This window comes from Hyperolius riggenbachi, chromosome 8, assembly GCF_040937935.1.
Source record: "Hyperolius riggenbachi isolate aHypRig1 chromosome 8, aHypRig1.pri, whole genome shotgun sequence".
NCBI classification, from domain to species: Eukaryota; Metazoa; Chordata; class Amphibia; order Anura; family Hyperoliidae; genus Hyperolius; species Hyperolius riggenbachi.
In genome coordinates this window covers 80,137,747-80,281,925 of record NC_090653.1, presented here as the reverse complement: position 1 = coordinate 80,281,925, position 144,179 = coordinate 80,137,747, and the positions used below count along the sequence as shown (strand labels likewise).

At 44.8% G+C, this 144,179-nt stretch overlaps 2 protein-coding genes and 1 long non-coding RNA gene across 9 annotated transcripts; 1 reads left to right on the top strand and 2 right to left on the bottom strand.

The window, feature by feature from the left end:
- Positions 1 to 40,744: 40,744 nt before the first annotated feature.
- Positions 40,745 to 48,927, bottom strand: LOC137528223 (SERTA domain-containing protein 1-like). 2 transcript variants are annotated; one of them, XM_068249500.1, is made up of 2 exons: positions 48,813 to 48,927; positions 40,745 to 44,555 (listed from the first exon to the last, which is right to left on the bottom strand). In XM_068249500.1, the coding sequence occupies exon 2, from the start codon at positions 44,549 to 44,551 to the stop codon at positions 43,778 to 43,780; it is 774 nt and encodes a 257-aa protein (XP_068105601.1). In that variant the 5' UTR covers positions 44,552 to 44,555; positions 48,813 to 48,927; the 3' UTR covers positions 40,745 to 43,777. The 2 variants fall into 2 exon arrangements, with proteins under 2 accessions (XP_068105601.1, XP_068105602.1); XM_068249501.1 differs by lacking the exon at positions 48,813 to 48,927 and adding an exon at positions 44,649 to 44,721.
- Positions 48,928 to 49,205: 278 nt separating this feature from the next.
- Positions 49,206 to 143,517, top strand: LOC137528956 (uncharacterized). Of its 5 annotated transcripts, none has more exons than XR_011023505.1 (6): positions 49,206 to 49,344; positions 56,471 to 56,544; positions 60,363 to 60,396; positions 63,858 to 63,914; positions 141,912 to 141,986; positions 143,302 to 143,517. It is a non-coding gene; the product is annotated as an uncharacterized lncRNA (long non-coding RNA). The 5 variants fall into 5 exon arrangements; XR_011023507.1 differs by lacking the exons at positions 141,912 to 141,986; positions 143,302 to 143,517 and adding exons at positions 72,887 to 73,138; positions 76,067 to 76,355; XR_011023508.1 differs by lacking the exons at positions 141,912 to 141,986; positions 143,302 to 143,517 and adding exons at positions 72,887 to 73,138; positions 75,500 to 75,548.
- On the bottom strand, positions 114,701 to 124,802 carry LOC137528954 (SERTA domain-containing protein 2-like). 2 transcript variants are annotated; one of them, XM_068250771.1, is made up of 2 exons: positions 124,712 to 124,802; positions 114,701 to 117,732 (listed from the first exon to the last, which is right to left on the bottom strand). In XM_068250771.1, exon 2 carries the CDS (start codon positions 117,724 to 117,726, stop codon positions 116,623 to 116,625), a length of 1,104 nt encoding a protein of 367 aa, XP_068106872.1. In that variant the 5' UTR covers positions 117,727 to 117,732; positions 124,712 to 124,802; the 3' UTR covers positions 114,701 to 116,622. The 2 variants fall into 2 exon arrangements, with proteins under 2 accessions (XP_068106872.1, XP_068106873.1); XM_068250772.1 differs by lacking the exon at positions 124,712 to 124,802 and adding an exon at positions 124,069 to 124,127.
- Positions 143,518 to 144,179: the final 662 nt, after the last annotated feature.

The window sequence follows — 144,179 nt, the reverse complement described above, 5'->3', positions numbered from 1 at the left end:
ACTCTACTCTAGACACTTTAAAAAATTGCTAATACTAACTTATCATTTGAAGTATTCTTACACCTCACGTAAGCTAATATTACATCACACAAGCAGTAACCCTAAGGCCCCATTTACACTTAATCAGATGCTCTCAGTTATAACTGAAAGAAAACTGATTTTAAAAGTAATGCCCATGTTTTCCTATGGCACCTTTCACACTTAGGGCCTGTCTCCACTACACGCAGATTGGATGCAGAATGGATGCAGAAAAACTGACTCCAATGAATGTCTATGGGCCTGTTTCCACTAAATGCGATTTTTCTGATGCGAATTTTCCCATAGGCATTCATTGGAGTCAGTTTTTCTGCATCCATTCTGCATTCAATCTGCATCCAATCTGCGTGCAGTGGAAACAGGCCCTTAACGCGTCTTAACTAAAATCTTTTTCCCAATGCACTGCTATTGAAAAAAACGTACCAATGCGCACTAACGCACACTAACACGTACCAACTGATTAAGTGTAAATGGGCCCTAATGGCGGCCAAACACATTATAATTATTTATTTATTTGATTCGACTGCTTTGATTACTTTTTCTGCTTGAATTAAAATGTAGACTCTTGTAACCAATGTACCACCCACATATGTTCGATTGATACAATCACAACAAAAACAATCCAATAAAACATATAAATTAGATGTAATAGTATATACTGTACATTTTCATTTATAAATGTGTATGGGGTGCTCTGTGCCATCACTGCTATTTATAAAGGCAAACAACACAAACAACCTTACAAAATTTACCTGACATTAACAAATCTATTCCTTATGTATTTTACTCAACAACACTACATTTATTACAGTGAAAAAAAATACATTCTATCTAATGATTCACTTTGACAAATAAAGTTTCTTTATTTTTGAATGTAAACTTAAATTCTTTAATTGATCTGATTTTTCCAACCTTTCCAATCGATTTTAATCTTTATCTTATTTATTTATTTAGGTATTTATATAGCACCGACATATTACGCACCGCTGTACAGAGTATATTGTCTTGTCACTAACTGTCCCTCAGAGGGGCTCACAACCTAACCCCTACCATAGTAATATATCTATGTATGTATCGTGTAGAGCATGTATCATAGTCTAGGGCCAATTTTTAGGGGGAAGCGAATTAACTTATCTGTATGTTTTTGGAATGTGGGAGGAAACCAGAGTGCCCGGAGGAAACCCACACAGACACGGGGAGAACATACAAACTTCTTGCAGATGTTGACCTGGCTGAGTTTCAAACCGGGGACCCAGCGCTGCAAGGCAAGAACGCTAACCACTACACCACCGTGCTGCCCGAGATCGAGTAAAACAATTTCAATCAAATTTATCGATCGAATATAAAAAGTTTCTCTAGATTTCCTCACAAAACCAATCATTTTAATCGAATTGGGATAAAATCGAACATAAAAATTGTAATGCGTGGTCACAATAAGGCTGTCCATACACATACTGATATTTTTGCTCAGCGAAACGTGACAATACACATTGTGCCAAACTTAACAGACAACTGAAGCAAGAGGGATATGGAGGCTGCCATATTTATTTCCTTTTAAGCAATACTAGTTGCCTGGCAGCCCTGCTGCTCCTCTGTCTCCAATACTTTTAGCCCTAGACCCTGAACAAGCATGCAGCAGATCAGGCATTTCTGACATTATTGGCATATCTGACTAGATTAGCAGCATGCTTGTTTCTGGTGTTATTCAGACACTGCTGCAGCCAAATAAATCAGCAAATGCCAGGCAACTGGTATTGTTTAAAAGGAAATAAATATTCTTCTCACTACAGTTGTCCTTGAACCACTTTATACAGTCTTCCCTTATACAATCCACATGCCTCAATGGGAATTCAGACATAAAAGCAGAAAACATGCATATAAACCATGTACATGGCTCTAGTTTCGAGCCAAAACCCTGCTCTTCCTCAAGGAAACTTGTTTATATCTTGTTTTGGTTTTCCTGCCCCTCGATACCTATCAGAAGGAGGAGTTGGGATAATTATATCCCCTGGTGCGATGCCAGAAAGATGAAGCACTGCGATGACTTGTTTACACTGCTAGGTGAGATCCCATTCACAATACATACACTACATCCAAGATAGCTCCAAAATCCTTAAAATATATCATGAGGACAACACATAGCACATTAGGCCTTGGAAGCAGGCTAGAATATATTTATTTCATATTAGAAGTACATCTGTAAAACTTTGCATTGAAACAGCGTGGAAGAAAACACAGTGTTCCATAACGCTTGCCAGCCGCTGTACTGTACGGTGAGCTCATGTCATAATATACTCTCGCACACGGCTACAGCAGCAGCGCTGCATAACCGGTTTGATGACTCGTCCATTGATGTAACTGTGCTGCAGCTGCTTGGGCTGGATCATGCCACGGAGATACTGAGGTAGCAGAGGAGGAGAAGATACAGCCTAGATTCTCAACGCATATAGCATACAGCACCAACATCTTCCACAGCGCTGTACAGAGTATATTTTCTTGTCACTTAATTGTCCCTCAGAGGAGCTCACAATCTAATCCCTGTCATGATGGTCATTTGTCTATAAATAATAATATATATTAACTATAAATAATAATAATACATAGACTCCATGTATTATTATTTTTCTTTACCTTTTCACCCTGGAAAAGAAAAGAATGGTAAAGAAAGAACTTTCTCATAGAGAATCATTGCACAAGCGCTTACGGCGATTTTGAAAATCGCCACCGCTTAAAAAATCTCAAAAACGCCCCTATTGTGAACGAGCCCGAAACAGTATTATGCTGTGTACACTCGATGCGTTTTTTAGGTCTATTTTCCATCCGATCGATTTCCGATTCTATTTTCCAATGTAATTTCCGATTTGAATCTGTTATCTTTTCTTATCTATTTCCATTCACTTCTATTAGAAATCGATCAGAAAAACGATCGAAAATAAGATCGGACAAAGATCGGACAAAATAAGGTCGGAAATTATCTATCGAACCGTCTATCTAACAGAAAATTGTATGGTGTGTGTCAGGAACCAGCCCGCGGCACGCCTGCATATACGGTTCCCAACTGCGGGTTTGACCAGATCAAGCGGGGGACAGCCTTATTCAAGCCACAAGCAAGGCTGTGACCCTTAAAAAGCTTCTTACTGCCACCACTAGCGGTTGCTAGACACGTCAACTCAGCTGTCGAGTGCTCACCACGCAATCTGCGTTTTCGTATTCAGGTCAGCTTTGCGCTTAGGCCGAATACGGGAACGCCACGCACCCACACACACAGTACAGTTGTATAGTAACAGCACAATCAGGCACTGACTTGTAATGCAAGTTACACTGTCGTGCAGCAAAACCACTAACAGTCGTTCCGAACGATACTGTTAGCCACTCCCACTCTGCTGTCGAGCGCAGAAGTGCCCCATACACACAATGCAATTACAATTTCATATGGTAGTGTTGCTCAAGCATACAATTAGGCATGGACTTATACACAGCTACACTGCAGTCTCCTCTAGGCTATGAGTGTTAGTTTAGTACAGCAGAAGTCAAGCTTATTAAATAATAATTTAATATTCCAGGAAGAAAAGTGGAACAATGCAGAACAAAATATATACAAAAGATTACAAAAAACAAAATAAAAAGTTACAAAATTAAGAGTTTACAAAGACACACACGAGACAAGTTGCAAAAATAAAAATGGGATAAACGTAAAGTGAACTTTTACCATCGCAAATGTCCAACCGTGGAGAGACGCAGATTTACCGATTTCCTCGGGATCATCTCTAGCGATGAGCTACTCTCGGGAGAAGATACCTGTGACTGTTCTGGACCAACTTAAATAGTCTGAAGTGTCCCCTGGGGCATTTAATGTCCAGCCCCCAGGAACTAATACAATTTCCCCGTTTGTGAACCACCGAATGCTTGTCATAATCTTCCTGTGATATGCGAACTTCAAAGGGTTCCTGTTTCAGCTTTTTGAAGGTTGCAGATTTCACAGGTAAGATTGTATCCTGAGAACAACAAGTATCCTGTTTACACTTACAGATTTCAAAGCAATTCCACTTCCAGTCCACTATTCAGTCCTACTATGACTAAGGGCAGATTGTAAGCCCGACACGCGTCAGTTGAACCTTGTGATTTTATTGCATTCTGCCATGTGGAATTGTTGAATAAAGAATACCAGCGTTTTCTACCACTGCTTGGTTTGCGGATCCTTCTGCACATACTCATGGATTGGCCTGGCTTCCCAGATCCTGCACCCATTGGTTGAATTGGTAGGGGGTTGAGCGTTTTTGACTTTTTAGTTTTTTTCCACTATTCAGACTAATTGCAGTATTTATATAGCGCCTTTCTCCTGTCGGACTCAAAGCGCTTGCGAGGCAGCCACTAGAGCGCACTCAGTAGGCAGCAGCAGTGTTAGGGAATCTCGCCCAAAGAACTCCTTACTGAATAGGTGCTGGCTTACTGAACAGGCAGAGCTGAGATTCGAACCCAGGTTTCCTGTGTCAGAGGCAGAGCTTTTAACCATTACACTGTCCAGCCACTAAGAGGTAGCCGAACGCCTTTGTGGGCTTCAACCTGGTCGGGTAAATGTCTAAGTAAGTGTTTCCTTCCCAGTGGCTAGGTAGACAGTTCCTAATTACTGTCCAGGTTCCTTTGCCTATTGAAGGGACTGGTCTATTCAATGAAGACAATGGCAGTTCTTGATCTCTGCCCTGAATGCAAATTTAATCTACATACAGACATTATCCAGGTGACACCTTCCAAAAGCCAGACTGGCTGACATACCTACACCTATAATAAATATGGCAGCTTCCATGTCCCTCTCATTACAGTTGTCTTTTAACATTTGAAAACATCCATTCAACATGATAGCACTAGAGAATATGAGAAATTCACACTTTAGCAAACATGTTCCATGCACCCTTTCAGGGGTGTAACCCCTGAAAACCTTTTATGGGGCCCCCTTAAATGGAACCTTAACTGAGAGGGATATGGACGTTTCCTTTTAAACAATACCATTACCAGTTGCCTAGCAGCCCTGCTGATCTAGTGGGTGAATTACACACCTGAAACAAGCATGCAGGTAATCTAGTCTGACTTCAGTCAGAGCACCTGATCTGCATGGTTGTTGAGGGGCTGTGGCTAAAAGTATTAGAGACACAGGATCAGCAGGAGAGTCAGGCAACTGGTATTATTTTAAAAGGAAAATCCATATCCTTCTCAGTTTAGGTTCTCTTTAAAGAGAGTCTGAAGCGAATTAATTTTGCCCTTTTTACCTTATAATTCATTACTCTCAGCACAAGTAAACTGCTGCATCCCCGACGCTAAACGAGCGCTTTAGACCCCCCAAATCCCCGAGGGGCAATCTGGCCGGCATTTCCTGAAAGAGGCAGAGTAAATTGCAGCTAATTGCCGCCTCTCCCCGCCCCTCTCACTCTTCCTTCATAGAGAGGGGCGGGGAGAAGCAGAGATCTGCTCGTCGATTGACGTCAGGAGAGGCAGAGCTGCGGCTGAAAGCTCTGCCTCTCAGCGCAAAAAAATCCACAACCAAGTTGGTCGTAGATGTTTGGCCGCCGATTTGGGGGGTCTTAACCCCTCGTTTTGCGGCGGTGTACTTGTGCTGAGACGACTGAAGCGAATAATAACGTAAAAAGGGTGAAATGTATTCGCTTCAGTGTCTCTTTAATGTTTGCACCCCTTCCTTTGCATTCCCTTGGTGACCCATGCAGTGTAGGGGCCAATCTTACAATGATCATAAAACAAGTGTGGCCATCAGGATCTTCACACCCATAACATGTGTAGCCATAAAAACACCTGATCTGGAGATGAGGGAAGGTTAGTAGTTGGGGCCCCCCACACCTCTGGGCCTCCCTTGTAGTTACGCCCCTGCACTCTTATAATATCTATTTGTATTTAATACATCTTAATACCGCAAAGTACCCTTTATTCAGAACTCGGGAGGTCTCAACCACACGCGTACCTATTGGTGGGCAAGGGTGGACATGTACCCGGGCGCAGCACTGTAAGGGGGCGCAGAGCATGGCCACCACACTCCCAAGTGAGTGAGAGGCAGCTCACTGGCTGCCCAAAGTGCCCCTGCTTCACTCCCTCCCTCTGCAGAGGAGTGCAGAAGTGTTAACAGCAGCAGAACAAGGGGGGTACATCTGGCTATCTAAATGAGGGGAAGGGAGGCACATCTGGCTATCTAAAGGGGGGCACATTTGGCTATCTAAACAGGGATAGGGGGGAACATCTGGCTATCTAAACAGCTTTTGTACATTTGGCTCCACTCATGACCACACCCACATTCTGATGCGTGGCCATGCCCGATTTATCCAGAGGGGGGGCGCAAAAACTGTCTTCGTCTCTGGGCGCTGAAAAGCCTAGCTACGCCTCTGCTAACCAACCGGCTTGCATGAGTGGATAACGGGGAACTGGTTTAGGGTTTGGGGGGGGGGGGGGGTAGGAGTTGCTGGCCACAAAATACTAACCATGCCTCCAGCTAGTGGCATAGCTAAGGAGCTGTGGGCCCCGATGCAAGTTTTACAATGGGGCCCCCCAAGCACTCTATACATAACAATTGATACGGTGCACCAAAACCTGCCAATGGCAACTACAGTATCAGAGGTGCAAGAAGGGGATAGGGAACAGTTTGTTAATGATTACCACTATTCAAAGTATCTATAGAAGTGATTATTATGAGCACAGGACCGATAGAGAGCTAATACTGTAGTTGAGGGAGGGCCCTTCGGGGCCCCTCTGGCCCCGATGCGGTCGCTACCTCTGCACCCCCTATTGCTACGCCCCTGCCTCCAGCGATGTCCTGTAGCTCCTAGCAGTTTTCCTGGAATCTGCATCGCTATACGGACGACCCTGGAAAGCCACCAGGAGCTCACTAGGAGATAAAGGACGTCGCTGGAGGCTCAGTGAGTATTCTATCCTACATATGTTACAACTACAGTTGTACAGCTGGTACCTACGTACATGCAGGAGAATTGCACAGGATGGTGGATGATGAAATGATGCAGCAATTACACACAATGGTGAATTGTTTTCATTTACGTGATTACCTGGTCAGAGTTCTCACAAAGTAGAGTAATATTACAGCTATTAATATTATTTTATTTCTTCTTTATAGAGGGCCTTCATCTTCTGTCATGCTGTACAGAGTACAAAACAAAATAGTGGGACCATAAATACTCACCTAATTCACATGGCCATATTCTGGCAAGGCCTAGGGCACCAGATAAACAAGGGGCGGCCTGCAGGCAGTGGGCTTTATTTGCAGATTAAGTGTCCAAACAAATGAACGGGGCCGGGCTAATTGCACTATTAGTACCAGCTACCATCTGCTTATGCTGTGCTGCAGGCAGTTGCACTCAGTTAACCAAGCATGTGAAAACAGTGTGTGATTACCAAAAAGGCAGACCTCGTCAAATGACATAGCAGCAGGAAAGGGCTGGGGTTGAGAGAGGTGGTAGAATACTGCTTGGTTAAGGGCAGCTGGTAATAATGGGCCTTGGGCGGTAAGAAGTACAAATCTGGCCCTGCTAATTCATATGCAAATCAAATGGAACATTCAGCATCACAAGTACAAAACACATACACATAGTTCATGTATGGTATGCAAACATCCTGCAATACAAGTACCTGTTAATATGAGAAATACCAGGGGGAAGACAATTGTCCTTGTGAGCTTACAATCATAGGGGCTAGTGGGGTGGAGAGACACTAGGTAAAGTTACAAGGCTTGGAGCATGCTGGACAAAATGAGGAAAAGTGTACCGAGGGAGGAATGAAGCTTGTGAGAAGTCCTGGACATGGTCGGCCTTTGACCTGAGCGACCACTCAGGGCCCCAGCTTACAAGGGAGCACAGTACAGTGTCCCCGCTCCGCCGCCTGCTCTGTCTCTCCCCGCCGTCTCTCCGTAATTAGTGGACATCGGTGGCCATTTTCTTGTAGTCCCACTCTAATTACAGACGGAGCGGAGGCGGGGAGAAGCAGGGTGAGAAGAGTGACGTCGGCACTGGAAGTCTGGAAAGTAGATGACAGGTGAGTAAATTCCCCGCCTGCTATGCGCTGAAACTATCTGGAGGGGGGAGCGCAGAAGGGGGGGACTGGGGGCAACTATACTAGCCATGGCCAGCCTTTTTTTGGGGGCATTTTTTTCAGGCGGGGGAACAGGCCGTGGCTATAATGCATGGTGCAAAGCGTGTGTGTGTGTGTAGGATGAAGGGGGGGGGGGGCACCAAATTCAGGCTTCGCTCAGGGCGATGTGAAACCTAAGGCTGGCCCTGGATATGAGAGTGAAAGGAGGTGACCATAATGGGGATAGGAAAGTTCCCTGTAAGGGGAGAAGGTAGCAGTTGGGATGGTATCTAAAAATCAGTAAGGCAATGTATGGAGAGGGCAACTTATAGATAGCTTTATAAAAGTGGTATAGGTTTTTGAACTGGATCCTCTGGATAACTGGCAATCAATGGAGGGATTGAAAAGGAGGGCTAGCGGGCAGCATCAGAGGGGTGGGAGGAGAGGTGGGTGAGATGAGCTGCAGGCAAGGCCGGATTTATACTTTCTGTGCCAAGTATGTTATGGCTTCACTTTCATGTGTAGCAGGGCCCTTCCCATTCCATCCATGTATAGCAGACCCTCTCTTTCATGAACAGCTCCCTTGGGCATCAGTTTCCCTTCTTCATGTGTTGCTCCCCATTTTCAGCCTCCCCTTTCATATGTAGCAATCCCTCTTTCATCTTCAGGTGCCGCCCCTCCCCTGTGCTGCAGACACCCAAGGCCCAAGCCTTAAAGGGAAGGTCCAAGCAAAAAAAAAAAAATGAGTTTCACTTTCCTGGGGCTTCTACCAGCCCCATGTAGCCATCCTGTGCCCTCGTAGTCACTCACTGCTGCTCCAGTCCCCCGCTGGCAGCTTTCTGACCTCAGAGGTCAGGGCCACATTGCATACATTTTTACGCATTCCAGCTAGTGCAGGAACAAAAATGTACGCGTTGCACCACTAACGCACCACTAACGCGTAAAAATGTATGTGTTAATGTTTCTGCACTAGCGGGAATGTGTAAAAATGTACGCAATTCGGCCCTGACCTCCGAGGTCAGAAAGCTGCCAGCGGGGGACTGGAGCAGCAGTGAGTGACTACGAGGGCACAGGATGGCTACATGGGGCTGGTAGAAGCCCCAGGTAAGTGAAACTCATTTTTTTTTTCTGCTTGGACCTTCCCTTTAATGGCCTTTCCATAAATCCAGGCATGGCTGCATGGGGAGCAGGGACTGGAGAGGTAGCAATTTTCCGTAAGGTCACAGAGTAGAATGTTGCAGTAGTCGAGATAGAATATGATTAGGGCAAGCATCAGCATCTTAATAGGGGCACATTTGGGATATATGTTTGAGATGGAAGGAGCAAAAAGTAGTTAATAAGGTAATATGAAGCAAATGAAAGCTCACAGTCAAATATTACCAGAGACAGCGAGCATTAGGAGTTGAGGTAATTAGGGTGGAGGGTTCTCTACATTCAAGCCTGATACACACCTAGGACCCATGATGAGAGATTCTGGAGGAATAGAAAATAAATGAAAAGGCTGAGGAGTACGGAGAACTTGGTTTTGGATTTGGCTACTAAAAGGTCATTATTGGTATAAAGGTATACACGGTATAAGTGCTTTTTGCCCTTTTTCAGCTGAGCACAGTACTGTATCGAAGTAGATATCAGAACTCTTCAACCCGAGAGGTAAGTATAGGGTTTAAGAGAGACTGACTACTATTGTTCATTGTGGTTTCATGCATCTAGCATGAGTACATGTGCTCTCCAGTGCCAGTAGACTCCTCCTCTTCAGCAATGCACCAAACTTAGCCAACAGCTATTACAGCTCCTGCTGCAGCTTGCACCATGACAACCTGCTGCGTACCTCGTCTCCTCTCCAGAGGACAGAGCTGGATTTTCAGCAGAGAGCTGAGTAGCATGTCTAACAACTACTAGCTAAATCTTACCCATAACAATCATGAGTAATCATGCCAGCCAGAAAAGCTCTTCTGTGTGTAGGTAACTGTAGGCTTCAAGTCACTGTTCAGGTCAGGTCAGGTAATGATAATCAGCACGTGGGTAAGGTATTAGTGTCTGAGAAAGTTCTCATTCTGAAACTAAAAAATGAAACTTCAGCTGCAATTTTTTTGTGTTCTCCAAAACATTTTGTTAGTAGTGCTTGTGACTTCACCGGTTCAAATGAGGTGAGGGAGAAATATTTATATCTACAGATAATTAATTGAGGGGCCTTTTACACTGTGCAAGTTGTGCTGCGATACTCACCCAACAAAACTCACTCACTAGATTCCCTCAAGGCTCCAGTGAGAACATTACACTAGGGCTTCTGGCTGGAGTCTATATATCTTCTGGAGCAGGTTGTCAATGCAGCATCCCAGCCTCCTGTAGTTACCTCTGGGCAGTGTCATGGTGCACACACCAGTCACTCCTAGTGAAGCAGGACATTGTTGTTATTGCCGCCAACCTCGCTCTCCCATTATGACCAGAGCTGGGAGGCCTGGCTATTGCGAGAGTGATGTGGTGGGGAACATTGTCATATTGGTATCGTAGATTCTGGGCTGCCATGCAGAGTACTATAAGGCCTTGTTCACATTACAAATTGCCAGCGCTATTGCAAGCGCTGAGCAATTTGGTGACTTTAAAAGCGCTTTTCCCTGCACTTTGGAAAGTGCTTTTCTGAGCGCATTTGTGGAGTGATGATTTTTTACACTTCCTGACCTCAGTCAGGAAGTGAGCTCTTTGACCCGGAAATGAATAAATACAATGTATTTATTCAAAAAAGCGCTCGGGAAATCGCTATTCAAAACGCTTTTTCAAGCGCTTTGTGATTTCCCTATACTTTCTATTGAACACAAACGCTCAGAAAATGATACAGGAGCCGCGTTTGTGATTCAATAAAAAGCGGAGCGCTCATATATGAACACTCTCATAGGAAATCATTGCACAAGCGCTTTTAGAGCGATTTCCAAAATTTGAAACCGCTCATAGTGTGAACAAGCCTATGAGCATCTTTGATTTTTTTTTAAAGCGCTGACGATTTTGGAAATCACTCTAAAAGCGCTTGTGCAATACGAAATGATCTGGGTATGCTATATAAGAGAAAGATCCCCAATTTTTTTTACTGACCATTAAACCAGACAAAATTAGATTTGCTGAACATAAATTAGTCCATTTCATTGCATTAGCTTCCAAATTACATATAGCTCATTACTGGTTCCAACCTGACCTATACTGTACTACCCGGTTCACATTAGTGTTTTTTTCCGGAACGTAACCGGAACGTATACTGTACAAACGGAACAGATGTGAAAGGATCCAATGTTAACCTATGGATCCATTCACATGCGTCCGTTGTTACGGATACGTTCCGGTCCCCGGACCTAAAAATTGCTGCAGGCCCTAATTTTCCGGACCGTTCTGCTTAGCGGAATGGATCCAGATAAATATGCTGCAGCATTGGGGCAGTGGAGAACGAAACGTTTCTTCACACTAGTGAAGAAACGGACTGTTCTACGGGGGATGGGGAATGGGCCGACGCTAATCTAGCGATGGGAGCATGAGGGGAGGGTGCAGCAGCCGGGCGGGTGGGTGAGGGAGGGTTTATACATACCTAATCTTCCGTAGCAGCCGGCGGTACAGGCTTCCGTCTTCTTCCGCGTCATGTGACTACATGACACGCTGTGTAGTCACAGCGGAAGAAGAGAAAGCCTCTATCGACGGCTGCTACGAAAAATTTGGTATGTATTGCTGAGTGAAAACGGATCTAATCAATCATTGATCAGATCCGTTTTCACTATGTGAACCGGGCCACGGACTGAGCCATCCGGATCCGGTGAAGCGGAGACCGGATCCACTCACCGGATCCTTTTGGCTCAGAATGCAGATGTGAACCGGGCCAGCTTTTCTAAGCGCTTGTGATTTTAAAAGCTCTTGCTAATGTTATCTTATGTGTGTGTTCACACTGGAGCGATGTGATTTTATAAAAAAATCACAGCATTGCATTAGCAAAAGCTTTTAAAATCTCTAGCGTTTAAAAAGCTCTTGTAGTGTGAACGGGCCCTTAATGCCTGAATAGCTGATACATCAGATCATTTCAGCAGAGTGTGTCAGCCCTGGCTAGACAAGAAATGTTCTAAGGTACATACACACGTCTGATTTTTCCAAACGACTGGTCATTAGGACCGGTCGTTTGGACGTCAAATCGGGCATGTGTACAAACGGTCTTCGGCTGATTTTGACGGATCCGCCGAGGGAATCCATTAATACCAGCCTTATCAGCAGAACGACCATTTGTACACACGCCTGTTTTGACGTCCAAACGACCGGTACCGAAACTACCGGTCGCTTGGAAAAATCAGACGTGTGCATGTACCTCTAGGAGTTCAATGCTGGGCATACACGGCTCGTTTTATATTATCAATCGAGTCACTGATGGCTTGATTGATAATATTCAACCTGTCTGATACCCCTCTGGATCGATTCTGCGCTCGGTACCGGCGGGGAGAACAATGGGAGCAAACGAAACGCTGATTAGCAGCGCCCGCGGGGACGAGCGGTAATCGATCCGCACTCACGCGCGGAGGAGCGGTGACGCGCTGGCTCGATACCGGCGCATTCTCGAGCCGTGTGTGCCCAGCATTAGACTCTTACAGATAATCTATTAAGTGACCCAACCAGACATTTGTACCTCAGAGTTACAATATTCTTGATTAAAGAGAATCTGTACTGTCCGATTTGTACAATAAAAAAAACATACCATTCGAGTCACTGTGATCTCCTGGATCCCTCTTTGCCGTTTCAGCCCCCCGCAACCTTCCTCGCCGTGATCCTGGCTTTTAAAGGCCAGTGTTTAGAAACAAAAAGGAGGGGGAGCAGGGAAGGGGGGACCCAGGTGTGTGTGTGTGTGTGGGGGGGGGGGGGGGGGGGGGAACGACCCCCCTCCCTGCCATCCGCTGCAACCCCCCGTCCTGGCCACTACCCCCTCCAACATGGCGGCCCCCTCCCCACTCACAGTCAGGACTGGGACACAGAAAACGGATCCGTTTCTGTGTCCAAATCGGCCTGGGTAGAAGAGGATCCGTTTTCCTATTGCCTGCCACTACCCCTCCGTGTATCAGGATCCAGATGGAGTGCATTTCCTTGTAAACAATGCCAGTTGCCTGGCAGACCTGTTGATCTTTTGTTATAAATAGTGTGTGTCAAAATCCTGGAACAAGCATATGGCTAATCCATTAAATCCTGAGTCAACTGAGTCAGAGTACCTGATCTGCTGCATGCTTGTTCAGGGCCTATGGCTAAGAATATTAGAGACAGATGATCAGGAACACTGCCAGGCAACTGGTAATGTTTAAGGGCTCGTTTCCACTAGTGCGGCGTGCGTCTCGCAGACGCATGCCGGCACTGAGCGGGTGGGCGGGATCGCAGGCGAATCCATGAGCCGTGCCATGCACGACTATGGGAATCGCAGCCTCCGCCGCGAATTCTGTAGGGGGTTCCGGTCGAATCGCTACTGCAAGCGATTTGGCCGGCGGCGCCGTTATCCCCTATGGCAGAGTTTCCCCGCGCAATTTGCCTGCGGGGAAACTCTGCGGATTCGCGCCCGTTTCCGCGATAGTGGAAACGGGCCTTAAAGGAAATAAATATGGCATCCTCCATATCCCTCTCACCTCGTGTTCCCTTTAAGCCACACTATAGCCGCACCATACTATAGAGATTCGCACGTGGTCTGCAGAAAACTGCAGTCGGCACTATTTTTATTTTTTATTTTTTTTTGCTGCATGCGATTTGGATGCAACCTATTGCTTTCAATAGGTTCTGATTCCACATCCAAAATTGGGTGTAGAAAACGGCTGCAAATCACTGCTTGTGGAAATAGGACCTTAAAAAGAACCTGAACTGAAAATGAAAAGTCATAATAAACATAAACACATCATACTTACCTCCCGTGTAGTCTACTCATCAATCTCTTTCTCTTTTCCTGTGTCCTGTTTGTCCACTGTGATCAAGGGAATTCTTTGTCCTCTAATTTGAAAATGGCCATTGCCCCATAACAGCTTCCTGGTCAGCACACTGTTTAACTGTAATATCACCCACTTGAGCAATAGAGAAACATGGACATTACCTTGCACATTCAGTTGTAACGGACAGCAGCTGATATAATATAACTGACAGAAACTGTTATATTTCAGTTCTGACAAAATATTGTCAGAACTGGAAGGGATCACTGTAAGAAGAAAATGATGAGCTTCTGAGAGGAACTGTCGCTGAGGTAAATATGTAATAATAATTTGCAGCTACATCATGTGTGTCAAGTTTTCTGTTGGTGGACTTTGATCCTCCCAGGATGTTTATTTGTTTTTTTTATAAATATTTCCTTTTTTTAAATCAATAATTTTTACTATTTATTTTTTATTTTATCAATAATAATAATTATATTTTATTTAATCAATAATTTTTACTATTTATTTTTTATTTATACCCCGCCCTTCCTCCCCCGCCAGCCAATCAGCGTGATCGGCTGTCATAGGCTTCAGCCTACAACAGCAGATCGCGGCTGGTAGACTGATGACGGAGCTGAGCTCCGTCATCCAAGTGGAGATGTGCGCACATCGGCGCACACGATCTCCTGCAAATCTACGCCCCAGGACTTTACGCCTATCAGCTTTAGGTGGTTGTGGGGCTGCCGAGTTCCCCAACCCTGTCCTCAAGGCCCACCAACAGTACATGTTTTGCAGAAAACCACAAACATGCACAGGTGAGGTAATTAGTGTTGCAGCAGAGCAGATTAGCTACCTCTGTGGATTTCCACAAAACATGCACTGTTGGTGGGCCTTGAGGACAGGGTTGGGGAACACTGCAAGAGAACCCGAGGTGGGTTTTACAAATCCTAATTGCATACAGAGGCTGGGTCTGCATATAATGCCCAGCCTCTGTTGCTATATTATCGCCCCCCCCCTCCCCCCCTGCGCTCTGCTGTGCCCCCCAAAGTAAACCGCTGTGCTAGCGACACACAGCATGTCGCCAGCAGGCTGTTTACATGTATACTGTCATTCTCGCTGCTCCCCACCCGCGTCCCTTCCCTCCCCGCTGATTGGAGGGAAGGGACATGGGAGCAGCAAAAAGGAGAAGGCGGGGGAGGTGATAGTATATATGTAAACAGCCTGCTGGCGACACGCTGTGTGTCACTAGCACAGCGGTTTGCTTTGGGGGGCACAGAAGAGCACGGGGGGGGGGGGGGGGGGTGAGATATTATAGCAACAGGGGCTGGGCATTATATGCAGACCCAGCCTCTGTATGCAACTAGGATTTGTAAAACCCACATTCTCTTTAAAGGACAAGTGAAGAGAGAGATATGGAGACTGCCATATTTATTTATTTTAATGCTAGTTGCCTGGCTATCCTGCTGATCCTCTGCCTCTAATACATTTAGACATAGACCCTGAGCAAGCATGCAGCAGGTGTTTCTGATATTAATATTGTCATCAAATCTAACACGATTAGCTGCATGCTTGTTTCTGGTGTTATTCAGACTCTGCTGCAGTCTAATGGCTCAGCACGACTGCCAGGCAATTGGTATTGTTTAAAAGGAAATAAATACAGCAGCCTCCATATCACTCTCACCTTGGGTTCACTTTGAGGGCCCATTCACACTAGAAGCGCTTTTCTGAGCATTTTGCGAATCGCTCCCATTCACTTTCATTAAAAATGCGTTAAAAGTCGTGGAAAAATCACTGTGATTTCACAATCGCATATGCGAAAATCACGGCAATTTTTTCACGATTTTTATAAAAGTGAGTGGGAGCGATTTAAAAAAAACCCTAATCAATCGCGACAACGCTCAGAAAAGCACTTCTGGTGTGAATGGGCCCTAAAAGGAAATAGATATGGCAGCGTCCATATTCTTCTCACTTCTGTAGTCCTAAGGCAGACTGGGGCGGTAAGCAGGCAATAGGAGATTGCTGGGTAGGATCTGAGATAATATATATCTTCTTTTTATTTTGCAACATTAGCAACTTTTTCACTTAGCGGTTTTAGGCATAATTCATTATGGCCTTGTTCACATTGTGTCCGGCTCGCGTGTCCATCCGTGTTGGGCTGTTTTTGAGGCGGTTTTTTTCAGATTCCCGACGCTTGGGTTTTCGTTTTTGTGCTTAGCGGTTTTCGACGCGTTTTTTTCTGAGCGGTTTTGTAAATCACTCCAACGCGAGTCAGAAAGTGAACTCTTTGACCTGGAAAAGAATAAATACAATGGGCTTGATTTCGCGCGAATTTTCGCGTTGCGCGCAATCGTGAATTTTTGTGCGAAACAATAACGTCTTCACGCGCAAACGCAAATTTTCGCACAAAATCGATATATCGTTATTGTGTGAAAATTTGCGTTTGCGCGCAAAAACATTATCGTTTCGCGCGCAAATTCCCGCGAAAACGGCCATGCTAACAGTTTGCACTCTTTTGTGAATCAAGCCCATTGTATTTATTCTTAAAAACGCAAACGCAATTGCTACAGAAAGCGATTTTGTGAGCGTTTTGCGTTTCTCGTATATTTTCCATTGAGGCGGAATCGCCTTAAAAATGGTCCACACACAGCTTTACTGAACGGACAGCGTACGACCCGCGCTGATATGAACCTTCTCATACACATTCATTGCACAAGCGTTTGGTGGGCGATTTTAAAATTCTCTTGCAGGTAAAAAACAACCGAAAACGCCTACAGTGTGAAAGAGCTCTTAAAGCAATATCCTATTAGATGCACATTTCAAAATGTGCATGATTATAGGCTTTATGGACAATTACTATTTTTTTTGTAGTATTTTGTAGTATTTACCATCTTGGTTGAGCTTTATTTTAGATAAATGGCTGCAGTAGAAGAGAGTGTAATGTACTTCCTCTTGCAGAGCTACTACAAGGGGACACAGACAATATTACACCTCACTTTCAGGGCATCTTCTTCGGAGAGAGATCCCTGAGCATAAGAAAAAAAGGGGAATGGAGCAGAATGACATCAGGGGCCATCAGAGGATATAAAAAAAAAGTCTCCCATGAAGAATTCGAAGCACGTCTGTGTCTGTCAGGGAGCCCAGGCCAGGGCCACGCCTCTGCTCCTGCAATCTGGACCCATAAAAGGCAGCAGTGACATCCTGAGCCAGCAAGGGTGGGGGAGGCCTGGGTGAGCGCGTTTCACAACCAGCAGCAGCAGGAAACAAGCTCTCTCTGAAACTCATATACAGCCACTGGTTACACATCCCCAGTACACTGTAATGTGTGTGAGCGCTGACCCTGGTGTACACATTTTCCGCCTCGTATTTCCTCGCTTTATAATATCAGTGATCGCCAGCTGTGTGTTGGGGAAACTATCATCAAATGGTCAAATTACACTGGTAGGATTATATACACACAAAATAAACAGCACTTTAAGAAATATCTAATGCTGGGAATACATGATGAGATTTTTCAGTCGATTTACTGTCCGATCTTATTTCCGATCGATTTTATTTTTTTCTGATCAATTTCCATTCACTTCTATGAGAAATCATCAGATAAACCATTCGAAAACAAGATCGGACATGTCAGAAAGTATCTATCGAATCATCTATCTGCTGATAAAACTTATGGTGTATTCCCAGCATAAAAAAGAACATGCTATGGCTGGCCAATTACAGGTGTGACTCTTGTTGTTTTATGGTACAATGGATGGTCACCTAATAATATCCTTTGAAACCCATGATCATATGATTATTAACATAAAAATAATAATAGTATTTTTATAGCTCTTTTCTCCCTGAGTACTTAACGTTGCATTCTGCAGTCTTATGCTGGGCATACACGGTACGTTTTCTACCGTGCAATCGAGCCGCTGATGGCTCAATTGATCATTTCCAACGTGTCCGATACCCCGCCGGATCGATTTCGCGCTCGATACCGGCGGGCAGGACAAAAGAAGAAACAAGCAGAAGATAAGGAAGGGGGACGTGCCAGGATCGAGCCAGTGGCTCGATTACACGGTAGAAAACGTACCATGTTTGCCCAGCATTAAAGGCTCAGGAAAATGGGTGGGTTTTTAGCATTATCTTAAAGCTGTCCAGAGATGGGACTGCAAGTGGTGTGATTACATTTTTTGCAACTTTATAAGATTTTGCAACCGGTTGCACTTATTTATAGTTCTAGCTATCAGAAAGTGCAGCCTAACCATTCACTTCAAGCTATTTGTATCAGAAAATGCAACCCAACCTAACCCTATTCTCACACAGAAACCTCCCCCTTGCTCAACTAATAACCCCCCCGCAGGAGGATACAAATGCATGGACCAGAATAGGTAGGTCTTTAGCTGGGATAAAGTGTTTAATTCTCACTATACAGTATTTCTCAGATGGAAAAAATGAGGATTTTTTTTCCCCAAAAATTTTCATTGGCAGAGAAATATGTTATACAACAATTGAATGATATATGACATATAACTGATAAAGGAATATTATAATACAATCCAAGAAACTTTATCACCAGATAAATATGAATATAAACCATATCACATTTGAAATTACATTTTGGGAAAGGTAATGTAGACCGAGGTTATAGTTTGCATGGCCGTTTCTAGGGCCGTGCGGTCCGTGCCGCCGCCGCTGCCCTGAGCACAGAGGGAGGGGGTGCTAACTCTGCTGCAGTCCGAGGGGGGAGCATGGAGGGCGGCCGGGGGAGAGGTCGGGCTGCCCTCCCCGCGGCTCCGGCTCCCCCCTCCATTATGAGGGGGCACCTACCTACTTAACCTATACTGGGGAAGCTACCTATCTAAACTATACTGGGGGGGGGGGAGCTACCTATCTAACCTATGCTGGGGGAACCTACCTAATCTAACCTGTACTCGGGGGCAGCTACCTATCTAACCTGTACTGGGGCGCAGCTACCTAATCTAACCTGTACTGGGGGGCAGCTACCTATCTAGCCTATACTGGGGGCAGCTACCTATCTAACCTATACTGGGAGGCAACTACCTATCTAACCTATACTGGGGGCACCTACCTAATCTAACCTGTACTGAGGGGCAGCTACCTATCTAACCTATACTGGGGAGCAGCTACCAATCTAACCTATACTGGGGGGCAGCTACCTATCTAACCTATACTGGGGGCACTTACTTATCTAACCTGTATTGGGGGCACCTACCTACCTAGCTAGCCTATACAGATGGCAACTATACTGGCTACCTATATTGGAGGCACCTACCTAGCTAACCTGTACTGGGGGCACCTACCTATCTAACATACCGGGGGGGGGGGGTGCCTGCCTATCTAACATATACTGGGGGCAACTATACAGGCTACCTATACTGGAGGCACCTACCTGGCTAACCTATACTGGGGGCAACTTTACTGGCTCACCTATGCCTGGCCATCTATACTCGGGGGGGAACCTATAGCTGGCTACCTATACCAGGGTACCTATTCCTGGCTACCTATACTGGGGGACCTAAACTGAGTGCAACTAGACCTAGCTAACCTATACTCCGGGCACCTATACCTGTCTCCAGGGGGGGCGCGCAATTTTTACACCCTCACCCTGGGTGCATTTTAGCCTAGAACCTGCACTGATAGTTTGTGTTGGAGATTATTTTCAGTCTAGATCTGGTAGGTCTATCCCAGAGCCAGCTGGACAAACCAGATGGTTGGGATGAGACTGCCAGTAGATAAGTGTGATTGGAGCAGGGGCCTTAGGCCTACCAATCACTTTGCAGAGTATGAGTTTGGAAAGAGACTGACCAGAGAAATGGCATTCAGCCTATGACTTTATGGGCAGTGTAACATATTACGTTTTAAAATTTAATGTGGTGATGTTCTTATAAGAAAGTATCTGGGATTCTGTTATGGTAATAAAAATAGTAATAAACATAACTCAAAAACAAAAACTAACTAAACTAAAACAACATATCAACTAAAGCTGTTTGTCTTTACTCAACATCTCCAAGTTTAAATTATACTTAGGCCTAAAAGCTGTATGGGATTAGAGAGCTACCCAGTCTAATACAGAGTGATTCCTGGGCCTTATACAATGTAGTTACTGTTCAAAAGGGTCTCCAATAACATGTTCCTATTGAATATGGCAAAGAGTTCTGAAATACAAAAGGGTTCAGAAGATTTCCAATTGCTCACAATCATATACTGCGCAGCCAAAATTAGATTGCAGATAGGTTTCCTATATAGGGGATCTATTTACTCCAGATCCAGGCAAAGAAGGGACAGTGAAGGCGATATCTGAAAATTTGGAATGTACTGAAGTTTGATACATTTTTCTAATGCCTGCCACAGTTTAGCTACTACGTGAGACTCCCATAGCATGCGGACTAATATGCCCACTTGTTTGTTACATTTCCAACATAGTAGAGAATTATTGATTGAGAAGGCAGCTAACCGCCTTGGAGTAAGGTACCAGCGGGTAGAGATTTTAATGGTACATACACACGGGGCACAACTGTCGCCACAAACACGTGGCACGCGCATGTTGCGGCGACAGGTCCCCCGTGTGTATGAGGCGTGCGCCACGAACCGTCACTAGTTAGAGCTGTCGCCAGGCGATTGACGTGGCCAATCACCGGAAACAGCTGTCACCGCAACTTTGCCGCAACTGTCGCTAGTCCGCCACGCGTACTGCGTGTGTATGTGGACTAGCGACAGCAACCCATCCACTATGCACGGAGCTTCTGGCGGGGGGAGGAACCTTCGGTGACAGGTTCCGCCGCATCTCTGTCCCTCTGTGCGCCGTGTGTACGGCTGCTGCACAGAGGGACCTGGCGACGAGCTGTCGCTGCTTTTTTTTTTTTTTTTTTTCTCTTGTGAGACATTTGTGCCTCGTGTGTACGAGGCTTAACCACTTGATGACCCACCCTTTACCCCCCCTTAAGGACCAGCGCTGTTTTGAGTGATCTGTGCTGGGTGGGCTGTGCAGCCCCCAGCACAGATCAGGTTGCAGGCAGAGAGATCAGATTGCCCCCCTTTTTTCCCCCCTATGGGGATGATGTGCAGGGAGGGTCTGATCTCTCCTGCCTGCCTGGGTATTGCGGGGGGGGGGCACCTCAAAGCCCCCCTCCGCGGCGAAATTCCCCCCTCCCTCTCCTACCTGCTCCCCCCCCCCCGGCGATCGAGGCTGCACAGGACGCTATCCGTCCTGTGCAGCCAGTGACAGGACGTCCCCTGTCACATTGCGGCGATCCCCGGCCGCTGATTGGCCGGGGATCGCCGATCTGCCTTACGGCGCTGCTGCGCAGCAGCGCCGTACAATGTAAACAAAGCGGATTATTTCCGCTTGTGTTTACATTTAGCCTGCGAGCCGCCATCGGCGGCCCGCAGGCTATTCACGGAGCCCCCCGCCGTGATTTGACAGGAAGCAGCCGCTCGCGCGAGCGGCTGCTTCCTGATTAATCAGCCTGCAGCTGGCGACGCAGTACTGCGTCGCTGGTCCTGCAGCTGCCACTTTGCCGACGCACGGTATAAGCGTGCGGTCGGCAAGTGGTTAAGATGTTGCTCCCAGTGCGTGTTGCATTCGGAAAATTAAACAAGGTTCCTATTAGCTTTTATAAGTTGTGGTACTGAAACATCTAGACCAAGGTCATGTGACCAACTTGTTGCAAATTTAGATAACAGTGATTTTGTCTGAGAGTTTAGGTCCTTATACCAACTAGATATGCCGCCTTGGAAGGGTTTTGTCGTATTCAGCATGGTAATTATATAATCCGTCCATTTAGGTAGGTGTATTTGTCTGGATCTGAGAAGACCAATCACTCCACGTAGGATAAATAGAGCCAAATCAGAGAGATTATATTTAGTGGATAATTCTGTAATGGATATGACACTGGCCTCAATTCACGGAGCATTATCAAACGTTTATCAAACGTTTGATAATTTACCTCATGGGTAAAATCTCATTTTGAATTCACCAAGGTGTTATATATTTGTTGAACGTTTTATCGGTAAAACATTTGATAAATATATAACACCTTAGTGAATTTAAAATTAGATTTTACCCATGAGGTAAATTATCAAATGTTTGATAAAGTGTTTGATAAACGTTTGATAATGCTCCGTGAATTGAGGCCACTGTCATTTTTGTATAGGTCGTTTAAATGAAGAATACCTGCTGCTCTAAGCGAGAGCGTATTGAGGTCAGGTATTAGTAATTTAAGTGAAGATAGCGGGATGTTCGGGGTAAGCAAGTTGTCTGAGGGTGGAGGATGTTTCAGGAAGTATTCTCATGCTAGCAGAGTAGCTTGTATTGTAGGGTATTCATTTTTGGTTGGTTTATAACCTAGAGCCATACTTGCTAATAGTTCTCTGGGGCATGTATTCATTATGTCATTTTCCAATTTCACCCATCCTTTCCCAAGAGATCTAGACCACCAGTGTTTAGCAAATTCAAGGTTAAAGAGAATCTGTATTGTTAAAATCGCACCAAAGTAAACATACCAGTGCGTTAGGGGACATCTCCTATTACCCTCTGTCACAATTTCGCCGCTCCCCGCCGCATTAAAAGTGGTTAAAAACAGTTTTAAAAAGTTTGTTTATAAACAAACAAAATGGCCACCAAAACAGGAAGTAGGTTGATGTACAGCATGTCCACACATAGAAAATACATCCATACACAAGCAGGCTGTATACACCCTTCCTTTTTAATCTCAAGAGATCATTTGTGTGTTTCTTTCCCTCTGCAGCTATCTTCCACTGAAGTGTCAGGCTGTTTCTTCCTGCAGAGTGCAGACAGCTGTGGCTGTATGTAATTCTTCAGTATGTGAAAGCCCAGCCAGCTCAGAGGACGATTTATCCAGCTTGTAAAAGATAATAGAGCAGAGAGAAGCTGCACTAATCTAAATAATACACAGGCAGTGTGCAGAGAGGGGCCTGGAGGAGGGAGATGCATCACAGAACCACAACACTGAAGAACTTGGCAGCCTTCCAGACACAGCCTGACAAGTCTGACAAGTGAGAGCTAAGTTGATTTATTACAGAGATGGTGATAGTAGAACGTGCTGCAGTAAGCCAGAACACATTAGAATAGCTTTTGGAACTTGTAGGATGATAAAAAACAGGATGCAATTTTTGTTACGGAGTCTCTTTAAAGGCATAGTAATACGCTTCAATACTGTATTTGGTAGACCCAATCCTCCCTTTTGTTTACAGAGTGTCATCAAGTAGTAGGCCATTGGAGATTTTTCACCACCCCAAATAAAATTGATAGTTTTTTTGAGGTCAATCAAAAATTGTTTCTTAATAGGTATTGTAAGGGATCTGAACATGTATAGTATTTTGGGTAGTAAAAACATCTTAAATGATGCTAGTCGGCCCGACCAAGACAGGGAAAATGTCATCAGATTTTGGCATTCAGATTTGATATTTGTTAGAAGAGGAATATAATTTTGTTTAAATAGGTTTGATGTTGGCGAAGTTAATTAGATGCCCAGGTATTGCACCGCCAGGGTTGCCCATGGGAAAGGACATTTTTTAGATATAACAGATATAGTATATGGGGGTACATTTAAGCCTAGTAAATATGATTTTGTTTGGTTGAGTTTATAGTATGAGGCAGCAGAAAATAGGTTTAGTTCTAGAAGTAAATGCTCCAGTGAGGTTACTGGGTCAGATAAGATTAATGCTACATCATCAGCGAATAGGCTAATAATGTGGGTGTTGTCATGTGTATTAATACCTTTAATTAAAGGTGCATCTCAAATTTTTTGGGCAAGCGTTTCCATAAGGAGAACAAAGATGATGGGGGAGAGGGGGCAACCCTGGCGGGTGCCATTTGAGATGTTGAAAGGATCTGATAAATACCCAGCTGCATTTACGCTGGCAGAAGTGCTGGAGTAGAGGGCCATGATGGAGGAGAGAATTGGGCCTTGGAAGCCAAATTTTATAAAGGTAGCTTTAAGAAAACCCCAATGCACTCTGTCGAAAGCCTTCTCAGCATCCAAGGTAAGGAGCAGAGAAGGCGTTCGACAGAGCTCAATGTATCTCAGAAGGTCCAACATACGTCTTGTGCCGTCTGGGGTCTGTCTTCCCCTAGTGAAACCTACTTGGTCTATGTTTAAAAGGTCAGGTGTTATTTTCATCAAACGATTAGCTATAAGCTTGTCATAGAGTTTAATATCTGAGTTTAGTAAAGATATTGGGCGGAAATTGGTAGGGTTTTGTTGGTCTTTCCCTGGCTTGGATATGACCGATATTGTGGCCTCAAGAAATTCTTTTGGTATAGGGGAACCCGTCATAAAAGAGTTAAATAAGTTGGTCAACAGGGGTGTGAGTAAGGGGGTAAAAGTGAGATAATATTCATTCGTGAACCAATCAGGGCCCGGGGCTTTGTTGTACTTAAGTTGTTTGATAGTTTTAATGACTTCTGAGCAGGCCCGGCCCTAGACTTTTTGCCGCCTGAGGCAAGCTTTAACCACCCTGGCGTTCTATTAAGATCGCCAGGGCGGCTGCGGGAGGGTTTTTTTTAAATAAAAAAAAAACTATTTCATGCAGCCAACTGAAAGTTGGCTGCATGAAAGCCCACTAGATGGCGCTCCGGAGGTGTTCTTCCGATCGCCTCCGGCAGCCAGAAGTAACACGGAAGGCCGCAATGAGCAGCCTTCCGTGTTTGGCTTCTCCTGTCGCCATGGCGACGAGCGGAGTGACGTCAGCCGACGTCCTGACGTCAGCCGCCTCCGATCCAGCCCTTAGCGCTGGCCGGAACTATTTGTTCCGGCTGCGCAGGGCTCAGGCGGCTGGGGGGACCCTCTTTCGCCGCTGCTCACGGCGGATCGCCGCAGAGCGGCGGCGATCGGGCAGCACACGCGGCTGGCAAAGTGCCGGCTGCGTGTGCTGCTTTTTATTTGAACAAAATCGGCCCAGCAGGGCCTGAGCGGCAGCCATCGGCGGTGATGGACGAGCTGAGCTCGTCCATACCGCTAAGATGGTTAAAGAATTCGCCGCCTCCCGCCCACTACGCCGCAGAAAGTGACGTCAGTGGAGCGCACGCTGGAACGAGGAAGAGGTGAGTGATCCCCGCCTGTTGCCTCTTATAGCTGCAGCCAGCGACGTAACTATTTAAAGCTGGAGGGAAGCGGAGGACGGGGGACCCAGGCGAAGGAGGGGGGGTCCGACCCCCCTCCCCGCCGCTAGGCCCAATACCCCCTTCCTGCCCGCTAACCCCTCCAGCTTGGGCGACCACCCACACCCACGGACGGACGGGTGCCGCCCCCCAGAAGTGCCGCCTGATGCAAAAGTTTCACCCCGCCTCATGGGCGGGCCGGCCCTGCTTCTGAGTCTGTAAAGGGTAAATTTAAGGTGTTAAGTTGATCAGTTTTTAAGCTAGGTTAATTGCTGATAGGTAATTGTTAATTAATGTAGGAGTAGGTTGGGGGGTTAGAGGATTGTTTTGGAGATTATGAAGTTGGGTATAATAATCTTTGAAGGTATTAAGCTATGTCTTTGGGGTGGAGATGTTTAACTTTGGTGAAGGGATGAATAACAGAGTGTGTCCTGGATTTAGCAGCTCTGTGTTTTATCATGTTAGCTAAGTATTTCCCCACTTTTTTTTACTTTGGGAGTATCTAGTACAATTGTTTTTTTTAAGGTTAAGATCATATTGATATAGTAAAATTTTGCGTAGTTCTTGTTGTGACCAGAAAGTTATTTTAAATCAAAGATGAAAAATTATCTCCCAGGAGATAACTCGGGTGAAAATGTGAATTGCATATGGGCCATAGTCTTTAATGTTGTCTGATATTTTGGAAGTGAGTTCTGGGTTATTAAGAATGGATTGGTTGATTTTCCAAGAGTTGGGTCTAATGGAGCGCGTAGGGTCACTAAGAGATATATGAATAGGTGCGTGGTCAGACCACTTGATATTGCCAATAGATGTGTCTTTTACTGATTGGAGTAATGGTCTATCAATAAGGAAGTAATCTATTCTAGAGTGTGTTTTGTGCACTGTAGAATAGAACGATTAGTCTTTGGACAATTCTCCAGGGGTCTAGTAGGTTGTGGGATCGTATTGGTTTTTCAAGTAAAGAAAGGTGTGAGTTGGATTTAGCTGAGGTGTCTATGGGTGAGATACATGCATTATAATCGCCGCCTAGGATAAGGCGTCCTTGCTTAATTTTATTAACCTTTGTCATTATTTTTTTGGAAGAAATACCATTGGGATGAGTTTGGGGCATATAAGGATACTATTGTAAGAGTTTGGTTGTTAAAATTCCCGACAAAAATTATGAATCTCCCACCTTCTTCAATAGTGACAGATAGTGGTTCTACTTTCAGGTCCTTATGAAATGCCAATAATACCCCTCTCTTTCTTTTAACAAAAACACTATGATATATAATAGGGACATTTTTGCTAGTACAGTACTTGGTGTCACATTCTTTAACCCCCTTGGCAGTACGCAGTTTCTGAGGCTGCGTCCGCCAGGAGGTTTTTTGCCCCCAAAAAACCGTTTTAAACGCTTTAGCTATCATTTTGCTAGCTAAGCGTATGTTAAACGTTGCTCCGGTCCCCCCCATGCCCGACGATCGCCTCCGACTACACATACCTTGCCACAATCCCACAAAAAGCGCAGTTTCCCGATCGGCTTCCGGCGTTGCTATGGCGACGATCGGAGATGACGTCATCGACGTCATGACATCAGCCGCAATCCCGATCGCCATCATAGCGAAGCCGATTGGGCGGCTGCGCCGGCGTGGGAACGCTGGGGGGTACGTATAGTGGAAGCTATTGCGGACGATCGCCGGGGACCGGAGCAACTTTGTGCATACGCTTAGCTAGCGAACCGCAAGCTAAAGCGTATGCCACCATTTAAAAAAAAAAAGTCCTGGGGCCATGAGATCCTCCGCGGCGGCTACCCCGTGTGTAGCACGGGGTTACCGCTAAGGAGGTTAAGGTGAGTCTCTTGTGCCATAAGGATAAGAGTTTTATGAGTCTGGGCTTCTCTCCAAAGTAGCTTCCTGCGAAAGGGAGAGTTTGGGCCTCGAACATTTAAAGAGGTGATTTTTATAGCTTTGGTATCAGCCATTAGGTAGACAAAAGATAATGAGATATTATGCCGGGCTGAGGCCCTTTCTTGCTTATGGAGATATTCAAGAGTACAAAGACGTGGAGATGTTGGATCCAATCAGGCAACGATGTTATGGATGAACAAAACATGGTAAAGAGCTAAAATAACTAAGTGCAGAACGTAAGTTCTAAGTTCCACTCAATATCAGGGAGTACAGTATTCTGTACTGTAGTAAATGAGAAAATGGAAGATAACTCTGAAGATTGAGTATTGGTGTTATGAGGAGATAGTGTGCCATTCTTGCAAAACTTTATTAGGAGGTGCTCCCAGAGATTTGGATGCTGCCAATTTGTCTTTTGTCTTATGAGATGCGTTTGCAGAGGTGATTACCGAAATTGGTATCTTGAGTTGCTTGAGTAAGTCAATGCCTGCATCTTTGGCAGTAATGATATGTTGCTTATCTCGAAGAAAAAATATTAGTTTGGTCGGGAACCCCCATTTTGTAGGGAATTTGGGCTTCTCTGAGGGATTTGGTGAGAGGTTGTAAGTCTCTTCTTCTTTGTAGGGTGGCCTGGGATAGGTCTGAGAATAGCTGTATTTTTGCGTAAGGGTCAGGTAGGGAGCCCATTTTCCTCAAGGACAGTAACAGGTTTTCTTTTGTTTGATAAAAGAGAAATTTGACAATCACGTCTCTTGGCTCTTGCTCAGGAAGATGTAGAGGTTTTGGTAGGTGGTGGACTCTATCGATGGTGAGCTTAATTGCCGATGTGTCTGAGAGTGCAGCTTGAGCTAGATTGATTACATATGCAGGGACAAACCCAGGATTTTCAAGGGGGGGGGGGATTCCTGAAAGGTCTCCCTCAACCCGCACAATACAGTATAATATGGTAGGACATCATGCTGGGTACACATAATGCAATTTCCCATCTGACTCACAGGATCTGACAATTATTTCCTAAATGTCCTATCTGCTTCCAATTGGCAACGGGATTGATCAGGAGCAGTTTGGATACAGATAATAATGAGGACAGCCAACATTGGTAATGACGGGAAAAGTGAATCATTCACACAGCAGGGCACAGGGCTGTGCTCATACCTGACTAAGTTCCCCAGAGCTGCTCCATGCTCTGTACACACGCTGCTGCTACATCCAAAATCAACTGTAGCAGGGAAAGAAAGGGGGCAGTGCTGTGAGGTGCAGCATGCCTGCAGACATTCTGGTGTCTCAACCTGTGCCTGTCCCCTGACACTGCACCAGCCATGGTCTGAGGGGGAATTCTGGGCAGCTGTAATAACCCCCTGCGTTTGCCTATGATATGCTAGTCGTGGCCACTAAAAAATGAGGATTTGATGACAGCTGACACCTGCTGTCTGAGTATTTGTTTGCGTTTCATCCAGGATCACTCCCAGGTTTCGAACAGAGTCTTTATACTCTACGGCATCTTCCCCAATTAATAATTCGCGGTGACTTTTGGACTTTATCCATGATGTGTGGATCGCCTACCAACACCTCTGTATTGCCAGAGTTCAGCCTCAACCAGCTGGTGCTCATCCTGTTTTGTAATTCCACTAGACAGCCATTGATGGAAGCTGATGGGTCTTGTGTGCCAGGCTCGAAGGACAGATACAGTTGTGTGTCGTCTGCATAACAGTTGTATCCTAGGCCATAGTTCTGGACTATTTGTCCACTGAGAGCATGTAGCCTGCAAAGAGCAATGGTGATAGCACAGAACCCTGTGGAACTTCATAAGCAAGTGGCACATAGAGTAGTGGGTGCCCAGGCACACTTGCTTTGTCTTGCCAGACAGAAAGGACAGAAACCAGCTGAGAACAGCACATTTAGGGCCCCAGCATTTCTTCAACCGCTGGATTAATTTTCCATGATCCACAATATAAAAAGCTGCATATGTGTGTAAATTTGTTGACATTGTTAACTGTTCACGTGTGTGTTGAATCTATGCTTTCAGTCCCATGGGAGAAAATGTTTTGTGCAATTTTGGATGCGATTCTTCAGCCTATTAAAGTCAATGGGCTGGATGTGAATTCATGTATGGGAAGAAAAACGAACAGCATGTAGTATAAAATTGGATCACGCATCCGAATCCCATAGACATCCAGCTATAGGGATGTGCTGGCATTGCCCCTTGCAAGACGCATGCATTGCACATTGGAAACTTAGACGAAGAGAAACCAATTGTGGTGTGTTGCCTGTTAATGAATGATTTGATTAATTCAAAGAAGTCTGTATAGCTAGTTTGACAATTTCAGTATGGACTGAAGACTATGACTGATGCTGGATTTATAATCTTTCCACCCCTAGGCCAAGTTGTTCCCCTTCCATGCGCAGCAGGTTCCATGTGTGAGGGCTGGAACCCACTAGAGCGATTTTATGAGCGTTCAGGGAGCGTGATAAATCTCTAGCAATTTCCCTAAATACTCTGCCAATGTAAATGAATGGTTCAAATTCCACAGAAGTGATTGCGAATGCAGGACATGCAGCATTTTGTTAGCGTTTGCACTTCAATATAAAGTATATAATCGCTGGCATAATCGCTCATCAAAACCTGCACGGAGCGATTTTGGTAGCGTGTTAAAGTTACTGTACACCGTAACAAAATTAAAATTAATTGAAAGGACCAATCAGACTTTAAAACGCTAATCGCTACACAACCACTGGCAAATTGATTACACTTTTTAAAATCTCTACCTAAAAAGCTCATGAAATTTCTTACAAGCTGCTCATACAAAACGCTAGCTATTGCGATTAGCGATAGGGTTTTGTAGTGGGTTCCAGGCCTCACTCCCATTTTTGGCTGCTTTATTCAATATACAGCCTCCTCTTTCATATGTAACAAACCTTGTTCCATGTCTATCCACCATAGCAGCTGCCCAAGATTTAGGCCTTTGTGGCCTTTCTCGAAAAACCCATCCCTGACGACTAGGACTTGCCATTAGATGTTTACCCCCTCCACCATGTTTGGGGAACTTAAAGGTCCCCACTAATGATACAATCTTCAATGGTGCGTAGTGGATATCACTCTCGCCTCAGTACTCAGTCTCTGGTTAAAAACCCAGCCGGGACACTATCTGCAAGGAGTTTGTACAGTGTGATCTCCCTGTGCCTGTGTGGATTTCCTCTGGGCACTCCGGTTTCCTCCCTCAGCCCAAAAACATACAGATAAGTTGATTGGCTTCCCACTAAAATTAACCCTAAACCATGGTTACAAATGACTAAAGTAGGGATTATATTGTAAGTCCCTCTGAGGGACAGTCAGTGACACGGCTCTATATACTCTGTACATCGCTGCAGAAGATGTAGGCGTTCTATAAATACGTAACTGATAATTATATAATCTTACCAAATCTATGTAGTGGAAGAGTAAACAGATTGTATAAACCAGACATGTCCAAAGTCCCGCCCAGGGACCAAATTCTGCCCTCTGAGCAATTTCTGGTGGCCCCCCAAAGCTCTCTACAGTTTATAATTCCATGCAGCCGGCATGCTGTAGCTGCGGTGCCACATGCAGGGGCAGCAGCAGTAACAGCCACTGATTAGCAGCTGCCACTGTGCTAACTGCACACGGTATATGGGTTATTACCCATGGAAATGGTTTATTTGACAAAATGTCAGGAGTATAGTCTACCTAAGAGCAATCGGGAAAAATGAGGTTGGCCCTTGGCCTTAAACATTTGGACACCCCTGGTATACACTTTGCATGGATACTTTAGGGTGCCCCTTATGTTAAGTGGTAAGATTGTACAATAAAGATCCTTTCATTAGTGGGCACCTTTTATCTGCAGATGACTGGCCAATTTTATGACTTCCTTGTAGTATGAGAGCATACCTACAGTCTGGTCATAGTATTCAAAATTAGTTGGGTCTCATGCTACATGGCAGTGGTAAAATTGGCCAGTCATCTGCAGATTAAAATTGGATGTGTGTACAGAGCATTAAGCCTGGCAACACTTTCAATTATGTTTGGCTAATCACTGACCAATTGTACCACCTCCATGTAGTATAAAAGCGCAATTCCACTTGAGCGGCGCGCATCTGCGAGACGCGAGCCGGCTCTTCCGGGTCTCTGGGGAAAGCAGATGAATCCCATCAGCCGTGCCATGCACGGCTATGGGATCCGCAGCCTCCCGCGCCGATTCGGATGGAAAAGCCGGTCGAATTGCAAGCGGTAGCGATTCGCCCGGTGTTACCATTGCACCCTATGGCAGAGTTTTCCCGCACTATTCGCCTGCAGGGAAACTCTGCGGATTTGCGGCAGTTTCCGCTCAAGTGGAAACGCGCCCTAAGGGTAGCACGGTGGCATAGTGGGTAGCACAGTGGCATAGTGAGCAGCACGATGGCATAGTGATTACGCAGAGCCGGGACAAGGTCCTTCAGCACCAAAGGCTGAGACAGCAAAGTGCGCCCCTCCATCCCTCCCACCCGTCACACACTAATTGCTATTAGACTAAGAGGCGCCGCAAGGCCCCCAAAATCCCCAACACCTTAATCTCTAGTTATCTGGCTTGCAGTCACTGCTATGTATGCCCTTTTCTTATTTCTTTGTGCTTCAAACATAATTGGGAATGACAGCAGAATGAATTTTGCGCCCCCTCCTACACTGCGCCCTGAGGCTGGAGCCTCTTCAGCCTCTGCCTCGGCCCGGCCTTGGTGATTAGCACTCTCACCTTGCAGCACTGGGTCCTCCGTTCAAATCACAGCCAGGTCACTATCTGCATGTTGACATTGTATGTTCTTACCATGTCTCTCTCCTTTGGGCACTCCGGTTTCCTCCCACATCCCAAAAACATACAGATAAGTTAATTGGATTCCCCTTAAATTGGCCCTAGACTACGATACATACATAGACATATGACTATGGTAAGGATTTGATTGTGAACCCCTCTGAAGGACAGTTAAGTGACAATACACTCTGTACAGCACTGTGGAAGATGTGGGTGCTATATAAATACTAAATAATAATAATATAAGGGTCAACAGATATTGAATACTATGAACAGATTGTTTAGGAGGTAAACTCTCTTACTACATGGAGCTGGTAAAATTGGTCCAATTATAATTGAAACGGAAACCTGAAGCGAGAGGGATATGGCGGCTGCCATATTTGTTTCCTTTTAAGTAATACCAGTTACCTGGCTGCCCTGCGAATCCTCTGCTTCTAATACTTTTAGCCATAGACCCTGAACAAGCATGCAGCAGATCAGGTGTTTCTGACATTATTGTCAGAGCTGACAAGATTAGCTGCATACTTGTTTCAGGTGTTATTCAGACACTACTGCAGCTAAATAGACCAGCAGGGCTGCCAGGCAACTGGTATTTTTAAAAAGGAAATAAATATGGCAGCCTCCATATGCTTCTCGCTTCAGGTTCCCTTTAAGGTGTGTACCAAGCTTTAGGCTGTGGGTAATAACAGATTTGGCCACATGCAGTGATATCCGATTCCTTTGTATATTTCTACATGTTCAGAACAGTGCTGACTAAATCTTATAGGAGACAAAATAGATGGTCATATAGCAACCTTCTACTGTATGTGCAACTATGCAGCCAATATATTCAGCTCCCGGCTTGATGACATCATCAAGCTGTGACCTGGATGTTCGGCATCATGGGGCTGAGTGCAGAGCGGTGAACGGAGGCTCCTGCTGCAGGATGATCGCTGGAACCAGGCGAGGTTAGACAGGCGGTTTCCTGCTTTTTCTAGCGATCTGGCCATGGAGGGGGCTGCCTGGGTAGGGGAGGGCACATCTGGCTATCCATACTGGGGGTGTGAGGTCCCCTGGTGGGGGGGGGGGGGTGCAAAGTAGAACTGGGAGGGAATAGAGTAACTGCTGAACATCTGGTGATTCTGAGGGGGGGAATTTAATACTGGGGGCACAACTGGCTATAATGGGGGTGGGCAGAGCCGGGACAAGGTCCTCCAGCACCCAAGGCTGAGACACCAAAGTGCGCCCCTCTATCCCTGCCACCCGAGCCATCAAACATTGATTGCCATTAGACTAAGAGGCGCCACAGGGCCCACAACCTCCCCAACACCTTAATATCTAGTTATCTGGCTTGCAGTCACTGCCATGTATCCCCTTTTCTTATTTCTTTCTGCTTCAAACACCATTAGGAATGACAGCTGAATGAATTCTGCGCCCCCTCCTACACTGCGCCCTGAGGCTGGAGCCTCTCCAGCCTATGCCTCGGCCCCGCCCTGGGGGTGGGGGGGGGCTAATCCTGTGGGCACATCTGGCTATAATGGGGGAACACTATCCCTGGGGACACATTTGGCTATAGTGAGGGCCACTAATCCTGGGGGCACATCTATTATCTATTCTGGGAGGGTGGCAAATACAGGGGAAACATATGGCTATACTGGGGGGGGGGGGGTGATATTGGGGACATCTGGCTATACTGGGTGGGGGGGCTGATACTGGGGACACATCTAGCTATCTATACTGGGGGCATAATACTGGTGGCATGGTTTTTATCTACTGTAGCACTCGTTATATTTAAACTGAAATTGGTAAAAACCGAGAAATAATGTCTTTTTTCCCCTCTTTTTCCCATTAAAATGCATAGAATTTTTTTTTCTTTTGATGAAATCCCCCCCCCCCCCCCCCATGAAAATCTAGTTTGTCTTGAATAAAACAATATATAGATCATTTAGGTTCAAGAGTAGGGATAAAGTTATTGCTGATTAAATAGGGACATATAGCTAAAATGTCAAAACTGCTCTGGTCCATAAGGGGAAAACAAGGTCTGGATGCGAAGTGGTTGAAGAAAACCCGAGGTGGATCTTCGGGGGGCAGATGGGACACAGAGGCATGTTGTCTGCTTAACCTCCTTAGCGTTCTGGACAAGCTAGGCTCGTCCAGAGACGCCAGAGGCCACCGCTCAGGCCCTGCTGGGCTGGTTTGAATATTTTTTTTTGAAACACGCAGCTAGCACTTTGCTAGCTGCGTGTTTCTCCGCTCGCCGCCGCGTAATAGGCCCCCCCCAGACCCCGTGCGCAGCCTGGCCAATCAGTGCCAGGCAGCGCTGGGGGATGGATCGGGACTCGCTATGACGTCACGATGTCGATGACGTCATTCCGTTCGTCGCCATGGTGACGGGGAAAGCCCTCAAGGAAATCCCAGTTCAGAACAGGCTTTCCTGACGGGCATAGGCGCCGGCGGCGATCGCAAGGGTGGGTGGGAATCGGAAGGGAGGGGGGGGTATCATGTAGCTAGCGCTAGGCTAGCTACATGATTAAAAAAAAAAATAAGCATAAAAAAACATGCGCAGCCGTGCAGCTGCACATAATCAGAACGCCCAGCAGGTTAATGAAACGGCTCTATGCCCCACACGCCGTGCTATAGCCCCCGAGTTTAGCAACAACATTTCTTGCTAACTCGGAGGTAAACACGGGGGAGAGGAATTCCCTGTTCAAAACTCCCGCCACAATTTCCTGAGCTGCCATTGGGCAGCTCTCTCCTGCCGCTCCCCCACCTCCCTGCACACTATTAGAGCAGCACAATGACCTATAGGTCACAAAAGTGAAAGTGTACCATAGCGGCCCACGGGAGTGAAGGTTTTTGCGGCTACCTGATCCGCTAAGCCCTGCCTCGGGCTCTCTTTAAATACCAACCAGCTGAGAGTAGCATCATGGGCAGTGCTAGCTAAATTAAATCCTTTGTACCAAGCACATCTGCTCTAAAGCTGGCCATACACTAGGCCGATTCCCGCCAGATCGACAGCAGATTTGATCACTGGGATCGAATCTGCTGTCACATCGTTCCCGCAACACGCCGGCAGCAGCAGCACCACCACCACAACAGATTGTGAACGGTTTCAGGCTGAAATCGGTTCACAATCTGTTTGCAGTAAAGGTAGCCATACGATCCCTCTCTGATCAGATTCGATCAGAGAGGGATCTATCTGTTGGTCGAATGTGATGGCAAATCGACCAGTGTATGGCTACCTTTACTTTTTTTTTTTTTGTGGAAACCAAACCTATACATCACATCAGCAGCATAGCTGTGTTTTAACCCTTCCAGAAATGTTTCTGACAAGATGATGCAGAGTTACAAACACAAAACATTTTATGGAAATACTACAAAGGCAGAGTTCAGTACCTTATCTACAGTATGCTTCATAGCATGGAAAATTGTGATTTTGAGGCTGGATTCACAGTGGTCAGTTGCATAACACGTGTTATAATGAGCATGAACTGCAATGGAGACAGGATATAGACGTTAATACAAAGCCTGCATGGAGCAAGTTAGACTAACGCGATCACAGTACTGTGAACAGCCCCATAGAATTGTATGGGCAGTAGGAGGACATTCAAAATTATTATGCAACGCAACTGAACACTGAACTGGCCCTAAATCATTATTATGATGCATCGTAATAAAAAAAAAAAAAAAAAAAAAGGGGGAAATAGGATTAAACAAAACAATTATAATTAACTTTACTTTCGCACTGGTCCACTTACTACCAGTCCATTCGAGTAGTTCACGTTCCTTCAGTGTCTGTGAAAGAAGTCTGGTAGTAGTCATCATGATCAGCAATCAAATGACATGATCAGAAACAAGTTCCAGATGCTTTTCAGGCCTTTTTGAGGTTCCCAGCTAACGTTTGAGCTGAGACAGAGGTAATCAAGCTTTTTGAATTCTCTGCTTTCAATTAAACCCACTTAGAACAATCATTTTTGAATATTTTGCTATAAAAAAAATTGAACCTGCCTGATGTGTATTTTTGTGCTGAACCAAGATTTCTGCAGGACGAGTCTGTGATTCACATGGATTTTGCAGGATTTAAGATAATATTTTAAAGGCATTTTCTTTACATCTAAGTCATTTTCAGGTCACTCAAGGTTAGTTCTTAATTACTCAAAGTTTAAAATCATTGGTGTAGATCGGGATGGAGAGGGGCCTCAAACAGTGGGCAGAAATGTAACACTGGGACCAAGTGGTGGGAAAACTTCAAAGTCTATTGGCCACCTCTCTCCCTTATAAAGTTCCCTGGTTACTCAAGGCCCTCCTCCTTCCCCTATACAGTTTCCAGGTGTCTTACGCCCCCCCCCCCCCATACCGCTCCCTGGTGTCTAGTGGTCCATTGTTCCTCCCTATACAGTTCCCTGGTGTCTAGTGGCCCTCTCCTTCTCCTGTACAGTTCCCTGGTGTATGGAGCTTCCCCTCCCTCCCATATAGAGTTCCCTGGTATATAGTGCTTCCCCCTCCCTCCCCCATACAGCTTCCTTGAAGATTTAGGGCTTAACCTCCAATACCTGGTGGTCTAGGGTGGGTCAAACATAATGCAAAGTGGGGAAACCACTTGCAGGACAATTTGATGGATCTGTGGGCCAGAGTTTGACATATATGGTGTAAAGGGAAGGAACAGTGATAAAAGTTAGTATTAAAGGGGAACTTCAGCCTAAACAAACATACTGTCATTAAGTTACATTAGTCATGTTAATTAGAATAAATAGGTAATATAATTTTTTACTCACCCTGTTTTAAAAGAACAGGCAAATGTTTGTGATTCATGGGGGCTGCCATCTTTGTCATGGGGGCAGCCATCTTTTTGGTTGAAAGGAGGTGACAGGGAGCAGGAGACACAGTTCCAACTGTCCTGTGTCCTGATTACTCCTCCCAGCTGCACACGCTAGGCTTCAAATGTCAAATTCAAACTATAAAAAATAAAAAAATTTGCACCAAAAACAGCAGAACGATAGCAACATCATCAGAAATCCCATCATGCTTTGCACAGCATCAGGGGAAAAAAAGCCCGGGCCGTTTTCTTCTGTGCAGCTAAAAATGAGGCTTGGATAAGAGAAACAAAGTTCTGATGCTCTGAAACTGTTAAAGAAACACCAAGCCTTTTCAGTGCTGCTGAGTCGATTTTTAGTCCGGAGGTTCACTTTAAGTTACTCAAGGGGTGAGTAAGGAAATGTATGGGGACATCAGGCGTTAAATGATATAACAATTTCCCATTCCCAGATGAATTCAGTTAAGAAAAACAGAAATGAAAACGAACACAATCACACTTTTTCCAGGCAGCTGAACTGCGTGCTCAGTGGGTTGTTACCGTGCTCAGTGAGCAGTTACCAGGCAGCCACCGGAGAGATACGTAGAGAGCCCACTTCTCTTGCGCAGACTGGCTGCAGTTACAGGACCCGGTACCAGTGACACAGAAGGCTGAGGATGGCGGCGCGGGACCGATCCGTGCTCATGGGGCTGGAGGAAGCCCCAGGTATGTATATAACGTTTATTTAAGAGCCTCTCTGGTTTCCTTTAGATGCCTATTTATGATGAATGGTAAAACTGTGGTTTAGCTCCCTCTCTCTTTTTTTTTTTTTTTTTTTTTTTTTTAAATAAAGGAAAACTGTAGTGAATAAAATTGCACTAAATAGGTACTTACCAAGGAAGAGGAAAAAGGGCTTGTGGACAGAGCTTATTCGCACTGCAGAGACACAGATTGTTCGCGCCTGCACAGTAGAATGGAGCCGAACGGGCTCAGCTTCCCCCCCCCCCCCCCAAGCCCAAGTGGTGGTTCCGTGCTACTACGCAGGCACACGGCGTTCTTGTATGGGAGCATGGCAGAGAGCTTGAGGCTGGTTTCACACTGCATATTGGCGTTTTGGCAGCCGCTCGGCAAGAAATCGGCCTTCAGGAAATACCGCATTACTAAGCAGTATTCCCTGTGTGGAATCAGGCCAAGCAGGAACTGATGCTCACTTCCTGCCGGCAAAGCGATCATGTGCACGGAAATGTATTGCAAAAAAATACGCAGTGCAATGTGTAAAACCTGCTGCAGGTGTTTAGACTTACATGACTTCCGGCCTGATGCAGAGTGACACAAGTACGCGCGGTAACGTATTTTTGGAAGCATGTCAGATTGAGGTCTTCCAGTGCACCGCGACGCAGGTAATGCGATTTCCCCAATAGGTTTTCATTTGAGTGCGGTAGCCGTGCGGCAATTTGACATACCGCTCCAGTGTTGGGCCCTCAGGGGTCCTGGTGCTGGAGCTGTGAGGTGGAGAAATATGGGAGAAGTATCAAGATCAGATATAAAAATCATCTGACTTCAGTTATGAAACCATCAACTCAGACTACAGGTGCCTAAAATTGCTTCGACTCAGACTCCTCGTCTCCACAGCCCTAAGATAAGTTTCTAACAGCATAGTGGCGTAGCGGTTAGCAATCGTGCCTTGCAGTGATAGTTTCCCGAGTTGGTATCCCAGCCAGGGCACTATCTGCACAGAGTTTGTATGTTCCTCCTGTGTCTGCATAGGTTTCCTCCTACACCCCAAAAATATACATTTTTTTTTTTTACAGGTTAATTGGCTTCCCCTAAATTGGCCCTAGACTATGATACATACACAGACATAGGACTATAGGAGGGATTAGATTGTAAGCTCCTCTGAGGGACTTTACAGTGCTGTGGAAGATGTTATAAAAATACGAGAGATAATAAAGGTTTCTCTTTTTTACCTCACAGGTTTTCTTTAACCTGACTAGTTCTCTTTATAGTCTATTCATTTGGTCCACACTATTCAAAACTAAAACGACAATTTAATTAGGTTTTAAAAACACACCTACAACATGATATTCCCTAAAATAGACATGCATTGACATGTAGATCTTCAATGCCTGCAAATCTGCACTGCGGCTAACAGCAGTATCAGAAGTACAATGTTCTGGATGGGTGAAATGGCCTCCCGGTAGGAATAATACAGTGGAATACATATTTCTGGGCAGAGCTTCTTAAAATAGCATTTACTCTTGCCGGCTATGTACCGACAGCTGTGGCTGCTTAATACACGACCTCCTGCTGTCAGAAGCAACAGGTCAGCCTCTTCTGAATGTTCCTTTCTGTGCGACTCCTGGGTGTACAGCAGGAGGCAGATACAGAGAGACAATGTACATGATTTATCTCTGATCTACAAGTGCACCTGCCATGAGGAAAACTTGAAGACATCTATGCTGGCTTCACTCTGGAAAATGCTAGTTTTCTGGCTATCATAATGACCCCCTGGGTATTAAAGGCTGTATGACACTCACCTGCATGCAGATCATGTGTTCCAGAAAGGCTCCAAATGTTCTGTACAGCATTACAACAGATGCAGGTCTAACTTACTTGAAAAGGTAAAAAAGGGGTAAATTGCACATCTCTGCCTGCTATCCTGAAGTGATGCATTATGGGTGCTGCATTTTGGCCAAGGAGAAGTGATTGCATTCAATTACCTGTACTTAGCAGTATTTAGTAGTAAAAGTGTCCATACATCAATGGGGTTGATACACTAAACAGCGCTATTTCATAACGCACGTACGGCATAACGCTGTGTGCGCTATTGGCGTAACGCTATCAGCAAATACGGTATAGCGCGCGTTCATTAGATAGTGGTTGGTAGTGTCACAATAAAAAAAAAGTGTTGATGTTTTTAATGTGCGTAATACTTTGCGGCTGCTGGAGAGATACGCAAAGAGCACACTTTTATGTCAGACTGGCCGTGACTGGCTGAAGTTACGGGACCCGGCACCGACGCAGGAGAAGGCCAAGGACAGCGGCATGGGAGCGATCCGTGCGGATGGGGCTGGAGGAAGCCCCAGGTGTGTATAAAACTTAAATTTAGCTCTGTTACACTTTAAAAGGAATACTGTAGAGGGGTCGGGGGAAAATGAGTTGAACTTACATCGCAGACATCCTGTGCCAGCACAGCCACTCACCGATGCTCCGGCCCCGCCTCCGGTTCACTTCTGGAATTTCAGACTTTAAAGTCTGAATACCACTGCGCCTGCGTTGCCATGTCCTCAATCCCGCTGATGTCACCAGGAGCGTACTGCACAGACAGACCATACTGGGCCTGTGCAGTACGCTCATGGTGACATCAGCGGGATCGAGGACATGGCAACGGAGGTGCAGTGGTTTTCAGACTTTAATGTCTGAAATTCCAGAAGTGAACCAGAGGCGGGGCCGGAGCATCGGTGAGTGGCTGCGCGGGCACAGGATGTCTGCGGGGGACCATTAGAAGCCCCGGGTAAGTTCAACTCATTTTCCCCCGACCCCCTACAGTGTCCCTTTAAGGATCCAGAAACCATACAATTTGTGGTAGATCAGGTAAATAATTGATACATTCCAGATACCAGACGTTTATCTGTTCTACAACGTAGTTATTAAGATTTCAGGAGAAATCTTGTCTAATATCTGACTCACCACCCCCGATGCAGTACAAAGCTATGCAAGAGTCGACTGCATTGATTTACCACTATTATTATGCACTTATATAGCCAGGGGCATAACTACATCGGGCCAGGTCCCCGGCTGAGGTCTGTTGGTCATCCTTCCTCCCTTCTTTCCATAGAATGCATTTCTCGGCCGTTGTCCAGCGATGATTCTATACAGCATCGAGGTGCCCCGCAGTATGGGGTTCAATGCTGGCGGGCGACACATCCAGGGCTCTGGAGTTGGTCTAAAAATCATCAGCCTCCAACTCCAAATTGCTCTGACTTGGACTCCTCAACCTTGCAGGGCTATCGAGTGGGTACAAAAATCATCAAACTCCGACTCCAGGTAGCCAAAATTGCTTCAACTCCACAGCCCTGGACACACCTCGAGGGGAATTCATGTGTGTGAGTGTATATGCACTTGTGGAAATGGAAATCAAAGCAATCGAATTCAATTAAAATCTGGTTTATTCCAATCATAAATATTCACAAAAAAAGGGATAAATAATAAAAGGTAATCCAGGCATTAAATTACTAACAAAATCATTTGACAAAATAAAATGTCAATAAATACCATCACCAAACATTTTCAAGGCAGAAAATACAGACAAAAAATTTACAATATACTAATCCATCAAAGTGTTGTGAAGCCCCCTATACTGTGCAAGAAGGCTTATCCAGCTAACAACACATCAACACTGGAAAGGTAAGTCAGATTTTAAATAATAACTGTCACCAACTTGATCTGTGATGAAAACATACGTGAATCAGAAGTTACCTGCATGTCAGACCGATCAGCAGTTCCAGAGATACAGGTTGCTCAGGTTAATGCAAAAGTAAAAATGTGCTCTTACGTATCCCAATTAGCCAATGAAGCCCGTCCCCCTCTTCCCCAATGACAGTAAAGGCCCATACACACGTCGGATTTCCGTGGACGGGTCGTTTGAACGTCCCTTCGTTCAGTCGTTCGCCCGCTAAATTGGGCGTGTGTACAGACTATCGTTAGCTTGATAAGAGTGAGTTTGAGCGATCCGCTCGTTCACGGAAATCCGACGTGTGTATGGGCCTTTAGGCTCAAGTTAACCAAAAATGATGTACAGAGCAATCAGAATAGGTGAATTAAAACGGTGTTAAATTGTTCATTGTTCAAACTATGCATGTTGCGTTGTGATCCCAAAACTGCTGAAAAGTCACACCACCGTTATATGTGCGGTGCGATTATACAGTGAAGCATACAATACAATAAAAGTATGCTTCACATTCACTGTAAACGTATGCGCTACTGGGTTATAGCACAAAGTGCTGTGCGTTACTGTGTCGGAAACTGCACCGTACCCAATGCTGAAGTCCAATAGGAACATCACTACATTGCAATGATATTGCAATGCAGCAGACTTAGTGAGGCAGGGGCCTTAAGATGCCCAAACATGTATTCATTTTTGGACAAAAATCACTTTGAAACGTTCCGTCCTGTCTGGTTCAATATTTTCTGTCGACTGAGGGCAGGCCAGAATTGGCATATGATTGATAGGCCATAGCATTGCACTGAATCATACAGTGCAATGCGGTGTGTGGAAGGGATTGCTCACAATCCGATCAGATTCGGAGCGCAGACTGATCAGCTGACCATCGAGCTGTGTATGGCTGACTTCAAAAGCCCAACAACTAGATTTGTGAGGTAAAAATCAGTAAAGAACATGATTTGCTCTTACAGTAACACTTTTCTCCAGCATTCCATATTTTGGGAGCTACGGATCATCTGTTTAAACTGTAGTAATTCCGCACACAAAATTCATTCAAAAGCATGTGATCATTTTAATTTGGTTATCGATTTGTAAGTCAGGCTTGCTGCGATCAGCTGACAACCACTCCTTCCTCTGTAGCTTAAAACAGGAAGAAGACAGACTGAGCTGTGCCAACCAGAGGATGAACTGAGCATCTCCACCACTGATCGTTTTGACATGCAATTTTCTCTGACAGAAACCTACAATTATGTGCATTTTCATCGTAAGTTCTCTTCTTAAAACGCTCCGGTTTGTGACAGGTATACTTTAAAATAAATACCGGTAAATAAACATCAACATGAGGTAACAGCACTGGCCCTTGAAGCAAAAGTGTTCTTTTTTCAGGATAGACAACAATGTGGCCCAGTTGTGCACGGAATATTGGCTTGGAGAAGATCAATATGGCTTTTTTAACCCGGAGGCCACATACATATAAAAAGGATATTGCTTTAAAAAAATTTACAGTTGATTTTTTTGTGAGAAATACCAAAATCATCTTTTTAGAAATCCATGAAATTTTAAAAACTTGTCCGAGGCAGATAGTCTACTAGAACAGCCAGCATATAGTTTGACCGACAGTGAAATAAATTAAAATATGGCTTACACTGGACACATCAACTGAAACATACCACACCAACACCATTATGGTGAAAAGAACTGGAGGACCCTATAGCTATATAGAGAAATGTAGCACTATTAAGGCAATTTGAAACCTTTACACTTAAATTAATCTTTCCTAAAAATATAGAATATTTGCATAAAGTTCTATACATAGATATCTTTTATGTACATCGTTATATATGCTAGGGGCAACTTACCCAATGGCTCCTGTTTTGTATCATAAGAAAGTCAAACAAAGCCTTACAAACAACGTTGTAAGAATTTATAAAATAATTGATTGGAAATGGGAAAGGCCTAAAAACCACAGAACAGTTTTGTGGCGTTGATGTGGATTGTTTACATTGGTTCCATTAAGTGTTTATATAAAATTTACATTCATCATGTATCAGTTATTGGTTAGCAGTGATTATTGGATACTTTATTGTGGTAAACGTCATGTTCATGCAGAATTTATAAGAATTACATTTCTCCACCTCCATATATCACTGAAAATACTACCAAAAAAAAAAAAAAAAAAATCCGGTTGTGTTTTTGTCAAAGGTTTAGCCCATTGTCATGAAATAAGCTGCTGGGAACTCCTATTCTACCTGGACAGCCAGGTAATCGCAGGCCATGCCCCTTCCAACAGGGCTATGCTAAAAAGGGAGGGGGAATGGCAGAATGACCAAGCCTCTTCCCATAAGGCACCACCACAGAAGGCACAGTGGCCTTGTGCAATTTTCCTGGGACAGAGCAGTCTGTCTACAGGGAGAAATCAAGAAACTGGGAGTGATCAATGGGCTAACGCTCAGAAAACAAATTTATTTAGTGACCGCTTTTTTTTTTGTCTCCAGATCAGTAAGGGAATGGAGAGAAAAATTATGTAAAAAAAAAAAAAAAAAAAAAAAAAAAAACTACTGGAGATCAGCTTTGAGATTTGCTTTTGACCAATAACACTTGTGTCTGTTTGACAATTAGAGCTACTACTCCTCATGCAAATCGTTAGGTTCATCTGCTCAAAATAAATTAAAAAGTCTGTTATTTACAATAGTGTCTTGTTGCAAGATATAGTTTGTGTCCTTCTAAAGTCCTGCTAAGATCATAAGCAGTTTTGGGTTCCCACCAGAACATCCATCAGGTAGTCCAGGTCACTAAGCTCTAGCATGGGATCTGACCCATCTGAGATTTTCTCCTCAGCACCATCCACGCTAGAAAATGTTTTAAAGTTTGAAAGGTTGGTGCTTGCCCAGGGATCACTATCATACATAGAAGTGTCAATGTCCTCAAAAATGTCCTCAAGGTTATCACCAAGTAAATAGCTAGAGGATGTTAAGAAGCTGGAGGAAGGTGTCAGCTTAGCAGATTCCTCTCGGCTCCCATCTCTGATTAAGTCCTTTGGAGAACAAAACTGGTCATCTTCTGGCTGAGGCAGTGGAGAGCAGCTCAGTCCCTCAAAACTGTTTAAGTCCTCAAGGATGGTGGAAATAGAAGAGTACAAAGATGAATCCATAGTGGAAAGCAGTCCATCTTCTCCCGATATCTCCACAGCAGGACTCTTGCTCTCATTAACCATTAACTGTGAGTCTTTTTTAGACTTGTCCTCCATGGCCTTCCATCCACCTAGGGCACTTGATTCTGTCTGCATATTATCCTGAAGACGACGCAAGGTGTTGGCCACCAATACAAGATGTCGTAGGTTAGGTTCTACATGGTGTAGGCTGCGATGCAGCTTCACTAAAGAGATGTTCATCAGACAGTGGGACTGTACTGTTTGTAAAGAGCTCTGGCATCGTCCTGCCATTTCTGCTCTGTGGCCACTTCCCGCCTCCCCATCCACCTCCGAATATTTACGTTTGATCCCTTTGGACAACATGGGTCTGCAAGAAAGAAATAGACAACATTGTCAATATATACAATATTAAATGAGCACAACTAAAACATAGCTACCAAATACAATTTCACAGCCACACCTCACACCCAAGCTTCAACTTCTTCAGTCGGTTCCCTTCAGGCCAGAGGTTTCGGCCCATCTCCACCAGGACCTAACAGCATAGGAACAGCTTCTTCCCCTTAGCCGTCAACCATCTAATCTTCACCCCCTTACCCCCCCCCCCCCCCCCCAACACCACCACCCAGGTTGTTCTCTCTTTTCTATGCTGTAAATGTCAATGCATACTTGCATTGCTGCACATGTACATAGATTCAGTTAATTTCTTGTGCAAATTGCTGTGCTGAGATTTATGCTACTCTGTTATCTCTGCATGTGAAATGTTTTTTTCTATTGTGTGTCCTCCTATCCTATACTTAAATCCTGTACATGCCAAGCCCAATTCCAGGCCCGACCCAGTCCTGCTTGTGGAAATAAAAATTATTCTGATTCTCTATATCAAGTGTTGTAGCACACAAGCACCCATGGAAGATAAAGAGAGAAGACAGAGGCACTAAAACTACAAAATAATTTGTAAGCACTTAGCAAGTAAAAAAAGCACTAGTTAAGAAAAGTAGCATTATAAAAGGACCACTGCCACAAAATAAATAATGTAGTTTTAAATACATGTATACACATAAGAGATGTACATTTGGGTACTTATCCGTTAGCCGGGCGCATCCGGCAGGTGGCGCTAATTACTATTCCCCCTCCAGGCCGACATGGATAGTAGGGAAAGATGTAACTCTGGTGGAGTTTTGTCGCCACCTAGATGATGCGCCCGGCTAACGGATAAGTACCTACATTTGTCCCATAGTAAAATGCACTGTAAATTACCATTTACCCATGTGACTTACAGTAGGTATTAGGCCTTGTTCACATCAATTAGCGCCGATGGCTGTGCAATCAGAACGCAACACGTACGACTGCACACCATCTGCGCTGCTGATCGCATTCACAAAATTTAAGGGGTCAGCGCTGCGATTCCTAAAAAAAAAAAAAGATGCATACAGCAGTGCGATAGTGCATCACAGTGCTGTGCAGCGCATATTATGGGAGCGGTAGAAGTGCTGTCTTTGCATTAATGTTCTTGCGTATCGAATACTATACGCGCTGCCGAAATGTGCACGGCAGTGCGTATAGTGGGAATGAGGCCTTTATAATCTCACAGAAGTTCAGAGCGGTCAGATTAATACTATAGCTACATAAGTAAAAGGCCATTTACAGTGCATGCTACAATGGGATACAATACCTTATATGTACACATATTAAAAATTTTAGCTTTTTTTAATAGTGGTCCTTTAACCAGGGCTGTGGAGTCGGAGCAATTTTGGGCACCCGGAGTCGTGGTTTCGTAAACTGAGGAGTCGGGAGTCGGATGATTTTTGGACAAAATCCACAGGTCTGTTAAGTATTAGACTAAGGAGTCGGAGTCATTTTGGGCACCCGGAGTCGGAGTCGTGATTTCATAAACTGAGGAGTCGGAGTTGAAGTCGGAAGATTTTTGTACCGACTACACAGCTCTGCCTTTAACTACATTTATAGCAATTTATTTTGAGTATGCTTTAGCTTGCTGGGGGGGGAGGATGCAAAAATATTGATCTGATGTGAAAACTCCAGTAAAAAGTTTATTAAATCAGGGCCATAGTCAGCAAAACACGCTTGTCTCAACTATATAGCTGGCAACATGACTCAGTGATAAAGATGGTTTAAATTCTTTTACTTTCTGTATGGTGACAAACACAAAGAGAAGTATGCGTACCCTGGCTACACACGCAAGAAGCAAACAAAACTATACCACCTCTTGCAGTAATATGAAAGTGATACAATTTTAACACATTGCCCTAGTCACACCAGTTTCAACAAGAAGGAAGGGCAACTTCAGACTAGGCAGAATTACTCAGCCAATGAAACTGAGGTGGGCCATGTCACTACAGGGTGCACAGACTGCTAGGCTTACATAAGCTGACATGTCTATGGCACAGTCTCTGCATAATGAGGAAGTTACCGGTACTGGGCATTAAAATGACAAACGTTGACATGGTGATAAGACACTGTTTTGGACACAGTTTGCAGGTATACAAGTTCCAGCAATAAATGTTGTTAAGGGCCTACTATGGCATCAAAAATAGCAAATCAAAGAGTTTACACTATTAGAAAATATCGAGACTCTTGTCTTATTTGCAAGTTTTTTCAAGTTGTAATATGCAGGCCAGAGTCAAACATTGCCCCCATTCTTATGTCAGCATAACCTGCACGCGCTATCCCTAACTGACCTCTTATATTGCACCATCGCTCTACAGGCTTCAAATTTAATCGTGTGACAAAGTAGCGTAGTAGTGATACCACACACTATTTTTTTTACAGGATTAGGAATGTTCAAACTACATCACCCCTAGAACTGATAAACTATTACTAAAGGCCCCACCATCAAAGCTAAAATAACTGACAGCAAAAATGTAACATTATTTTCATCACCCAGATTCAGTATAGGTCATCATGAGTCTGCACAAGCACTGATACAGGCCACTCATACACACATGGACGACAGGAACTCAAAATGTACAGCTAATTGGAAGCTCAATGCGCCAGCAGCAGCTCCCCCTCCCTGCGTAGTGTGACAGCCCACACTACCTCCGCTACTTACTCATCTCCAGAAACCTGTGCGCCACACAGGCTGCCTCCGATAGATCTTAAGAGTATATAAAACATAGACCAGGCAGATTCTCATTTGTGAGAGAAACACCATCAAACTGAACAATACAAACGGATGTTCTATTCTTCCTTTCCAGACATAGTAATCATAGTATAGTAGCAGCACAAGTCAGCTTCACTACAATGAGCTAATACTTTACAGCTTCTGAGCAGGACCCTCGATGACTCATCGACCATGTCTCATCCCCCTCTACATATCTATTGTGAAGGCTTTGGAGAGACTTTCCTTTTGTCGAATGGTCGTCTTTTATTACCCGACTTGGTTGTGGAAAGACCTAGTTAATGAAAGGTCAAGTCAGGCCTTCTCTTTCACGACAGTCCATCCTGAGCAGATCTAGTACACTGACTTTCAATGATAAAGGCATGCTAATTACTTCTGCTATTATTTCTCCAACTATTAACAGTTGGTTGGGAATCTCAGTACACCACATCAAACATCAGCCTCATTCAGGTCTGTCTCAAAGAGTTTCTTGAGCTCTAGTTTGATGGAAGATATGCTGCTGCTCTTTTCCAGATAATTATTGATATCCTTGCAAGCAGTTTAGAACTTCTACTAAGGCAATAAACTAGTATAACCCCTAGTTTGAAAGTTCTGATAGATTCCAGTGTTCTGGGGGCTATAGATTGGATATACTTTTATCTGTTTAAATATTCATTAAACATGAGTCAATCATTTTGTAACAGCTAAAATAGCACCCAGATTGCAGGTTAGGTTGTAGACAGAACTGGAATATTTTTTTCTTTTTTAAGGGGGGAGGGTTCACACAGACTGTTTGGCGTAGTGGACAGCATTACCGTGGAGCACTGGGTCCCTGGTTTGAATGCCAGCCATTGCACTATCTGCAAAGTTTGTATGTTCTCCCCATATCTCCCACATCCCCCCCAAAAAACATACAGATAAATGAAATGGCTTCCCCCTAAATTGGCCCTAGACTACAATGAACATATGACTATGGTGGGGATGAGATTGTGAGCTTCTCTGAGGGACAGTTACGGTAGTAACAAGACTATTATATATACTATTATACTCTAAAGCGCTGCAGAAGATGTCAGTGCTATATAATGATAATAAAATAGACTGCAAATGTAATTTTTTTCCACTGTTTTAACCTTTTAATGGTAGTGGGTAAACAACTGTCATGGAACTGCACTACAGTAATCTCTGTCAGAAGTCAGGCTTTTAATCTGATAAATGAGTGATCATTGTGTGGCATAAGCTCAAGATGAGAACTCAGGTACATCAGGGTGCCTCTATAGGAAAAGTGACCACTCTGTACATGTTCATAAAACGCCAATATACTAGCTGGACAATCTACATCTGAACTACAAGCTTCAGTCTGCCTGGTCCTGCAGCTCTTGGTACACAATGAGAGACTATAGCCAGCCTTAGTGGCTATATGGGTTTCGGCCAGCTACGAAGTACCCTCTCACTCCGGACACAGAGACCCCCACAGTTCATCCGCCATTACCCTCCCTCCGCCTACGCACATACCTGCCCAGCTGCTCAGCAGCCAACCAGCGTCCTCCGTGCAACGATCAGCAGCCAATCAAGGAGGAACATCCCACCCCCTTGCTCAGAGCCCTAGCAGCACAGCTGCTCCGTCCGCAGAGCTGTCAGTGAATGCAGCGCCGATCGGTCTGCCGGATCCCTGCCTCCCTTCGACTCCGCCTTCCCCGAGTTCCATTGGCCAGCTTACGGAAGCGGGGGCCAATGAGGCGCTCAAGGCGTGGTATGAATCGGCGCGTGCCGCTGCCGCCCCCTCTGTGCCTGCCAGTGACTAAACGGGCGTGGGCTGGAGAGGGGGGGATGATTCACGTGTCCACGTCATGATGTGCGGGAGGTGGGGCCTAGAGTGATTGACAGGGGCGGTCCGGGATGCGTTGTCAGGGTAACCCCTCAGCAGGGGCCTCTTGGCGGTGCGAAGAAGAAATAAGGAGCGGGTTGCTGTGCTGCGTGCTGCGGATCGTGATCAACACGGGCGCCTCATAGCCACGCAGTCATAGATTCCCCTCTACACAGGGAGGTGTGCGTGCTGGAAGCACTGTGTGCAAGTATAGCTGCCGACAATGGGCGTCAATATGCAGAGGCACTGCTGTGCTACACCTGTCATTCCTAGGCTGGGCACACGTGTAACTGGGGACAGTGCAGCTGGTTTATCAGACCATCTTGTAATAGTTTAAAGGGAAGATCCACGGAGTTGTTTAAAAAAATAAAAATACTAATCCATTTACCTGGGGCTTCCTCCAGTCCGTGGTAGGCAGGACGTGCCCTCGACGCCGCTCCGGAGGCTCCCGGTCTTCTCCGGTGGCTCACCCGCTCTTGTGCGCTCCAACGCGCGTCTCACGCGGTCGCGCTGATGTCATCGGACGTCCTCCAGGCTGTACTGCGCAGTAGTTCTGCGCCTGCGCAGTACAGTCTGGAGGACGTCCGATGACATCAGCACGACCGCGTGAGACGCACGTTGGAGCGCACAAGAGCCCGACCTGGAAGCCGGCCAGGTTGGGTGAGCCACCGGAGAAAGCCGGGAGCCTCCGGAGCGGCGTCGAGGGCATGTCCTGCCTGCCACGGGCTGGAGGAAGCCCCAGGTAAGTGGATTAGTATTTTTATTTCTCCGTGAACCCTCCCTTTAAAACCCCTTCTACACGTTACAATTCCACGTGCGATTGTTTGGATCGATTAAATACGACATGTCTGATCGGGACTCGAGCGATAGTGTAGTCGATTTTGCATTTATAACTAACCAAAATTGATCACACTATCGATCGAGTCCCGATCGAAAATATCTGATTTAATCGATCCAATCAAATTCGATCAATCGCACGTGAAATTGTAACGTGTAGATTGGGCTTAAAGGACTTCCGAGGCCAAATGTTTAGAAAAAACATAAAAAAGTTATATACCTGTGTAACTTTGTAGGACACGGAGGACGCCGTCCGCGCCCTCCGTGCAGTTCCGCCGGGTCCCCGCCGCTCATAGCCGCCCCGGACGGCTCCCGACCCCACGACAGGGTCGGGCTCTTTGTTTGTATCGAGATGGCCGCCGGCCCTGACCGCGGCTGCGCACTCCGCATTGCTGCTAGTGCGGCTGCGCAGCTCCAGGGCCACCCCTCCGATCCACGCACAGGATGCGTGGATCGGGGGGCTGGCCCTGGAGCTGCGCAGCCGCACTAGCGGCAATGCGGAGTGCACAGCCGCGGCCATCTTGATACAGGCAGAGAGCCCGACCCTGGCCGTGGGGTCGGGAGCCGTCCAGGGGGGCTATGAGCGGCGGGAGGGCGCGGACGGCGTCCACCGTGTCCTACAAAGTTACACAGGTATATAACTTTTTTTATGTTTTTTTTAAACATTTGGCCTCGGAAGTCCTTTAAAAGTTGTAAAATAGTAGATAATGTGGGGTCACCGCGTCCGATGACGTCACACGCAACGTCGCTCCGTAGCTACATGTGTTTTGTGCTGCAAGAACTCGTAACAGAGACTGTGTTTTGTATTGCAAGACCTTGCTACAGAGACTGTATCCTGAGCGCTGACCCCACATTATCTACTATTTTGCATTTGGCTCTCCACAGAGAGCAGGGAGCGCTCCACCTAAACGAACTGGGTGTTTGAATAGTCTTAGATCTTGCTGACTGCCTTTGATTTATTTGTGCAGTGTTGATTACTAATAGGCTGTCATTAGGTAGCCATCCATAGTGAGCGCTATTATATGCTTTAATTGTCTTTAAAAGTTGTAAATGTGGCCATCTAGCGATTTGGTGGCCGATTGACCATCAGATTCGATAATTATTATTGAATTGGATGCAAATCCATGCTGCCACAAGCATGCCCAATCGACAATTCAACCAATTTCAGCCTAAATTGGTGGAATGTATAATTTGGACATGCTGGGAAATCTCGGTCGAACATGGTCCATCAGGTGCATGCTGTAACGTGTGTTATTGGGATGAGCCACGAATGTGATGGAACCCCCCATGCTGTCCCCTTAAATGTAAATGTGCCCCCGTGCTTTAAAATACTATACCTGTCAGCTGTCATCTGCCACGGTGCCCATCGATCTCCCGCATTGCTACCTCACGTGCCTACTGCCATATATGACGTGGGGTACATGTGTGACGTGAGAAGCGCCCCAAGTGCTATATGCCGGTAGTCACACAGGGGGGCAACGTGGAAGATGGATGGGCACTGGAACAGGTAAAGTATGGGCATGTTTTAAACCTCATATTTATTATTATTTAGTATTTATATAGCGCCAATATCTTCCGCAATGCTGTACAGAGTATATATTGTTTTGTCACTTAAAGAGAACCCAAAATGGTTCTTAGGGGGGGGGACAGATGAGACACAGAGGCATGTTCTCTGCCTCATGACATGCCTCCGTGTCTCCACACGGCCGCTCTCTCCCCCCACCGCCGCGCTATGGCTCTCCAAGATTGCCGACATTATTTGTTGCCATCTCGGAGGTAAGCACAGTGGAGTGGGATTCCCTTTTCAAAACGCCCGCCAGGGGAATCCCTGCAGGGTTTCCAGAGCTGCCATTGGGCAGCGCTCTCTCCCTGGCTGCGCCTCCTGCTGCTCCCATGCCTCCCTGTGCGCTGGTGAGAGAATGAATCTCTTTCCAGCGTTGTGACCCAGAGGTCGTGAAAGTGGGCCATTGTGATCCACAGGAGTGGAGGTTTTTGAGGCTGCTTGATCTGTTCAGCCCTCCGGATCAAGTAGCCTACTTTTTATTTTTTGAGCCCACCTTGGGCTATTATGTCCCTCAGAGGGGCTCACGATCTAATCCCTACCATATTCATAAGTCTATGCGTGTATTTTGTGGTGTATGTCTATTAGGCCAATTTAGGGGAAGCCAATTAACTTATGTTTCCGAAAAGATGTACTTCCTGCTGGACAGGCAGTTTGTCACTGTTTTCCATCCAATCAGCGCATGCAAGCCACACTCACATAGATTCTAATGCAAATGCCTGCAGCTTGTACCGCTTGGCTGGCAGTATCAACAAAATTACCTAAACTGCAGTATGGTAAAGCAACCACAAGATGTCACTGTAAAATGTAAAGTGCTGCAATGATCTCTATGGTATGTATTCATTGTGTGTTCTCTGTTCTAAGTAAGCTGCATTTCCGGATGGTGGTGTATAATATGTCTCTGCATGCTTTTTTCAGTAAAGAGTTCTAACTTGTTATAGTGGGTACCTATCTGTGTGTGCAGACCACTCTGCTCCAACATTGTCATTGGCAAAGGCAAGAATCTCCCTGTGCTTGTGTCTCGTTTTCTGTGCGGTGAACCACATTGTCAAGTGTACTCCCTGCCAAAATGTTAAAAGGTCATTAATACTTTGCATCACCCCTTTAATATCACCATATTTATAAATGGTGATGTATTTTGCTGTGATGTGATCAGTGCTTTGATTGCCTCTGAGAATGACATTGAAGTGGCAATCCACAGTTACATTCACTTGAATGGATTAGATAATTACTAGTCTGTGACCATTCTTGCTGGAAAAAAGTACATGGCCCATTGAGTTACAAAGTGGAATACAAAGTGTTTTGACAAAAAAAACAACACAGTTTTCCAGATTCAGCACAATCACAGTGGCAAGTACTACTTTAAATCTATAAAGTAGTGAACTTGCTAGCGATTTCTTTGTGTTTTTTAATATCCTTTTCATTGAATAAAATTGCAAGTGCTAGAAAAATGCAGCAGGGTCAGTAAATGAATTTTGAAAAAATTGAGGTAGTGCTTTGCAGCAGGGATCCGATGTGGTCTCGACCTCCTCGCACTAGAGTGAGGAGGCAACTCTGCATAAGCGGGAGAGGGTGGGCTGGACACCAGCTTGTGTACTGTAGCTCCGCCCCATTAGACACGTGCCCGGCACTTTTAGCCACACAGCCTGACACTGTGCCAAGCTAGAAGTGACAACGGCGCCCCTACCGGCTAGCCCACATAATATTTACATTTGATCTGAAGGGGCTGACGCCATCCCGGACTAGATCCGGTGGCCATGTTTTCCTGTGGCGGACAATGTTTGACATTGGGCCTGAACTAGAAAATGCCAATGTCAGACATTGTACAACACAGGATTGGAAAGGGTTCAAACCAAAATAAGAATATGGGAAGCCAGGAAAATGTTGTTACATATACAGGGGGAGTGGGAGACACAGGGGGAGGGAAGCGGGGATAGAAGTGGACCCCTGGGGACTGAAGGGGACACCTGGGAGAACAGAATGGTACACCTGGGAGGACAGAAGGGGACACCTGAGGACAGAAGGGACATCTGGGGACGAAAAGGACACAGGAGGACACCAATTGGGAGAGAACATCTACAAGAAGCTCCTGGAACATGGACGCACCAGGTTTAGTATATATATTTTTTTCCTTGGAATTTGTCATCTAAACCTAGGTGCGTTTTACATTCCGGAGTGTCTTATACGGCTGAAAATATGACACATAACTTTTACATGACTATAACACAATAGTTTTGATGTGTTCTGGGGCAACATTATTCATGGACAGCTTCATCAGCCAATGAGAAGAAGGTGGGTTGATGAAATCTTCCAATCCATTGGTAGCTTCTCTCTGCAGACTGCACTGGCACGTGGCTCCTGGTGACGGTGCAGATGTGTATGAAGGGGATACAACGTAAGGAGCAACACCATTCCCTTGTCACCATTCCCTCCTCCTAGCTCTTCTATATATTTCTTATATGTGGGGAGGAAGCCTTGTGTGTATATATTCCTCATGTATACAGTTTGAAGATTATTGGGGGGGGGGGGTTTCGGGCAGGGTTTGGATGGAATATGGATGAGGCATTTGTTGACCAAATGTTTCTCAAACCTATGCAGCAGTGCCTCGTGTGTCCAGCCTTGGTGACTCCAGGCATCACCAATGGTAAATATTATGCTCCTAGTTATACTTTCCCATATTCTCCCTCCCCCCAATCATTGCTTTACCTTATGTGCTTCATCTTTTCATCTCTTTCATTATTCCAGTCTTTCTTCTCGCCATGAACACTGTAGCCTTGTTATGATATTTCTTAGGCTCTTAATCTACCTGGGTCCTCAAAGCAGTGCAGCCACAGGGTCTCTCAGTTTAGTGTGGTCATGTGCACGTTTCTTAATAGAGGGTTGGACTGTTTGCGCTTACGTTGTAGTCACTCTCCACCCTTGAGGTCTCCAGCACTGGAATATGTCATTTCAAATCATGCATGTGAATGCTCTACTAAAATCTCGCTTTCACGACTGTAATACCCTGCTCTATGACCTACCAGCTTGCATCCCTCCAGTCTATACTGAACTCAGCCACCCAACCTCTCTTCTTGCACCTCATCTGCTGCTTCTCTCTGTCAAGCTCTTCATTAGCCACCAGTTAAACTGTGGATTTACTTCAAACTTATAACTCTAATCTACAAAGCTCTCCACAGTCTTTCTCACCTGGACATCTCCTCACTAGTTTCCAAATACTATCCTAACTGCAACCTCATCTCTGCACACAACCTTCTGCTTTCTTCCCCTCGACTCCCATTCACATATACAGGACTTTTCATGAGCCTCTCCCCTCCTCTGGAATTCCTTTCCAAAACACATCCATCACTCTCCAAATCTTGTAACCTTCAAGTGCACCCTAAAAAGAAACCTAAACTGAACTAAAAAAAAAAGTTTCACTTACCTGGGGGTTCTACCAGCCCCCTGCAGCCACCTTGTGCCCGCGCCGTCACTCATTGATCTCCCGGTCCCCCACAATGGCTAAGTTTCATTTTCCAGTGACTGGCCTGAATACAGAAAATCTCATACTGCGCATGCGCAGGACACTCCCAGCGATGGGGATGTGATCGAGGATGTGCACAGCAAGGGCCACACAGGCGCTTCGACTGGCCAGTAGCTGGAAAACAAAACTTAGCCGCTGCGGGGGAACCGGAGGATCGCTGAGTGACGGCGGGGGAACAGGGCGGATGCAGGGGGCTGGTAGATGCCCCAGGTATCTGAAAACTTGGGTTTTAAAGTGAACCTAAACCAAACTAAGAAAAATAGTTTGGTTTAGGTTCACTTTAAAACCCACCTTTTTAGGCAAGCATACAATTTAATTTAGGACATTGTACCTTCAGCCTCTGAGCAAGCTAAATATATTTTAAAAACAACACTCTTGGATGTGTTGCCTTACCTCTTCCTTCCTTAAAGGACATCCGAGGTGAAAATAAACTGATGAGAAAAACAATTGTATCTATTCTCCTTCTCCTAAAATGACTTTTTTTTAGATATCCTACAGTTTTATATCATTTGAATCTAGTTTTTATGTTTTTACTGTTTCATTGTCTCTGCTCAATGACACCTTTACTGAAGTATGCTTGAGCTCAATTCTATGAATTATTGACCCTTTTTATCTCTTTCCTGCTCTCAGAAGCCATTTACTGACAGGAAAGTATTTTATGGCTGTAATTACTTATCAGTGAGGGTTATGCTATAATCTGACCCAGTCCGACCCGGACAGAAACTGTCACTTGCATACCTGATGTTTAACTCTTTCAGGCAGAGAAACAAAAAAAGGAACACAGCCTAGTTATTTATGTGCTTGGCTCTATACATACACATCTTTCTAATCATGTCACATGTCACCTCGGTTGTCCTTTAAGATTGTAAGCTTGCAAGGGCAAGGTTGTATCTTTTGTGTATTGTAAGTTGCAGTGAATGTAAGTTGCTGTGAATTTTGTTAATCACTATAGATTTGTCATATTACAACAATCATATTGTCTTCCACTTCTGTATAATGAACCAATGCCATTCAAAAGTAATCAAGTGCTGTCCATTCAAATAAATTGAAGCTTTTCAACAACGGTTATGTCCAGGATCAGCTACGTTTAGCGATTCCGTGACCCTCTAAGGGCCTCTAAACGTGACTCTGGAACAATGATAACCGATGGCAAATGCTTTCCTGCTCGGTTGTAAAAAAGCGCTAAGCAACAAGTAAACGAAATGCCGGCAGAAGTCCACTTGAACCATTCCTTATACAGTATACCCATGTTTGTTTCTTACTCTGCACAGCGTCACAGAACATGATGGAGCTACCTAAATCATTAATAATAATACCACACATTTTGTTGGATTTTTTCCTTTTTTTGGTTGTGTACATTTTCACACGTCTTCACCTATTCTCCTTAGGTGGATGCATGAGATCGTGCCATGAAGAGCAGTGATGTTTCTTGTGGACTAATATTATCAGTTATATTATGCAGGTACAGTAAGATGCATGTAACCTTTGCTCACATAACTTTAAAGTAAATCTGAACTGAAAATTAAAAGTCAAAATAAACATAATACATGTCATACTTACCTCCCGTGTTGTCTACGCATCAATCTCTTTCTCCTCTCCTGCATCCTGGCAATGACTCTAAAACAGCTTCCTGGTCAGCACAATGTTAAACTGTAATATCGCCCACTTGAGCCATAGGGAAACATGGACATTACCTTGGTGATCAGTTGTCCTTGTAGTTATAACTGACAGCAACTGATATATAACTGACAGCAACTGATATATTTCAGTTTTGACAAAATCTTATCAGAACTGGAAGGAACTGTAAGAAAATGGTGAGCTTCTGAGAGGAACTGACAGCGACTATGTAATATTAATTTGCAGGTACAACATGTGTTTATTTAAATCATTTTACTTGGGTCAGGTTCACTTTAAGTTATGCCCATTATTTGGTCCTTCCCATAATGTGTTGTGACATGGACCTTTTTTTTTTTTTGCATATTTTTTCTGTCGGTGGTTCCCCAGGTCTTCAGTCCTGAACAACAGCAACAATGACTGCTGGAACTAACAGTGCTGTAAGCTCCAGTGGCTGCACACATTCAGGTGTGTTCCAGGCTTAGAAGTCACACCTTCTCTCATTTAACCATTCCATGTCTCTTCCACCCATGCCATGCCTCTCTCCAAGCCCACATTCCTCACATGCCAGCCATGATCCCTCTGGCTGCACCATAGACTGTATGTTTAGGTGGAATAAACAATGGCTATATTCCAATAAAGCATAAAAGTCTTTTATTTAGTAGTCACACACACATTCACCCATGTAGCATGCTGCTGACGCTTATTATATCAAACGAATTACACAGTAGTTACGGTTTCAGTATGATATTAAAGGGAAGGTCCAAGCAAAATAAAAAAATGAGTTTCACTTACCTGGGGCTTCTACCAGCCCCATGCAGCCATCCTGTGCCCTCGTAGTCACTCACTGCTGCTCCAGTCCCCCGCTGGTAGCATGCCGACCTCGGAGGCCGGTGGGCCGCATTGCGTACATTTTTACGCATTCCTGCTAGTGCAGGAACATTAACACATACATTTTTACGCGTTAGTGTTTCAATGCGTAAATTTTTACGCATTGAACCAGTAACACGTAAAAATGTATGTGTTAATGTTCCTGCACTAGCGGGAATGCGTAAAAATGTACGCAATGCGTCCCGCCGACCTCCGAGGCCGCCAAGCTGCCAGCGGGGGACTGGAGCAGCAGTGAGTGACTACGAGGGCACAGGATGGCTGCATGGGGCTGGTAGAAGCCCCAGGTAAGTGAAACTCATTTTTTTATTTTGCTTGGACCTTCCCTTTAAGCAATATCACCACCAGTCCGTTTCGGACCCCAACCAGACCTTTCTCAAGCAATTGTTTGTCAACGTTAGAGCCAATAGGCAGCTGCAGGGACAAAAAGAATCAAGCTTAAAAGTGGCCACTAACTATACAATTTGCCAATCATTTACAAATTACTGTTTGTATGAATGATCAGAAATGATCGTCTGGGACCACACATGGACCAAAATCTTCTAACTGATCGGATTGATTAGAAGATTTTTGTCCATTAGTTGTCCCAAACGATCATTTACGGTCATTCATATGAAGAATCATTTGTAAGCATTTGGATGGCACATTATGTTGTTAGTGGCCACCTTCAAGGGTTTCTTTAACCTGTAAAAAAAAAAAAGTTTCACTTACCTGAGGCTTCTAATGGTTCCCTGCAGGATCCTCAAGGATCCTCATGTCCTCAGGAGCAGGTCACTTTCCCTTTCTGCGTTCTCGCTCCCGTCTTCGGGTGCTTCCTGTGCAGGCACGGGACCATCTTTTCTCGTACTGCACCTGCGCAGGACGCTCCTGGCAACGTAAGTGGGAGGGAGGATGCCCGCGGCCAGGGCTGTGCAGGAGCAGTGGCATTCGTCTCGTTACACAAAAAAAGGGATAGTGACCTGCTCCTGGGGACATGAGGACCGACGCAGGACAAGATGACTGCAGGGAGCCAATAGAAGCCCCAGGTAAGTTAAACTTTATTTTTTTACAGGTTAAAGAACCCCTTTAGGATCAAGAGAGTAACCACATGAAAGGAAAATAAGAAAATGGAAAGGAAGTGCAGGTAATCTGCGAAACCACAAAGCTTGGGAACTAAATAAGTCCAAGAGAACCACTAGTATATCAAAAGATACCCCAGACAAACTGGCTGCAGCCTATGGACACATTGGATTGACGCTGATTACATCCTCTATCTAAACTTCAGATTGCGTGGTACTTGTCGTAGGCCCATGGATGTTTGTATATGGTGTGCCTCTGAGGAATCGGCGTTTGGCCGTGAAACACGTGTCAGGCAGTCTTTTTATGTGAATTGGAGGTCTGGTTTTGTATCTACATGCCTTGTCCGCAATTTGAAGATATTGTGAATCAAGAATAAATAAGAGGATATTGGTTCAAAGAAAACCCCGCTGTTTGTCTATTTGAAATTGTAAATGAGGGAAATATGTTTCTTATTAACGTTCTTATTTTCCTGAATAGGTTTATTAGTTTTCACTTTTTCTCTGCTCGGTTTCCTCCATCTACCGAATGCCTGGTTGTTAGTTACTAACAGTTCTAGGCTGGGGATAAATACCAATTGTTTTACTGCATGCTCTAAACTTTATGAATTGACATATATTGAGGTATTTACCTCACCAGTAGTGGGTAGTTTTCGTTTTCCATGAGGTAACAGCCTGAGGCCTTGTTCACATTATAGGCGTTTTTGTAAAATTTTAAGCGTGGGGGGCGATTTTCAAAATCACCCTGAAAGCGCTTGTGCAATGATTCTCTAACGGTGGCCATACATGGTACAATTTTTTCATACAATCTTACCATTTCGATGTAGTATAATGGTAAATTAAGCGAATATACTGAAAGGATAATTTAGGCAGTTCCCTTATATTACATGGAAATGGTAAGATTGTATGAAAAAAATTGTACCATGTATGGCCACCATAAGAGAGAGTTCATATCTGAGCGGTTCGTTTGCGGTCCACTTAGAAAAGCGGTGCTTGCCTAAATGGAAGGTATAGGAAAAACGCAAAATGCTCAAAAATTACCGCTTTGGCAAGCAATTGCGTTTAAAAAAAAATACATTGTATTTTTTTCCGGATCAAAAGACGGAAGCGCTCTGCAAAAGCGCTTACAAAAACACCCACAAAAACCAGCGACCGTGCAGAAAATCGCCAGAAAACACTTTTAAAAACTGCAGAAAAAAACGCCCACCAAGGACGGACACGTGAGCCGAACGCAATCTGAACAAGGCCTGAGTGAATTGACATTACACAAAAAATTCAGTGAAATTGACTGTTTCATGTTGAACCCAATGCGGTAAGGCTTTGTGAGTTCAGCCCAGAGTGTGAACTTAGCCTTTTGTTTTAAATGAAGTAAAATACTTATTCAGACTTATTTATATTAGCTAACATAAACACAGGGGGGTTGTGGCACCCAGTATATAATGAATATATGTTATAAATAATAAAATTACTAAAATGATTATAAAAAGAGGTGTCCTATTCTTCAGATGACAAACCACCAATATATTGGAAAAGATTTTATTGGAGCACGGTTAAACAGATGACAATACGTTTCACGGGTCCTTGCCGCTTCCTCAGGTCAATATTACAGACAAGTGCCTCAAATATGACTGTGTGGAGCCTGGCCGCCTCTATAGTTTTTATTAGATTAATCATGTTTTTCATACCCAAATTCATTGTAATAGATTGACTATGACAATTTCAGGTACCCTCTGGATGCATCCCAAGTACCCCCAAAGGTAAGGTAAAGCACAAAAACAAAAACCGGGAGCCCCCAATAGTGTATTACTGAGATAATTGGAATAATATGTAATAAGTAATCAGAGATATACTCACAAACATGGGTTGCCGGATATCAGGCAACCACTTATAGTGCGGATGGGGATATTAAGCCTGTCCCCACTCAGGCTAAGAAGTCGCTCTCTGTAGTAGAAAAGAAAGGGTGTTCGCACCCATCCACCAGGTGGATAATCGTATGCAAAACATTACAGAGGCGCCAGCAGAATAAAATATAATCAATTTTAAAACAACAGTAAAATCCGGGGGGTAAGGGTGGACTTACCTCCCTCGGAACCAAAAACACAACCACTGTAGAAAGTGTAGATAAAATTTAATCTGTACTCCAGAATAACAATTGCAACGCGTTTCGCGGGTCTCAAGCCCGCTTCCTCAGGCAAAACACAAAAAACGGGAGCAGCTCAGAAGTTGTGCACACGCAGCGCAGCGCTGCGCTGCGTGTGCACAACTTCTGAGCTGCTCCCGTTTTTTGTGTTTTGCCTGAGAAAGCGGGCTTGAGACCCGCGAAACGCGTTGCAATTGTTATTCTGGAGTACAGATTAAATTTTATCTACACTTTCTACAGTGGTTGTGTTTTTGGTTCCGAGGGAGGTAAGTCCACCCTTACCCCCCGGATTTTACTGTTGTTTTAAAATTGATTATATTTTATTCTGCTGGCGCCTCTGTAATTTTTTGCACCCCCAAAGGTAAGCCTTCCATGTGTTGCGAACCTAGACCCCAGAATATAAACCAAAAAGATTGCTTTGGGCAATGAGAATCTAGATTGTGTATGTAGGTTTACAACTTGTTAATATTTCAACAGCCCTGTACAAGTCCTCTGTTATTTGTTAAAGTGTACAGAAATCCATTTTAACTTTGTCTACTATTTAGCTATGCATCCTATATGAAAGAGAATGTGAAAGTAATGCAGCTTTTGTAAACATGTACACATGACTTTGAATCACGTCGTTATGATTTCCTCTGACAAAGGATTGAGCAAGGGTTTGCAATTTTTATGTAGTATGCTTGTGATCATCAAAACAAAACATGTAAGTCACGCTACAGCACTGTGCAGTTGAGTGTTGGAGCTAAACGGCCTGATCCAATTTCACAGTTTAAATAAAATGCCTTTCAAGCCACCAGCAAGCAAGAAAATATTAAGAATAATTTTGATAGTACTTTTCACCTACTTTGTGGTACTTTTTCAATTGCAGTGTGCAAAAGCTATTTTAAAAGGAACCCAAGTTGAGACATATGGAAGCTTCTATATTTATTTCCTTTTAAACAATACCAGTTGCCTGGCAGTCCTGTTCATCTTTTGGTCATTAGTGTCTGAGTCGAAAACATTTAGTCAGAAATACCTGATCTGCTGCATGCTTGTTCAGGGTCTATGGCTAAAAGTATTAGCGACAGTTGATCAGCAGGACAGCCAGGCAATGCGCATTGTTTAAATAGAAAAATAAAAATGTCAGCCTCCATATGTCTCTCACTTCGGATTCCCTCTAAACAGAAGATGTAAAATTATCTCCTAGGAGAAAATTTGAATTGGACCTGGCCCTGAGGCCCCTTTCACACTACACGCGACGGCACATGTTGCATCACACGCATCCTGTTGCAGGAGCAGTAATAGCCCTATAGGGCTGTGCGACTTGTCAGGACCGCTCCGGTGCGATCATCTAAGGATCGCACCGCAACAGTGTAAAAGGGACCTTAGGGTTTGCACTTTGCACCTAAGTCTTAAAATATACCACATATGTAGGTCCTACAGTGAAAGAAGTCAGAGAAAGAAAGCAACTTATCGCATAACCACATCAGAGCAGTAGCAATATGTCAAGTGCAACTCAAGAATACTTTGTTTTAGATTTGGATGACGTGGAAAGAAGTTAGAATATCCTTTTCAGAGAGAAAGAAAGACAGCAAAAAATAAAACATTTATTTTAGGGTGGGGAAGATTTTTATTGCAGTCCCCCTAGACCCCCCCCCCCCTCCCCATATGTTAAAGCTCCATAGAGGTCCCATGGAGAAGGAATTATGGAAAACAGACAGAAAGGAACACCCCACACATATTTTAACCCCATTTCTCTCTATGCAAATCTGATATAAAGCTTATTCCTAGTCTATTTATTAAAGTTCTCTACTGCATTTTATCATTATATCAAAATGTAAATAGCAATAAAGGACACCCAAGATGAAAATAAACTAATGAAATAAACAATTGTATATATCCTCCTTTTCCTAAAAATGACTTTTTAAGTTATTCCACAGTTTTATCTTATATTTAAATCTACAAGTTTTTTCTGTTTTATTGTTTTTGCTCAATGACACATTCATTGAAGTATGCCTGAGCTAAAATGTATGAACTATTGACCCCTTTTGTCTCTTTCCTGCTCTCAGAAGCCACTTTCTGCTAGGAAACTGTTTTATAGTTGTAATTGATTATCAGTGAGGGTCACGCTGTAGTCTGACCCAGTCCTGACTCAGACAGGAACTGCCACTTACATTCCTGATATCTAACTCTTTCAGGCAGAGAAAGAAAAAAAGAAACACAGCATAGTTATTTGTGTGCTAGGCACTGTACATACCCATGTCTATCTTATCATGTGACATTTCACCTCGGGTATCCTTTAATAAAAGTGTTGATGAGCGTGCTTATTCCAGTCATTCAGGCTTGCATATGGACCTCTTTCTGTCTCTTCCTGGGTGGGCTGGCTCACTATAGTACAGAATTTATAGTAGATGCCCTGAAGAACTCCCTCTTGCCAGTCCTCCGACATAACTGTACTAATATCACATTTCAAAAACACCATAAGCACTTTATTTATTTTGTAGTGCAACTAAAGGAAACGATTTACTATGGTTGGCAAGGTGTCACCTAAATCAGTGTTTCTCAACATTATATTGGTAGGTACCCCTTTTAAAACCCTTTACTCACTAAGTACCCCCTAGCATAGTAAACACTATCACAAGTACCCCTTGCCAAATATATATTTAATCGTAGTACATGATAATTAGTTCTAAACAATTTCCAAGCATTTACTATTGCTTTTATTTAGCTAAAATACTAATTTGGTGTTGTTTAAATAAGATTTATCATTTTCTAAAACTCTAAATTTGTTATTCTTGGTAAAGTATATCAAGCCCAAGTAACCCCTGGAACCATCAGAAGTACCCCCTGGGGTACGCATACCACACTTTGAGAACCTAGGACCTAAATAATTGTAGGATAACTCTGTGGACAGGCACAAGCCGGGTGATGGATACAAGGCTTTATCAATCCCTAGGGACACAGTTAATTCTCTTATTAAATGACCAATCTCATGAAAAACTGTACATATGTAGACATGCATATTAAAAGCACAGATCTCCTAAAGTAAAATGCACTATACATTACTTTTTCTTTTTTTTGTAACACTGTTTTTGTTAGGTCAAAAGTTGAAACAAGAAAATGTACAACATTTGGACAAGCAAAAAAACAATTAAGGTAAAAAAACAAACAAACATAACACAGGCTGATAATCATAGAGAAATAGAGGTAGAAAATATGGGGCTCATGGAGCAGATCAGCCCATAAATATTCTTATAGAGTCTAGACGAGGTTGACTTGGATCAAGCAGGAAAAAGAAGGCGATGACCAAGCCTCAACAGTCTATGTCCCAGTAATAAAGGTGATTTATGCATTAAAAAAAACAGGGGCGTAACAATAGACCCTGCAAGGGATACAGCCCGTGGGGAGTAGAAGTTTCTTTTTCATGTCGCGAGAAACTGACAACTAAGGGCATGGAGAGAAAAAAACGTTCTGCTCTCTGCACAATTGTTCCAATGAATGCATCTGCTCAGCCACTGATAACGAATTATACAAAATATACAGACAAGGCTACTTCTTGAGTTAGGAGTCCCAAACTCAAGTAGAAGCCTGATATTGTTCCCAAGGACCCCAGATCTTATCATAACTGGCCTTGGTGTCTTGTAGCGTAGACGTAAGCTTTTCCATCAATTGTGTCCAGTTAATTTTAAGCAATACCTCAGAGTGTGCAGGTGCATCAGATTTCTTCCAGTTAGAGGTTATAGTAAGTCTAGGTGCAGTAAGAATTCAATTAACCAAGATGTTATCAAACTTGTGTGTATGGGGGACCAATTTACCCAACAACATATCAACAGGGTCCAAGGGAACAGATACATCCAACACCTTGAGGATGAGAGTTTGGATCTCCACCCCAAATGGAACAATGATAGGACAAAACTAATAGATATGCTCCAACGTCCCCTTGTTCCCACACCTCCTTCAACAATGGCAGAAATCTTTGGATATATCCATGAGAGAACAGCAGAAGTTAAAGAGGCACTACATCGAAAAACTGTAAAATTTAAAATGTGTGCAAACATATACATATAAGAAGTACATTTTTTCCAGAGTAAAATGAGCCATAAATGACTTTTCTCCTATGTTGCTGTCACAGTAGGTAGTAGAAATCTGACAGAAGCGACAGGTTTTGGACTAGTCCATCTCTTTATAGGGGATGCTCAGGGATATATTTATTTTCAAAAGCACTTAGTCAATGACAGTTGCTCTGTCCAACTGCCAAAAAACTGTGTAGGGAGCAGGGAAGCTGGCCAGCGTCATTGTTTAAATCCTTTTTAGGAAATATCTTTATAAAGAATAAAAGCCTAGCTAAGAATCCGCTATAAAGAGATGGACTAGTCCAAAGCCTGTCACTTGTCATATTTCTACTGCCTACTGTAAGTGACAGCATTATAGGAGAAAAGTTATGGCTCATTTTACTCTGGAAAAAATGTACTTCTTATTTGTATATGTTTGCACATATTTAAAATTTTACAGTTTTTTGCTGTAGTGCCCCTTTAAATACCATCTAAGCAAGACCTTATAAAAATTCTCCTTAATTTGTAAACACATGGAAGAATCTTTAGTGTTTTCCCAGATAGATTCCCAATTCACTACCGAAATTGTCTGAGATAATGGCCTGCTCCCATTTCACCATATAATCATGAAATTATAGACATACATAGCGTAGGACCGTGTACAAAGGAGGAGATATATCTGAGAAATCAATCCCTTCTGATGCCCTTTCAAAAAGTAAATGTTTTCAAAAAGTGTGGTACTACTAATATCTGCAGACTTAGGGATCAAGTATTACTTTTTCACTTGTATTCCTGCAGGTTACCATTCAGACCCTGAGGAAATTCTGAAGGCATTCAACACTGCAAGCAAAGTAACCTTTTGGCAGTGGCGTCCCTACCATAGGGCGCAGGGGGGCGTGGCGCACCGGGTGTCAGACACCCAGGGGGGTGTCGCCACGACCCCCCACAGCAGCACAGCAGGAGGGGGAAGCAGGGCTAGAAGGAGAGGCTGTGGAGGCAGCGGTGGGGAGGGGGGACATATCCCCCCCCTCCCTCACCTGGGACCTCTCCTTCTGCCTCTCTCTCTCCCCCTCCAGAAATTAGCGGCGACAAGTGCAGGGCGGCTGGAGGCATATGGACAATTACTCACCTGATTTCCGCGCTCCAAGCGTGGAGCGCAGCGTCATGACGTTACAGGTCTCCGTCTTCAATTCCGCCCACTGTGCTTCCTGATTAGCGGAAGCACAGTGGGCGGCATTGGAGGCGGAGACCTGTAACGTCATGACGCTGCCAGCGCTTGGAACGCGGAAATCAGGTGAGTAATTCTCTGTATGCCTCCGGCCGCCCCGCACTTGTCGTCGCGGCCGCTATGCTGGAGAGGGGAGAGAGAGGCAGAAGGAGGGGTCCCAGGTGAGGGACCCCTCCACAGCCCCTCCATCTAGCCCTGCTTCCAACTCCTGGGGCACCTACATTGGGGGCAACTATACTAGCCATACTAGGGGGCAACTATACTAGCTTACTGGGGGCAACTATACTAGCTTACTGGGGGCAACTATACTAGCCATACTGGGGGCAACTATACTAGCTTACTGGGGGCAACTATACTAGCTTACTGGGGGCAACGATACTAGCCATACTGGGGGCAACTATACTAGCCTTACTGGGGGCAACTATACTAGCTTACTGGGGGCAACTATACTAGCTTACTGGGGGCAACTATACTAGCTATACCGGGGACAACTATACTTACTGGGGGCAACTATATTAGCTATACTGGGGCAACTAAACTATACTAGCTATACTGGGGGCAACTAAACTATACTAGCTATACTGGGGGCAACTATACTAGCTATACTGGCTGGGGCAACTAAACTAGCTATACTGGGGGCAGCTATCCTGGCTGGGGGCAACTATACTAGCTATACTGGCTGGGGAAACTATACTAGCTATACTGGGGGCAGCTATCCTGGCTGGGGGCAACTATACTAACTGTACTGGCTGGGGGCAACTATACTAGCTATACTGTCTGGGGGCAACTATACTAGCTATACTGGCTGGGGGCGACCATACTAGCTATACTGGGGCAACTATACTAACTATACTGGGGCAACTATACTAGCTATACTGTGGGCAACTGTACTAGCTATACTGGGGGCAACTATACTAGCTATACTGGGGCAACTATATTACCTACACTAAGGGCAACTATACTAGCTATATTGGGGGCAACTATACTAGCTATACTGGGGCAATGGCAGCAACATTCTCCAAGCACCCCTAAAGCACCCCCCAGCGTGAACCGACTTTCGGTGTCTAATAGACGCTGTGTCAGTTCACTGACAGCAGCAGCTCACAGCTGCGGCAGAGCAGGGCTACAGTAAAATGGCGTATGAAGCCCTGCTCTGGAGACTTTGAGTCTGCAGTGCAGGGCTTCGGGCGACATTTTCCCATAGCCCTGCTTTGAGCGCGGAAGTTTCAGTTGCTGGCTGGCTGCAGAGGATTATGGGAGCTGCGCCGGACGGAGGTCGGGACAGGAGGTCTGCTGCTGCTTCAGGTGAGTAAATGTTTTTTTTAATTTATACTAGCAGGTGTATCGACTGTTCTGGCCAGGTCTGCTACATGATTGAAGTGTTTTCTGGGTTTTCTGGCCAGGTCGGCCACATGATTGCATGTATTTTCTGGTCAAATCTTCCACATGGTTGCATGTATTTTCTGGTCAGGTCTGCCACATGATTGCACATATTTTCTGGTCAAATCTTCCACGTTTGCATTTATTTTCTGGTCAAATCTTCCACATAATTGCATGTATTTTCTGGCCAGGTCTGCTACATGATTGAAGTGTTTTCTGGCCACGTCTGCCACATGATTGCATGTATTTTCTGGTAAAATTTTTCACATGCTTGCATGTATTTTCTGGCCAGGTCTGCTACATGATTGAAGTGTTTTCTGGCCACGTCTGCCACATGATTGCATGTATTTTCTGGTCAAATCTTCCACATGATTGCATGTATTTTCTGGTCAAATCTGCCGACATGATTGCATGTATTTTCTGGCCAGGTCTGCTACATGATTGAAGTGTTTTCTGGCCAGGTTTGCTACGTGATTGTATGCATTTTCTGGTCAGGTCTGCTACATGATTGAAGTGGTTTCTGGCCAGGTCTGCCACGATTGCATGTATTTTCTGGTCAAATCTTCCACATGATTGCATGTATTTTCTGGGCAAATCTGCCGCCATGATTGCATGTATTTTCTAGGCAAATCTACCGCCATGATTGCATTTATTTTCTGGGCAAATCTACTCACTTTATGTGTATTTTCTTGAGAAAACCTGCACAATTATGTGAATTTTCTGGGAAAAGGCTCATCAAAACTTGGGCCCACTGTCTTTACGTTGCACTTTTAAAGGGAACCCGAGGTGAGAATAATATTGAGGCTGCCATATTTATCTCCTTTTAAGCAATGCCAGTTGCCTGGCTGCCGTGCTGGTCCTCTGCCTCTAATTCTTTCAACCATAGATCCTGAACAAGCATGCAGCAGGTCAGGGGTTTCTGACAATATTGTCAGAACTGACGAGATTAGTTGCATGCTTGTTTCTGGTGTAATTCAGTTCACTACTGCAGCCAAATAGATCAGCAGGGCTCCCTATTGTTTAAAAGGAAATAAATATGGCAGCCTCCATATCACTCTCATCCCGGGTTCACTTTAAATTAGTTAGCTCCGCCCTCATCTGGTCATGGCCATGCCCAATTTTCACCGCAGTGCGCTTCGCGCGCCGTAGGTTATAGCCACACCCATTTTTGTTGAGGGGGGTGTCTTTTAATACCCAGCACCGGTTGTCGAATGCCCTAGGTACGCCACTGCCTTTTGGATTGGTTGGTGAGTCCATAAACAATACAGTTTTGATTGTATGTACAATTAATACAATCTGCGATCTTATATAGAGATCAGGTAAGCTGCCACCAATTTGCATTAGTGTGCAAATACGCAAATCTGACTCTAGCTAGTCCTATAGGAAAAAGGGTTATTTCAGTAACCTTTCTAGAGATAGCAATATATAACAATATTAATAAAACAGTTATGGTAACGTCCTCTCCAAAAAGCAGGATTCTTTGCAGAGATATTCATAACAAGCACTTAGAAAAACGTTACTCAAGACATCCACATTTTTCTGCTTCAGCCACTGTGTGCTTCATATTTCACTGTGCTTTGAGTTATTTTCACATTAGAAAGTGAACTATTACTATAAGCTTCAAGGTAGGCTTTCTGATCAGTTTCCTCCTGGTTTTTCAGTCCCATTTTTTATCCATCTCTTGACTTGTGCCTGTCCAGTCTCCACACATTCATCTTTTGACATAGCCTGGCCTCCCACAGTTGAATGTCTGTTGTTATGGTAAACATAACTAATTACAAATAATCACAGGTGGAAATTCCACCTGTGATCATTTGTGGAAACAAATTAGCTTGTTGTGCAGTAGATAATGTGATTAGTTAAATCTGGTCTGCACAATTAAGCTGGCCATACACTGGCCCGATTTGCCGCCGTTTCGATAGCAGACTCGATCACCGGGATCGAAACCGCTGCCAATCGTTCGCGCTACACGCCGAATTTCGATCCATTTCGTCCGATCCCGTCGATCGCTCCGTGCGGAAAATTAACGTCGATCGCCCGCGGGTAGGGAGCGCGTCGCTAGCGGCGTTCGAGTGCCCGACGACCGACGCAATAGAGCGGCAATACATTACCTGCTCCGCCGGCGGGACTCACCCCGGTCACCGCTGCTCCGTCTCCGCGCTGGTCTCCGGGTCTTCACTTCTTCCTGCCCGGCAGGAAGTTTAAACAGTAGAGGGCGCTCTACTGTTTAAAATTCCTGCCGGGCAGGAAGAAGTGAAGCATGCCGGGGCCGGAGACCAGAGCGGAGACAGAGCAGCGGAGACCTGGGGACTGGAGTCGCGCCGGCGGAGCAGGTAATGTATGCGGGGGGGAAGGGGGGGGGGGGAGCGGCGGCAGCACCACCACCACAGATTGTGAACGGTTTCAGGCTGAAATCGGTTCACAATCTGTTTGCCGTAAAGGCAGCCATACGATCCCTCTCTGATCAGATTCGATCAGAGAGGGATCTATCTGTTGGTCGAATCTGATGGCAAATCGAACAGTTTATGGCTACCTTTATTCTTCTTATTTGGGGAAAGGGCAGGATCCTTCGTCTATCTCAGTGATTTAGTTTTTTTTAATTATTTATTATTTTAATGGTTGCTATTTCATCTTCCTCTTGGCTGTTATAAATTGCATTAAGTAAATAGAGCTGGAGAAGTGTGTGTGCGTGCGTGTTAAAGGTGGTTGATTTGTGGAAACCCACTGTATTTTGTGATAGTACTATTTCCTTGGTAACCCAAGTAATCATGGGCAGCACGGTGGCGTAGTGGTTAGCGCTCTCGCCTTGCAGCGCTGGGACCCCGGTTCGAATCCCAGCCAGGGCACCATCTGCAAGGAGTTTGTATGTTCTCCCCGTGTCTGAGTGGGTTTCCTCCGGGTACTCCGGTTTCCTCCCACATCCCAAAAACATACAGATAAGTTAATTGGCTCATCCCTAAAATTGGCCCTAGACTACAGTACTTACACTACATAATACAAACATAGACATATGATAATAGTAGGGATTAGATTGTGAGCTCCTTTGAGGGACAGTTAGTGACAAGACAATATATATATACTGTACAGCGCTGCGTAATATGTCGGCGCTATATAAATACTAAAATAATAATAATAATAATAATAATCAACATCTATGGAACAATGTATTAAAGGGAATCTGAAGTGAAAAGTAAACGTGTGATATAATGATTTGTATGTGTAGTACAGCTAAGAAATAAAACATTATTAGCACAGATATGAGTCTCATATTGTTTCCAGTACAGGAAGAGTTACGAAACTTCAGTTATCTATGCAAAAGAGCTTCTGTGAGCTCTTCGACTTTATAAAGTCGTGTACAGCACTGTCTTTTGAAGCACTTATGTCAACTGTCTCTCATTGTTTATTCTTTGTTTATGTTTTTTCCTGGAGAGAAAAGTACAAAGGTTCAGTAGCCTGCTCTGTGAAATAATTTAAAATGCTGAGTGTATCGTGGAATCTGCGATTAGTAGAGAATGATACAATGTTATTAAAAAAAACTCTATACCTGAAAATAAAAATGACACTATTTTCTTTGCTACTAATGTTCTATTAATTATTCATATTGCACATACAAATTAATTATATCATGAGTTTTTTTCGCTTCAGTGTCACTTTAAACAAAATCCTGCACAAGAAAAGAATTGGCCACAGGCCTGGTGAGCACGGTCTTATGTATGTGTGAGACCTAAAATGACCCTTCTTGGCTGACAGCCTATTAAGATTTGATTTATGTCTTGGTAGTAATGATGCAAGGGAAATCGCTTTGGCAGGAAAAGCATTGTTTCTACAGTATGTGGCACTATGCAATAATCAGATCTTTTGTCAACTGGGAAAGACTAGTTGCCTGTCCATGCCAAGTCATGCCTCTGAATACAGCAGATGATCGATTTGCTCATATTAGATGATCACTTTTTGGATCAGAATGGGATACATTGCCTTTGCTGCTTCACTATGGCACAGAGAAGTGGCATGCATGGTTAAAGGAACATTCCATAAAGTTTAACTGGATTGGGAACGCAATAGGAATTATATTTGTAAATGAAAACGTTTTAAAAGATTGTCCTTCGAAGGCGGGGCAGTTCTTCCATGAAGCACCGTGAATCACGTACTTCAGGGAGTCAACAATTAGAGGGCGGCAAGAGGCGGCTTCCCTCCCCAAATGTATCCCTCCTCATACTTCCTGTCTCCCTTTCCCCAGATGTGCAAAACTTCACTCATCTACTCTCAACATTCCAGCGATGGTATCTCCATCTGCCCATCCAGTGTCCTGTATCCATGGCTACAGGGGTGCCTCATTGACCTGCTACATGCTGCCGGGTCACATGAGATGCCACTCTAGTCAGAGAGGAAGCAGGAATTCACATGTGGCTAGTGATTCCATCCCTAATGTGCTGGGAGCGGTTGAGTGATGCGGCGCAGCACATATCTGGCATCCTGGGGATAAGAGCCAGGATACTGCGGATCAGCAGGGAGGAGATGCAGTACCTGCAATGCACAGCCCGATTTGTCTCTCCGGTCAGGTTTTGCACACACACATTGTATTGTTTCAGGTCTAGAACTGACCCTGTTGAAAAGTTTTAAAGAGGATCAAGTTTTGAAGAGGAACTTTAACCCAGGATTTATTTTCATCCCAATCGGTAGCTGATACTTCCTTTCCCACAAGAAATATTTACCTTTTCTTGAATAGATCATCAGGAACATCTGTATGGCTGATATTGTGGTGAAACCCCTCCAACAGTGTGATGCCATGGCCCTGTCAGTTTCCTGTCTGTGAACCTCATTGTATTGTGGGAGATAAAGACTGTTTCCAACTGGCAAGCGGTAACTTCCTCTGTGCATAAAACTCTCAGTATAGAACATTCCGCAGGAGTGAGCAAAGGTTTTACAATGGGCATAAACTGAGTAAATACTTTAGAACTGAATATTGTAAAATATAAGAAATTTTATTCATTACACTATTTTTACTACAATTCTTTTTGAGCTAATTTTAGTAAACCTATTAAATGTCACGGTTGCATTGTTTTCTATGTAGTATTTGCACTTTTTGATCACTATTGATTCTTGCTGGCAATACCTTTTTTGCATGAAGTTGACAATTTAGGCAGTAAAATAAAAAACAACATATGGCCAAATCTGGCAGATTCAGATACATACCATCCAAGTAACAAAAAAAACTAGTACCATTAAGGTCATGCTAGGGACAATGGAAGCTAATGTTCCATAATTATAAACTTTGGCCACTGCTGTAATATTGGAACTTCACTTATTTTGGCTCTTCAGAACCCAAGCTGATATCTGTTGGCCTTTAAATCTTCCCGTGTCCAATATGCTTCTCATTTGTTTATAGGCTTGGTTTAAAAATGTACTTTCTTCAACAGAGCACCTTTAGAGCAAAATAACTTCACCTTCCAATCTTTTGTGAATTTTAGATGAACCCACATTAATCAGACGGTGGTGGAACAGTTAATCCTTGGGGCCAGCATAGGCATCTCATGCCGGTATACCACAGTTCTGACTCAGGAACGAGAACAGGACGGGACATCACCGCAGACCCCAGTGCCCTCTCTTCTCAGCTGTTTCAAGGTCAAGCTACCAGCACCTGTTATAGTCCCTCACTCAGCACAATAGAGCCCAGCATGAAGCCTGCAGCTATACCACCCTGCTCCTAGTCCAGCCCAAAAGTAAGGAGATCTCATTCCCATGCAATTAAGGGCAATTCTGAGGGAGCAACACACCTATCATAAGCTACTGCCCAAGATGCAAAAACGCCTGCAGTATTGCTGCACTGCTCTCCAATCCAATCCATACAGTCCTTAGCTGGAAGAACATCTCTGTTGCTATCATGCATCTCTTTTGGGATCTACTGTGATCCTGCAAGCTGCTACACTCCGTATTTTACTGCACAAGATAAGTCAGCTGGAACCATAATATTCCAATATTATTCCAAGAGATTGAGTCCCACCATTTCCTATTGGTTAATAATAAGAGCTAAGAATAAGTGCCAAGATTAAATGCATAAGACAACATTAGGTTACCATAGTTGAACTAAATACAGGTGTAGATATACAAGGGTGGTCAGACATGGAGGCACAATCTAACATACTGTACGACATTGCAGGTGACAGCTGCTGGTGATTGACCTTTAAATACACACGAACCGTAGGAAAGGTCAATGAGATGCAAAAAAAATCACTAATGCACAACTTTGTCATTTTCCCTGTGGAGCGAGGGGGTAAATGCAAGAACGTATCTTTAGAACCAAACTACAGGTGAACTGAGGTGTCAGGAGATTCCTGTACGGGGATTCATATGTATGTGTGTATCAGGTAAGGGTGCATGTGAATTGGTATTAGTGATCAGCTACAGTGCTCCTATTGGTAGTACGGCACTGGTGTTTCATCCTTCATTATTTAACTGCTGAGGGATGGTGAATTGGCCTCTCAACATTGAAACCAAAAGAAGTGGATGAAAGGGGGAAAGGTGAAGGTGTTAGGGAGTAGGATTCTGTGAAGGACAGGCCACTGGTATTTGGGAGTAGGATTTTGTGAAGGGCAGAAATGAAGGTCAGGTCACAGGTGTTACTGAGGAGGATTTTATGAAGGGCAGAAATGAAGGCCATGTCACAGGTGTTTTGGAGGAGGATTTTATGAAAGGCATGTCACAGATGTTGGGGGGAGGATTTTATGAAGGGCAAGCCACAGGTGTTTGGGAGGAGGATTTTGTGAAGGGCAGAAGTGAAGGTCAGGTGTTATGGGGATTTTGTGAAGGGCAGAGGTGAAGGTCAGGTGTTATGGGGATTTTGTGAAGGGCAGAGGTGAAGGTCAGGTGTTATGGGGATTTTGTGAAGGGCAGAGGTGAAGGTCAGGTGTTAGGGGGATTTTGTGAAGGGAAGAGGTGAAGGTCAGGTGTTAGGGGGATTTTGTGAAGGGCAGAGGTGAAGGTCAGGTGTTAGGGGGATTTTGTGAAGGGAAGAGGTGAAGGTCAGGTGTTAGGGAGGGGGATTTTGTGAAGGGCAGAGGTGAAGGTCAGGTGTTAGGAAGGAAGATGTTGCGATAGGCAGAGCTGAAGGGTAGGTTTAAAGAAGGCAGATTTTTGATGGGTGGACCTGAAGGTCAGATGTTAGGGAGAAGGATGTGGCGATGGGCAGAGCTGAAAGGCAAGTTTTAAGGAGGAGGGTGTTTGATGAAGCTGAAGTGCAGATGTTAGGGAGGAGGATTTCGCGATGGTTGGAGCTGAAGGTCAGGTGATAGGGAGGAGGATGTTGTGATGGGCAGAGGTGAAGGGCAGATGTTGGGGAAGGGGATTGTCCCCAGTTAATGCCACTGCGTGTCAGACAATGAAATGTGTGTTGTTGCAAATGCAGCCATTCGGCTTCTTTTAATTGCACCCAAATGTCACTCATGGCCGGCACATGGGATGCAGAACTGCTCAACAAGCGCATAGTTTAGCCATCCTTCCAAAAGTAGCCTTAGGTTCAGTCCACACTAGGATGGATTCGGACATGTCATATATAACATTCTATTGTGACTTCAGTCCAATGTGCGTAAAAATTGTGCAGGACAGGACATTGCATTGTGAGTAGATTCAGCGTATCCACTGGTAACTTACATGTGTGAATGAATAACATAGATCAGTTATATCAAACACATGTCCATTTTTCCACTGGTCATCGATCCAGAAAATTAAAGCGTACCCGAACTCAGAACTTCCTCTCTGCTCTAAAAGATAAGCAACAGCATAATAACCTTTAAAGAAAAACATTTCTTTGTTACAGCTGATAAAGATCCTGCAATAAATCTGCAGTATATCTACTTCCTGCTTTCATGGAAGCAGACATAGTGTTAATACCCTGTGTTTACAAATTTAGCTGACCTACTGTGGCAGTCAGCTGACACAGCTGAGAGATCGAATTAGACACAGATGAGGGGGAATTAGACAAGCTAAACTCTCTAACTAGATACAGGGTGCATTTTTTTATGTTTTCCTGTCCTGTGCAAGAATTCACGTCCACTGTAACAAAAAAAATGTCTGTTTTTCCACAGAGTATGAGCCTAGCCATACAAGGTTCCAATCTGAAAGGAGAGCAGAGAGGAACACTAGGTAAGGCAACACATATCATGTAGTTGTGGTGTCTGTAAAGCCTCATACACACGAGGCACAAAAGGAGGCAAGCGACACACAAAAAAAAAAAAAGCGACAGTTCGTCGCCAGGTCCCTCTGTGCTGCAGCCGTACACACGGCGCACAGAGGGACAGAGATGCGGTGGAAGCCGTTCGCCGAAGGTCCCCCCCCCCCCCCCCCGCCAGAACCTCCGCTTCTATCTGTTTTGTAATGTATTTCTCACATCGATCTGGTATTTCTCACATCGATCTGTATGTCCATCATACAGAGGAATGGATTATCAGTGACAGTTATGATTGATCCTGATTGTTTTAACACATCAGGAAGTGAGAGAGAGATGCAGGGATTGGGGAACTCTGGAATTCAGCTATTAGTGCAGAGCAGGGCACTGGCTGGCTGCGCTGCGGGACCAGCAGAGGATGATTTACTTTGACATATGATCTCTTCTCTCTCCAAGTCATGCCGCCCTTCTTATCTTATCGCCCTAGGCCGTGGCCTTCTGGCCTTCCCAGAAATCCGGCCCTGTAGATATGGGAACCATGACCTTCTCGGCAACCAAGGACCTATGAAGATCACTGTTGCTTGGGCCATCTCTATCTTTCGTAGAACCCTCGGGATGAGACTGAATGGTGGGAAGGCATAAAGTAACCCCGCAGGCCACTCTATTGTCAAGGCGTCTAGTCGGTCTAACGGAACTGATGGGTGAAGAGAGAAAAAATCGTTTGTTTTTGCATTGGACGGGGTTGCAAATAGGTCCAGGATTGGACAACCCCACCTGGACACAATCTGGAGGAATACCTCCTGATTCAGTTGCAACTCTGAATCATGTAGATTTCTTCCCTCATAGATTTCATTAAATCTAAAAGAGCTAGTGTAGTCTGAGATGTTTCCCCTTCAGAATCCTGCCTCTTAGACAAATTATAACACTCCTTACAAATATTTTTAGTGGCCCCCTCCTTTAATCTAACATTGCATTTCCAGCATCTTAATCTCTGCTGAGGTGCCGCTTTCTGCAAAATACAAAGAAAGGAGGAACATAATGTGTGGGCTTCCTTTATAAACCTTCTACAAATGATCAGGGAAGAAAACCACTGCTTACCCGTGCCTCAGGATCGGTACGGGAACCTCCTGGCACAGTATCTGTTGCTGGTGATGCGGAGGACTGCTGTTGCTGCATCTCAGCATTTGGCGTCCCATATGCCGCGCTTCCATGTGTGCATACAGCCTTTGAGGGTGCTGCCCTGGCCACGCAGGCCTTCCTGCCCCCAACTGCCAATGAGCAGTCGGCGGAAGTGACGCGAAAGAACTTCCGCTATACGCGTCCGCCCACCTCTCACTCGATCCCGGGATGCCAAAGAACAGGCAGCAAATGGCGGCGATTCTCCACAGAACAGCTGCTGACCAGGTAACTCCAACCCTTCCGTCTGCAACTAAGGCTGGGATCCTATCCACAGCCTCCATCGCTATCCAGAAACCCCTTTTCCAGGCCTAACTACTATACCAGCGCCCCAGGCAAACCAGTATAGGGAAAATAACAAATAGATACTCTATCCAGTGCTTCCATGGGTGAAATGGGAAACAAACAAAAAACTGGGGAGATAGGGAGGAGGTATCCTTTTATTGGGGGAGGTAGCTAATTGATTAATTTATACTGTTTCAGATGTTTCAGTTTGGGGAGGGACCAATCAATATCTCAGCAGCAGCCATCCTGGAGGACGATGGGAGAAAGATAATGCAAAACCACCGATGAATGATCGTTCCATGATCTATCTGTCAAGATATCTAAGCGATGTGATGTGAAAGGGTTTAACCTGCTGGGCGGTCTGGACGAGCTCAGCTCGTCCAGTACCGCCGGAGCCTGCCGCTCAGGCCCTGCTGGGCCGATTTGGCTCAAATAAAGTGCAGCACACGCAGCCGGCACTTTGCCAGCCGCGTGTGCTGCCTGATCGCCGCCGCTCTGCGGCGATTCGCCGCGAGCAGCGGCGAAAGAGGGTCCCCCCAGCCGCCTGAGCCCAGCGTAGCCGGAACAAAAAGTTCCGGCCAGCGCTAAGGGCTGGATCGGAGGCGGCTGACGTCAGGACGTCGGCTGACGTCGATGACGTCACTCCGCTCGTCGCTATGGCGACGATATAAGCAAAACAAGGAAGGCCGCTCATTGCGGCCTTCCTTGTTTATTCTGGGCGCCGGAGGCGATCGGAAGAACGCCTCCGGAGCGCCCTCTAGTGGGCTTTCATGCAGCCAACTTTCAGTTGGCTGCATGAAATATTTTTTTTTTTATTCAAAAAAAACCCTCCCGCAGCCTGCCTGGCGATCTTAATAGAACGCCAGGCAGGTTAAAAGACTACAGACGATATTTGAAAAACAATGTTGTATTGTAAAAGGATGGTGGGGATCTAGGCAAGGTGCCATAGACTTTGTGGACACATTGTTTAATATTCGTTCATAGCTCTATACACACTGCTGGCTATGAATGATTATCTACCAGTGTGGATCACATGACTACACTTTCACTGAGAGCAGGAGCCGTGTCACAGGACAGGATACCATATGGCAGGGCTGTCCAACACAAGTACGTGAGGGCTGCAACATGGCTGGCTGCCAAAATGTAATATGTAAATGAATGATGTCAAGCGCAAATCACAGTATTCTGAATCAGCTTCAGTTCTTAATATGCAATCAGTGATTCTTCAATGCAATGGGATGTGTATTCACCAACACCAGGGCACCCTTTGGGGAACAAACTCACCAAAGTTAGATGACCACCGTTAGGTTAGTCAATAGCGCTTTATCACCGGAATCCTCCGTGACATCAGAGTCCCGGTCCCTTGTGCCTCTTTAAGTGGCACAAGGGACCGAGACTCTGATGACACAGAGGATCCCAGTCACAAAGCGCTTTTGACTAACCTAACGGTGGTCATCTAACTTTGGTGAGTTTGTTCCCCAAAGGGTGCCCTGGTGTTGGTGGATACTCATCCCATTGCATTGAAGAATCACTGACTTCACTATTAAGAACTGAAGCGGATTCAGAATACAATACTGTGATTTGCACTTGCATCATTCATTTACAATGTCATACTTGATGAACCACACATTTCCTGATTCTGTCCCATCAATACATTTAACCATTTCAGGTTTTCACCCCATAAGGTTTCTGATCATTTTGGCATTTCAGCTAGTAGTGTCGCTATTGATACAGCAATAACTTGTATAATACTGGTGCCATTAAGGAAAGCAAAGGCTTTCTATTTTACTTAAAATGTAAAAATACCACCTAGGAGAAATCTTAGTAGAAAATGTGAATTGGTTCAGGCCCAAAGTGTCTATAAACAATGAGTTCCTATGTCATTCAATAATTTTATATAGAAAAAAAATAATAATGCAATAAATCTGTGTATGTTTTTTAGAAGAAACATTTAAAAGCACATAAAGAAATGGCCGGGCCTGGCAGACTGGTGAGGCTCAGTGTCTGACGAATGAAGCCTGTGCTGTTTGAGGAACTAGAAACTTTTCCTCACACCCAGAAATGAAACCAAAAGCGAACATACAGCAGCAGTCATGCCGTAATGTGCAAGAGCTGCGCTGCTGTATAGGTGAACACTGGGGGGCTTATGTAAGCCAACATGGAGGTTTGTGGCTGTCCCCTGGGTCGTACCTAGACATAGCGAGAATTGCTTATAGGTTAGTGAATTAAAGGGAACCTTAACTGAAAGGGATATGGATGTTTCCTGGGCTATTGTTACTCCACTTGCCACAAACCACTCAGTGCTAAATAGATGCATAAATATAACAACCATAGCAAATATCATGCCCTACCCACAGTCTGTTGTGACCATGCCTACTTTTCACCACACTCTTAAGAGGGGTTTTCCTTCCTGCCCCAAGATCTATTTATCTTAGATGCTGTTCTGGTCCCTACAGTGATTTATTTAACTACTATAGCTTTGAGGGTAGTTTTCATGGATTGCTAAGGTATACATCTTTTTCATACTTATCAACAGAGCTTGATCATCCAGAAGGCAACACAGGCAGGTGCCTAGCGCCTGGTGAGTATGAGAGGCCCGTCCGCCAACTCTTCCCCTGATCCTCTGTTTACAAAAATGACAAGAAAAGTCAGATGTGAATAAGGTGGAGCCTAAGCTGGTACCTTGCTTACAAAACCATTTTAACTTAATCCAGCTCTACCAGTCACAAAACTATTTGAAAAACATACAGAAATGCCTGTAATTCACTTTCACAGTCAAAAGTATTTTCATGTGAATTGCAAGCTTATTGCTTCTCCTCACCAGTCTCACATACATAAAAAAATACACATGCCCCCATAAAGGGTTAAAAATGGTTTGGTGGCCTTGTTCATACATTTAATGTGACCTTGTACAGTATGTCTTTTCCTGAATTTCTCTGCTTCCTCTTTCAATGGAATGTGGGCCAGCGTGATTTCCAGGAACTGCAGTATAGGCTGTGGTAGAAGGAAGAAGATGCACAGAGCCCTTCAGTTCACTTTTACCTTTACAGCAGGGTTAATGCCTGTCCAAATTTGCATCCCAATTGTGGTTTTCTGAAATCGTGATTGCTGTATTTTAGTGGCATCACATTTTTTGTGAGTTCTTAAGCAATATGCATATTGCGATTTTTCTGTGTTTTAAAATCGGAATTACAAAAGTAAGGTAGGTTAGATAGGTAGGCGCCCCAGTATAGGTTAGCTAGGTAGGTGCCTGCAGTATAGGTTAGATAGGTAGGAGCCCCCAGTATAGGTTAGCTAGGTAGGTGCCTGCAGTATAGGTTAGATAGGTAGGAGCCCCCAGTATAGGTTAGCTAGGTAGGTGCCTGCAGTATAGGTTAGATAGGTAGGAGCCCCCAGTATAGGTTAGCTAGGTAGGTGCCTGCAGTATAGGTTAGATAGGTAGGTGCCCCCAGTATAGGTTAGATAAGTAGGTGCCCCCAGTATAGGTTAGCTAGGTAGGTGCCTGCAGTATAGGTTAGATAAGTAGGTGCCCCCAGTATAGGTTAGATAGGTAGGTGCCTGCATTATTTGTTAGATAGGGAATTGTGATGAATAAACGTTTATTCGTCCTAATAAAGTAGTTAGAGCCTTATAAAATATTCCCTGTAGCCACTAAAAAAGTGACAGGAGATAGGAAAAAGGCTTGGTTTATAAAAAGATCAGGGAAGCTGGGGGTTAACACAGTTCCCCTCTTCCTGGTCAAATGCTAGCAAATGTTTCCTAAAGCCTCATATACACGAGGCACAGATGTCTCACAGGAGACAAAAAAAAAGCTACAGTTCGTCGCCAGGTCCCTCTGTGCAGCAGCCGTACACACGGTGCACAGAGGGACAGAGATGCGGCAGAAGCTTTCGCCGAAGGTGCCCCCCCCCCCCGCCTGAAGCTCCGTGCATGGTGTATGGGTTGCTGTCGCTAGTCCGCATACACATGCAGTATGCGTGGCGGACTAGCGACAGTTGCGGCGAAGTTGCGGCGACAGCTGTTGCCGGCGATTGGCCACGTCAATCGCCTGGCGACAGCTCTGACTGGCGACGGTTCGTGGCGTGCGCCTCATACACACGGGGGACCTGTCGCCGCAACATGCGCGTGCCACGTGTTTGTGGCGACAGTTGTGCCCCGTGTGTATGAGCCTTTACTTGTAGCTTTCAAATTACATCAAAGAGGCCAGAAGCAGCTAATTCAGCCCTGGTCCCTTATCAGGTCCTGGAAGGACATAGTCCTCCTGCTGTGTGACAATGTCATCACTCTAGTTTCTGCCCGACATAAATCGTAAAGCCCAAGCTTCTGGGAGAATGGTGTCTGCAATTTTGACACCTTCACCCAGAGCAGCAGAAGGGACAGATCTTATCAGGATTCCCTGGAAGTAGCTGACCTACTGTGACCCAGGAATCGCCAATATCCATATTTTCTTCACATTTTCTTCATAATTCATGGCATAGCAAATCTCTATGCCCATCAAATCGGCACAGGTTGTGGGATTCCGCAGGACGCTGGTTCTGAGAGGTTTCCTGACCAATCGGACTCCCAGATCTAGCGTAAGAACGGGTTATAGTAACCCTTTAATACCCCAGGGGTCTGACCCCTCAAGTTTTATATTGTTATCGATAAATTCTGATCGACCTAAAAATGTTATTAGATTTAACATAACCTGTACGGTTTTGGAGATAGAATACCTATCATATTCAGATATATTCCTGTGTCCATGAGAAGGGGCTGGCACAGCTCATGTTCCAAAGAGGTGTGCGATCCCCGCCCTAACTCCTCCTTGCTCAAGTGAGGGGTATAACTTAACTGGGCCCAGGTTGGGCAGAGTCCAAAGTCCTTCATCTGAAGTTTCTGTCTATAACATCGGACAGCCAGCTGGACACTGGCAAATCACTTGGATTATTTCTCACAAAAGGGCCTCTTGGCCTCTATGGCAATCGGCCATCTTGGACTTTTGCCAAAGACTTGCAATTGCCGCATGGACTACCAATAACGGTATTTGAACTGTACATTAAGACATTCTGTTTCTTTTCATCTCTACTCTCTTTCTATCAAACCAATGTGTTCTGCCGGACAGGTATATTTACCTGTGGGCTAAAGTATGCTGTGTGTATAAAGTTTTAGAATAAAACTAACGATTTTATCGCTCAGTCTTGTGCCTGTTTTGGTCATCTGATTGTTGCTACAACGAATCTGCCCTCTGAAGAGTCAGAGTCATACTACCACATTGTTTTCTTATTTTCTTATAAATTGTTGATTTGCTAGCTAGGCTGTAAATAACCATTTCTTCCTTCTAGGATTAGCTAGTACCCGATTTCCTGTGCGAAATCGAAACTTTAGTTTATCGATTGGACATACAATCGAGATTGCATCATATATGGACCCAGTAACCTTTCTTTAACGTCACAATGCTCACAGTCTTTAAGCCTTCGGAAGTGACTATTCCCCGAACGGTGACTGGAGCATGTTGAATGTGATTGGGCTGGCTACTGTATTATGATAGCGTTGGGGTCTCTTCGCCCTAGCAAATCGAAGAGTGGTGGCAGTGAAATTACCCAATTTCCAGCGCGAAATTGATATTTTTAGTTTACCGATTGTACATACAATCGGGATTGTATATGTATGTGCACCTCCAACCAATCTTAACCGTTTACTAAGCACACAGTGAATTTGCCTCCAGAAGTCTCTAGTGCATGAGACCTGCATGGCAACAGTGGCCTAGTAATACGGGATTGGTGAGTGATTGTCACATTACATATTGTCGGCAACTGCGTGACCAATCTCTATCGTCAGTCTGCTCACCGTACTTCCTGCGTATGCTAACGTATCCCAAAATCAGGATCCTGTCCAAGAATCAGCCAGTATCTCCGCACCACAGAACGGATACGCCCAGAAAGAAAACCAAAGGGGATTATGTTGGAGCCCTGCTTCACTTTGGGTAACATCAAACCTTCTTCATAACTTTTCTCAGTCATCTTTTTGATTAGTCTTTCGGCGGCCTCATCATAATCCCCAATGTTTGAGGAGATCCGACGGGCCCTAAGAAATTGTTTCTTAGGGATACCTTTTTTCACCGACGATGCATGGAAACTATCGGTGCGCAATAAGTTATTGCGCTCCGTGGGTTTCTGAAAACGTTTAGTATGTAACTGGCCATCCTCAATAAAGATGTTAACATCCAGGTAATTTATAGATTCAGTCGAGTATTCCGCCGTGAATTTGATGGTCGGATGAGACAAATTTGCTTCCTCCACCATCACTTCAAAACGTTCCCTGGGTCCATCCCAAAGGATGAGGATTTTGCCGACAAACCGAAAAAAAAACACACAATATGTTTCTTGTATTTCTCATTATTGCCAAACATGTCCTTCTCTAAGTCAGCGAGGAACAAATTGGCAAAGGACAGGGCCACAGGAAATCCCATGCTTGTGCCTTGACACTGGATGTAAAAATCGCCCAAAAATCTAAAATAATTTGATCCCAACATAATCTCGAGCGCGTCCAACAAAAAAAAGATTTTATCATTAGGAAGAGCTGTTTCAAGTAACCTTTCCTCAATACGACTCATTCCCTCTTCGTGGGGAATTGAGGTAAAAAGGCTCTGGACATCCAGGCCCATATGCAATTCACTTTTTCTCCTGAGTTTTCTCCTAGGTGATATTTTTAAATGTACCAATAAAATGCATTTTAATCCCTCAGAAAGCAAGAAAATGCTCAAAATAATTTTGATAGTACTTTTTCATTTACTTTTTGGTACTTTTTTAGTTGAAAAGTGCTGGAAAGCTATTTTAATGTGAAGATGAAAAATTATCCCCTAGGAGAAAACTCAGGTGAAAAAGTGAATTGCATATGGGCCCCAGTGTACATAGCATAAAATCTCCGGACACCCGCCCAACACCTTCCAATCTACTGAGCAGATCTTTAGTATCAACAAGACAGGTCTCAATATTCGTCACCAACTCCTGTAGTGTGTGATCTACATATTTCGCCAGAGGGTAGAAGACAGACCCCAGGCCAGACACGATAGGACTAGCGGGAGGATTCTCCAAATTTTTATGCACTTTCGGCAAAAGATTAAAAAAAATCGGTATCTGCGGATTGTCCGTCAACAAATATGCAGCAGTCTGGTCATCTGGGAGTCCATCCTCCAACCCCTGGCTTACCAACATATCCACCTTCTTTTTATTTCCCTAGTAGGGTCATAATCACATTTTCTATAATGGCCCTCACAGGAGAGCTGACGTGATGCTTCTTGTATATATTGTGACCTGTCCATTACCACTGTGGCTCCCCCTTTATCTGCCTTGACAATGATAATGTCCTCAATCGCTTGCAAGCTCCTTAGAGCCTCTCTTTCCAAAATGGACAAATTATTACACACTTTCAATCTCTTTTTCTGATCAAAGCGGTCCCATAGGGCCCTTACTTCATGCACGACAGCACCCTCAAACATATCCACTGAGCTGTTGGACAAATCAGGAATCCAGTCACTCTTTTTGGAAAAAGTTCCTTTTTGCACTGGTGGTTTGTCACAAAATGTCATTTTCAACTTGATGGACCTTATAAACTTATAGAAGTCCACCTCCCAGTTGAACAAGTCTCCCTCAGTAGTGGGAACAAAGCCCAAACCTTTGCACAAAACACTAGTCTCTGAATTAGTCAGACTATATGTAGAAATATTCAGGATTGGGTTGCTTACCCCTCCTAACGATGTCCCGTGCGCTTGGGATACTCGTCCCTGGGCAAGGGTTGCCTCGGGTTCCGATTTGCGTGAGTTCCTTCTTTGGCCGCGGCGCTGCCAGTGCCTCCTGTATCCGAGCTGGTCCCGGACTCCGGAAAACCCTGCGCTGATTCTGAGCTGGTGTCCCCCTGTGGTGTACCTTCAAAGGCTCCCCAGTGGCACTACTCGGTCCACTGTCACCTGGAATCCTCCTCTTCGGCTTGCGTGGACGCTTGCTTGGTTTCCAGGGACCACTTCCAGGTCATGGTGCATCACTTCCGGTCAGCAGACGACGCGGCTTGGACCCGGCTCCTGCACCAATGCCACTCTCTCCGGACTCCTGCAGTGGACGGCGCCCCGGCTTACGTTCCTGTTGCCAGGTATACACCCTCCCCACTCTATAGACCTCTATATCCCGCCGTATCTTCGACTGTTTGGTCGCTGTCAGATCTTTCCTCAGAGCTGTAATTTGTAAGTTGTGCTGGCTGTTCAAGGCAATCCACCCGTGGTAAGGCTGAAGTCAGCTCCACCTGCAATTTTGTAATGTCCACACGTAAATCAGCAATGTATGAGAACTTACCTGCACAAGCCATCTTAGCCATCAACTTTTGGTCGATTTTGACCAAAAATCGATTGAAAGTATCGATCTAATAGTATGCAAGATCTAGGTCGATTAGGGGCAGGCAGGAGCGGCGGTAGATCTACGGCTCATAGTGTTGCACTGCATCAAAAAGCAGTGCAACACTATGAGCCGTAGTGCTCGACAGATTTTCTCTGTCGAGAAAATCTTAAAATTTTAAAATACATGTAAACATATACAAATAAGAAGTACGTTTCTTCCAGAGTAAAATGAGCCATAAATTATTTTTCTCCTATGTTGCTGTCACTTACAGTAAGTAGTAGAAATCTGACATTACCGACAGATTTTGGATTAGCCCATCTACTCTTGGGATGTTCTCAGGGTTTTCTTTATTTTTTAAAGCACTTAGGGCTCGTTCACACTACAAAATCTTTTTAAACGCTAGAGATTTTAAAAGCTCTTGCTAATGCAATCCTATGGGGATTTTTGCAAAATCACATCGCTTCAGTGTGAACACTCACATAGGATAGCATTAAAGTGGATCCGAGGTGAAATTTTACTCATTGCATAATCGTGTTCCTTTTCTATGGTTTATAGGGCATTCCTCAAGCCAAATACTTTTTTGTTTTTGTTTCAATACTTTAATTCCCTAAAAGCTAAATAAACCACGCCCACAGGTTTTCAGAGAGCCTTGGCAGTAGCAAGGGCTCATGGGAGCTCAGTCTGGGCAGGAGGAGGAGGAGGTGTTACTAGCCACTGATTTCAGAGGCAGAGGGGAGGAGGGAGGAGGGGGAATTAGATTTTTTCACAGGCTGAGTGCTCAAGATACAGATAAGCCTGCCTCTGTGTAATGTTTACAAACAACATGGCTGCTGTCATTGTATCACAGGAAGAAATAATCATTTTCTATTAAAGCTGTTTGCAGCTAGATTTGCTGTGTAAACTAAATTTTAGATAAAATATATAGACAAGTTACTTGTTATAATTAGTTTTTCATCTCAGATCCGCTAGAGTTTTTTAAATCACAAGCGCTTAGAAAAGCTCTTGTAGTGTGAATGAGCACTACAGTGAATGCCAGTTGCTCCGTCTAACTGCTAAATAAGTGTGCAGTAAGCAAGGAGGCTGGCCAGTATCATTGTGTAAATCCTTTTCAGGGAATGTCTTTATAAAGAATAAAGGCCATGCGGAGAATCCCCCATGAAGAGATGGACTAACCCAAAACCTGTTGGTAATGTCAGATTTTTACTACCTCATTTTACTCTGGAAGAAATGTACTTATTTGTATGTGTTTTAAAGAAAACCTGAACTGAAGATTAAAAGACAAAATAAACATACACAAGTCATACTTACCTCCTGTGTAGTCTACTCCTCAATCTATTTTTCCTCTCCTGCGTCCTGTTTGTCCACTGTGATCAATGGAATTCTCCGTCCTCCATTTTGAAGATGGCTAGTAGCCCATAACAGCTTCCTGGTCAGCACACTGTTAAACTGTAACATCGCCGACTTGAGCCATAGGGAAACATGGACACATCAGTTCTCCTCTCAGCTGTAACTGACAGCAACTGATATATAACTGACAGCAACTGATATATTTCAATTCTGACAAAATGTTGTCAGAACTGGAAGGGATCACTGTAAGAAGAAAATGGTGAGCTTCTGAGAGGAACTGATGGCAAGGTAACTATGTAATGTTCATTTGAAGTTACCTCATGTGTTTATTTTAAATAATTTTACTCAGTACAGGTTCTCTTTAAATTTTAAGATTCTGGCGACTGTTCCTCTTTAAAGGAAACCAGAGACTAACTATATTCAAAGTGTTATACATACCTGGGGCTTCCTCCAGCCCTATCCGCATGGATCGCTCCCACGCTGCCGTCCTCAGTCTTCCCCATCTTTTGTACCGGGTCCTGTAAGTGCGGCCAGGGCCGGATTTGTACTTTCCAGCGCCCTAGGCCGGCTGTCACCAACCGCCCCCCCCCCCCCCCCCCCATTCTGTCCAACTCTGACTAGTGATCACTTACATGGGCTCCTGTCTGTTTTGCTGCTTTGCCCCCCCCCCCCCCCCCCCCCCCCCGTTCAAAGAAGCAGTGCATGCTCTGTCCACTCCATGTAATTTTGCACTCCAGCCTGGATGCACAGCAGCCGATAGTGTTCTGGGCTTGCATAATTCAGAAATGATGCTCATATATGAGCAGCACTTGTCAAGTACACATACCCATAACACTCCCAGCCTCGGCTGCTGTGCACATCAGTACAGGAGTGCGTAATAACAAGAAGCCCGAGAGGACAGAGTATGCACTGCTTCTTTGTCCTCTGTGCGACTTGCTTCAGTCAGAGCCACAAACAGGTGGTGGTGTAGCGCAAAGGAGAGAAACCCATCCAAAGCAGAACAGGTAAGTAGAAGGATCCAACACTACACACGCTGGCATAGATGTCGTGTAATGCTAGGTACACACGATGCAATTCTGAGATTTACTGTCAGATCGATTGTTTACAATGTCTGATCTGATTTCCGATCAATTTTTCAATCGATTTTCCGTTCATTTCTATGAAAAAAATCATTCAGAAAATCTATCGGATAGCAGATGGGACATGTTGGAAATAGTCGATCTGACAGTAAATCTGTCAGAAAATTGCATCATGTGTATCTAGCATAAGCTCAGGTGTACTTTACACAGTGACAATTTAGCACTTGGGGCAAGTTAAAGTGGTCTAACACCCAGCATTTCAACTTTGCTTTAAAAGATTGCTTACAGCTTATAAACTATTATGCCAGATTTTTTTTTTAGCAGAAATTCACTGAATGGATTAAACATGACATTTTAGTGCTGCATTTAGCTAGAAATGCTCCTCGTGCTTGCTTGTTTAGTTACAAATGTATCTATCTACAATGTAACAAACAAACACTGCTCTGAGAGAACAAAGAGGGCTTCCCCGGCAGGCTTTTCAAAGGTCTATTTGTATTCCAAATAAAGATACATTTTGTAACTAAAGATAAGAACGGATGCGGATTCCTAGTTAAATCCAACACTAAAATGTCATGTTTAACCCATTCAGTGAATTTCTGCTAAAAAAAAAATCTGGCATAATAGTTTGTAAGCTGTAAGCAATCTTTTAAAGCAAAGTTGTAATGCTGGGTGTTAAACCGCTTTAAGACAGATCTTAATCAGTCAGCAGGAAGTTTTTACGTTTTGTAATAGAATGATAATATTTATTGGCTAACCAAAAGAAAACAGTGAGCCTTTGGCTAATGAGTCATCTTCAGACTTTGTTCCTGTATACAAGATGTAAGATGTTGGGGAACCCAGATATATATAAAGTCAGCAGGAGATGCATACATTGTTTTGTAAATATAAATAAATGTAATACAGTTGTCATTCTGTTTCAAAACATCCTGCTTTCACTGATGGCTAAAACAGAACAATGCTTTGCTGCTTCTAAAACATGTCAGGAAAGAGTTAAACTGTAGCAAAGAGAATGTTGTTGTCAGGAAAGAAAACAAACCATAAATCTTACAGGTCTCAGGTCTTTAACAGCTCTGACCAAGTAATAAAACATCAGTCTGGGGGAGAAGAGAGCTGATAATTCCTGTCCTGAATGCGTGCTGCATAAAGAAACTAATCTGAACTCAAAAGTTCTACTACTTGAGCCCATATATTTTTCTTCTCACAGCAGCTTGTATGTCCCCACTCATTATACTAAGGACAAGATCCTCAGATGACAACACATGCTGACTGTCATCACACACACTCTGCAGTGAGAGAGATGCAGGGATCTCTGGAATTCAGGCAGAATAGAGCAAAGCAGAAGTGATTTACTTTGACATGTGACCTCTTATCTCTCCAAGTCCAGCGCCCTGCTGAATTTTATCGCCCTAGGCCTTGACCTTTGTGGCCTTTCCAGAAATCCGGCCCTGAGTGCGGCCAGCCACGGCCAGTCTGAGCATGCTCAGTGCGCTCTCTCTGTTTCTCTGAGTAGGCGCAGTACTATTCTCCTCCCAAGAGACGGAGGGAGCGCACTGAGCTCGCTCAAGAGTGGCTGCGGCTGACTTACGTGACCCAATACAGAAGACGGAAAAGACTGAGGATGGTGGCGAGGGAGCGATCCGTGTGGATGGGGCTGGAGGAAGCCCCAGGTATGTATAAATCTTTGAATATATGTTAGCCTCTGGTACACTTTCAGTTCAAGAAATGTTAAGTAGATTCCCTGATGTAATCTATTGAAAATGGATGTGCATGATGTGAATCAATGCCTACCAGACAGGATTCAATCATTTTGCTACATCTGGTGATAAATATGAATGAGAATATAAAATGCTGAGTCATGGGACCTTATTCAATTAACTTTTCTCTTGATTTTTCTCCCAGGAAATATTTTCACACCAATAAAATACTTCATAAGCCCCCAGGGAGCAAAAACAAGTGTGAAATTACTTTTAAACCTACTGTTTGGTACTTTTTCAGTAGCGAACTGCTGAAAAAAGTTACTTTGTAAAGAAGATGAAACATTATTGCCTAGGAGAAAACTTCTCCCAGGCCAGGAGATCAATTTTCATTGTCTAAAAAAAAAAATAACTTTGAACAATTTGCAACTTAAAGAGACTCAGAGATGACACATACGGTCGTTATTATTTTTTTTTTTTACTTACCCGGGGCTTCCTCCAGCCCCAAAAGCATGGATGTGTCCCTCGCCGTCCTCCAGCCCTCCAGCCCCAAAAACATGGATGTGTCCCTCGCCGTCCTCCTCAGCGCGGCCATTCAGCCCGGTGAGCGGCTCAGTGACGTCAGCGCAAGCGCAGAAGGCCCCGGCTGACGTCACTCAGTCAGACTGAGTCCGACAGCTGCGTACTGGGGGATGACTGCGGGAGAACGGCGGTGCTGAGGAGGACAGCGAGGGACACAACCATGCTTATGGGACTGGAGGAAGCTCTGGGTAAGTAAAAAAAAAAACTGCAGTATGTCATCACTGAGTCTCTTTAAGTACTAAAAAGTGGGTTAAAAATAAGTAATATCACACTGATTTTTAGTATTTTCTTGTTTGTTGAGGGCTTGAAAAATATTTTATTGACAAGGTATGAAAATACCCCGGCCCATATGCAATTAACTTTTACTCATGAGTTTTCTCCTAGGAGATAATCTTCATCTTCACTTTAAAATAAATTTTCAGCATTTTACAAATGGAAAAGTACTCAAAAGTACCATGAAAATGATTTGAGTATTTTCTTGGTTGCTAGTGGGTTAAAATGCATTTTAAAAAATTAAAAATTATTTTGACTATTTTCTGGGTTGCTGGTGCATATATTGCATTTGATGTCAAGGGCTCATACAGTATGCAATTCACTTTTTCACCTGAGTTATCTCCTAGGAAATAATTTTCATATTCTCTTTAAACTAAACTTTTCAGCATTGTATAAATGAAAATGTACCCAAAAGTTTGTAAAAATGTACTATCACATTTATTTTGAGTATTTTCTTGCTTGCTGGTGGCTTGAAAGGCATTTTATGACAAGTTGTGGAATTTCACCTGGGATTAAAATCAGGAGAAAAAGTGAATTGCATATAGGCCCTCATGAGAAAAAAGTTAGCAAAAAGGTTACTGTAATTCACTATGGGCCATTAACTGTTACATTTCAGAGCAACTCCTGAACATTCTTCATGACATTGGGCTCTATTCACAAAACTACTTATACATGACCTATTTATCACCTAAATTGATAAAAAAAAATAACCTTTCAGCACATTTACAAGCAAAAAAATCACTCAAAGTAAGTGGTTCCTGATGTACTTAATTTCAAAATTACTTTTATTACCTTACTTATATTCTTGCTCTTGGGGAGCTTAAAAAAGTAACATAGATAAGGTGAAAACAGAGGAAAACAGGTATAAAAGCCTTGTGAATAAATCCTTTCTAATCATGATGATCAGTTCATTGTTTCTACCAATCAGTTGCTGATTTTGTACCAAGTTCGGAAGTCTGTTCTGTTGTGTGTCTGGCTACCCTCTACACCAGGGTTTCTGAACATTATAAAAACACCTTATCCTGTGTGAAAAATGGTGTATGCAAAGTATCCCCTATTCTGGGTGGCATCATCTTAACCTTTTGTCACTTTTTGCCTGCCAGTCCCTCTAAGAGATCCCGCGGCTGAAAACCCTCTAGCTAGCACTAGGCTAGCTAGTATAAATGCCCGTCACCCCCCAATCACCGCCGCTCCCCCGTTTATACATTACCCAGCCTGGATCCAGCGATCAGCACAGCCTCCACGCACAGCTCCGGTCTACACTATGGGGAGGATCGCACATGACGCCATGACGTCGCCAACATCATGACTTCATGTGCAAAACCCAGATCCTCCCCATAGAGAGACCGGAGCTGTGCAGGGAGGCTGCACGATCACTGGATCCGGGGGGGGGGGGGGAGGTAATGTATATACCGGGTGATCGGGGGGGATCGCAGGGGAGCGGAGGGTGCCCGACACTAGTACTAGCTAGCCTAGTGCTAGCTAAATGGTTTACAATCATTTGGGAGAAAAAAATGTATTATGGGGGACTCCTGGGGTCACAGAGCGGTATGCCCGACACAGTGTTGGGCATACCGCTAAGGAGGTTAAAGGACAACTGTAGTGAGAAGAATATGGTGCCTGCCGTATCTATTTCCTTATAAACAATACCAGTTGCCTGGCTATCCTTCTGATGTATTTGGCTGCAGTAGTGTCTAAAGCTGGAGACACACCAGAGAGCATTTTTCATGTTTTCATTTTTAAAACAATGCTCCCATTGACTTGGATTAAAGGGATCCAAGTCAGCTTTCTTTTTCTGCAGTTTGTCCTGGATTCTAATAGCTGTAGGAGCTGCCATTGTGCCCCCTCCCCTCTGCCCTTATTTATCCAAGGGGAGGTCTCAATGTAATCAAGTGTGACTCTCTAAACTGTTTGAAGTACATTGTCCTTTCTCCCCAACCCCTCGCTTGTTTGCTCATTGCTACTGCTAATTACAGCAATCCTTATCTGCCTGCTCTTTCTGAGGACTGCAGGCCTGGCAGCCCTGCTGATCTACTTGGTTGCAGTAGTGGCTGAATCACACCAGAAACAAGCATGCAGCTAAGCAAGATGGCACCGGACGGGTAGTCACGGCCATGCAGGGCTCCGGCCTTTCTCTAAATAAAACCTCTTTTCTGCTCACTACTTTCCCCTTTGGTTCCCATGGATTGCACCTACAGATGTGCAGCACCGCATTCCACCCGATCTGAGGCAGCTGCGTTAATCTCAATCGCCCCGGACGCCTCGCTTGCAGTCCATGGGCTGCACGTGGCCAGTACACCGCCACTATCCAGGTAGCAGGAGGAAGACCGAAGGAAGAACACCAGCCCGACCTCAGCGTCCACGTGATCCCCATCACGGACACGCAACGCCGGTGTTCCAACATTTTAGCATACCCGACAAAATAGCATACAAATGCTACTGAGCATGTGTCAATAAAACTGTAAGTGCTACTACTGAGGGTATAGTCTGCTCATAATTATTATCATAGACTGCCCCACATCTCTGCTATTTCCTTCCACATTTACTGTCATACCTACACCTACAATCATTGGTATGGACTACCCACAATTTATGCTATGGACTGTTATAATTATCACTGGAGATTGCTCTGGGGGACTCACTGCTCTCCATCTTCTCTTTCTCTCTCTCTCTCTAAGTTTCCTTTTCCTCTCCATCTCTCTCCCCCAGGATAGACAGCGGGGCATCTGATTCAAAATATCACTGCAGAAGTGTTTTGAGTGCCATGGACGGCGCTATACAAACTATATCATCTTGTCACTTAACTGTCCCTCAGAGGGGCTCACAATCGAATCCCTACCATAGTCATATATCTGTGTATGTATGCTGTAGTGTATGTATCGTAGTCAAAGGACATTACTTTACCTGTATGTGTTTGGGATGTGGAAGGAAACCAAAATGCCTGAAGGAAACTCACACAGACACGGTAAGAACACACAAACTCAGTGTAGATAGTGCCCTAGCTGGGATTTGAACTGGGGAGCCAGCGCTGCAAGGCAGAAGTGCTAACCACTACGCCACCATGCTAGTAATAATATAAAGTGATATCTTGCTACCAATGTCGGTGCCATATAGCACTGTACATATTCAGATGATGAGAGTCCATGCCTCAGCTGGTCAGAGCAGTTAAGGTGCAACATGGTGGATGTACACAATCTTAAGCAGGTGGTTTTAATATTTTGGCTGATCAGTGTGAGTTTGGCACAGTGCAGTAAGTACGGTATCTTATTTATTTATCCTATACAAAGGTGGACATATTATTTTAAGGTTGAGGTGTTGAACATGGAATTAATGAGGAACAGAAGTTGTAAATGGATGAATTGGTACCATAGTGATTAAGACACAAAGACGACACATCCTGGACTGAAGCGTGGATGAGTCAGTCTCTCGGCTGCAGAGGCGGACTTGCTGCACAGCTTCTATACAGAGACACCATCTACACCGCCCCACATGCCCAGCCCCCTCTCCGCTTACTTCTCCCCTTCCCCTGTGTCAAGTCATTCCCTGACCATTGTGTCTAATGAGCCGCATGCATGGAGGATAGTATTGGGAGGTAGAGTGCTGCTTACTGACAGGATGGCTCGCTAGAAGCCTTAGTCCATAACATGTAAATGTGTATAAAGTGACTATAGAGTCATTGCTGGCACCCTTGCATTTATGTCAGAAAACACACTACGTTTTGTGTTGGCACTGGAAGAACAGAAAAAAAAAGCAGAGAAAAAACTGGAGAGCTAGTGTTGCGCACTAGGAGTACGTAGCTACTCGTAACCGAAATTTAAATTAAAGGGAACGTAAACTGTGAAGTGTATGGATTTTCCTTTTAAAATAATACCAGTTGCCTGACTCTCCTGCTGATCCTGTGTCTGTAATACGTTTAGCCACAGCCCCTGAACAAGCATGCAGATCAGGTGATCTGACTGGTCAGACTGGATTAGCTGCATGCTTGTTTCAGGTGTGTGATTCAGCCACTGCCATGGGCGTCCGCACTTATGGCAAAACCGGGCATCTGCCCGAGCCTGGCCGCCCACTGCCCCTCCCTGGCCGCGTGCCCGTGCAGCTAGCAGGAGGGGAGCAGCGCAGAGAAGAGAGAGAGCTATGGGCACAGTGGGGAAGGGCGGACGTCTCCCCCCCCCTTCCCTCACCTTAGGGGGCTCTCTCTCCCTCGCTGTCCCCTCCGGAATGAAGTGTGCAGCGGCTGGCAGCGGGCGGAACTTACCTCCTCTCGCTCCTGCGCCGGAAGTTCTGGTGCCGCACTCTGGTCTGGATCAGGCCAGAGTAGCGGCTAATCCATCCGGCGCATGCGACGAGAGGAGGTAAGTTCTGCCAGCCGCTGCACACTTCATTCCGGACTCCGGAGGGGAGAGCGAGAGAGGGAGGGAGAGCTCCCTAAGGTGAGTGCCCATAGCTCTCCCTCTTCTCTCCGCTGCTCCCCTCCTCCTGCACACATGGCCACTTTTTCTGGGGACATATCCCCCTGGCTACATATACTGGGACATATACCCCTGCCTACATATACTGGGACATATACCCCTGCCTACATATACTGGGACATATACCCCTGGCTACTTTTTCTGGGGACATATACCCCTGCCTACATATACTGGGACATATCCCCCTGGCTACATATACTGGGACATATACCCCCTGCCTACATATACTGGGACATATCCCCCTGGCTACATATACTGGGACATATCCCCCTGCCTACATATACTGGGACATATACCCCTGCCTACATATACTGGGACATATACCCCTGGCTACTTTTTCTGGGGACATATACCCCTGCCTACATATACTGGGACATATCCCCCTGGCTACATATACTGGGACATATACCCCTGCCTACATATACTGGGACATATACCCCATGCCTACATATACTGGGACATATACCCCTGCCTACATATACTGGGACATATACCCCTGCCTACATATACTGGGACATATACCCCTGCCTACATATACTGGGACATATACCCCTGCCTACATATACTGGGACATATACCCCTGCCTACATATACTGGGACATATACACCTGCCTACATATACTGGGACATATACCCCCTGCCTACATATACTGGGACATATACCCCTGGCTACATATACTGGGACATATACCCCTGCCTACATATACTGGGACATATACCCCTGGCTACATATACTGGGACATATACCCCTGCCTACATATACTGAGACATATACCCCCTGCCTACATATACTGGGACATATACACCTGCCTACATATACTGGGACATATACCCCTGCCTACATATACTGGGACATATACCCCTGCCTACATATACTGGGACATATACTCCTGGCTACTTTTTCTGGGGACATATACCCCTGCCTACATATACTGGGACATATCCCCCTGGCTACATATACTGGGACATATACCCCCTGCCTACATATACTGGGACATATACCCCTGCCTACATATACTGGGACATATACCCCTGCCTACATATACTGGGACATATACTCCTGGCTACTTTTTCTGGGGACATATACCCCCTGCCTACATATACTGGGACATATACCCCCTGCCTACATATACTGGGACATATACCCCCTGCCTACATATACTGGGACATATCCCCCATGGCTACATATACTGGGACATATCCCCCTGCCTACATATCCTGGGACATATACCCCTGCCTACATATACTGGGACATATACCCCTGGCTACTTTTTCTGGGGACATATACCCCTGCCTACATATACTGGGACATATCCCCCTGGCTACATATACTGGGACATATACCCCTGCCTACATATACTGGGACATATACCCCATGCCTACATATACTGGGACATGTACACCTGCCTACATATACTGGGACATATACCCCTGCCTACATATACTGGGACGTATACCCCTGCCTACATATACTGGGACATATACCCCTGCCTACATATACTGGGACATATACACCTGCCTACATATACTGGGACATATACCCCCTGCCTACATATACTGGGACATATACCCCTGGCTACATATACTGGGACATATACCCCTGCCTACATATACTGGGACATATACCCCTGGCTACATATACTGGGACATATACCCCTGCCTACATATACTGAGACATATACCCCCTGCCTACATATACTGGGACATATACACCTGCCTACATATACTGGGACATATACCCCTGCCTACATATACTGGGACATATACCCCTGCCTACATATACTGGGACATATACTCCTGGCTACTTTTTCTGGGGACATATACCCCTGCCTACATATACTGGGACATATCCCCCTGGCTACATATACTGGGACATATACCCCCTGCCTACATATACTGGGACATATACCCCCTGCCTACATATACTGGGACATATACCCCCTGCCTACATATACTGGGACATATACCCCCTGCCTACATATACTGGGACATATCCCCCATGGCTACATATACTGGGACATATCCCCCTGCCTACATATCCTGGGACATATACCCCTGCCTACATATACTGGGACATATACCCCTGGCTACTTTTTCTGGGGACATATACCCCTGCCTACATATACTGGGACATATCCCCCTGGCTACATATACTGGGACATATACCCCTGCCTACATATACTGGGACATATACCCCATGCCTACATATACTGGGACATGTACACCTGCCTACATATACTGGGACATATACCCCTGCCTACATATACTGGGACGTATACCCCTGCCTACATATATTGGGACGTATACCCCTGCCTACATATACTGGGACGTATACCCCTGCCTACATATACTGGGACATATACCCCTGCCTACATATACTGGGACATATACCCCTGCCTACATATACTGGGACATATACCCTTGCCTACATATACTGGGACATATACACCTGCCTACATATACTGGGACATATACCCCCTGCCTACATATACTGGGACATATACCCCTAGCTACATATACTGGGACATATACCCCTGCCTACATATACTGGGACATATACCCCTGCCTACATATACTGAGACATATACCCCCTGCCTACATATACTGGGACATATACACCTGCCTACATATACTGGGGCATATCCCCCTGGCTACATATACTGGGACATATCCCCCTGGCTACATATACTGGGACATATAACCCCTGCCTACATATACTGGGACATATACCCCTGCCTACATATACTGGGACATATACCCCTGCCTACATGTACTGGGACATATCCCCCTGGCTACATATACTGGGACATATACCCCCTGCCTACATATACTGGGACATATACCCCTGCCTACATATACTGGGCACATATACCCCTGGCTACCTGTTCTGGGGACATCTCTACCCCTGGCTACCAGTTCTGGGGACATCTATACCGCTGGCCACCTATTCTGGGGACACCTATAGACCTGGGGCTACCTATTTTTGGGGAACCACTGCTGTCAGATTGAGTGTATTTTGGGGAACTGCTGCCAAGTGAGAGGTGTCTACATATTAAGGGGGCATTCTGCCTGTTTATGTGAAAAGCTGTCTATTTATGTGCCTCATGACTGCTGAATTTGTCTTGTTGCGGGCCTCATGGTTACTGACTTTGTCTTGTTGGGGGCCTCATGATTTGTTGGGGGCCTCAAGATTGCTTAATTTGTCTTGTTGGGGGCCTCATGATTGCTGAATTTGTCTTGTTGGGGGCCTCAATTGCTGGATTTGTCTTGTTGGGGGCCTCATGATTGCTGAGTTGGTCATGTTGGGGGCCTCATGATTGCTGAATTTGTCTTGATGGGGGGGGGGGGGGGCCTCATGATTGCTGAATTTGTCTTGTTGGGGGTCACATGATTGCTAACTGCGAGACTATGGAAAAAGCTGAATCATCATCATATGAGACAATAGCATTAAACCTACTTTTTCCGCTTTTTAAAACAGAAAATGAAACTGGGAGGTTCTAAAAAAAATTAATATTTTTTTTCAGGAGTCGGATGGATGAAATTGTTTATCTTCACAGTTTATTTTCAACTTAATTTTCCATAATGTTCATGTATGAGTTAAAACGTTTGTATTTAGTTTAAATTGCTGTTGGCACTTTGTGATAGTAAAGTGACTTTGCAGTTTGGACACTCGACCTCCAAAAGGTTCGCCACCACTGTCGTAATCTAATGTCCCACCATTGCTTAGTTATTATTATTATTATTTATTGTATTTATAAAGCGCCAACATATTACGCAGCTCATGTAAACTTTTCTCCACCCACGACCACACCCACATTCTGGTTCATGACTACACCCATTTTTCGGCGCGGCGCGCCTTGACGTAGCTCCATTTTCAGCAGCCCAAATTTGCCGCCCCACTTTTTGCCCCCCCCTGGAAAATGTTCTGCGGACGCCCATGGCCACTGCTGCAGCAATAGGCCAGCAGCGCTGCCAGGCAACTGGTATAGTTTAAAAGGAAATATCCACATCCCTCTCAGTTAAGGTTCCCTTTAAAATAGCACCGCCCGCAGCAGAGGGGGTTAACTTCCCCATGCCAACATCTATAGCCAATGCATTCCACTCACAGTTCACATAACTCCACTACCTCCTCCTTCCAGGTAGTGATGGGCTCACGAGTACATAACGAGCCGAATTTGTGATTCTAATGAGGCCTAATAGCCGCAGGTGTGCGGCTGGGAGAGTGGGTTTATTACCTAGATGTCCGGTGCCTTTATGCGTATCACACACTCGCATGTGTCCAATGGGATACTGTGTCCGACCTACAAATCTGTCCACAAAACCTGTCCAACCTACATTTCCAATCTTACTCAGAGGTACACACCTAGCCGCTCACTCCACTCCTCCATTGAACTTCACCTAACCGCCTCTCGCATCACCCAGTCCCAATGCATGACTCCAGGACTTCTCAAGAGCTCCTCCAATACTAAGGCCCTCAAAACTCAACTTTTCACTCTAGCCTACCACCCCTCACTAGTGCTCTAAACCTGCAGCGGAACTGTGGTCCCCTACCTATCATGTCCCGGTACTTATCCGTTAGCCGGGCGCATCCGGCAGGTGGCGCTAATTACTATTCCCCCTCCAGGCCGACATGGATAGTAGGGAAAGATGTAACTCTGGTGGAGTTTTGTCGCCACCTAGAGGATGCGCCCCGGTTAACGGATAAGTACCCATGTCCCTACCTCTCCCTCTAGATTGTAAACCTTTGGGCAGGGTCCTCCTCCTTGTGTGTCCTACCTGATCTTGCACCTCCATTACTGTGCACCCATGCTATGCATTTGAGTGAACTCAACTTGCCTTATCTTCATGCTCCATCCAGTGACTGACTAAGCATTACCTTGTACTCATACTGTGCTGCGTGATCTGTTTTTTCTTGTACTCCTGTATTGTCGTATTGCTGTATGTAACCCCTAAATATTGTCTGTAACCTAAACTAATGTCCAGCGCCGCGTAATATGTTAGCGCTTTATAAATACAATAAATAAAATGGGACGCGTTCCACGACTCACTACCGCGCACGTCCTTCTTCTGGAAGTGCGAGGTAGTGAGTAATGGAAAGCATCCCATTATAGCGCCAGACATCTGGGTAATTAACCCCCTCTCTCCCAGCCGCACACCTGAGGCTATTAAGCCTCATTAGAATCACAAAGTTAGTTATGTACTCGTGAGCCCATCACTACTTCCAGGTTTGGAGGAGGAAGTAGTGTAGTTATGTGGACCACGAGCGGAACACATCGGCTACAGGCTTAAGTCAGTTAACCCGCCATCTGCCGTGGGCAGCCCTATCTATTTTAAATTTCAGTTACGAGTAGCTACGTACTCTAACTACTCATAGCGCACAACCCTACTGGAGATATTCCACACAAAATACCAAAAATGGCCTTGACCAAATGTATCCAACAGTTTTCTCCTGGGAGATAATTTTTCATCTTCTATTTAAAATAACTTTTCAGCACTTTTCAACTACAAACGTACCAAAAAGTAGGTGTAAAAGTACTATCAACATTATTTTGAGTATTTTCTTGCTTTCTGGTGGCTTAAAAGGCATTTTATTGACAAGTTTAAAAATAACACCCAGGAGAAAACTCAGGAGAAAACGTTTATTGCATAAGGGCCCTGATGTGACGGAGCACCCATGAACAAAGGATCTTCGAGCACCAAGTGGCCAACTAGCATAAAAGTCCACTGAGGCAGGCACCACCAATAGTAAAAATAAGCGCTTTATTTTAAAATCATTAAAATGACATCCAAAAGTCAGTAAAAATGGCCCTGGCGACAGCGCGCCGTTTCAAGCCGTTTAGTCATATAACTGAAGCAGAGCAATCCCACCTTACTGTATATAGTATAATGCATTCAGATCAACCAATAGATTAAAATGGGCTAAATGATTGACAACCTCAACTTAATGCTTGGTAATACACCCTTTGGAAGAGAAAAAAAAAAAAAAGTCAAAATGTTTTTTTCTGCATTTACACCTATTTTTTCCCATAAAAAGCCTAGAATATAAAACAATTCTTGGGAAGAAAATAAAAAATGTAGGTGGTCCCAGTAAAAAAAAATAATAAATTAAAAATCGGAGAAATTTTTGGCTATCTGGAGTCAGAGTCAGGGGAAAAATACACAGACTCAAACTCCTAATAAATGTAAACTAATTAAAAGAGAAAAAAATACATACATTTCTATTTCTCCTCCAATAATAGTCTTTATAAATAAACCAAATAAAAAAAAACAAGTTATTCGTGCTGCTGTAAAAAAGCAGTCGCCGTATTTTTAAAGGGACCCTGAGCACTCGTTAAAAATGAAATGGTGACTTACCTGGGGCCTCCTCCAGCTCACCGTAGGCCACAAGGTCCACCGGCATCCTCCTGGCTCCTCTCCCGGTCCCGGCTCTGTTATGGGACGACTTCGGCCTGAAGTCGTCAGGCCTACTTCCCGCTTTGTCACTTTGCCCTTTTGGCTGGCATGAGAGTCCTGCGCATGCGCGGTTCAATATTAGAGAACCGCGCATGTGCAGGACTTTTACGCCTGATGGCGTGATGTCGCAAAGTGGGAAGCGGGCCTGACGACTTCAGGTCGAAGTCGTCCCATAACGGAGCCGCCAGCTGGGGCCGGAAAAGGAGCCAGGAGGACGCCGCGGGACCTTGCGGCCGACGGTGGGCTGGAGGAAGCCCCAGGCAAGCCAATATTTCATTTTTAATAAGTGCTCTGTGTCCCTTTAAAGTCAGATGTACAGTTCATGGTCCATAAATATTTGGATAGAGACAACCTTTTTTTCTAATATTCTGTATATTACCACAATGAATTTTAAATGAAACTGAGGCTGGGTTCACAGTACAGGATCTTCCCAAAAAATTAGCATATTGTGATAAAGTTCATTATTTTCTGTAATGTACTGATAAACATTAGACTTTCATATATTTTAGATTCAAATAAACACAACTGAAGTAGTTCAAGCCTTTTATTGTTTTAATATTGATGATTTTGGCATACAGCTCATGAAAACCCAAAATTGCTATCTCAAAAAATTAGCATATTTCATCCGACCAATAAAAGAAAAGTGTTTTTAAAACAAAAAAGTCAACCTTCAAATAATTATGTTCAGTTATGCACTCAATACTTGTTCAGGAATCCTCCTGCAGAAATTACTGCTTCAATGCGGCGTGGCATGGAGGCAATCAGCCTGTGGCACTGCGCAGGTGTTATGGAGGCCCAGGATGCTTCATTAGCGGCCTTAAGCTCATCCAGAGTGTTGGGTCTTGCGTCTCTCAACTTTCTCTTCACAATATCCCACAGAATCTCTATGGGGTTCAGGTCAGGAGAGTTGGCAGGCCAATTGAGCACAGTAATACCATGGTCAGTAAACCATTTACCAGTGGTTTTGGCACTGTGAGCAGGTGCCAGGTCGTGCTGAAAAATGAAATCTTCATCTCCATAAAGCTTTTCAGCAGATGGAAGCATGAAGTGCTCCAAAATCTCCTGATAGCTAGCTGCATTGACCCTGCCCTTGATAAAACACAGTGGACCAACACCAGCAGCTGACATGGCACCCCAGACCAGCACTGACTGTGGATACTTGACACTGGACTTCAGGCATTTTGGCATTTCCCTCTCCCCAGTCTTCCTCCAGACTCTGGCACCTTGATTTCTGAATGACATGTAAAAGTTGCTTTCATCTGAAAAAAAAAGTACTTTGGACCACTGAGGAACAGTCCAGTGCTGCTTCTCTGTAGCCCAGGTCAGGCACTTCTGCCGCTGTTTCTGGTTCAAAAGTGGGTTCATGCTTCCATCTGCTGAAAAGCTTTATGGAGATGAAGATTTCATTTTTCAGCATGACCTGGCACCTGCTCACAGTGCCAAAACCACTGGTAAATGGTTTACTGACCATGGTATTACTGTGCTCAATTGGCCTGCCAACTCTCCTGACCTGAACCCCATAGATAATCTGTGGGATATTGTGAAGAGAAAGTTGAGAGACGCAAGGCCCAACACTCTGGATGAGCTTAAGGCCGCTATCGAAGCATCCTGGGCCTCCATAACACCTGAGCAGCGCTACAGGCTGATTGCCTCCATGCCACGCCGCATTGAAGCAGCCATTTCTGCAAAAGGATTCCCGACCAAGTATTGAGTGCATAACTGAACATAATTATTTGAAGGTTGACTTTTTTGTTTTAAAAACACTTTTCTTTTATTGGTCGGATGAAATATACTAATTTTTTGAGATAGGAAATTTGGGTTTTCATGAGATGTATGCCAAAATCATCAATATTAAAACAATAAAAGGCTTGAACTACTTCAGTTGTGTGTAATGAATCTAGAATATATGAAAGTCTAATGTTTATCAGTACATTACAGAAAATAATGAACTTGATCACAATATGCTAATTTTTTAGAAGATCCTGTAGGACGTAATTTTCCTACGTTAACCTGCTGGGCGTTCTGATTTCCTGAGGGGTTTTTTTTATCCCGATTTTTTTTTTATATAATGTAGCTAGCCTAGCGCTAGCTACATGATTCTCCGCTTCCTGCTCACTCCCACCCTTCCGATTGCCGCCGGCGATCACGCTCATAAGGAAATCCCGTTCTGAACGGGATTTCCTTTAGGGCTTCCCCCGTCGCCATGGCGACAAACGGAGTGACGTCATCGACGTCACAGGGACTCCCAATCCACCCCAAAGCGCAGCCTGGCGGCGATTGGCCAGGCTGCACACGGGGTCTGCGGGGGCCCCTCTTTCGCGTCGGGTAGCGGCGAGCGGGTTTGCTGCGTGTTTTGAAAAAAATTATTCAAATCGTCCAGCGGGGCCTGAGAGGTGCCCTCTAGCGTCTCTGGACAAGCTCAGCTCGTCCAGAAGGCTAGGGAGGTTAATAAAGTCCTATGACGCAGATTACCGCACTGCAAAGTTAACCCTATGCGACGTTCACAGTGCGGCGTTAAAGTCGCAGTGTAAATGTTGCATTAAAGAGAATCTGTATTGTTAAAATCGCACAAAAGTAAACATACCAATGCGTTAGGGGACATCTCCTATTACCCTCTGTCACAATTTCGCCACTCCTCGCCGCATTAAAAGTGGTTAAAAACAGTTTTAAAAAGTTTGTTTATAAACAAACAAAATGGCCACCAAAACAGGAAGTAGGTTGATGTACAGTATGTCCACACATAGAAAATACATCCATACACAAGCAGGCTGTATACACCCTTCCTTTTGAATCTCAAGAGATCATTTGTGTGTTTCTTTTCCCCTTCTGCTCTCATGCACTGAAGTTTCAGGCTGCTCTTTTCTTCCTGCAAACAGCTTTGCCCTTGTCTGTAATTCCTCAGTATGTGAAAGCCCAGCCAGCTCAGAGGACGATTTATCCAGCTTGTAAAAGATAAGAGAGCAGAAAGAAGCTGCTCTAATCTTAATAATAATCAGGCAGTGTGCAGAGAGGGGCCAGGAGGGGGGAGATGCATCACAGAACCACAACACTGAAGAACTTGGCAGCCTTCCAGACACAGGCGGACAAGTCTGACAGGGGAAAGATACATTGATTTATTACAGAGACTGTTATAGTAGAAAGTACTGCAGTAAGCTAGAACACATTAGAATAGCTTTTGGAACTTGTAGGATGATAAAAAACAGGATGCAATTTTTGTTACGGAGTCTCTTTAACGCAGACGTTAACAGATACAGGGGAAGCATACCTGGCATTGCCTGTATGCTCCACTGTATCTACTGTATGCCATGGTAACGCAGTGTTATTGTGCGTTCTGACTTTTTTAGTGTGTTGCGTTGTAATGTTGCGTCTTTAATGTTGCATCACAACGCAACATCCCACTGTGAAGCTAGCCTCAGATGCAGTTGAAGTGCAGACTTTCAGTTTTAATTCAGTGGGGCAAACAAATGATTGCATAAAAATGTGAGGCAACTAAAGCATTTTTTAAATGTAATCTTTACATTTCAGGGGCAGGAGTGCCTTATTGCAAGCACCACGGCGTCCATCGAAGGCAATCAGAGGGACGAACTTCCTGCTGCCCACTAGGGAGTATGTCCCTGAGCAGGGGGTGGCGCTATGCATTTGACCCAGTCAGTGCACTCTGCCGCAGGGTCATATGAGTGTTTTTGTTTTTTGCGTTGTGGTGTGATGTGGCAGGCGCAGCAACGCAAAAAAAAAAAGTGTAAAAACTGGCCTTAGGGGTAAAAACCCCTTAAAGGACAACTGTAGTGAGGTATATGGAGGCTGCCATTTTTAATTCCTTTCAAGCAATATCTGTTGCATGGCTGTCCTGATAATCCTCTGTCTCTAATGCTGGGAATACACCATACGTTTTTTCAGCAGATAGATGGTTCAATAGATACTTTCCAACATGTCCGATCATATTTTCGATTGTTTTTCTGATCGATTTCTAATAGAAGTGAATGGAAATTGATCAGAAAAGATAAGAAAATCGATCAGAAATAAGATCAGACAGTAAATCTCATTGTGTATTCCCAGCATAATACTTTTAGCCACAGACCCTGAACCAGTTTCTGGTGTGATTCAGACACTACTGCAGACAAATACATCAGCAGGGCTGCCAGGCAACTTGAATTGTTTAAAAGGAAATATGTCAGCCTCCATATTCTTCTCATGACAATTGTCCTTTAAAGCCTCCATGTCCCTTTCACTTCAGGTGTCCTATAAAAAAAAATAAAAAAATAAAGTTTAATACTCACCCATGAAAAAGGAAGGCTTTGAATCCTGTAGAGCCTTTTGGGTGCTCTATTGGCCCCTCATTCCTGTGCTGTCACCCTCTGTGCAGGTATTCGCCCAGCTGGTTGAATACTCCTTTGTGGATCCTCAGAAGGCTTGAGAAGCACTGGTGTCCCTAATTGCTTCCAAAATATGGGCGGCTTCCTACTGTGCATGCACATGCCCTTGCGCAAAGCTGCCCTGGCACGAGTGCTTTCCAAGCCTTCCTAAGGGTTACCGGAGGAGGCAAATTTGAAGCAGGGATTGCTCTATGAGATCCAGAGCCTTCCCTTTCCATAGGCAAGTATGACTTTAAAAAAAATTAAATTTTGCTACAGATTTGCTTCAGTCTACCATTTGAAGAATTATTTGATGTAACATATCAAATCTTTTGTCTATGTCCAAAATCTCCAAAGAGACTAGTAACAGTGCCATGGGCTTTAAAATAACCACATCTTGCTTTGGCTAAACATAGCCACTAGTAAGTACTAGAAAACTGCAGCATAATACAGCCCTTATTCAATCCCCTTTTTCAGCTAAGTTTTCACCTAGGTGATATTTTCATACCTGATCAATAAAATACCTTTAGGCTGGGTGCGCACTAAGCAGAATTGCTTGCGGTTTTCAGGAGTGCACTATTGAAAAACGCATGCAATTCCGCTTAGTATGCACCCAACCTTAAAAGCAACCAGGAAGAAAATAATGTTGATAGTACTTTATAAATAAAAAAACTCATCTCTTTTTTTCCTCTCTCACTCTTTTCTTATGGCACCATTTAGAAAAAAACATTTGCACTTTGATTTTCAGGGGTTACAGTGAACACTTATTTAAGTGAGAAAGATTGTATAGGCTAGTACCTAGTTGTCTTCATCTGCACATTAGGCTGTTTCTATAAGTCATTATGATGCAATTTGGGTTCATGGTGCGTTTGCAGTTTCTGGGGGGGCTCAGCGCACCTCTGATTAGAGGCCATTCGGAGGCGGCCTGGTGATGCCCTGATCTACCTTTTGCGCAATTTTCAACTTTACTTGGTAGAGCACCCAGGCTATGCATATGTTAAGATTTAGTTAGTGTTAGGTCCCCTCCCATAGGGGGATGACTTGGGAGTGGTAGGGACAAGTACTGGAAACCAACATAGACAGGTTATGTGTATGCTAGGTGTGTATTTTATCCCACAAGTGGGGCTTGCACTCTCTTGCAGGTAGGCACTTATCTGTTTTTAAGTAGCGCTGTTCATTTCCTTGCCATGTACTAATTCATTTTTGGTCAGCTGCTCCCACTTAACAGCTTTGCTTTTGGTGTATATGCAGAGCTTCTGTTTGGGTTCAAGGTGCGTTTGCAGTTTCTGGGGGGGCTCAGCGCACCTCTGATTGGAGGCCATTCGGATGGCAGCCTGGTGATGTGCTGATCCACCTTTTGCGCAATGATGCAATTAATGGCTAATGTCTAGTCTTGCTCTAGTATGTATACTGACTTTTTATAACTATAATTTCTATAGTCGATTTGCCATGCGGCAAATCTAAAAAAAAATTGTGTAGTCGAACGTTGCAATGATTACTGTTACCTTTCATGTGTTTGACTCAAACTATATTGAAACATTATTTTAAAAACAGAACAGCTGAACAGTTATTTTAAAAACAAAAGATACAAAAAAAACAAAAACAAAAAACAAACATCTCCTAGAATAAGGGCCATAGAGTGAGAAAAGGACTACGGACTGGTGAGATAACAGTCATCTACATTGCATGCTAATGGAGGTATATGTGGTAGCAATACAGATTAAGGACTCCATCTCCACTCAAGCCGGAACACTGGCATACGCAGTGTGGCCACCACAGTTTGAAAAAACAAATTCGATGTGGGTATGTGGTTTGAGCATTGTTAGGGATAGTCAAAGAATGCAAATCATTTTGGAGGTTTTGCAGGATTATGCAAATTTTGTACGCAAGTTTATGCAGCTTGAAAACGGACCAATCAAAGTTTACCCCCAGCAGGATTTGATTGGTTCGTGTTCAAGCTGCATATATTTGCTGAATGCTGCATCAGCTCAAAATTATTTGCATCACATTGAACATCCCTAGTTAGGGGTGTATTCCATAGCAGGCTTGGAAGACTCCACAGCAGAATGTTATTTTAGATGGCTTTGAGGCCCGGTGCACACCAAAACCCGCTAGCAGATCCGCAAAATGCTAGCAGATTTTGAAACGCTTTTTCTTCTTTTTCTGTAGCGTTTCAGCTAGCATTTTGCGGTTTTGGGAAGCGTTTTTGGTGTAGTAGATTTCAAGAAATTGTTACAGTAAAGCTGTTGCTGAACAGCTACTGTAACAAAAACGCCTGGCAAACCGCTCTGAAGTGCCGTTTTTTCAGAGCGGTTTGCGTTTTTCCTATACTTAACATTGAGGCAGAAACGCATCCGCAATCAAAAATCTGCAGCAGCCCGGGAGTATGCGTTTCTGCAGAACGCCTCCCGCTCTGGTGTGCACCAGCCCATTGAAATACATTACCCTATCGGATCCGCACCCGCAAGCGGATCCCAAACCGCAGCAAAACCGCTCTGGTGTGCACTAGGCCGAACACCAGAAACATCCATGGGATAGTTTTTGTTACCAACAAAAGTTTATACACCCCTGAGCATTGCGATCTTTTGTTGTGATGGTGCACAAGTTAAAATGTCCAACAAGCTCATTAGCTTGAGGGGGAGGTTTGGACTAGCCAATTACTGAACAACTGAAAATGCGCTTTTGCACCAGATATTCAGCTCAACACTCCAAGATTGCCCACATAATTGAGAAACATTGGCATATTTTGACCAATGATTCCAGATTGAACAAAATCATTCCTACCAAACCTTTATTTTCTTTTAGACGGGCTCCTTCTTTGAGAGATAGGGTGGTTGGTAGCCACTTTTCGGATCCTTCTATTGGATCTAAACATTGTAAAGTGACAGGCACTTACACCTGTGGTGGCTGCACCATGTGCAGGTATATACAGGTGGGAAAAAGTGTCAGGCTGCCGGATGGTAGAAACTGGGAATTGGCACATTATGTTAATTGCAATACCACTTTGGTAGTGTATCTTCTTCTGTGCCCTTGCGGTGCATTTTATATAGGTAAAACTAAACGTGAACTATGTTCACGGATTTCTGAACATGTGACCAATGTTAAAAGTAAAAGCCTGTCCAGTTTCACTCCGGTAGCCAGACACTTTAAAACTATGCATGCGGGTAGCCGTACCGCAATGCGGTTTGTAGGCCTTGATCGGATCCATGCCTCCATCAGAGGTGGGGACATGGATCGCCTATTACTGCAAAAGGAGTCACGCTGGATTTTCGAACTGGAGGCTACCAGGCCCCCTGGTCTGAACGAGCATACTAGTTATGCTTCGTTTTTACCACTCTGATGGGCTTGTGGGATCTATAGCTGATCTGGTATCTGTGGCATGCTTGGCCGACCCCGTGGATGGGGGGTTTTCCTACCGCACATCGCCAGACATCTAGATGTGTGATCGCTGTATAGGTATTTGCCATATTATGGGCTGATGTTTGCCCTTATGCCAGGAATGTTTAAATACGCGACTTATGTTAATATGAGCCGCGATTTATGTTGAGCTCCTGGGTATTTGAATCAATATAGACAGGACGCTTTCCATTGTCACTATGTAATGGGTTTAGTTACTATGTTATTGTAAAACCTGAGATTCAATGTTCTATATGCTGCATTTGGGAGGATCTGAGATTTGTTTACCTGATGCCGCCCCTGTGCTGTTTCCCTTCCTGGTCTGGCGTGGGCTGGTGTTGCGCTCGTCCTCGCCCGCCCCCTCCGGCGGCATGTCTGGGCGTGGGGGCGGGGCTTGGCGGACGCGCCGTGTTGGTTGCTTAGCGACTTTCGCGTGGTGTCTGCCTGCCCCGCCCCGTCGCCCGGCGGGTGTTCGGGCGGGTGGGCGGTGCCGTGCTGACGCTTCGGGTAGATGATTGGTGCCTGCCCGTGGTGTCGGCCGGCTCCGCCCTCCCGCCCGGCATTGGCCGCCGGTGGGGGCGGGCGTGGTTTGGCCTCTCTGCCCTTGCCAGGACCTCGGGGGGAATAAATAGGAGGCGACACAGGAAGTGTCATACCTCCAGAGGAAGCCGGAAGTCCGGCGAAACCGGTCGAGGACGCATGTGCTGCGTCCCGGCCTCCCCGCACCACGCACCTGTGATTTGCCTGGCCATCGGCCGTACACCTGGGCATCTAGTTCACCCGGCAGCCTCATCCAGCATCCACTAGCCCCAGCCGAAGACCAGCCTGCAATGATTATCCAGCCACAGAGTATTGAGGCCATCCGGCGGGCAACTTCTGGTTGATCCCGGAGAGGAACTACAGTATATGTAAGAACAATCCATGTTGCTTAAGGCTTGCTTGCTCTCTTCTTTTTGTGCTTCTGCTGCTGCCAAACTGGTTCTACTGTGCTGGTGGCCTGCTTGCTGTATTGCTTGTGCTGCATTAACTTGATTGAACTGTGCTGAGGCAATGAGAATTACATGCATTACCCTATGAAGGAGAATCTGTACGCAGGGATGTCTATCTCTGCTGCTTGAACCAGAGGCTTATGCTATTGTGGCTTACTACTCTTGTTGGATTTCCTTGCCTTACCTTTCTCTATTGGATAAGATGACCCTGGCCTATACATCTGCTGACTTAATGTCCCTATCTGTGGCTTATACACTAGGAATATATGAATCAACCTACCATCATTTGAAGATATTGCATCATTATTGAACTGGCCGCTTGTCCCATAATTGGAACTTTCATATATTTTCCGAGAGGATTTGGTCCCCCTTTTTTGGTATCACGATTTAATATTAATGTGAGGACCAGATGAGATTATCCAATAACCGGACATTAGGAGTCTGAGCCCAGACGGGTACACTGGTGTTTGAATTTTTGCAGTGAGGCAGGTGCACATGCTTCACTTCATCTTTTTGATTACAGGTCAAGTAGGGGCTAGCTATTGGATGAGGGTAATTGAAGGCTGTAGGGGAGGGGCTTGTCAGGTGGGGTGGGTGCTTCTTTGGGGAGGCTCGGGAGGCTCACATTTTTAAATTGTTTTGTCTTGATACAGTGATTAATAAAAGTTTTTGTAGATATTTTCTTAAAAATTGTCTGAGCAGTTTTTGTTTGATTTGGACCATACCCACCCATATATATATCTCACAGTGTTTGTTAAACTGAAAATGAAAGCTGCCATATTTATTTCCTGTTATACAATACCAGTTGCTTGGCTGTCCGGCTGATCTGTTTGGCTGCAGTAGTGTGAATCACACCAGAAACCAGCATGCAGCTAATCTTGTCAGATCTGACATGGTCAGAAACGCCTGATCTGCTGCATGCTTGTTTAGGGGCTATGACTAAAAGTATTAGAGGCAAAGGATCATCATGCAACTGGTATTGCTTAAAAAGGAAAGAAATTTGGCAGCCTCCATAACCATTACAGTTGTCATTTAACTGCTGATTATTAACTTGTTCAGCTGGATACGGCTACTGTCACACTGGTGCGTTGTGGTGAGTTGCATCGGAAGGTGTGACAATCTGTTGCCATGACGCAATGCATGCAGTGTGGTACTGCATAACGTCTGCAGCGAAGCATATTTTGTATAACGTGCAATGCGATTTTGGCTATGCCTCCTCTAGACCACCTAAACTGGTGGGAGCAATTAAAGATGCCCCAGGCAAGCTCATCCACATGAGTTTTGGAAACAGGCACACAAGCCATGTGACCATGACCAGCAGACACACGGGTGAATGCATGCACACAAATACACACAGGCATGCCTTGACACACATGCAGACACATATTCCAGCAATGAGGAGACATTTTTTTTTCCAAAAATCTTTTATTTTTCTTAATTTAGAAAAAAGTAAATATATAAACAAATCATTTCTTGTCTGTACATATTGCATAGATTTCTGTTATACAAGACAAACATTAAATAACAGTTTTTCTAAAACAAAAAACATGTGCAAAATGAAATGGCTCCGTGGAACACAAGAATAGTTTTATCTCAGAAGAGAATTGTTTCCCAGATGAAGCTTTGTAACACAATTGTTCAGTCACCTCCAAGAAGGAAATCATTCTATCAGTGTAAAACCTGCAGGCAACCCAGAGGTTCCTCAGTGCATCCTTATGTACCTTGCATGGGGCTCTGACACCCACAGCGCTCTAATGGGTATAAAGAGCAAACTTCCCCGTCTTACTTATTTCCACCCAGACCACATAGTAATCACAACTGCCCAGACTGGCTGCTTTTTTGACCCAATACCCTCCCAATCCTCAAGATGTTAAATAGAAGCCTTCCTGCAATTTTTAGTTATTGCAATTAAACACAATCTAACTGAAAAAGTTTGCCTTGGTCTTATTTAAAATGTATTTCCAGAAGGAATATCTATGGCTCCTGCTGGGACAACTGTCAGTCAAGCAGTCCATCTCTCTATTTAACTTTCTGGCCAAAATCTACACGTTTATTAGACTGTTGCCAAACTTTCAGCGTATACATATATTTATATGAACGTTATTTAAAGTCCACTGCAATCATTTGTACTGCTTGATCCAGTAAAACAATGCAATGATCTAACATTAAAAATCTCTCAAAAGTAATCAATTTCAGAACTGTGCAAAGGTCCTAAGGTTATGTGTAACAGAACTCATGGAGCAAGTCTCTGATTTGCTAGTCATGATCATGTGCTAAAGCATGATCAGACCACGGCAAATCAGAGCTTTGCAAATCTATCAGCTGATCAAGCAAATCATATTCTTCTCCATGAGTTCTCTTAGACATAACCATCACCAACCCTAGGCAGATACAGTGAAAATCCATTTGGTTCTGTCATACGATGTGAGGTAGTATGGCCTGCCGGATTAGAGCATCTGCTGTATGGCTTGTGAAGATGCCTACTGGTATCGCTAGGCACTTACATGTCACATATGCTCACAGTTTATAAGGACAAAGTGAATACAGGCACCTTTTGGGAAATCAGTGTAGAGGGAACGTTTAGTCGTCCAACAGACAAGTGATTGTTTAGTGGAGTCATTAGTAAAGAAATAATTGAGTGGTTGCTATGGGCAATGCTCTTGTACTTCTTGACTGCTCTCTGCATGGTCAATGAGATACTTGTATCTTGCTGCTCATAAAAAAGCTTTTCCAGTGTTAAGGGCAAAATTCTGCAGCATACAGTTACCATCTGACAAATTGATTTCCCTCATATTTTATGTCCTAGTTGTCAGCAACATGAACACTCGACTTCCATCTGGGATACAAAATAACATTCAAATAAAAAAAAAAAAAAAAAAAAAAAATTCACAGCTTTATACTGCATGACAGAGACAACCTTTCTTGTACTGTACTTTCCAACATAAAGTAACAGTGACTGGCGGCAAAGGCCAGAATTTTCACAATACAAAGCTTATGTCGACAAACATGGCTGGAGATTCCTTAGGCCTCATGAAATAAACACCCCTATTGCCAATAGCAACCATATTCTCCTGTGAGTTTTTAAGGCATGAGGACGCAGCAGAATGGCTGGTTGCCATGGACAACAAAGTTCAGAAACTTTTCAGCAGGGTTTGCCAACCCGCATTTTTCTTTAAATGAAAAATACCAAGGCAAAAGAAAAAAAAAAATCATCAAAAATTCAAAAGACGCCCACCACCATAACACTAAAATGCCCACATTGCAGAATTTAGTTTTTTGTAACACTTTTCAACTCGTTTTTTGAAATACTTTTCAACTTTTAATAAGGATACGGTTTGCAAAAACCATCAGCAATGCCCAGGCTGATTATCTCAGTATCAAAAGGTTTTGTGATGTACAGAAAACCCCCTCGGACTGGAGGGGGCAGCCAACTAATACATATTCAATTCAGCATCCTTTTAAGGTGAAATTATGACAGTGTAAGAAAAAAACAAATATATATGGCAGCCTCCATAATCCTCTCCATTCAGGTGTACATTTACTAGTTTTCTATGCTATTTGCTCTTTTAAAGTGGACCTGAACTCCTGCACAGGACAGAAGAAAAACAGAGAAATGCACCTTGTATGTATTTAGAGAGTTTAGCCTGTCTAAATTCCCCCTCATTTGTGACTAATCACCACTGTAATTTAATCTGCCAGCTGTGTCAGCTGGCTGCCTCTGCAGAGCAGCTAATTTGTAAACACAGGCTGTTAACCCTATATCTGCTTCCATGAAAGCAGGAAGAAGACACACTGCAGATTTATTGAAGGATTTGTATCAGCTGTAACAAGGAAATGTTTTTATTTAAAGGTTATTATGCTGTCCTTTAAGAGGAAGTTCTGAGTTCAGGTCCGCTTTACGAGATCTTGTAACCTGCTAGCACTGTAGTGGCTATTTCTATACAAAAAGGTTCAGTCCTAAATCTCATAGGGAATTGCCAGCAGTGTGAATTCATTATCTCAGTACTTCCAGCTTTATAGAGAGGCTGAATTGAGAACACTGATATACGGTGTCAGAATAGCTACCTATACAGGGCCAAACGTAATTTACTATGAACTTTAATGTATGGCGGTTTTGCAGACGTTATAGGAAGCTATTGTGCATCATGAGGTCACTTAAATCACATTTCATACCATCCCGTCTCCCAAAGAAAAAATAAATAAATATATTCTGTGCTCCCACTTAGTGATGGCCATACTGAATATTTCTATTTGAGTAGATACACAACTTCAAGCCCTAGATCACATTCCCACTTTAAATACACAGGATAATATCCATCGTTTAACAATGAACTACGTTTTGAAAACTGCACCTTTGCACTTTTTGTAACAAAATAGATTGAAAATCATGGCTGCTTGGTTCCTCCAACTCCTCTTCCTGACCCAGTAATGGTTTCAATTTTATTGGTCAGATAAGGTCTCTTATTTGCTGTCCAAATATCTTTATCCAACCATCACTGACATGAGACAGTAAGGGTGGGGCTGGGAGGTTGACCCCACCAGACCACTCCCCCTCCTTCCCTTTGCTGCTGAGATGAACTCAGCAGAATCTAACTTCCTCAGTCCAGCTCAGAAGGGGGGGGGGGGGGGGGGGCTTTAACACTTCCCACACCCACTTAGTTTAGTTATAAAAGGGGCTAGATAAGCAGGCAGAGTGATGAGAGATACTCCTTTTATAAACACAATAGAAAGGGTGTGAAGAGAGAGAAACTTCATTACACACTCAGCATTAAGTTGGGGACGAAGATAAGACTGCTGAGCTGTATTACTGGCCACAAAGAGTAAAGTTCTTTCTAACCAGCAGAGGGAGGTCAGTGCAGTGAGTGTTTTCGCTTACTGGGCAGTGTGCACTTTCCAAGCAGCTTCCAGTTTTGTGAAGGGATACTTGGTCATGTGACTGGCACCTCAAAATGAAATTTCTCTGGAAGGATTCCATCAAAAGTGAAAATTGCGTGTGCAATTGTCTGGTCCACTATGATGAAAAATGTGGGAGAATGATCTAGGGCTTTAGTTTACCATGTATGTATATTCAAGACCAACGCTTTACAAAACTGATATTCAAGTTCTTTGGATGCTAGCAAGTTGAATAAACTATTGGCTTCCAAAGGCTCCCTTGTACCCAAGTGGTGAACTCTCCATCCACATTCCATTTACTGGGGACATCATGTGAACAATGAGGAGCACAGTACAGCTGCAAAAGACCTCAGCAGAATAGCTTCTCAAGAGGAAGGGCCAACTTGCTAGCACCAAGGAAAAGCATGAAATAGGACATTCCACTTTTGTGGATAGAGTAAAAAAAACAAAAAACAAAACTCCAGAGTGCCAATACTTTCTATTCCTAATAATTAGTGATGTAGGATTAGGGTAGGTACTAGGGATTTCCAGGCAGGTGCTATACGCCAAAATCTACTCATTTCACAGTTGGTAATAGTTTCTATTAGAGCCAATAGACCCTTTTAGGACATTCGATTCGGGCTGCAAGCTGAGATTCAATAAAAAATTAACAACCTTTTGATTAGGTCACAAATAGGTCAACAAAAGCGGAATGTCTCTTTAAGTGCCTTTTAAATAAAAAAAAAGTCCAGCCAATTTAAGTTTGCGTAGAACGGAGATTGGTGGTTTAGTTAAGTTTAGTTTATTGTAGAGATTTCTAGATGGCTCTCCTGGTTTTTATTGCTGTCTATGCAAGAAGTAGATTTATCTACATGACAGCTACAAAATTCATTTTCCCTGAGTAGTGTTAAAAACAGCTAACAGAATTCATCATTGATGAATGTGCTCCTTGCCCTGGAGATAAGACTACTTCCTGTTATATCATCAGGGGCAGGAAATGAAGGGAGTTTCTCTGTCATGACTACAGACAACAATAAAACCTGAAAGCAGTTCTGACTGTTCCTAGAGCATTATAGGGCGTGTTTTTGTTAGACTTAAACTTCAACAGATGGATAATGGAAGTGGGAGCACAGAAAGCAACGTATTTTAAAGTAAATAAAATTAAATAATAGTAGATTGGAAATGTAAAAATATGCATTCTGAAACAGAAGACTAGGTACAATCCAGTCCCAATAAAGTGACCATGCATCACCTGATTTGAGATCTTCCACAGCGCATGGAAGAAAAATAAAAAAATAAAACTACTGGAAGATCTCAGGCGTGACAGTTGATCTGAGCTTTAAAAATAATAAGAATATCATCAAATACTTAAAATAATCTTCATAGAAGACATAGCGTGTTGCTTGCCTGCCCATTGAACAGTAAGTAAACGTATAACACATCACGGTATTAAAAGAGGTTTTTAAATGTAGAGAAAAAAAAAAAAAAGGGGGGGGGGGGAAAGAAGTCTAAATTTCTGCATAGCTTCTGTAAACATTAAACACTTGTAGTTACTAGTTGTAGGCACCATTTTTTTGCATTAAATGCTAGCTAACCAGAAAAGAACAGCATCACTTTTGTGCAAATACGCAAAAGCTCACAGTCGTCCCAGGGCAGGATTATCATACTTGTCAGTTTACCACAGCACCATCTTTTACTCAAAACAAGATGTTAAGACCCAACAAGGATTTCAAAAATATTGTCAAGGTCTCCGAGTTCTCGCACACCTTGGCCAGAGCTGTAGGTCGGAGAACAACAAGAGGAAGGAAACCGGTAGTCATCTGATGCAGACAATCGTTGATTTGAACAGCCTAAAGACAGAGCTTCTCTCTCAAATACAGACGTGTCAATGTCCGAAAACCGGTCATCAAAAGAGACGTCATTAAGGTAGCTTGCATTTAAGACCTCAAAGCTGCCAAAAATTGACTGTGAGGATCTGAGGTTTGTAACCGGTACAGACGATGCAGTGTTTTCCGATGAGGCTTCGGTCTCCATCCTTTCACCACTGGAAGTGACCGAGTCTGCTGGAGAGTGTACATTAGAAGGCAGAGGAGCCTCGACAGGCACTGGTGCCACAACAGAGGTGTCCATGGCAACTGGTAACTCAGCCTCAGATTTTGGAACAGGCGCTGAAAGGTCTTCCGAACAAGCAGCAGCCAACACCAGTTCCCTTATTAATTCCATGTCCTGGCTGTCTTCCATAGAGGCAGAGTTGTTATCAAATCCCTCTTCCCGAGTTGCCTCAACACTAGTATCTGGAAGTTGAGGGATTGGTATATCTGAGCACACTTGGCTGACAGACTCTACTTCGGTTTCAGGACCAGCAGTGGCAACGGGACACTGAAATCGCTGCGGAGAGCTTTCCTCTAAAACACTTTCTAACTCGCTTAAGATGGAGGAAACAGCAGCAGACAAAGTTATGTCATCTCCTACTGGAGTCACCAAAATATTTTCCAAATCTGGAGGTAGACTAGAACATCCACCATCCTCAGCTGACAGCTCACATGTGGCAGGAGACCCACCATACTCGGCAGGGGAATGGCAGGGACTTTCATAGTGGATTTCATTCTGTATTATCCGAAGAGTATTAGCAACGAGCACATAACGACGCAAGCTAGGCTCTGCCATTGATCGCCCTTTGTTGTACTTCTCAAGGGATATGTTCAGCAAGGACTGACGGAAGAATAAGTAACTCTCAGCCTCAAATGAGAGACTTCCATCCAGCACAGACTCCTCCCATTCCGGATATTTCCGTTTGACGCCCCTGGTAGGCATGGCTACCTGTAAAAAAACAAGAGGAAAGGTTTAGTACAATGTAAAATATTTGTAAAAGTTTTCATAAGAATTAATAAAAACAAATCTGTTATAGTAAAGACTATGGAGGCTCATGTATTAATTGAAAGAAAGATAACATAATACAGTATATCTTGTATCACTGAAAACTGTCCAAAGCTGTCCACGAACAAGTCAATTTTCTAAGGCTCACTTAGAAGTTATATTTTAGCCATATACTATTCAATTTTGTTTTCAATCAATATTACCTTTGACAGTAGGATCTATTTTATGTAACATTAAAAAATCAGCCCTGCCGTTCAGTCTTTAGATCGACACACTTTATTAAATGACGTTACTGCTGCACACCCAATTTGATCGGATGGTTGTCTTGTACCGATTCAATAAACCGATTGAATCTGAAGGTCAATCAGGCCACAACATCGAGCAATGTATGGGCATCATCCTTACGTTCTAATATATACTTCAAATCTCAAAATTAGCCATGGAAGAAAAGTGCTGTCACTTCCAGGGCTGTGTAGTCAGAGTCGAGGAGGCAGAGTAGTTTTTGGGTACCTGGAGTCGGAATCAGTCGGTGGTTTCATAAACTGAGTAGTTGAATGATTTTTGTACCAACTCTTCAGCCCTGGTAAATAGACTAAGGAGACAGAGTCGGGGAGAAATTCTGGGTACCCGAAGTTGGACGTTTCATAAATGGACGAGTCGGATGATTTTTGTATTAACTTCCCAGCCCTGGTCACGTCATTCTGAAGCCAGTAATGGCAGAGTGACTTTTTCAGACACAGGTTAGCGTACACAAATCCAATTTTGATTGACCAATTGTACCACTTATGTACTGTGACAGCTTACCTACACAATCTGCTCATAGTCTTCAATGTATATGGAAGTGGTAAAATTGGCCAATTAAAATCAGACGTGTGTACAAACCCATAGGCTCAACACACACCATACAGTCTTGGTTGTTCAATCTTACCACTTTCATGTAGTATAAGAGCTTATCCAATCAATAAATCTCCAATCTGTTGGCCCTTATACTACATAGATTTGGTAAATCTGTACAACCAAGATTGTATGGTGTGTGTTGAGCTTTAGGGTGACTGTAGACAAACTTGATTCTTGCGTGCATCAATCCTTATGCTTAGACAAATAAAAGGCCATAAAACTCCTATATAGGCTATCATTCATAAAGCATTCCCGCATGCGGAAATGCTTAATACCACTGACTTTACCGACCACATTGCAAAATGTAAATTCATAAAGTCTCTTTTCGCATGCGGAGCTGACATTCCCGTGCAGAGTGATAACTTACCGCCTTGTGCGGTGTCTATACGCAGTTATCCAGAAAAAGTAGCAAAATGTCCATTCATAAACATTTCCGCATAGCGGTATGCGGAAGGGGATTACCGATCCCCTGGATGTAGCGGGAAGCTTGCGGAGTACTTGTAAGTGAATGGGACGGACCTCCCAAGCAGCAGAAGAGAGAGCAGCGCACGGAGGGAATCGGGCAGCTTTTCTGTTTCCGCATGCCTACCGACACCATTCTCTAGAAAACCTCCGCACTGCTATCGCACCAGGCACAATTTTTATGAATGACCACCCAGAAGGCTAAACTACCGACGGCGGTATTCTCCCGCACGGGTTCTCCTTACCGCCAGCAATTTATGAATGATAGCCATAGTAGGAGAACTTTTGTGATAAGCTAACACAGTTAAGGCGCATACACATGCTGTACTTTTTCAAACAACTGGTCCGTCAGACCCTCCCGCGGTGCGGTCGTTCTGCCGACAGTTGCACGTGAGTACAAGCTGTCAGCATACTGATCAGACTGTTTGACTGATCTGCCAAGCGGACCAGTCAAAAACAGTTTTATCAGTCTGCCGACAGTTTGTACTTACGGCAGAATGACCACCTCGCGGGTGGGTCTGACGGACCCATCGTTTGCAAAAGTACGGTGGGTGAACCCTGCTCGCTGCTTGCTGGTAAATTGATTTTAAATGAATGAAACTAGCTGGAGGGGGGAGTGGGAAAGTGGGGGAACCCAGGTGAGGGAGGGGAGATGACCCCCCCCCCTCCCCGCCACTGTGCCTGCTGCCCCCCTTCCTGCTACCCCCTCCAGCATGGCAGCCCACTCCCCACCCACAGACATGGCTGGGACACAGAAAATGGGTCCGTTTGTGTGTCCAAAGATGCCCGTGTAGAGGGAGCTCCATTTTTACATAGGTTTTCACTACCCCTCCGTGTATCCGGGGTCCGTGAAAATCCTGCAAATCCAGACCATCCGTTCAGTTTTTCAAAACGGATCCACCTGGTACGCACATGGATCCGTTTTGAAAGCGAGTCAAGACTGCGGCTATTTTTAACATTCATATCCGTGGCTCTGGTTTTGGTCCGGGCCCCAAACCAGATTTTATAACAAGTGTGAACCAGCCCTTAGCGAGAAGCAAAACTGTACCCGCATTTGTGCAAGGAGAGGGCCAAGGCAAAGAGAATTAAAGGGAACCTTAATTGCGGATAATAGCCAGCTTGTGCCCGCGCCGTTCCCTCGGTGGCCCACTGCACCTGCGTAGGGCGCTATTGGCAACACAAGCAAGGATACACATTGCCAGGGCTGCGCAGGCGCAGTGGCCCGCTAAAAAGAAACAAGCTGGCGGGGGAACGGAGGATTTTGGAGGACTGGTGCGGGCACAGGGGGCTGCTAGAAGCCCCAGGTAAGTGAAACTCTTTATTTTTCACAGTTAGGGCCGGTTCACACGGACGCTTGGCGGTGTCTACCGTCAAGCGTTCGGGACCCATCGGCTAAACTCTCCCATTCAAGTGAATAGGAGCGTTTAGCATTGCGCGGTTACTGTCGATTACCGTCGATTGCATAAACGCGGCGTTCTGATCCCGATTTAACGCATCGTTTCGGCCGTCCCTAGAAGCCGCATGCAACGTCCAGGGACGGCTAGCCGGCGCGGCTATATGTCCCCCTGCGGGGACGAGAAACGCCGATCGCGACGATCTCTGTACCGCCGCCACCGAACGGGACGTCGCAGGATGACGCGACTTCCTGCCCACCCAACGCCGCCTGCCGTCCGTGTGAACCGGCCCTTAAGGTTCCCTTTAAGATTTTGACTGATTGTCATGCAAAAAAAAAAAATCGCTAGTTGTATGGCCACCTTTGAACTTTTCTATCAACTAATCTTGATCGATTTTGGTTCTAAAAATGTCCCAAGCATTTACTATTGCTTTTAATTAGCTAAAAAAATACTAATTTGGTGTCGCTTAAATAAGATCTATCATTTTCTAAAACTTTAACATTGGTTTTTCTTGGCTAAGTACATCACCCCCTGGAACCATCAGAAGTACCCCCTGGGATACGCATACCACACATTGAGAACCTAGGTCCTAGTGTTTCTTATTCTGCTGTAATTTATCATATGAACATGTTACCAGTATTGGTGATGTCTCAAATCAACGATGTATTGTGTTGCTGGATGTCCTAATTGTACAGATCTTTGAACGTCTCATGCATCTATGCCCCCCTATTTGTTTTCTACTTTATAGAGCGATACGGAAAATGTTAGCTCTATATACAGTATATATTGCCACCCAAACCTTTAAAATCAAATAAAAAAAAAAGACTGGGATTCTTGAAAAGTCCTATTTAAGATTAGGACCATGCATACAATTGTAGTAAACAATATATTAGCATGCAATAATACACAAAAGATAGGCACAATGAGGTGCTGAAACAAGATATTTGGGGGGAAACTACCGTTATAATATTAGAAAAATTGCTCTAGAGAAAAGGCTGCATTATTTGCGTTCTGCTTTCGCAGAGTCAAGACTTGAAGCTAATAGGAAGTGTAGTAGTTGGTTAGAGCTGCAAAGAGATCCTATTACAAGAGCAGGCTCATCCCTAATCCACCCCCACCCCAGGAGAGCCCACCCTCCCCCCTCCTCTGAAGCAGGGCCCTCCCACCTCAGCTGAGATTCTGGAAAACAAGCACAAAACAGCCTCGCTATGCCTGGTCTGAAAACATCAACCAAGCCAAAAGGATAGCAATAAAAGGTGATACCAAATAGAGAAAATACTGGTTTCAGCTCAATGGTACCTATGATTCATGCTTATAACTGCATGACATTATACAGTATCTCCCAACTAATATCCCCTCCCTACACTGCAGGGAGGTTCACTACTCAGCAATTTCTGCATTCATTTATGCACAAACTGCAAATGTTACGCATCATATTCCATGCACACTGATATAACATAACACAAGACCCACGTAAAGCATACATTCAGCAGATTCTTAACAGCAAGTTACAATCCAATCCATGCTCTGGCAATGGGGGTGGGGTCTACAGTACACACACATTACTATGCGCAGGTGACAACCAGTACAATCCTACCCAGGTGCCATGGATAGGTTCTTCCAGGAAATTCCAGAGTGTATATACCCTGTACAGTAGATGAGTTCACCTCCAGTGACATACAAACACAACTGGCACTCTATAGTCAAAAGACTATTCCATACATTGCATACCTTGCTATATATACATAGTAATGCACATGATAGACTGGGGCCCCATTCAAAAACAGGTGCAAACAATGGAGCAGTTCCCCAGAGCAACCATTCAAGTTTCACTTGGTCAGTGAAACCAATTTCTAAAATGGGTAACTGGCATGGAGTTATGTGGGCTTCCTACAGTTACTCTTGATCCCTCCCACACCACAAAAAAATAAAAAACACCATACCTGAAGATTAAATGGCTTCTCCCCAAGTAAATAGCTCTAGGGTCATTAGACTTTAAAGATGTCCACACACACCGATATTCCCAATCAATCCACGGGAGATTTAATCATTGATCGAATCTGCCAGAAACCTATGTCTCAACATGTCCGATCAATTAAAATTTCTATCAATCGCGATTCAACCGAAACTATTGGTTGGACAAGACAGAAAATCCCCATAAATCGTGGGTGGGGCAGAAGGAAAATCAATGTATGGTGTGTGGTAGGAATCAATTTCTCTCAGAGCAGATTCATATCAGAGAGGGAATCAATAGTTTTGCTACATGGGGGGGGGGGCGGCAATCTACAAGTGTATGCCCAGTGGCACAGCTTTGAAAATGAGGGCAACAGATCCACATCCAATCTGATCAATGATTGAAACAGATCAATGCATGTACGGCCTGATCTGTTTCAATAATTTACTAACTGATGTGAATTTTTCAATGCACTATATAAATGCATTATAGCAGTCATTACCTATAAATAACTCATATGAACACTTGCACCTAGCAAGCAGGGCAAACAAAATGGCCACAAGTTACACAGCAGCCAAGATTAGATCACATCGGTGAGTAAACAAGGCAAAAATACATTCATTCACTTCAGAGTTACAGCAGGTATCTCTATTCTGACTCAGTAAAAACCAACAGGTTTTAAAAACTGGACCATGGCTGCTAAGTTCATACAGTTAGTTAGGACAGGAAAAAAAAAGAAAGTAGATTTAATGTCCAAATAGTAAATGAGGGGAGGGGGGGGGGGGGGGGAGAATAAACACAGTATGTATACTTTCAAATTCATTTTAATTTTGTAATTTCTCCTCAACATACCAAATCAAGGAAACAGTTAAATATTTTTTTAACTGTAAGTAATCGAGTTTATAAACAAACGAACAGTAAATAAACAAAACAAACACAGGTTGATAGACAACACTGTATTTACATAGAATCATACTCTGTACACTGTGCAATGTAGAGACCACTGCAGGTAGTTTGGTCTCATAGACTGTGCATAGTTAGTTGACCATCACAACTTCCAGAAACAGATGTGGAAATACAAATCCCTATAATTGAGTCGTATGGTACCAAATGTTCATAGTGATAAATGCAAATAATATATACATAGCCAAAATCTTCTGCAGCACTGTACAAATACATACAATAATGGCGAGCAGAGATACGCTATACACAGTGTGTAAAATATATATATATATATATATATATATATATATATATATATATATATATATATATATATATATATATATATATATATATATAATATTTTTTTTATTTATACTCAAATACACCATATATAAAGAGTTTGGTACACTACCACAGTATAGATCATCAGGCAGTTGAAATGGAGTGATAAACTAAACAGTGCAAATGCACAGTCTACAGCATAGGGGGCAATACAGTAGCCGTACAGTGCAATAGGTAGGAGAGCTATAGCGATCAGCTGCAATACCCGGTCGCAGCATCCAGTCTACCGAAATATTAATGAAACTTCCCATGCATGGCAGTACAGCAGCAGCCAGTAATACTTACAGAGAAATATGATCAGCAGCTGCTATATAGCAGATGTTATCGCCGAATATCGCTCATCAATCCCAAAGATAGAATCCCTTCCCGCCGCTTCATTCAAGTTTAGTATCTCTATCACAGCTGTAAACCCCGCCCCCTGTGCCTGCAACGCCTAATGGGAATTGTAGTACAATCGGCACATTGACAAATAGGCAGCAAAATATTAAAAGACTACAATCCCATGAAGCATCGCGGCAATCACGGACGCATGCGCATTCGCCTAGTTTTCTTACACGGGATTCCAGCTGGGGGTTTTAAATTTAAAGCGACAGAGCCCAATTGAACGATCGCATCCATTGCCCCGCTGCAGGTTGGGACGCTCGATTCCTGTGCATATAAAGTAAATAGCAATGCATAGAGGAGTAATGAGAGGGGCGGGTCAGCACGGGTAGCTTAGGACAGGCTGCACGACCATCGCTCTGTATTAGCAGGGATCGGCTGCACTGCTGGCTATAGAGAGCCCATATAGATGTTTTGCCAGCCGCCCACCTCACTACAGGAGCTGCAGTGTATTCTGGGCTGCAGAGCTGGCAATCGTGCATTATCACAGCCCCACTTGGACGCCACTTCAGGTGACTTGCCGAAGTCCCTGTGCAGCGTGACTCACCGTATTACGTCTCCTCCTCCCGTCCTGCAGCTCCAGCTATACTGTGCGGCGGGTGTCCGGTCCGTCATCCCCCCCTGGCTCCATACTGTCCAGTTATTCTCCCTGCTCCCTGCGCTGCACTCACACACAGGCCCCGCCCCGCTCCTACTGCTGCGCTTCCATTGGCTGCTCCGCGGACCTGGCTGAGGAAGCCTCAGCTGCTGCTCCCCCTTACTACAGCGCACGGAGGAAAACGTGGAGGGGGTGGGGAGAGCTCCCTTTCACCTTACCCCGGAGTGTCCGCTGCAGGGAAGAGCAGCAGGGTCAGGGCACAGCAGCAAAATGGCCTCTGCTGCTGGCAACTTTCCTCCATGGTGTCAGTACAGCACTCCATTACCCTAACACCCAACCATTATTACTTGTGTGCTAATGGGAGCACCTGCCTCCAACGCCTCACCAAGCCTTTAGCTTCTAATGCAGTTGGTCATATCATTTTGCACTAGCTAAAGATGAATTCTTGCCTAACGATGTGGGAAGATGGATCGCATAGACATAGCTCCCAACTGTCCCTCTTTCGGAGGGACAGTCCCTCTTTGGGAGCCCTGTCCCTTTGTCCCTGTTTCCTCTTCATTTGTCCCTGTTTCAGGACTTTGTCCCTCTTTCTATGTAAATATATATATTTCTCTACTAAAAAATGTGTTTGACTCTAAACTTTATTCCCATCCTTTAAATTGATATATTACTTAATTTTAAAATGTTAAAATAAAGGAAAATGAACCAGGATAGAAAGGACCAGTGTGATTTGAATAATAAAACAACATATTTTTCTTATGAAATCTTTATCATATGCGTGACTAGGGGTGTGATGGGGGCGTGATTAGGGATGTGGCAGGGGTGTGGCTTAAGTGTCCCTCTTTCTCATCCCAAAAAGTTGGGAGGTATGCATAGACATCCCGCGATCCATCTTCCTGCAGGCGAGGCGGCTACACACGTCGGGCGCAAACGTGAGTTCAAATGATCGCGGCGCTATCAGGGGCAAACCCAGGAATTTCAAGGGGTGGATTTCTGAAAGGTCTCCCTCAGCCAAGCACAATACAGTATAAATAATATGGTAGGATATCTTGCTGTATACACACAATGCATTTTCCCGTCCGACCGACAACGGGGATAGATCAGGAGCAGTTTGAATACAGATAATAATGAGGACAGCCGACATTGGTAATGAAGGGGAAAGTGAAGCATTCACACAGCAGGGCACAGGGCTGGCGTACGAGAGAGAACGGCGCCGGAGACTTGGGCGCAGGACACAGCCAGTATATGGCTGATCCTGCTGCCGCACAAGTCCGGGCCGTGTTAATTACTATTCCCCCTCCAGGCCGACATGGATAGTGGGGGAATGAAATAATTCGGCTTCCAGCAATTGCTGGAATCCGAATTATTGTTTTAAAAGCAACTTCAGGTCCGTCTTCTGACGGCGCTGAAGTTACTCCCTGTGCCTGCGATAGCCGTAGTTCCTATTACGGCCTATGGTGGCGCCGGCTGCGCCCAAGTCTCCTGCGCTGCTGCGCCCAAGTCTCCAGCGCTGGATTTACCGTGTTCGCAGGGCTGTGCTCATTCAGAGCTGCTCCATGCTCTGTACACACGCTGCTGCTACATCCAAAGTCAACTGTAGCAGGGAAAGATAGGGAGCAGTGCAGTGAGCTGCTGGATCCCTGCAGATATTCTGGTGTCTCAACTTGTGCCTGTCTCCAGACACTGCACTAGCCCTGGTCTGAGGGGGGATTCTGGGCAGCTGTAATACCCCCCTGCATTTGCCTATGGCTATGTGCGGTAGTCGTCGGAGAACTTAAGCTGGGTACTCACCTTCCGACGGCTCCTGCGACGTTCCCTTGACGACGGTCGTCAGCGACACCTCTTCCTGTCGGCATGTTAGCGCACGGTCACGTGATGTACACGGCAGGACGAGCGAGATTTCCAGCGATCGTGGTACTTTGCGTGGTGTCGTTGGGGATCTTAAAGATCTGATCTGCCACGTCGGTCTGTAGTCATTGCCGCGACGCTAAGCAACGTTTGCATCGTGTTCCTGTACCCACCTGGCGATGTTGTGTAGAAATCGCCAGTCAACGGGAAAATCGACAGGTGGGTACGCAGTTTTAAAGGGACTCTGTCATTAAAAAAAAAAACCTCTGGATACTTACCTCGGGAGGGAGAAACCTCAGGGTCCCAATGAGGCGTCCTCCTCCCCTGTAGGTTCAGGGAATCCAGCGCTGGCTCCCTTCAATACTCCCCCAAACCTCCCCCAACAAGCTTCACAAGGGATTATATATACCTCGCTGGGATCTAGTGCAGGCGCAGCAGCAGCTCTTTGTTCGAGCTCGGCAGAAATAGCCGAACCCGATTGTATCCGCTTTTCTGTGCAGGCGCAAAAGAACTTGCACCTGCGCAGTAGAGCGGATCAATCGGGTTCGGCTATTTCTGCCTTAACCCGAATGAAGAGCAGCTAGTGCGCTTGCGCAGGATCGCAGGAGGTAAATATCTCGTCGCATTTCGGGGGACCCTGGCACTTGAACAGAGGAGGACAGGGGGAACCCTCGTTAGGATCCAGAGGCTTCCCCCTCCCGAGGTACATATCCCCCAGGGTTTTTTTTTCCCATTAACAATAACAATATTTATATAGCGCTTTTCTCCCTGGGGACTCAAAGCGTTGTGGCCCTGCATTATGCAGTCTCAAAGGCTAGGGAAAAGAGGTGAGTTTTTAGCCTTTTTTTTTTAAAGCTGTCCAGAGAAGGAGCCTCTCGTACTGATTGTGGAAGTGAGTTCCATAGAGTCGGGGCTGCATAAGAAAAGGCCCGAGCACCAAATGTTAGGTGTATCCTGGCAATAACCAGCTTCATCTAATTGGCAGAGCGGAGGGTGCGTGGAGGGGCATAAAGTTCCAATAGATCCGCTATGTATTTGAGTCCCATGTGGTTTAGAGCCTTGAATGTCAGCAGGCAGATCTTAAAATGGATTCTCCATTTTACTGGAAACCAGTGAAGAGTTTGCAGTACTGGGGTGATGTGTGAGCTGCGGGGGGCATTGGCTAGGAGTCTGGCTGCAGCATTCTGTACTAGCTGTAAGGGGTGCAGAACCTTTTCTGTAGATCCGATGAACAGGGCGTTGCAGTAGTCTAGGCGGGAGGATACAAATGCATGAACCAGGGCAGGTAGGTCTTCAGCTGGGATAAGGTGTTTGATTTGCGCTATATTTCTTAGATGGAAGAAGGAAGACTTGACGACAGCTGATACCTCCTGTCCAAGTTGTAGATTTCCATCCAGGATCACCCCAAGGTTTCGCACAGAGTCTTTATACTGTACAGTATCTCCCCCAATTGCTAGTTTGAGGTAGTGAGCGTTTTGAACTTTATCCATCATGTGTGGACCGCCTACCACCAACACCTCTGTTTTGTCAGAGTTCAGCCTCAGCCAGCTGGTGTTCATCCAATTTTGTAAATCCACTAGACACGCATTTATGGATGCTGATGGGTCTTGGGTGCCAGGCTTGAAGGACAGATACAATTGTGTCATCTGCATAACAATGGTATCCTAGGCCATAGTTCTGGATTATTTTGCCCAGTGGGAGCATGTAGACTGCAAAGAGTAATGATGATAGTACAGAACCCTGTGGAACGCCATAGGCAAGTGGCACTGGATTAGAGTAGTGTGTGCCCAGACATACTTGCTGTGTCCTGCCAGATAGGAAGGTCTGAAACCAGCTAAGAACAGTACCCCTTAGGCCACAGTAATTTTTCAGTCACTGGATTAGTATTTCATGATCCACAGTATCAAGTGCTGCAGACAAGTCAAGAAGAATCAGAATTGAGCAATCACCCTTGTCCCTTGCAGTAAGTAGATCATTCATTACTTAGACTAATGCCGTTTCAGTGCTGTGCCTTTTCCTGAATCCTGAATGAAAAGTATCAAAGATGTTGTTATCTGTAAGCCTGGCTTCTAGATGGTTGGCGACTGCTTTCTTGATAACTTTTGATAGGAATGGTAAGTTCGCCAAAGGTCTGTAGTTGGTCACAGAATCAGGATCTAGTGATGGTTTCTTCAAGAGGGGTTTTATGATTGCTTTCTTTAGTTCTTCTGGGAAAAGTGCACTTTGCAAGGAGCACTGAGTGATTTTGTGAAGTGCTGGCCTGATCAGCTCTGGGCACTGCATTAACCCTGTGGGCGATACAATTATATCGCCCAGGAGGTGGCGCAGCACTATTTTTTAAATTTTTTTATTTTTTAAATCATGTAGCGAGCCCAGGGCTCGCTACATGATAGCCGCAGCGCAGCGGCATCCCCCCACCCACTCCGATCGCCTTCGGCGATCAGAGCAAGCAGGAAATCCCGTTCAGAACGGGATTTCCTGCTGGGCTTCCCCGGTCGCCATGGCGACGGGGCGGGATGACGTCACCGACGTTATGGACGTCGTGACGTCGGAGGGAGTCCAGATCCACCCCTCAGCGCTGCCTGGCACTGATTGGCCAGGCTGCGCAAGGGGTCGGGGAGGGGGGGGACTGCACGGTGAGCGGCGGCGATCGGAAGTTACACGCAGCTAGCAAAGTGCTAGCTGCGTGTAACAAAAAAAATTATGCAAATCGGCCCACCAGGGCCTGAGAAATCCTCCTGCGCGATATACCCCGAGCTCAGCTCGGGATTATCGCTCAGGAGGTTAAGGATCCAGTGGGGCCAGGATCCAGGTCGCAGGTAGTAGGGCGGAGACTTTGAATGAGAATTCCAAAATCTTCTTCACTCAGAGTGTCAAAGACTTGCCATGGTGGTACGGCAGTATGGGGATAACATACAAACTCCGTACAGATAGTCTCCTGGCTGGGATTCAACTGGGGAAGCAGCGCTGAAAGGCGAGTGCTGACCACTACACCACTGTGAAAGTAAACTAGTCCAACAGTGACAGAGTGATGTAACAACGCAAAGTTGCTTCTATAATGAACTCTCAGCTTCGGATGACGTAGCTTTCACGGAAGTTAATGTCAAAATGGTTAAGACGAAAGATGTAAGTGACTTTGAACAAGGAATGATTGTCAGTGCAAGTAGAGCTGGTGCGAGCATTTCCAAAACGACGTCTCTTTTAGGATTTTCTCACCCAACAGTATCTCAAGTGTTTACAGAGTGGCAGCTGAAAAAAAAAAAACTTCAAGCGCTAAGGACTACTCTGGTTGAAAAAGGCAGGTGAAGGAGAGAAGTAAAAGACGAGTAGCACGCATAGTCCGCAGCAACAGAAGGACAACGCAACAGATTACAGCTGAATTCAATGCAGGTGCATCACAAAGCATATCCCAAAGCACAGCAAGATGGATTTTGCAAAGGATGGGCTTTAGCAGCAGGAGACCATCAAGAGTGCTTAAAGGATACCACAACCGAACGGTTGTGGTAAAATTGATTGCCGCACTGTGTAGAGGGTAATGAGCGCATACCTGCATTTCCTCCAGCCCCCCTCCATCTGCCGCCGTTCTTAGATTATCCATGCCGGTGTCCGGCGACTTTACTGAACTTTACCCCGGACATACTGCGCCCTGTGTGCGCAGTATGTCTTTCCCCCTTCGCTTCTGGCCGGCGCATAGTGCCAGGCTCAGAAGCACGCTGTCCCCTTTTTGCTGCGTGTGCGCTCCATTACACCGAGCGTCACATGATTAGCATGTGACGTTCGGTGTACATAGCAAATCTTTTTACAGAAAGTTGTAAAATGAAACACAATAATGCAAAATATGCATGAAGATGATTATACACAGCCCTAAGGGTGATTATAATTACAATTATTGGTCGCTGACCAGTGCACCCTCCTAAAATATAGGGGTGTAGGGCGTAATGACAATCCAAGCTAAGATAGAGTTATTATGAAGAGAGAAATACCATCATACAATGTTGGTATTTCCCGGGAGTATATGTTCGTCCTCAGTGATAGAGCAATGTAAACTTGCTGGGAGACCCTTGGCCCATAGGGAACATACACCAGGGCACCCCATAACAGATGTTTATTAATCAGAGAGGGCTCACGAAACATCCCACTATCTATCCCGTATTGTTCTTGTAGCCAGCTGAGGCCACATGCATATCTAGTGAAGAAATAATATTGTGACGGACTAATGGGTCAAATAAATGACAATGAACCAGGCAATACAAGAAGAGAAATAACTAACAGTAAGACAGTAGACAAAGAGAAGGAAAAAGAGAATTAGAGGAAAGAAAAGAAGAAGAATGAAGGTAGGTGTCGGAGTGCGCCCAGGAGGGGCCGGGGAAAACCCACCGCATAGATGGTAGGATAAAAATGATCCCTTCTCGCCAGAGGACAATGATTATGTACCCCTTATGCCTCTTTTCAGGTAGACCTCCACTCCCATCAGATATATTATATATCATCCTTAAGAGATGCATAACTTGGGGTTTCCTTGAACTCAAACCAACTGAACCAGGTCTTCCAGAACTGTTCATGTCTGCCCTGAACAGTTCAGAATCAGAATCATTTTTATTTCGCCAAGCACGACTGGGTCGTGCCCGGAATTGGACTTGGCATACAGGGCTGAGAAAAACACAAAATAAATGTTAAACAAAACACAATACAATACAAATACAGTTTCGAACACAATTGCGCTACTGCTATAAAATGTTTTTAACTTTGGACTGCCATAGATCATCATCCTGGATCTGGATGATTCCGCATTCTCATCCCCAGGTTTACAAATTGCGTAAGGTGCGTCAATGTAATCAGGTTCTGACCAACCCTGCTTGCGAGGGAGGATTAACAGCGTGTGTAGGGAGTTTATGAATAGAGTTTAGAGAGTTAACAGCAGAGGGGAAGAAGCTGTTCCTGTGCCTTGAGGTCCTGGTGGCGATGGACCTGAACCTTCGGCCTGAACAGAGTCGGCTGAAAAAGTGGTAACCTGGATGAGAGGGATCGCTAGTAATCCTCAGTGCTCTGGAGCGCAGTCTGGAATTGTAGAGGAGGTCCAGAGGGGGGAGTGGTTTCCCGATTATCCTCTCCGCTGATCTTATCACCCTCTGTAGTTTGTGTCTGTCGCTGGCGGAGGAACCAGCGTACCAGACCAGGATGGAGGAACAGAGTACAGATTCGATTGTGGCGGAATAGAAACTCGTCAGGAGTTTCTGGGACATACCAAACTTCTTCAATTGGCGGAGGAAAAACAGCCTCTGCTGGGCCTTTCTTTGTGTGGATGTGGTGTTGGATTTCCAGGTTAAGTCCTTGGAGATGGTCGTGCCCAAGAGACGTGCAGGTCTTCCATTGAGCAAACCCAATCAACTTCCCTTAACCAATCTTTGATCGTGGGGGGAGGGGGGTGGCTTTAGATTTCCAGTTCCTAGCCACCAGTGCCCTAGCTGCGTTAACCAAATATCTAGTAAGAGTTTTTTTTTATATTTTTTTGATCGACCAGGAATTGTGGTGGAGCAAAGAAAAGGCAGGGGAATCTGGAAGCAGAAAATCAGTGAGTTCATGCATTATATTCCTTACATCAGCCCAATACTGGGCTATTCTTTTACAAGACCAAAAGATGTGCAGCAGCGTTCCAGGCTCCAGGCCACATCTCCAGCACACATTAGATGTGCCCGGAAACCAGGGCTGTGGAGTCGGTACAAAAATCTTCCGACTCCAACTCCTCAGTTTCTGAAACCACGACTCCAACTCCAACTCCGGGTGCCCAAAATTGCTTAGACTCTGACTCCTTGACTCCGACTTCTTAGTCTAATACTTAACAGGGCTGTCGATATTGTAAAAAAAATCATGCGACTCTGACTCCTGACTCCGACTCCTCAGTTTCTGCAACTCCGACTCCGGGTGCCCAAACTTGCCCCGACTCCTCGACTCCAACTCCGACTCCACAGCCCTGCCGGAAACATGACATGAAGCCTAGAGGGGGTCAGGTACCATCTTGTGAATATTTTATATCCAGCTTCTTGATTTCTTGATAAAATGGAAGATTTATGTGAAAAAAACAGAATCTTATTCCACTGTTTGTCACTGAAATTGAGCCCCAGATCTTGTTCCCATTAAGACTTGTACCAAGCTGCCAGAGAGTCTGAGTCATTCAGTAGTGAGTACATTAGAGAAACATTACCTTTCAATTGTCCCTCCCCCTGACAAGTCTATTCAAACAAACTGAGGGTTCTATTAAAGCTGGCCTTAGAGCCTTGAGAGAGCAAAAAATGTTTAAGCTGAATCCAGCTCCAACTATCCAGACACTGAGATTGTAAGGTTTGTTGTAGCAGTTGGAGCTGGACCCAATCCCCATCTTCTAACAAGTGATGGGCACGGAGTTGAGGACCCCCTCTCCATTTAGGATAACTTTTAGGGTGGAGTCCTGGTGGGAAGGCTGTGTTACCAAAGATGGGAAGGAGTGGTGTAGGCCAGGGAGATAGGAGTGGTAGGTGCCTATATTTTGCAAATAGTTTAATAGTGTGATTCACCAGTGTTGTAGCGGGGTCTTTCGGGTGGGAAATTTGGGCTGACGGGGTGTCAGCAAGACGACCAGACAGTAATTCATCCTCCATTGTAACCCAGCAATTACAGCTGGCATGCCTATGCCAGTCTATAATTCGGATCAAAACTGCGGCTGCGTAATATAGTTTAGGATTAGGGATGGCCATGCCCCCAGGTTCTTTAGTTGCTGTTTGAAGTTGGTACTTTAACCTGGGTTTTCGACCATTCCAGATATATCTAGAGAAGGTCTGAGTTACTGATTTAAGATATGCAGCAGACAGCGGGATTGGGAGGGTTTGGAATAGGTCAGCGAGGCATAATTGTCATTTTGACAATACTTATTCTTCCGAACCATGTAAACTGGGGCTTATCCCATTTTTTGAGATCTAATTTAATTTTCTCCAGGAGAGGCACAGAATTGTGTGCAGTTAAGTCGCTTGGGTTTGGGGTGAGAGTGACACCCAGATATTTCAGGGATCGGGCAGGCCATTTGAATGGAAAGGTACTTTGAATAGTTGCCTTAACCACTTGATGACCCACCCTTTACCCCCCCTTAAGGACCAGCGTGGTTATTAGTGATCTGTGCTGGGTGGGCTCTACAGCCCCCAGCACAGATCAGGGTGCAGGCAGAGAGATCAGATTGCCCCCCTTTTTTCCCCCCTATGGGGATGATGTGCAGGGGGGGTCTGATCTCTTCTGCCTGCGTGTGGCTGGCGGGGGGGGGGCACCTCAAAGCCCCCCTCCGCGGCGAAATTCCCCCCTCCCTCTCCTACCTGTCCCCTCCCCGGTGATCCGGGCTGCACAGGACGCTATCCGTCCTGTGCAGCCAGTGACAGGACGTCCCCTGTCACATGGCGGCGATCCCCGGCCGCTGATTGGCCGGGGATCGCCGATCTGCCTTACGGCGCTGCTGCGCCGCAGCGCCGTACAAATGTAAACAAAGCAGATTATTTCCGCTTGTGTTTACATTTAGCCTGCGAGCCGCCATCGGCGGCCCGTAGGCTATTCACGGAGCCCCCCGCCGTGATTTGACAGGAAGCAGCCGCTCGCGCGAGCGGCTGCTTCCTGATTAATCAGCCTGCAGCTGGCGACGCAGTACTGCGTCGCTGGTCCTGCAGCTGCCACTTTGCCGACGCACGGTATAAGCGTGCGGTTGGCAAGTGGTTAAGTGAGCCCGGGATGAGTATCCCCATAGCTTCACTTTTGTCATAATTAATAGATAAATTAGACCTAAGTCCATATTTGCAGAATCAGATTTGGCTCTTTTGATGGCTACATCTGGCTCACAGACAAATCAGTAAGGGTTGATTCACTAAGCTACACTGCTCAAGCAGCACTGCTTAGTGTGGCAGCGCAAGTAAAATTTTGAAAGTAGTGCATGCTACTGCTGTAGCATGCACTACTAACGCTACCCCAAAACAAACTGCTGCTCCAATTGTACCACTCTAGACCCTGTCAGGTCCAGTGACTTTGTAGAACGAGATCCCCACAATTTGATTAGCCCAATAGGGCCAAAGTGCTGGGATCTCATCCTACAAAGTAATTCAAACTCCAAGTCAGCTAGCTAGTTGTACAAGCTGTTAGTCGGTATTTCTCCTTTCTGGCTCTCGAGGAAAATGTTGATGTTGCTGAAACCAAAGAGAAGCTGAAGACGTGTCTGACACTTTCGCTGCCCAGCGGATCAACTGTATACAGATCACCATGGCAACAGGGCCGTGAGCCCTACTGTCCCAGTTTGAAACATATTATTATTATTATTATTATTTATTGTATTTATAAAGCGCCAACATATTACGCAGCGCTGCACAATAGATAAATGGGTTAACATACAGGTAGAACATACGGAAACTCACAACAAAACAAGATCATGCAAATGATTTGATAACAATACAGTGTCATAGGTCAAGATAGAGACTGTTCGAGTCTACAAGAAGGGTGGTTGTGAGTAAGATTGCATAATCAAGATGGATACATTAGGGAGGAGGGCCCTGCCAGAGGCTTACAAGCCATATTGTATGGCTCTCACGGAATTACATTTTAAAATATGTGGCATTTATGGCTCTCTCAGCCAAAAAGGTTCCTGACCCCTTCTTTAATAGAATGGACATTCCACTTGATACGCATATTAAGGTAAAAAAGATGTGAAAATATGATTTGCTTGATTAATGTTGGTTAAATTATCAGCAGAGAATTCATGGGGAAAGGTGTGTGTGTTTTTTTTTTTTTGTTGACTGCCCTAGTGGGGGAGCAGTATGGGGGCCACATGGCTTTGTACTGCACCTGCTGGCACATAGCTATGTATGGTGGAAATGCAGTCAATATCCAGTACATTTCTGGTGAGATGTGACTGAAATTCGAGTGGTGCAAGGTGGTAAACCAATTGCTGGTCTCCAATATCTGATCAAGGAATAATAACATTTTTGCTAAATCGAACTTCCGTTGCATTGCATATGGCCAGTGGCCACCTTATCACTGATTGTCTGCCTGAAGGTGCTTGAAAAGGGCACAAGTCAGAATGGGGATAGACATCTCTTGTCCCACTCACTCGTTGGCCCTTATTCCATTCACCTTTTCTCCTAAGTTTTCTCCTACATGACCATTTTTTCATCTTCTGTTTAAAATATTTTTTTAGCATTCTGCAACTGAAAAAGAATCAAAATGTAGGTGAAAAATTACTGTCAATATTATTCTGAGAAGTTTCTTGCTTGATAGTTGCTTAAAGGACTTACGAGGCCTGATTTTTAAAAAATAAACAAAAAAAGTTAGATACCTGTGTGTTTTTGTAAGGCACGGAGGACGCTGTCCGCGCCCTCCGTGCCGTTCCGCCGGGTCCCCGCTGCTGAATATCCCCCCGAACGACCCCCGACCGCACGGCCCGGGTCGGGCTCTCCAGTCTTCACCAAGATGGCCGCCGGAGCTGGCCGCGGCTGCGCAGTCCGCATAGCCGCGAGTGCGGCTGCGCAGCTCTAAGGCCAACTCCCCGATCCACGCTACTGTTACGTGGATCGGGGGGGTTGGCCTTAGAGCTGCGCAGCCGCACTCGCGGCTATGCGGACTGCGCAGCCGCGGCCAGCTCCGGAGGCCATCTTGGTGAAGGCTGGAGAGCCCGACCCGGGCCGTGCGGTCGGGGGTCGTTCGGGGGGATATTCAGCAGCGGGGACCCGGCGGAACGGCACGGAGGGCGCGGACGGCGTCCTCCGTGCCTTACAAAAACACACAGGTATCTAACTTTTTTTGTTTATTTTTTAAAAATCAGGCCTCGTAAGTCCTTTAACTGGTTTTGGACCGGCCTTGTTTAACCTCCTTGCCGGTTATCCCGAGTTCAGCTCGGGGGAACCTGCATAGGAGGATTTCTCAGGCCCTGCTGGGCCGATTTTCACAATTTTTTTTCCCTGCACGCAGCTAGCACTTTGCTAGCTGCGTGCAGTTTCCGATCGCCGCTGCTGCCCGCCGCGCCGCCCCCTCCCCCCCTCCAGACCCCTTGCGCAGCCTGGCCAATCAATGCCAGGCAGCGCTGAGGGGTGCATCGGGATTCCCTCTGACGTCCCGACGTGACGCCATCCCACCATGGCGACCGGGGAAGCCCAGCAGGAAATCCCGTTCTGAACGGGATTTCCTGCTTACTCTGATCGCCGAAGGCGATCAGAGTGGATAGGGGGATGCCGCTTGTCAGCGGCTATCATGTAGCGAGCCCTCGGCTCGCTACATGATTTAAAAAAAAAATTGCTGCGCTGCCCCCTTGCCGCCAGAATTGTAACGGCAAGGGGGGGGTAAAACTATGCCGCACTTAGTTTGTACCACAGGTTCAGGGCTCTTTTCCATTATGAAATGCAATCGCGTTTCAAACTAATTTCCACTATTGCGATTGAGCTACTATACTCAGTATAGTAAAGCTCTATCCCATCCAAAACGTGGCAGGACTAGGATTGCGCTCTGGACAATATCAAGACGCAATCGGATCGCACTAATGGAAATGGACACTGCCGTTTCCATCAGTTTTACTGTACACTGCATTTTGCGATCCGTTGGCTATCAGAATCAGATTGCAAAATGCAGGGTAGTGGAAAAGGGCCCTCAACGCCGCCTGATGCAGAAGCGTATGTAATGGCCCATACTCACGAGGGACTTTTGTCGCCTCAACACGCGGCGCGCGCGTGTTGCGGCGACAGGTCGCCCGTGAGTATGGGCCGTCGCACGCCCGCGCGCCCCCGAACTGTCGCCCGTCGCTATGTCGCCATGCGATTGAAACTTTCAATCGCATGGCGACAGTCGCCGCTGCCCCCCCGCCGCAACTGTCGCTAGTCCGCGTGAGTACGCGGACTAGCGACAGCAACCTCCATTGAGGTTCACAGACCTTCCGGTGAGCTTCCGGCGGGGGGAGGAGGAACGTCAGCGACAGCTTCCGCCTTGCCGCTGGTCCCTCTTCCGCATGTGTACGCGGAGGGACCTGGCGAGAAGCTGTCGCCGGCCTGTCGCCCACACGCTCACGTGTGCTGGCGACAGGCGAGTTTTGCAGCCCGTGAGTACGGGCCTTAATACCGTGTCCCCACCGCCACAGAACAAGACAGCTGGACAAGACAACTGAGCTCTATAACTTGATCAGGAGCAGCTTTCATTGGCTCCTGATCACTGTGAGCCAACCACAGTAATCAGGAAATGCAAAAATAAAAAAAAAAGTCCCTGGTCCTTAAAGGGAACCATAGCTGAAGGAGAAAAAGAAGTTATACATACCTGGGGCTTCCTTCAGCCCCATACGCGCTGATCGCTCCCACGCCGCCATCCAGCACTGCCCGCAGCTACGAGAACCGGCTTCCCGCTGTTCCATCAGTCAGAGCCAGTCTAAGCATAGAGGGCGCATTTCTCCTGCTTAGCCCGGCTCCGATGACGTCTCGTAGTTGCGGGCAGCACTGGATGGCGGCGTGGGATCGATCAGCGCGTATGGGGCTGGAGGAAGCCCCAGGTATGTATAACTTCTTTTTCATATCACCATCTCTGGTTCCCTTTAAAGGACACCCGAGGCGAAAATAAACTGATTAAATAAATGACTGCATCCATCTTCCTTCTCTTAGATATGACTTTTTTAAGATATTCCACAGTTTTATTTTATATTTAAATCTACTTTTTACGTTTTAACCGTTTTATTGTTTTTGCTCAATGACACATTTATTGAAGGATGCCAGAGCTAAAATATATGAACTATTTTCATCTCTTTCCTGCTCTCAGAAGCCATTTTCTGCTAGGAAAGTATTTTATAGTTGGAATTTCTTATTAGTGAGGGTCACACTGTAGTCACTTCCTGTCTGGACTAAATCAGCCACTTACATACCTGATATTTAACTATTTCAGTCAGAGAAAGCAAAAAAGGATAGCATAGTTATTTGTATGCTAGCCACTGCATACCCATGTCTATCTCATCATGTCACATGTCACTTCGGGTATCCTTTAAAGGGACCAGAGCGTTTGTTCCATAATCCGTTAAAAGGCATTTTAAAATATCACCTTGGAGAAAATTAAAAGTCCATAGAAACCCTCAACAAAATTGACAGAAACAACTTTACCAGGGACATTATTGAAAAGACTTGTAGTTTCTGTGTACCGATATTGCAAATAACGAACTCATTTAAATACTCCTCGCATAAATGAAATGACATTATGCACGACATTTGCCCAACAGTCATCTGAGTTGATGGTTTGGGCAAAACGTCCAATGTCAGCTGTTTGTCGTTGTGAATTGTCCAATATGGTGAAATCTGTTGTTTGGATATTCCAAACAACTTTAGTTTAGTGAGTGTTCTATGCATAGTACACACCATGCAATTTCCCATCAGATCGACGGGGGGAATTGATAATTTCTGATCGGTTTTCTAATCGATTTTTCTAATTACCTTTTGGAAATCATAGATTTGATGTCTATCTAATGGGAAATTGCATGGTGTGTACCAGGCACTAGGAGAAAAAGTGAATTAAATAAGGCCCTTTATCTCATCCAGGCAGGTTTTATTTGCATAAAACACTAAACCCTTTGTTTAGTTTACAATCAAATTATCTTAAACAAATAAACTCCCCTTTCTCCTAAATACTAAATCTTTATCTTTGTTACTGAAATAGACCTGAGACAATGGTTGGACATGATCTGACTTGTCTTTTCAGTCTGTAAACAGATCCATGTACAAACAATGAAATGCAAAATACTCCCAAACTCATGCAAGATAATGCAATAAATTGTATGCAAATGTGTGCGGGTTGAAAATGAGCCAATGAAATCCTACCATGGTGGAGTTCAATTGTTCTATATTCAAGCTGTGATCATTTGCAGGAGCTAGTCTAGTTTAGGGGACCCAGCAGGAAATCTCATAGGGAAAGTCCACTAAGTGATTGAGTGGACAGCACCCTCTTGAACTGCTGGGTTTCAGATATTTTGTAGTAAACTATGCCCATATTATTCAGCCAATCAAAACACTTCATGCAGTAGAGGGTGTTGGGATTGGAGAACTGTTTCCTACGAGGATTATACACAATTTGTAAAAGAAAGTTTATTGCATCTCATTGACTATCCCTAATGCCCACTCAGCTCTCTGCTGAGGGACATTGTACTCTGGGGTGTGGAGAGGGGAGGTGGAGCAGGAGGCATGCTACCACTGGGGGATACACCAGAAGTTGGATGAAAGCAGAAGGTGCAGCAGTAGAGCACAGGGAACTTTTGTACAGACACAAGACTGTTCCTTAGGCTGCATTCACAGTGGGACGTTGTGTTGTAATGTGACATTAAAGTCACAACGCAGCATTACAACGCAACAGGAAGTTGGTATTGCACATTAACGATGCGTTCCTGTTGCATACAGTAGGCACAGTAAAGCATACAGGCAAAGTATGCTTTCCTGTAACTGGTAACGTGTGCGCTTAGAGGTAACGCACTGCAAACAGTGCATTACCATAACGCTACACATTACAATGCAACGCATAGGATTAGCATTGCAGTGCAGTAAGCTGCATTATAAGACTTTATAATGCAGCACTGCAACATCCCACTGTGAAAGCAGCCTTAAAGTGAATGTGAATGATAGTTCTCCATGCTGCAGATTTCACGTCTGCACAAAGCTTTATGAAACGGAACCTAAAGTGAGAAGAATATGGAGGCTGCCATCTTCATTCCCTTATAAACTGACAGTTTCCTGACTGTCTTGCTGAGCTTTTGCCTAATGCCTATACTTGTTTTTGAGTCACACACCTGCAACAAACATGCAGCCAGTGGAGTCACATAAAGATTGCATGCTCTTTCTGTGCCAGTAATGTAGAGGACATCTGAAGTAAGAGGGAGATGGAGGCTGACATATTTATTTCCTATTAAAAAATACCAGTTGTCTGGCAGTCCTGCTCATTTCTTTAGGTATGCATGCATGGTCAAAGTCATCTGAGATGGCCAATAAAACTGCCTCAGCTGATAATCATGCTTGTGTACAGTGGCCCCCAACCGCCACTCTGCAAGCAATCTGCCCAGTGGATCTACTCACCCGGCTGGTCGCATGTAATGATGCAATCAGCAGAAGCCAGCACTAGGAGAGCAGTGAGAGAGAAGATAGGTCTCTGATTGCCATGGGCTCCAATTAACATTCTCATATGACATGCTTCAGCTCAACACAACAGCACACTGACTGGCTGTGAGTCTGTGACAAACAAACTGCTCACCCTCAGCCGCTCCATTCCTCCTCAGTCAGGACAGCAACGCCACCTCCTCCCTTCTGCTGTGCAAGTCAAATGAAACACTGCTGCTCTCCTGCCTCCCTCTCCTCACTCACTGCCAGACTCCTCACTAGAGATGTCGGCGAACGGTTCCCGAACCGTTTGCAGGCAAACGCCTCACCCTGTACTACTTCCGGGTCGCTATGACTCAGAGTAGTACGGCTGCGCTGGCCCGGCGGCGCGCATCCTAGATCACGCTCCTGTTGCCGGGCACTTTCTGCGCATGTGTGTGACGTCATGAGTGACAACACGCTCATGCGCAGAGAGTGCCCGGCAACAGGCGCGCGATCAAGGACGCACACCGCCGGGTCAGCGCAGCCATACTACTCCGGGTCATAGCGACTCGGAAGTAGTACAGGCACATAGAGATTCGCCCGCGAACAGTTCGGACCATCTCTACTCCTCACAGAGCACAACAAGCTGCTTTTCCCCAATGATGACCTCTTCACTTCGCTCTCCTCTTGCTCCTCCTCTGACTGCATGCTGTTAGTGTAAACACAGTACAAAAATGCTGCCCCTGTAATCTCTGCGACTGATGCAAATGTCTCGCCTTGCTTCATGAGAGAACCGTTCCTGTATGAGGCGGACGCGATAATTGGGGGGGGGGGGGGGGGCGTCTACTGAACGGATGCACTAGGTTTAGTATATTTTTTTCCCTGTTTTTTGTCCTCTACACATAGGTGCATCTTATGGTCAAGTAAATATGTCCGCCTCCATATGCCTCTCACTTCATGTGTTTTTTTTAAAGTATTAGAAGCAGAGCATCAGAAGTGAGCATCTGGCATTGTTTATAAGGGAATGAAGATGGCAGCCTCTGTATTCCTCTCGCTACAAGTCTCCTTTAAAATAGAACATTTTTGAATTCCAAGTAAGAAAGAAGTAAATTTTTGATTACCGTATATGAACAATAGGCTTTCTAGGGAATGATTGATTTTTTGTATGTGTGTGTGCCATAGACCAATTAATTAATATTGTGTCGTACAACCTTAAATTACAGCACTTGTTGGCAAAAAGAAAGGGAAGAGGGAGCCAAATGCAGAAAGATATATCTCGCTGGGAAGACGTTAAATGAGTAAGTAGGAAATGTATTTATGAAACTACCACATTAATTCACATACCCTTAGTAATCATCGAATGGTAATTCAGGTAAAAACAAACAAAAAGCAAAATGATACAGTAGAGTAATATATCCGACTCCGAGGTAAAAAGTAGCCACACTGATGTAGCACAGGGGAGGTGATAGGATGGCAGAAGAGTCTAGGCATGTATGAAGTTGGTGGGCATGGGTGTGGTCATATAGTAGTATAGTATTTGGGAGAATTGTTGGTGAACCACATACACCAATATAATCAGTATTGCATAACCAGGGATATATGACAAGAAAAAAAATGGGTGTGGTCATGACACAGGGCAGGACCAAATGATGTGGGCAGGGCCAAATGATGTATGGGAATCTACCAGGGATTTAGCTAAAAACATCAAGACACAGTTATGATCTCCCAATGTATAGATATAGGCAAATTACAATTCAAATAATACACTTTTAATACGTCAGTGCTAAAAGGAGAGGGTGCAGCCACAGTCTGTTCTTTTGTGCAAAACAATTTATAATTTAGGCTGAGTTCACACTCCGGTGCAGTGGCGTAGCAATAGGGAATGCAAAGATTGCGACTGCACCGGGGTCCCTGGACCAGAGATGCCCATTAGGGGATTTCCTTTATCCTGCTTTTAGCTTTTCATTGGTATTATACTGGCAGAGAACACCTCTATAACTGCATTGAATAGTGGTAATCCTCAAAGTGAGTGTTTACCATTTAAAAAATAAAAAAGTCGGATACTCACCTAAGGAGAGGGAAGGCTCGGTCCTAATGAGCCTTCCCTCTCCTCTCCCGGTGCCCGGTCCCGCGCAGGATCCCCCGTGGCAGTATTCAACCAGTTCGGTCAAATACTGCCACTTCCGCATGCCGAAGGGAGGTTTCGGAAACCTTTGGGAGCACTCGGGCTCCCGAAGACGGGCCGCTCCATACTACGCATGCGCGAGCGCCCTCTATGATGCACTCGCGCGTGCGTAGTATGGAGCGGCCCGTCTTCGGAAGCCCGAGTGCTCCCGAAGACCTCCGAAGTCCCTGCGGCGGTGGACGCGAACGGGGGAGCCAGCGCAGCACCGAGGGCACCGGGAGAGGAGAGGAAGGCTCATTAGGACCGTAAAAAAAAAATTATGATATAGTGAATTGGTTGTGTAGTACGGATAATTACTAGAAGATTAGTAGCAAAGAAAATATTCTCATATTTTTATTTTCAGTTATATAGTGTTTTTTTTATAACATTGCATAATTCTCTAATATTTGCAGTTTACACAGTACTCAACATTCTAAATGTTTTTACAGAGCAGGCCAGTGAACTATTGACCTGTCCTCTGGAGAGAAAAAAAAAATACAGTGACTGACAGTTGAGATAACAAGCTTCAGAAGACAGAGCTCTCTGCAACTTTGAAAGTCGTGGATCTCAATAGCTTTTTTGCATAGATACCTGGAGTTTCTTAACTCTTCCTGTACTGGAAACAATATTAGACTTTATGTCTCTGCTCCTAATGTTTTATTTCTTAGCTGTACTACACATACAAATCATTATATCATCATTTATTTTTTTCGCTTCAGTGTCTCTTTAACTAGCTGTTTCCTTACTCTGATTACACCTTTCTGACAATGAAACTGTCCTTGGTAGGTTTTGGGGCTTCATATCAGTAGAGTGCTTGGGGTTCCATGTAATACCCACACCGGGGTCCCAAGCTCCTCAGTTACGCCACTGCTCGGGCACTTTCTGCCAGCAATTTGCGCTTTGCTAATCACTGATGATCAATAAAGCGCCACTGCACAATTCTATGGGATTACTCAAGCTGCAGCAATTGCAGCACGTTTGCAATTTCCGATGATCACAAACGTGCTGCATGTATTTCCCAGCGATTTTGTATCTCAATCGCAAAACGCAAATAGGGGCCTAAATACAGTAGAAAATCTAGATACATTTGATGCAACTCTGCACACACCCTTGTGTAATCATCACAATTTCTTTGTATGGTGTCGTAAGACCCCTCACCTGTACAAATACCAGCTTATCAGCTTGAAAGCAGACCCTGAACTTCCTCTATGGAGTAATATGGTGCATTGAATGGTTACCCCAGGACATGGTGTGGCCATGTGAGCCTGCTGAACTTCTATGTTGTGAGACCTTATAATTATCTATCTGATCTCGAGCTAGTAAGTCC

Excerpts from the sequence above, each read along its gene's own strand:
- LOC137528223 (XM_068249500.1), bottom strand. The coding sequence starts at position 44,551 with ATGTTGTCCAAAGGGATCAAACGTAAATATTCGGAGGTGGATGGGGAG.
- LOC137528954 (XM_068250771.1), bottom strand. The coding sequence starts at position 117,726 with ATGCCTACCAGGGGCGTCAAACGGAAATATCCGGAATGGGAGGAGTCT.